At 48.7% G+C, this 135,546-nt stretch overlaps 47 protein-coding genes across 47 annotated transcripts in view; 26 read left to right on the top strand and 21 right to left on the bottom strand.

Annotated features, from left to right (window-relative positions):
* The window catches only part of BP5553_00960 (Nascent polypeptide-associated complex subunit beta), a gene marked incomplete at both ends in the record, with an annotated part of 779 nt that extends 668 nt beyond the window's left edge, over positions 1-111 (bottom strand). Inside the window, one exon of the mRNA XM_032009583.1 lies at positions 1-111. This exon is cut by the window's left edge and continues 2 nt beyond it. Within this exon, the coding sequence (XP_031873637.1) occupies positions 1-111 (111 nt within the window).
* A 1,020-nt stretch (positions 112-1,131) lies between these two features.
* On the top strand, positions 1,132-3,950 carry BP5553_00959 (uncharacterized protein; the record flags this gene model as incomplete). Its single annotated transcript, XM_032009582.1, has 6 exons — positions 1,132-1,400; positions 1,662-1,746; positions 2,198-2,721; positions 2,778-3,102; positions 3,151-3,294; positions 3,357-3,950. The coding sequence occupies 6 exons, from the start codon at positions 1,132-1,134 to the stop codon at positions 3,948-3,950; spliced, it is 1,941 nt and encodes a 646-aa protein (XP_031873636.1).
* Positions 3,951-4,657: 707 nt separating this feature from the next.
* Positions 4,658-5,775, top strand: BP5553_00958 (uncharacterized protein; the record flags this gene model as incomplete). The annotated part of the gene is made up of 2 exons (XM_032009581.1): positions 4,658-5,549; positions 5,666-5,775. The coding sequence occupies 2 exons, from the start codon at positions 4,658-4,660 to the stop codon at positions 5,773-5,775; spliced, it is 1,002 nt and encodes a 333-aa protein (XP_031873635.1).
* A 690-nt stretch (positions 5,776-6,465) lies between these two features.
* On the bottom strand, positions 6,466-7,218 carry BP5553_00957 (Uncharacterized protein; the record flags this gene model as incomplete). The annotated part of the gene is made up of 1 exon (XM_032009580.1): positions 6,466-7,218. The coding sequence occupies one exon, from the start codon at positions 7,216-7,218 to the stop codon at positions 6,466-6,468; it is 753 nt and encodes a 250-aa protein (XP_031873634.1).
* A 691-nt stretch (positions 7,219-7,909) lies between these two features.
* On the bottom strand, positions 7,910-8,776 carry BP5553_00956 (uncharacterized protein; the record flags this gene model as incomplete). The annotated part of the gene is made up of 1 exon (XM_032009579.1): positions 7,910-8,776. The coding sequence occupies one exon, from the start codon at positions 8,774-8,776 to the stop codon at positions 7,910-7,912; it is 867 nt and encodes a 288-aa protein (XP_031873633.1).
* Positions 8,777-11,231: 2,455 nt separating this feature from the next.
* BP5553_00955 (uncharacterized protein) lies at positions 11,232-11,846 on the bottom strand (the record flags this gene model as incomplete). Its single annotated transcript, XM_032009578.1, has 1 exon — positions 11,232-11,846. One exon carries the CDS (start codon positions 11,844-11,846, stop codon positions 11,232-11,234), a length of 615 nt encoding a protein of 204 aa, XP_031873632.1.
* Positions 11,847-15,614: 3,768 nt separating this feature from the next.
* On the bottom strand, positions 15,615-16,357 carry BP5553_00954 (Uncharacterized protein; the record flags this gene model as incomplete). The annotated part of the gene is made up of 2 exons (XM_032009577.1): positions 15,615-16,010; positions 16,061-16,357. 2 exons carry the CDS (start codon positions 16,355-16,357, stop codon positions 15,615-15,617), a joined length of 693 nt encoding a protein of 230 aa, XP_031873631.1.
* Positions 16,358-16,763: 406 nt separating this feature from the next.
* On the bottom strand, positions 16,764-17,504 carry BP5553_00953 (Uncharacterized protein; the record flags this gene model as incomplete). The annotated part of the gene is made up of 1 exon (XM_032009576.1): positions 16,764-17,504. One exon carries the CDS (start codon positions 17,502-17,504, stop codon positions 16,764-16,766), a length of 741 nt encoding a protein of 246 aa, XP_031873630.1.
* A 515-nt stretch (positions 17,505-18,019) lies between these two features.
* On the top strand, positions 18,020-19,876 carry BP5553_00952 (putative threonine synthase; the record flags this gene model as incomplete). The annotated part of the gene is made up of 3 exons (XM_032009575.1): positions 18,020-18,157; positions 18,231-18,821; positions 18,866-19,876. 3 exons carry the CDS (start codon positions 18,020-18,022, stop codon positions 19,874-19,876), a joined length of 1,740 nt encoding a protein of 579 aa, XP_031873629.1.
* A 444-nt stretch (positions 19,877-20,320) lies between these two features.
* On the bottom strand, positions 20,321-22,461 carry BP5553_00951 (uncharacterized protein; the record flags this gene model as incomplete). Its single annotated transcript, XM_032009574.1, has 7 exons — positions 20,321-20,455; positions 20,552-20,988; positions 21,054-21,656; positions 21,720-21,894; positions 21,955-22,006; positions 22,064-22,140; positions 22,225-22,461. 7 exons carry the CDS (start codon positions 22,459-22,461, stop codon positions 20,321-20,323), a joined length of 1,716 nt encoding a protein of 571 aa, XP_031873628.1.
* Positions 22,462-23,331: 870 nt separating this feature from the next.
* BP5553_00950 (uncharacterized protein) lies at positions 23,332-25,956 on the bottom strand (the record flags this gene model as incomplete). Its single annotated transcript, XM_032009573.1, has 6 exons — positions 23,332-23,921; positions 23,983-24,260; positions 24,313-24,534; positions 24,845-25,498; positions 25,695-25,769; positions 25,826-25,956. 6 exons carry the CDS (start codon positions 25,954-25,956, stop codon positions 23,332-23,334), a joined length of 1,950 nt encoding a protein of 649 aa, XP_031873627.1.
* A 1,226-nt stretch (positions 25,957-27,182) lies between these two features.
* On the bottom strand, positions 27,183-27,989 carry BP5553_00949 (uncharacterized protein; the record flags this gene model as incomplete). The annotated part of the gene is made up of 1 exon (XM_032009572.1): positions 27,183-27,989. The coding sequence occupies one exon, from the start codon at positions 27,987-27,989 to the stop codon at positions 27,183-27,185; it is 807 nt and encodes a 268-aa protein (XP_031873626.1).
* Positions 27,990-30,437: 2,448 nt separating this feature from the next.
* BP5553_00948 (Catabolic 3-dehydroquinase) lies at positions 30,438-30,896 on the bottom strand (the record flags this gene model as incomplete). The annotated part of the gene is made up of 1 exon (XM_032009571.1): positions 30,438-30,896. The coding sequence occupies one exon, from the start codon at positions 30,894-30,896 to the stop codon at positions 30,438-30,440; it is 459 nt and encodes a 152-aa protein (XP_031873625.1).
* Positions 30,897-31,538: 642 nt separating this feature from the next.
* On the bottom strand, positions 31,539-33,058 carry BP5553_00947 (Serine phosphatase 6; the record flags this gene model as incomplete). The annotated part of the gene is made up of 4 exons (XM_032009570.1): positions 31,539-31,730; positions 31,786-32,215; positions 32,264-32,714; positions 32,767-33,058. 4 exons carry the CDS (start codon positions 33,056-33,058, stop codon positions 31,539-31,541), a joined length of 1,365 nt encoding a protein of 454 aa, XP_031873624.1.
* A 255-nt stretch (positions 33,059-33,313) lies between these two features.
* On the top strand, positions 33,314-35,136 carry BP5553_00946 (putative Regulator of nonsense transcripts 3A; the record flags this gene model as incomplete). The annotated part of the gene is made up of 2 exons (XM_032009569.1): positions 33,314-33,576; positions 33,627-35,136. The coding sequence occupies 2 exons, from the start codon at positions 33,314-33,316 to the stop codon at positions 35,134-35,136; spliced, it is 1,773 nt and encodes a 590-aa protein (XP_031873623.1).
* Positions 35,137-36,074: 938 nt separating this feature from the next.
* On the top strand, positions 36,075-37,229 carry BP5553_00945 (uncharacterized protein; the record flags this gene model as incomplete). The annotated part of the gene is made up of 3 exons (XM_032009568.1): positions 36,075-36,099; positions 36,147-36,218; positions 36,271-37,229. The coding sequence occupies 3 exons, from the start codon at positions 36,075-36,077 to the stop codon at positions 37,227-37,229; spliced, it is 1,056 nt and encodes a 351-aa protein (XP_031873622.1).
* Positions 37,230-45,739: 8,510 nt separating this feature from the next.
* On the top strand, positions 45,740-47,871 carry BP5553_00944 (Cyclin; the record flags this gene model as incomplete). Its single annotated transcript, XM_032009567.1, has 2 exons — positions 45,740-46,145; positions 46,202-47,871. The coding sequence occupies 2 exons, from the start codon at positions 45,740-45,742 to the stop codon at positions 47,869-47,871; spliced, it is 2,076 nt and encodes a 691-aa protein (XP_031873621.1).
* Positions 47,872-49,086: 1,215 nt separating this feature from the next.
* BP5553_00943 (uncharacterized protein) lies at positions 49,087-51,040 on the bottom strand (the record flags this gene model as incomplete). Its single annotated transcript, XM_032009566.1, has 3 exons — positions 49,087-49,203; positions 49,520-50,545; positions 50,681-51,040. The coding sequence occupies 3 exons, from the start codon at positions 51,038-51,040 to the stop codon at positions 49,087-49,089; spliced, it is 1,503 nt and encodes a 500-aa protein (XP_031873620.1).
* A 2,525-nt stretch (positions 51,041-53,565) lies between these two features.
* On the bottom strand, positions 53,566-54,900 carry BP5553_00942 (Zn2 DNA-binding protein; the record flags this gene model as incomplete). The annotated part of the gene is made up of 1 exon (XM_032009565.1): positions 53,566-54,900. The coding sequence occupies one exon, from the start codon at positions 54,898-54,900 to the stop codon at positions 53,566-53,568; it is 1,335 nt and encodes a 444-aa protein (XP_031873619.1).
* A 2,090-nt stretch (positions 54,901-56,990) lies between these two features.
* Positions 56,991-58,790, top strand: BP5553_00941 (uncharacterized protein; the record flags this gene model as incomplete). Its single annotated transcript, XM_032009564.1, has 1 exon — positions 56,991-58,790. The coding sequence occupies one exon, from the start codon at positions 56,991-56,993 to the stop codon at positions 58,788-58,790; it is 1,800 nt and encodes a 599-aa protein (XP_031873618.1).
* Positions 58,791-60,133: 1,343 nt separating this feature from the next.
* BP5553_00940 (uncharacterized protein) lies at positions 60,134-61,720 on the bottom strand (the record flags this gene model as incomplete). Its single annotated transcript, XM_032009563.1, has 4 exons — positions 60,134-60,214; positions 60,381-61,442; positions 61,498-61,626; positions 61,682-61,720. 4 exons carry the CDS (start codon positions 61,718-61,720, stop codon positions 60,134-60,136), a joined length of 1,311 nt encoding a protein of 436 aa, XP_031873617.1.
* A 1,345-nt stretch (positions 61,721-63,065) lies between these two features.
* On the top strand, positions 63,066-64,873 carry BP5553_00939 (Clock-controlled protein-like protein 8; the record flags this gene model as incomplete). The annotated part of the gene is made up of 2 exons (XM_032009562.1): positions 63,066-63,483; positions 63,540-64,873. The coding sequence occupies 2 exons, from the start codon at positions 63,066-63,068 to the stop codon at positions 64,871-64,873; spliced, it is 1,752 nt and encodes a 583-aa protein (XP_031873616.1).
* Positions 64,874-67,843: 2,970 nt separating this feature from the next.
* BP5553_00938 (uncharacterized protein) lies at positions 67,844-68,802 on the bottom strand (the record flags this gene model as incomplete). Its single annotated transcript, XM_032009561.1, has 3 exons — positions 67,844-67,962; positions 68,009-68,741; positions 68,788-68,802. 3 exons carry the CDS (start codon positions 68,800-68,802, stop codon positions 67,844-67,846), a joined length of 867 nt encoding a protein of 288 aa, XP_031873615.1.
* A 4,454-nt stretch (positions 68,803-73,256) lies between these two features.
* On the top strand, positions 73,257-74,501 carry BP5553_00937 (putative 20S-pre-rRNA D-site endonuclease nob1; the record flags this gene model as incomplete). Its single annotated transcript, XM_032009560.1, has 1 exon — positions 73,257-74,501. The coding sequence occupies one exon, from the start codon at positions 73,257-73,259 to the stop codon at positions 74,499-74,501; it is 1,245 nt and encodes a 414-aa protein (XP_031873614.1).
* A 1,036-nt stretch (positions 74,502-75,537) lies between these two features.
* BP5553_00936 (uncharacterized protein) lies at positions 75,538-75,843 on the top strand (the record flags this gene model as incomplete). The annotated part of the gene is made up of 1 exon (XM_032009559.1): positions 75,538-75,843. The coding sequence occupies one exon, from the start codon at positions 75,538-75,540 to the stop codon at positions 75,841-75,843; it is 306 nt and encodes a 101-aa protein (XP_031873613.1).
* Positions 75,844-76,146: 303 nt separating this feature from the next.
* On the bottom strand, positions 76,147-76,581 carry BP5553_00935 (Uncharacterized protein; the record flags this gene model as incomplete). The annotated part of the gene is made up of 1 exon (XM_032009558.1): positions 76,147-76,581. The coding sequence occupies one exon, from the start codon at positions 76,579-76,581 to the stop codon at positions 76,147-76,149; it is 435 nt and encodes a 144-aa protein (XP_031873612.1).
* Positions 76,582-80,013: 3,432 nt separating this feature from the next.
* On the top strand, positions 80,014-81,954 carry BP5553_00934 (uncharacterized protein; the record flags this gene model as incomplete). Its single annotated transcript, XM_032009557.1, has 2 exons — positions 80,014-80,380; positions 80,435-81,954. The coding sequence occupies 2 exons, from the start codon at positions 80,014-80,016 to the stop codon at positions 81,952-81,954; spliced, it is 1,887 nt and encodes a 628-aa protein (XP_031873611.1).
* A 1,042-nt stretch (positions 81,955-82,996) lies between these two features.
* Positions 82,997-83,852, top strand: BP5553_00933 (uncharacterized protein; the record flags this gene model as incomplete). Its single annotated transcript, XM_032009556.1, has 2 exons — positions 82,997-83,149; positions 83,214-83,852. The coding sequence occupies 2 exons, from the start codon at positions 82,997-82,999 to the stop codon at positions 83,850-83,852; spliced, it is 792 nt and encodes a 263-aa protein (XP_031873610.1).
* Positions 83,853-84,710: 858 nt separating this feature from the next.
* On the top strand, positions 84,711-87,227 carry BP5553_00932 (uncharacterized protein; the record flags this gene model as incomplete). Its single annotated transcript, XM_032009555.1, has 3 exons — positions 84,711-85,074; positions 85,147-85,896; positions 86,278-87,227. The coding sequence occupies 3 exons, from the start codon at positions 84,711-84,713 to the stop codon at positions 87,225-87,227; spliced, it is 2,064 nt and encodes a 687-aa protein (XP_031873609.1).
* Positions 87,228-87,794: 567 nt separating this feature from the next.
* Positions 87,795-90,386, bottom strand: BP5553_00931 (uncharacterized protein; the record flags this gene model as incomplete). Its single annotated transcript, XM_032009554.1, has 6 exons — positions 87,795-88,926; positions 88,981-89,135; positions 89,355-89,462; positions 89,509-90,136; positions 90,234-90,283; positions 90,363-90,386. The coding sequence occupies 6 exons, from the start codon at positions 90,384-90,386 to the stop codon at positions 87,795-87,797; spliced, it is 2,097 nt and encodes a 698-aa protein (XP_031873608.1).
* An 807-nt stretch (positions 90,387-91,193) lies between these two features.
* BP5553_00930 (Isoflavone reductase family protein-like protein CipA) lies at positions 91,194-92,159 on the top strand (the record flags this gene model as incomplete). The annotated part of the gene is made up of 2 exons (XM_032009553.1): positions 91,194-91,226; positions 91,281-92,159. The coding sequence occupies 2 exons, from the start codon at positions 91,194-91,196 to the stop codon at positions 92,157-92,159; spliced, it is 912 nt and encodes a 303-aa protein (XP_031873607.1).
* Positions 92,160-92,862: 703 nt separating this feature from the next.
* On the top strand, positions 92,863-93,438 carry BP5553_00929 (uncharacterized protein; the record flags this gene model as incomplete). Its single annotated transcript, XM_032009552.1, has 1 exon — positions 92,863-93,438. The coding sequence occupies one exon, from the start codon at positions 92,863-92,865 to the stop codon at positions 93,436-93,438; it is 576 nt and encodes a 191-aa protein (XP_031873606.1).
* Positions 93,439-94,429: 991 nt separating this feature from the next.
* Positions 94,430-94,987, top strand: BP5553_00928 (uncharacterized protein; the record flags this gene model as incomplete). The annotated part of the gene is made up of 1 exon (XM_032009551.1): positions 94,430-94,987. One exon carries the CDS (start codon positions 94,430-94,432, stop codon positions 94,985-94,987), a length of 558 nt encoding a protein of 185 aa, XP_031873605.1.
* A 1,818-nt stretch (positions 94,988-96,805) lies between these two features.
* BP5553_00927 (uncharacterized protein) lies at positions 96,806-98,625 on the top strand (the record flags this gene model as incomplete). Its single annotated transcript, XM_032009550.1, has 4 exons — positions 96,806-97,024; positions 97,078-97,328; positions 97,384-97,920; positions 97,971-98,625. The coding sequence occupies 4 exons, from the start codon at positions 96,806-96,808 to the stop codon at positions 98,623-98,625; spliced, it is 1,662 nt and encodes a 553-aa protein (XP_031873604.1).
* A 1,273-nt stretch (positions 98,626-99,898) lies between these two features.
* BP5553_00926 (Uncharacterized protein) lies at positions 99,899-100,766 on the top strand (the record flags this gene model as incomplete). Its single annotated transcript, XM_032009549.1, has 2 exons — positions 99,899-99,965; positions 100,030-100,766. 2 exons carry the CDS (start codon positions 99,899-99,901, stop codon positions 100,764-100,766), a joined length of 804 nt encoding a protein of 267 aa, XP_031873603.1.
* A 1,032-nt stretch (positions 100,767-101,798) lies between these two features.
* On the top strand, positions 101,799-103,370 carry BP5553_00925 (uncharacterized protein; the record flags this gene model as incomplete). The annotated part of the gene is made up of 3 exons (XM_032009548.1): positions 101,799-101,859; positions 101,937-102,929; positions 103,042-103,370. The coding sequence occupies 3 exons, from the start codon at positions 101,799-101,801 to the stop codon at positions 103,368-103,370; spliced, it is 1,383 nt and encodes a 460-aa protein (XP_031873602.1).
* A 1,227-nt stretch (positions 103,371-104,597) lies between these two features.
* On the top strand, positions 104,598-105,723 carry BP5553_00924 (putative Methionine adenosyltransferase 2 subunit beta; the record flags this gene model as incomplete). The annotated part of the gene is made up of 4 exons (XM_032009547.1): positions 104,598-104,779; positions 104,839-104,858; positions 104,919-105,374; positions 105,428-105,723. The coding sequence occupies 4 exons, from the start codon at positions 104,598-104,600 to the stop codon at positions 105,721-105,723; spliced, it is 954 nt and encodes a 317-aa protein (XP_031873601.1).
* Positions 105,724-106,879: 1,156 nt separating this feature from the next.
* Positions 106,880-109,325, top strand: BP5553_00923 (uncharacterized protein; the record flags this gene model as incomplete). Its single annotated transcript, XM_032009546.1, has 2 exons — positions 106,880-107,791; positions 107,844-109,325. 2 exons carry the CDS (start codon positions 106,880-106,882, stop codon positions 109,323-109,325), a joined length of 2,394 nt encoding a protein of 797 aa, XP_031873600.1.
* A 1,048-nt stretch (positions 109,326-110,373) lies between these two features.
* BP5553_00922 (AMP-dependent synthetase) lies at positions 110,374-112,177 on the bottom strand (the record flags this gene model as incomplete). Its single annotated transcript, XM_032009545.1, has 3 exons — positions 110,374-110,466; positions 110,516-111,696; positions 111,748-112,177. 3 exons carry the CDS (start codon positions 112,175-112,177, stop codon positions 110,374-110,376), a joined length of 1,704 nt encoding a protein of 567 aa, XP_031873599.1.
* A 449-nt stretch (positions 112,178-112,626) lies between these two features.
* On the top strand, positions 112,627-113,475 carry BP5553_00921 (Uncharacterized protein; the record flags this gene model as incomplete). Its single annotated transcript, XM_032009544.1, has 2 exons — positions 112,627-112,844; positions 112,899-113,475. 2 exons carry the CDS (start codon positions 112,627-112,629, stop codon positions 113,473-113,475), a joined length of 795 nt encoding a protein of 264 aa, XP_031873598.1.
* A 321-nt stretch (positions 113,476-113,796) lies between these two features.
* Positions 113,797-119,359, top strand: BP5553_00920 (uncharacterized protein; the record flags this gene model as incomplete). The annotated part of the gene is made up of 12 exons (XM_032009543.1): positions 113,797-113,892; positions 113,951-114,246; positions 114,295-114,712; positions 114,763-114,855; positions 114,906-114,966; positions 115,018-115,460; positions 115,516-115,759; positions 115,871-115,921; positions 115,972-117,015; positions 117,073-117,190; positions 117,560-117,761; positions 117,881-119,359. 12 exons carry the CDS (start codon positions 113,797-113,799, stop codon positions 119,357-119,359), a joined length of 4,545 nt encoding a protein of 1,514 aa, XP_031873597.1.
* Positions 119,360-120,436: 1,077 nt separating this feature from the next.
* BP5553_00919 (Uncharacterized protein) lies at positions 120,437-121,116 on the bottom strand (the record flags this gene model as incomplete). The annotated part of the gene is made up of 3 exons (XM_032009542.1): positions 120,437-120,573; positions 120,627-120,740; positions 120,798-121,116. The coding sequence occupies 3 exons, from the start codon at positions 121,114-121,116 to the stop codon at positions 120,437-120,439; spliced, it is 570 nt and encodes a 189-aa protein (XP_031873596.1).
* A 1,620-nt stretch (positions 121,117-122,736) lies between these two features.
* BP5553_00918 (putative potassium transport protein 1) lies at positions 122,737-125,667 on the top strand (the record flags this gene model as incomplete). The annotated part of the gene is made up of 3 exons (XM_032009541.1): positions 122,737-122,833; positions 122,909-124,608; positions 124,654-125,667. The coding sequence occupies 3 exons, from the start codon at positions 122,737-122,739 to the stop codon at positions 125,665-125,667; spliced, it is 2,811 nt and encodes a 936-aa protein (XP_031873595.1).
* Positions 125,668-127,156: 1,489 nt separating this feature from the next.
* Positions 127,157-128,071, top strand: BP5553_00917 (Uncharacterized protein; the record flags this gene model as incomplete). The annotated part of the gene is made up of 5 exons (XM_032009540.1): positions 127,157-127,217; positions 127,266-127,491; positions 127,549-127,676; positions 127,728-127,990; positions 128,057-128,071. The coding sequence occupies 5 exons, from the start codon at positions 127,157-127,159 to the stop codon at positions 128,069-128,071; spliced, it is 693 nt and encodes a 230-aa protein (XP_031873594.1).
* A 1,931-nt stretch (positions 128,072-130,002) lies between these two features.
* On the bottom strand, positions 130,003-133,259 carry BP5553_00916 (ARM repeat-containing protein; the record flags this gene model as incomplete). The annotated part of the gene is made up of 2 exons (XM_032009539.1): positions 130,003-130,466; positions 130,532-133,259. 2 exons carry the CDS (start codon positions 133,257-133,259, stop codon positions 130,003-130,005), a joined length of 3,192 nt encoding a protein of 1,063 aa, XP_031873593.1.
* Positions 133,260-133,579: 320 nt separating this feature from the next.
* On the top strand, positions 133,580-134,764 carry BP5553_00915 (Cysteine synthase; the record flags this gene model as incomplete). The annotated part of the gene is made up of 2 exons (XM_032009538.1): positions 133,580-133,715; positions 133,767-134,764. 2 exons carry the CDS (start codon positions 133,580-133,582, stop codon positions 134,762-134,764), a joined length of 1,134 nt encoding a protein of 377 aa, XP_031873592.1.
* Positions 134,765-134,839: 75 nt separating this feature from the next.
* The window catches only part of BP5553_00914 (uncharacterized protein), a gene marked incomplete at both ends in the record, with an annotated part of 1,186 nt that continues 479 nt past the window's right edge, over positions 134,840-135,546 (bottom strand). Inside the window, one exon of the mRNA XM_032009537.1 lies at positions 134,840-135,546. This exon is cut by the window's right edge and continues 321 nt beyond it. Within this exon, the coding sequence (XP_031873591.1) occupies positions 134,840-135,546 (707 nt within the window).

Raw genomic sequence — 135,546 nt, 5'->3', positions numbered from 1 at the left:
CTGCTCTGTAGAAACGGCAGAACAAGCTCCGCAAGGGGGAACAGGCTCGGGACTGCGAAACTCACCAATGCGCACCGACTGCTGCATCTTCTTCAGCTTTTCCATATCCATGATTGCGGTATTGAGGTTGGTCGAGGGGAGATGCGGAGGATGAGGCGAGGGTGAGGTTGAGGCGGAGGAAATGGTAGCACTGCGACCGCGACTGTCAGCAAGACTCAATCAGCACGCCGCTCAGCAGCAGTTGGCGGCGATGGGCAGATGGGCAGCTGGAAAACGTACAAGTATAAATGGCGGATCTCCTAGGTCGTCAATCACGGTGTGATATACTCGGTGGTCGTGATGAAGATGGCGGTGTTGCTCTTTGTGGGCTGCCAAGAGCTTTTCGCATTAGGCGAGACTTTTTTCTGTGGGGAGCAAAGTTTACGGTGGCCGTCAGTGAGTGACCTCCATGTGTTGAGCTCTGTTACGCGCGAGTTCCTACGTCAAGAGCAGGCAAAAGCATCGCCTATGTATTGATTATTATGGGCAACCTGCCTTATGGCTTGCTTAACTAGAGTTCAAATTGGCACTGCCGGTATTCATGTCTGGAGCGTTAAGGCAATTCGGCGTTCCTCGAGGGCAGAGGTACCTCGGAGCTGCAGGCAAATCCTAGGAGCAAAGCCAATCTCAAGCTTTGTACTCCGGAGCTACCTTGTCAATAAACAGTCCTATTAGCAAGCCATCTCGTGGCTGCTCGGTCATAATTTTATAATAATTTTCAACTAGGCAGGCTCTTGGCAGCTAGGTATCAGCGAGAACTTCCTCCCTAATGCATTGCCTACCCAACCCCAATAGGCGCCACTTACCTGGGCACCAGGCACGCAGTACGATATCAGGATCGGGATTGTGGGCCAGAGACACCAGCTGTGACTCACGTGCCTTGGGTCACGTGTAGAATACCACCCCCCGTAATTTGCCAGCCCAGAACCACCGATATAAGAAGACGGATCCCGTGGCTTCGAAGTCAGTCCTATTTTCATGCTCGGTCAGTTATCCTATCCCAAGCTCCAGCAGACACTTTCTTGGTTCATAATTTTTATTGTTCAGTTTCCCCCTTCCCAAGCCCCTCGGCCAGGTACCTCGGAAGCAATCATGAGCGAAGAACCCAAGGGAGTCACACGCTCCTGGCTCCCAAGCCTCAATCTCCCCTTAAATTGGGCGCTGCGTGTTAGAGACCATCATGAGCCCAAGAGAGTTACACGTTTCTGTCTCCCAGGCCTCAATCTCCCCTTAAATTGGACACCGCGTGTTAGAGGCCATCCTGAACCCAACTATGCCGATCGTGGGCTTAAAGTGCCCCCCCTAGGCGAAAGCGATGAACACTTGCTACCGAGCGCCTTGAATGTTCCTGGGGCATATAGGTGAGTATTCTTTTCCAACACCGAGATAAGGCAAAATCGCAGCGGACAGAAAAGGTGGCACTGCACATCTTTGTTACAGGATGTCTCGGAGACTCTGCCTTATCCTCTTGAGCAGAACCGAGGTTTTGAGCAAGTTGATACGTTGCGGAACTTTGTAAATCTAATGTGCCACCCTTTTCTGTTCATCACGGGGAAGAGTGGAGAGATAAAGTTGGATAGACACGGCAGGGGAAATGTTGCCCTAGAAGCTAATGGCAATAGTAAGATGCATTTAACAACGCTGAGGGAGCTTACTATGTTGCACCTGATGGATGAGATCACAGATAAAACGGACTGGGAACTGAAGGTCAGTTGAATCACGTCTAATTCCTGCTGTGTGCTCTACTATGTATCTGTTAGTAGAATAACCAGGCTTTACGTGAAGCGAGTTCTTTTGGGCACTTCCACGGCATGCGTGTTACCTCTTTCCCTTCCCGCCACCCCCAACCATTTGATTACTCCTTACTATGGAGGGCGAGCTTTTCAAGCGAGCTTGGAATACCTTCACAGCGAGAGAATTAGCATTGTCATTAACATATTTCTGTTAACCTGTTCTATCATCTGCATTTGGGACTGCACTACTCTACTACCTTCTTCACCGAAACTCGGGCTTTGGACGATTGTACGCCCAGGGAGCGGGCTTCCATAGGTCTGGCTGCTGCGGCCATAGTCTCCTTATTGTCCTCATAGATGAATGTTTTTAATCCAGAGGTTCGGGTTCCCGCATAGTACGATACCTAACTTCAAACGCTGAACAGGTCTTCGACGACACAATCGCCCAGAAATGGAAGGCAGAGGCTATGTTGGCAGAGGAGCGCGATGTCAGCCAGGGAATGGCTGACTGGGTCATTGAAGAGCTCCGCTATAGGGCTGAATCCTTCAAGGATACTAGTGCTTTTCGAGTTTACACTGGAGATGTTGTGAAGTGCGACACTGCTATCCCCGCACAGCTAAAGGCCAATCTTCAAACCGCGTGTCGAGTGCTTGAAAATGTTCCAAAAAACCATAAAGACTATCACCCTGGGTCAGATGGGAAAGTCCTTGATCTGGTCCATCCATCGCTCTTCCCCCTGATTTATGGCCGCAGTCGCGTGCTTGAGAATACTTTAATAGGGCTGGATGACTGCGTCGAAGCTTGTGGGAAGGGGTCCGTTATCCCCGTTCGTCCACACGACGAAACGGCTCTCGACTATGGAGGCAGACCGGACGGTACCCCGCCCTACAGCAAGAATTTTCAATGGCTGCCGTGCGAAGTTGATATATCTGGTGATAACGGGGCAAGGTATTTATGTTCCAGAAGAACTCCACTTTTGGTGAGATATTCTGATCACCCGTCAGGATTACGAGCTATATCAACAATCTTCATCCTAAAACACACAAAGATCTATATAGCGTCATCGAATCAGTCATCACTCAAACCCTTCCGCTGTGGAACATGACACTCACGCCTCTTGCCAACTCATACGAGCACGGGTGGCCTTCGCCTCGGATTGTTGTTACTGAGCCCCAACGTCTTCTAGATCGAGACGAAATTACGGATGAACACCTGCCTCTGCAAGAAGATGACGAGGATGACGAGGACTATGCTTACAGGCTGGATGAATGGGACAATTCCCCTCATGTAACTACTAAACCTGAGCCTGGCGAGTTTCATGCAGCACCTGTAAGTCAGCAAAATGGTATATACTGACTAGCATTCTAACATGCGTAGCTCGGCTCATATGAAAAAGTGGTGGACCTTAAAGAGAGTTTTGGCCATCGCGGCTTGCAAATAATCGTCAAGCTCGCCAACATTGAGCTTACGCCTGATAACCCGGAGTATGAAGGTGGGGCATGGCACGTCGAGGGACAGCTAGTAAGTAGAAGAATAATCAACCTGTAGCTCAACCCCCAGGCCAACTGATAATCATCAATCAGAACGAACACATCTGCGCAACAGCCCTCTACTACTACTCCAGCTCAAACATAACTCCTAGTCGCCTCGCTTTCCGTCAACGATCGGATGAAGCCGAAGCGGAAGAGATGCCCTACATGCAAAGTGAGCATGAGTGGCTTACGGACATCTACGGTTGCACCAATGATAGCGCGGCTGTTCAGGAAGTTGGTTCAGTTCTCTGCCGCGAAGGCCGTCTGCTCACGTTCCCAAACATTCTTCAACACCGCGTTCACCCTTTCAAGCTCGAGGATCCAACCAGGGATGGCCACAGGAAGATTCTTGCCCTATTCCTTGTAGATCCAAACATACGCATAATCAGTACGGCGAATGTCCCGCCACAGCAGAAACATTGGTGGAGTGAAGTGGTGGATACGGAAATTACTAAGAGCGGAAAAGGGATGGCAGTCTTGAGCAATGAGTTGAAGGAACAAGTGTTTGATGCCGTGGAGGATTTCCCGCTTGGGATGGATGAGGCAAAGGAGTTAAGGCTGCATTTGATGAAGGAGAGGACCCTCTATTCCACACGCCAGCAAGAGAACTTTGAAGCGAACACATTTTCGCTTTGCGAACATTGAGCATCTTCGACTTTGCCAAGGGCTTAGATTCTAAGAATCTAGAGGTTATATCAGTTTAGCATCACAGTGAGCGCTGCTAGAAGTCAACCTAGGAACATTTTCATTGTGCCTTTAATGTCGTAAGGGATATTTTGAAATGGAATAGCAATATCAAATCACTAAAATTTGGTAGAAAAGATATTATACTATCTCAGTCTTCCTGCGAGTAGGTAGTGGAATCAGCTAAAATAATTTAGATTTCCTAAACGCTGATAAGAAGAATAAGGCAGTATCCTCCGAACGAGCCCCTGAAATGCACTGAAGGTCCCCACCCCAATAAGCGAGGAAGCCCTGAAAAGGGGCCAATGACCTCAAGATGACGTAGAGAAAACTCAGAGGAAAATGCGATAACGGAGTACACAGAAGGACGACGATTAATACCACATACCAGCAACAGAGCCTGGTCTGATCAATAGGATGCCAGAGAATAGAAGAAATGGCCTTATTGGAACAGCTCGGATTTCAGTCTTACGTGTGTTAGTGTCGGATTGGCATTGCCTTCTTGGCTCAGCACAGCCCTGGCGGATCTTCCACATGACCCCAAGAGCAAACTACTACCTCCAGCTCCCAATTCACATACGATTGTTAAATGGTTATGGCCAAACAACTTAGGAACAGCAGTTCTGTACGAATCTAATATTTAGCTATTTAGCTATCCTACTGTCATAATGGCAGCAGAACACCAGCCTCAACCCAACCCCCGATCCCATGTAGAGGAGAATGCACCTCCTTCCTACGAGTCCAACTTCTCCTATGATTCAAGAAATCCTACCGAGAGCGACAGAGATGCCACCCAACAGAAAACCAACCTAAACACAACAGCATCGCCTTCGTTATCGCCACTATCGAAAGCAGACGATCCACCAGCCTACAGCTCTCCCCACCACTCTTCCTCTTCCTCTCGAATACCTCTCACCCTGACCCTTGATTTTCCCGCGTGTGCTATTTATTCCTCCAACGACCCAACACAGGCACTTTACAACCTCTCCCAACCGCTCTCCATAAAACCACATGCCATAAAAATCAGCGATGGACGGGGGCAGATTATATACCGAGTTTATGAGTATATGGAACTACCCCACAATTTCCGGTCAAAGAATGTGGGCGCAGCGGTCATTAGCCCCCAGAGGGGGAGCGTGGATGTGGAGAAGTTCATTGTTAGGAGGAAGGCGAAGACGAAGTGGTTGCGGGCTGGCCCATCAGCTGCAACTGGAGGTAGTGAGGGCTGGGAGGTGTGCGGCGAAGAGAAGGAGATTTTAGAGTTTTCTGCGACGCCACAGGTGAGTGGGGGTGGAGATGAGGCCATGAAATGGATGGATTCGGAGCGGAGTCTAGTGGCCGTTGACGTGAGGAAGCAAGCCGCTGGTGGCAACGTTGTGTTGGAATTGGAAATTTTAACCCAACTGAAAAATGAAATCCTGGAGCTCTTGGTTGCGGCATGGGTTTCGAGGGTGTGGAGGGAGGGGCGAGATGACCAGGAGGAAGATTTGAAGCGGAAGAAGGAGGAAATTAAGCAGAGGGAGAGAGAAGTTGGCGGGTTGAAAGGTAGATTGGGAGAAGGTGAGTCCACTCTTCTACACCGTTCTTCCGGGCATCTTTCGCTCGTTGTTACTTGAGTTGAGAGTGGATGAGGGAAGAGCAATTACTCACAGCTTGTTAACTTGTAATACGAGCAGTGAAAGAAGCGCTGGGTATTGGATACGGCATCAAACCTGGGCCGAGAAGTGCTGGTATGTACACGGGTCCTCCGAGTATTGGTGATAACGGCAGGATCAAATGGTCTTGAATCGTAACCGTGCCTAAGGGAAGTTTCTAAAGCAAGATACATGAGAACTTATGATATCATGTCTCATATCCTAATTATACCTTAGAATGAAGCCAGAGACTAGCCTCTCCGAGTAGCTTGAGCGGATTTGCTAATGTGAGTGTTCACTCGACATCATTATTCATATTTAAGTCACTTTTCTACTTATATGTCGTTCATGGTGCCGGGTTTATTTCGCGTCATATATATGGTGCTCGGCATAACCTTGCTCTAGAGAAACAATGTCTAGAAGTTCCCTAGTGAAATCCATCAGCTCCAGGTCAAGTTCCGGCTACAGAGAGTAGGCTCTGATGGAATACGCCCCAATGCCTATTCAACTCGGGCGCAATACCAAGCTGCCTATTTAGGGAGTTTCAAAGCTAGAGGAGTGGTCTTTAAGACACCTATACTCACGGCTCGGCAGCCCATGGCAGGCCACTTCCATTGTATTGTTCCCCGTTCATTCAGTGCAATCACTTCTATATTCCTACACTTACCCCTGCGTCCTTTCTGAATTGGGGCATTTACCATAGAGTTAAGGCACAGGTTACTAGTGAGCCCAAGTAATTTATATATCAAGTCGAGATCAATTCTAACTCGTACAGCAAATCTAACGAAGCAGGGTTCCACGAAGCAGCGCGATGCACCAACAGGACTAAATCATGCAAACCCTCATGCAGTATACAAATAATTCCGCACAAGCTGAACAAACAAACTTAACAAAACACCAATGATAATCCCCACGACTAACGTCCCAGGCTGGCTATTAGCTCTCCTGAGAAACGCCTTTCCGTCTTCAATCCACAGCCACTGTCCGGAATCCCTCCTCGCCGACATAAGTCCAGGAATACCATCCAAGCTCCAAGTATTGTTCATCAGCCGATACTCGGTAACCTCATTTCGCTCAACTTTGTTACTCGCCCAATGGCCTAGGGTGTCACGATCGAGAAATGCTGCCTCATACCCTTTCTCTGTATCGCCCAAGCTACTAGTGGTTAGTTTCGGTACCCCGTACCCACAAGAGGTCTGGACCTTCCAAACATCAAGCATGATAATGGCCCTCGCGGCATCAATCCTCTTCTTTCCCATCTTCCCCAACAGAACCTCGAACTCAGGCGTGTCCCATTCCACCACCCTTCCTGTGCAGAAAAAGCGCATGATGCGCGGCGACGGGCCGAAGGAGCAGAACATGATGGTGCAGCGGCGGTTCTCGTAGATGTGGGAGATTGTTTCGGCTCCTGAGCCAGTCGCGTCCATGTATCCACAGGAGTTTGGGGAGAAGATTGTGAATGTTGAGCTAGGTAGGCCTTTTGGGGAGATGTTGACATGGCGGCCGGCGATCGGGGCGGAGCCGGTAAAGAAGACGGGTTGTTTGAGGGCCCATTCCCCCAGCTCCGGACTGATACTTGGGAAGAATTTGGGCATCTTGGAAGTTCACTGGTAGCTGTGTGGGCAACGGTTGGGTTGAATTCCGAAAATATATTTATATTATTGATTGGGTGAAGTAAGCCGAAGTGTTGAATATCGTGACTTTACCCAGCCCTTTTTGTGGCTGGAATGTTGTGTTTTGCGAGATGCAACCGGCGAACTGGGATTGATGAACCCAGTGACCTCCAGTGACGCTGAATCCGTAGCAATACACTATGGCTACTCACTTAATTGGAACAACGAGTGAGAACCAATGTGCGGGACTCGACGGGATATTGAGTTTCCTCCCCTCGGCATTCAATCCTAAGGTGGGTTGGGCGAAGAACCCAAATAAAGAATTAAAAAGCAGACAGGCCGAGCAAAAACCCCGACTAAGCTGGATGTCCGAACAGCGGTGCCAATCTGCTTTTTGTAGCTTGCAAGTTGCAAGTTGCAAGTTGAGGTTGGAGGATTGGAGATGTATATAATTGTATCTCCCTTCCGCGATGACTCTTCGAAGTTCGAAGTTCGAACGCGGGGTTACTTGGACACAGGACATCCTTGTCCCCGACGTGACCGCCTTATTATTAATTGAGTTGCCCTTCACGGTCTTGCAGGACACGAGTGCCTAGGTAAGTATGTACCTTACGCAGTACCTTAGCTACAGAGCAGAACCCCTTCATTTATACAGATCCTGGGTACACGATCATCACACTGGATAAGCATGATAATTGCCGTCGTTCGGATACATCCGCTCATGCGTCGATGGCGCAGCCGAGTGCGCCGGCCGTCGCGCCACGGGAAACACCGGGGCCGCAGAATAGGTTATCGCAGGTGATGCTGCATACGTGACCGCCGATGGAGCAACTGATACTGTATACGGGGCCGCTGGAGCGCTTCCTCTCTCAGAAAGGGGGGTGAATGGATTCGATGGATTTTTTGGCGGTGCTTGAGGCGCCAGTGCTTGAGCTTGAGATGTTGGGCTTGCTCTGCTGGTGCTGAATCGTCGCTCCTCGCGATAGCTTCGCTCTCCCCTCTCCGTCTCTCTCTCTCTCTCCGCTCTGTCTCCCCTCTCCCTCCGAGATACTTCGCTTCGTCTTGGTGCAGCCGAGTTTGCCACATGTGTGATTGCAGCGCTAGTGCGCTGCCCACCATCCCGTCTCAATCGCTCATTGATCTTGCGCTGCTCCGCCAATTCGTCGTTTAAATCATCAACATCATTCAACAAGTCGTTCCTCTCTCGTTTGAGTAGGCGATTCTCCTTGTTGCTCTCAGACAGGAGACTGTTCCACTGCGCGTTCTTCTCCTCCAATTCGCGGATCCGTTCATTGGCAGCATCAAGCGCCTCGTTCAAGGCTGTGGGATTGTGACGCTGGTTCTGGATTTCCTGCGAGTTGAAGGGCGATTCGTTGGGCGAGGTGCCTAATGATGCTCGGTCCGAGGCGCTAGACGATCCTACGCCCGAGTCCCGGCTTGCCTTGTGAGAATGGCCTTTGGAGTGCGAGTGCGAGGAATGCGACTTTCCTCCCTTCGTCGTGGATGAGTAGTGGACTTTCTTCGGCTTGGGTGAAAACATCGTGATGGGGTGGACCACTGGGCCTAGCTTGTACAGTACGTGGTGATTCCAGATAGGTAGCCCTGGGAAGCGTTAAGGAGCGAAGTATGCACCGCCTAAGTTGGCTGGAATGAGGCTACAGTTCTAGCGTTCAGAACACTGTATCGGTGCCCGATCTGAGCTGGTGACGGCGTGGTCTGCCAATGAATTTGAACCCAAGAGGGATCCAAGGCGTCTAAGAGGAGTATTGCAACCTTGGAGGCTCAATCGGAATCTGCGTATTGTTGGACTCGTGTTCTGCTCTGCTTCGTTGCAAATGCAAGTGGGCACGGCAAGGCTACGAATGAAGGAGGTTCAAGATGGGCAGGAATGGGCGGGAGTAAAATTGGGTATATAAGTGGGAATCCTCCGCTCGGATTTTAAGAAACGAGTTGTCCCTTGTGAATAGCTGAGAAATGTTATAGAGGAATGAGAGATTAGGTTCCAGCCGGGCTGCCTACTTCTATTTACTCAGTCGTGACGACCCTCGACGCCCTCCTTTGGGACATGTGCAAAGCGCAGAGTGCAAATTACAGAGCCGGCTCCTCCTCCTGCTCACCCACACAGCCCACATCACAAAAGAGTCACCGACAACCCCCTTTCGCTCACCCAGGACCGGGGCCGGGGCGAGCCAAGAGAGACCCGACGAACGCAATCGAAAGAAAGCGGCCGCGCAAAGGGAAGAGGAAAGAGGAAAGAGTCATCCTCGTCCCTGTTGTGTGCCCTCTGGTCGTTTTTTCTGTTCTCCGTCACTCCAGCCACACTGTTTCCCCCCCCCTGATTGGCCTGGCGGGCGCAGGCTGCCTGCTCCTGCCTGATTGCCTCCTGCTGGGGCTTCTGGATGGTGCGCCAACCGAGATTTCTGCCTCGAGAAGAGCCTCTGAGAGGTCTTGAGAACCTGTTTCGGGGTGGTATGCGCTTCCTACGATTTGGCGCTTTGCTGGGCGCCGGCCGGCATTATTCTCTTCTCTTCTCTTGCGACAACGGTAAAACATCACACCTGACACGTCATACTCGATACATGCTGGCGACTCTTTAGGCGGTAGTTGTTGGATCGACGTATCTCTAGAAGGCATTGGGGTGCTCATATGCCTCTTCTTTACTGATCATCTAGGCAGCTTTGGTTATCTGGCGGGTAATTACTACGTACTCGAGGAAGTGACTCGATGTTTGTCACTTGCAGCGATTACCTACCTTACCTTTACCTACAGTACATGTAGGTATGTCCTGTCCCAAGGTTGCCCCCCAGTCAGCCCTACGCAGGCCGAGCCACCTTATCTGCGACGACCAAATGGCGCAGACCGGACGCCAACCCACACTGGTTTTTTTTTCTCCTTCTAGCGGGATTCCTACTGAGGCTCTTCATTTCCTCTATGCAAGCAAAAATTTTTCCGGCTAAAATATCGATTTCCCCGAATGCGCAGAAAAGCTTTGAGCAGCGACCAAACAACCGCCGACATACTCCGTATATGCGGGACGGGCCGAGGGGCCGCTTGTTATCTTACCTATCATTTCACCGTCGTCCTCTCGCATGTCAGAAAATAAGGGATGGTGTTTTAGAGGCTAGGTTCATGATAGCGGTGGCCCAGAAGCACAGCAAACTTCATACTATAACGGCATTGTAGATGGCGATGCACAGGCGCAGTGCGTGACCTACTATCGGATCGGCAGTTTGACTACCTGCCTGGTTCGTAGGCTCCGTGCTACAGGGTTAAACTAAACCTTTAAACTCTTTAGTCTTTAAAATGTCCCAAGTGCGGTGCAGAGTAATCGTGACTTTTAGGTAGTCGCATTCCATAAGTTGTAGGTTGGTGTTAGGGCAGGCGGCAGCAACTTCGGGGGTGGGGTTTGGCGGTTTCCAGGCTGCAAAACCGCTATGGGGAGTCACCACTGGAACCTAAGGTACCTAGGTACCTTGCGTAGGTACCTGTCCGAAAAGCAGAGTGTTCGTTAGCAGCAGCGCATATCGCTTTTAGGGGTCGAACGCGGGGTTCAGTCGACCACACTTGCAACAACAGCGAAACCAACTGACAGCTATAATACGTAGAAAGAATATAATGGATTTTATTTAGTTCTCAATACATCAATTTAATTGGTTCTATTCGTGGCAATCGGAGTGCACGCTTATTCTATCCTATGCGTTGGTTTTCAAGCTTTTCTGTTGTGCGACGCTGGTGCTGGCGCTGGCGGTCTAAGTTGGAATGATCAGCAAAAGTCCAGGTATCTGCCAGAGCTTACTTACGTTCTCCTATATTGCCACTGAGGCATTCTCCCTCTTCTAAATCGTCGTACGCTGGTGAGTAGATGCACGTGATGTGGGTTTCTGCAGCAAGACACGCATTCCCTCAATTTCCGATGAGAGCAAGTTAGAGAAATCAGAATATCCTGGAACTCCTAGCCCAAAGTCCAACTCAATATCCTCGCATTCCCCCCCTTTTCAGCCCTCAACACGAAAGCCATGCGTCCTCAGGTACTCCTTCAGATACGCAATGGTGGTATTCTTCTCCTGCAAACTGCGATTCTTCTCCTGCAAACTCCGATCCTTCTCCACAATCCTCCCATTGTGCAAGCGAATCAACTCGTCCCTCTCCTCCAACCTAATCCTCAACACCTCCACCTCGCTAACTTTCTCCTCATACCTCTGCTTGTAAGTATGACTCTCCTCACCAGTCCTCGTAAGGCCCCTCTTCATTAGCCTCAATTTATCCTCCAGCCTCTCGCTCCGCTTCTCCTCCGCATCCAGCAATTCCTCCAACTTTCCTACCTGCGTATCCAGGTTGCCAGTCAGATGGCGACTATTGTGATGTTCGGCGGCTAAACGCTCGTGTTCTCTCCGTAGATTCCACGTCTCGCGCTGCTCGAAGCTGAGACGTGTCTGTAGGCGGCCGATTTCGATTTCCAGGGCCTGAATACGATCTTCTGCCTCGGCGAGCAGTTCACGGGTTGAGTTGCCTCGATCGCCGGATGAAGAGCGCCGAACTACCAGACGTTCCCGTCCGCGGCTGTCACGCTCAATGTAGGTTCCCCGTCTGTTGTTGGCCATTGGACTCATTGTGTTACCCAGTGTGAAACAAGGTAAGGCGGTCCTCAATAATGAGAGGACCAGTAAAAGTAATAAGAATGTGGTAGTGGTAGTGGTATATGCTGTTGCTGAATATACGAATGTGATTTGAGAAGGCTCGTGTAGGTTCGTTGGTGGCAGGTCGATAAATGGTAGGAGCTCAGAAACTAATCTGCAGGTGATGATGATGTGCAGAGACAGGAAGGTATTGGATAGATATGCAGGAGAATGGAGCAAATGGGAGACAGAGAGAAGCATTGGTATATATGTGCGGCTGCCTAGGCGCTGGATGGGCCTCGTTGAAAAGGGCACAAAGCCTTACCCGCTGCACATGATGCAAAGGGACCGTACCAAGACCTAACTTGGTAGAATATTTTCTCGGTGACCATCTAGGCATGGCTGTGCTGCCGGTGTGTGTGAGAAAAGACGACGAGGAAAGTGGCAAAGGAACCTGGTAGCAACACAATAGTCTTGCGAAAAGCCCGCCGTTATTGCATGGAGTTGAGAAGGTGGTGGGAGGTTACGACAATGGCGCGAAGGGTTGGCTGTGTGCCATTCCAACCCCCACGCTCCTTCAACTAAGAATTCACGGGGAAAGTGGCTGGTGACATAGTGGCTGTCAAATGGCTGATTTGCTCCCCTGGACGAGTATCGATGACCGTGGTCTTGGACTAGTTTATGCTTCGTCTAAAACGGGAATCCTACTGATGGAGTAGTCTGGACTCAGGACTCAGGACTGCTCAGAACTGCTCAGCTGTCCATGGGTCCGCTAATTGCCATAGCCTTGCAGGCTGACATTGTAGCTTTCGGACCCCAAGATATATCTTGTTTGTCCCCCGGGCTCAAGTCGACAAGGAAAGCGATCGCGAAAGTCGTACTCGAGGAGGTTGTGTTGGGCTGTGCTACTGTACGATTGTGGAGGAGATGGCATAAAACATGGTTGGTGGTGCACAGTTGAGGAACCGAATTCGGGAAAGCTGCTGGTTCAGCCTCACGCACAGCCACAGCCTTCGCAACGCTAATAGGCCAGTGGCAGATTTCTAACGATCCCCATTCCCTTTTGATACTCTGTACCCAGCATCATCGTGCAGTGTCCAGAAGCTGATGTCAGATGTGGAAATTAATAAAGCCACATGTGGCTCAAATAGCTTATGAATAAAGCCACGGACGGTCCTCGATGTGGCTTGTCAATGCCATGGCCGAGATTTCGGATTCCACCGACGAGATTTTCAATATCGATAAAAGAAAGGCTGACTTTCCACTACCCAAGACCCAAAGGCACAGCATGGAATGTTACAATGGGGGCATAGGTGACGCGCGTACTCTGATTCATAATCCGCAGTAGGTGTATTGTTAAGCAAGGCTGAAGATCTGTGGCTTCGGGGTTGTATCCTGAGGACTACGTTCGGTGCTTCATGCGTTCTTCGAAGTGGTTGAGTCATGTTGGCGAGTGGCCTCCATACTCATATACGAGAGAACACCTTGAGACCAAATTCACGGTCATCCAAGGCTGGCCTCGATCTAATTGGGCACCCAGATCGACGATGCTCCCATATCCCCCTTCGCTGAGGAGTGTAATGGCTTCTTGAAGGAACCATTGACGCAGCAGGGTAGAGTATCATGGGCTAATAAATCCCGTTAGGGAACAAAGTTAACCGTCTCGTTTGCTGCGAGGATTGTTTGACTTCCATCGAAGCCATTTTTGGCCTATTAGGTACTATATGTATTCGATATGCAATTCCTCAACGGTAAAACCGGGTGGTGATCATCTTCAGCAATTGGGCTATCGAGGTACGTGTGACACAAAACCTCATTCGATGGCTGTTAACATAAAACTGTTCGATATGGAAGCGTTTCGTAGTCGTCCAACTGGGGCGCTTGGCTTTAGGTTTTCGTACGAAGGTATGGGGATACCGATGATTTGGCGTCTGCTTGCATAGCATAATAGATAGGGTTGTGCCGACTCTCCGAACCAAGCATAGAGCTTGCATTCTGGCCTTGAGAGAACCCTAATTGAGCTTGAAAAGGCAGATCAAAATCCACAGCTTCTTTTCCACGTCGCAGAACTAAGTAACCAGACGATGTAGTACGCAACCAAGTCTGGATAGGCCAGGATTAGAAGATGTGCCCAAAATACATGAATGCGACGACGGCCTGAGAGATCAAGTCCAATCCACAGCCAGGACCAGTCTGCAAGCCTCGAACGGCGGTGTTGCGATAGTCGACGGGTTCTGGGACCGTCTTCAAGCCGCGGGCGCTAGCAGTTGTGCATAAACGCCATACTGCTGCATCTTTCCAAGGTGTGCTGCATCCTACAGTATTTTATCCCACGCCACTCATTTCCGGTATGTAGGTGCCTTGAGAGCAGCGTCGCTGTTCGATATGGTGAGAATTTCTTCTTCACGCCCTTGAACAAGCCAAGGGTCGCAATGAAAAAAGGAAGCCCGTCAGACGTCCATCAACACCCACCCAGACTCCGCGGCCGAAGCCAGCAGAGAAAAGGCCGAGATCATCGCCACTCTCTATACAGCCAACCGTTGAAAACAGAAGACCGCCATCCTTGCGGACAGTGCGAGAGCAAAAGGCCTCACTCTAGGGCATCGAGGATCGACTCATCGTCCGGGTTGGAGTCTGAGGCTCGTGAGAGAAACTCAGAAGAGGACGTTTACTATAGAAATGATTCTATGCTAGAGGGGTGTTAGCAGATGCGCAAGGATACCAGAGCAAAGCAATGCACTGCAGAGTAGTAGATGCAGAGGCAATTGAAAGTTCGGGGAGGGGAACGTACAAGTAAGATCGTCTGAAGAAAAAAGAGAGGAAGAAGGGAGCGAGACGCAGCTTTTATGTCTCTCGAGGCGACGCTAACGCTAGCGCCCGCCAAACATTTCTTCCTCGCTTAGCCGCAAATTTTCGTGTTTGCGCATCTGTTTGTACATCTGTTTGCCCAAAGTGCAAATCTACGAACTACCTCGGTCCCTGGTACCAAAAATACCTATTTTGTTGCATGTCGCAGTTAGAACAATCTGATGAAAAAAGCCTCTTCTTGCCAGTATTATCAGGCACCCACGGCCGTTGCCCAAGCTGACTCCGTATCGCTCTCATACGAGAACTGATTCCCGTGCAATTTATATAGCCTAGATATGCATTACTTGATAGAGTACGAAGTACCTACCATAATCATAATTCCCATTATTCCATCCGGTCGCCAAGTAAAGATCCTCGTGTCGCATCGTGAAAGATTGTGTTGGCTCACAAAAGTACCCTTTTCTTCTAGCGATAACCTAATATATAGCCAACTAATCCGGTTTACAATCCCTTGAGATCAATCACGTACCTAGGTAGGAACCTACTTCGTACCTATGTGAGGCTTTTATCTGGCTCCGTCTACCTAGGTACCTGCCGTGGGTGTGAGAGACTCACCGTTTTTGATGTATTATTCTGGTTGGTTAACCGCTCTATATCTATATATTCCAATCCGCTTCTGGATATTCCGAAGGATTCGGAATTTCCTAATGGACGCGGACTTGCTCTGCAGTGTCCCACGACGTGTCGCGAGACTGACTCGTATACGAACTATGGTACATCTGGCATCGAGACTTTAAATCTCGAGCACATTACATTCTGGGAATGACTTGAACTCTCGTTATGGGATGCAATGGATATGGATCGAGCAGGCGAGTTGTGCTACATACTAGCTTATTCTTGGACAGTTAAGCAGAAAAGAAATTAATTCCCAAGTCGCCTACTAACAACCAGTGCTCATTTATTTAAAGCAGAAACACCCGTCATAAATAAAATAGCAGCCTGCACAATTTCTTTCACAGTCCGAACTTCCTCGATCGTTCTGGGGGTATAAATCATCAGATACTCATGAGGCATCAGCGACCCAGCAAGTGTGAGTCTTTCTCCCCACTTCCTCAAAATAACCTCCTTGCAATCCACAGGACTCAAGCAAAGATGCATCGAATAGTCACCACTACCAACACCGGTATGGACATGTACAATTTCCCTCTTAACTCTCTTGGCTATGCTGTGTGGAATGGGTATATTGTCGTGAACGAAAACAGCATCGCCTTCCTTCTCCAGCAGGGAAGTTTTCACTGTAACACTTGCAGAATACCGGACAACTAGCTCATCAATAGCTTGTTTGAGAAGCTACTCGAATATCAACCCATGTAAGCAGATTAAACAAGTAGGGAACCAACTTTGTGCATGTCATTTTCGGTCAATTGAGAGATCTGCCTATGTGGCGCGATCCATTTCGCCAGCTGGGGTCGTGGTCCTTCTCTTTCTGGTAATACTGTTTTCAAGAAGCCTCTCCTGCCATTACCCTGTCCACATTTTGCGATTTCTTTGGGATCATCATATGGAGCGGTTGTAAATGGATCCGTTCGAAGTGGTTCCAGGCAGAGCTGGAGGAGATATCCAAAGATGTTGCGCGGAAGAGCGGCGTCTGCAATTTTAAGCCATTCATGATAGCCCGAGAACAGTAGCTCGAGCATCCTCAGGGCTACCTATCAAGTGCTGAAGGGTTGTACAGTGCGTACGCTGTGATCATCTTGCCAGATTTTGCTCACCGCAAATTTAAAAGAAATAGCAGCCAATCATAGCAGTTCCCAAATTTGAAAGCATGGGGTGCTTCCACTGCATCCATAAATTATGGGCTTGAGGCAGAACTCATAACTCAAGACAAAATACACGAATTTCATGAATACAATGATCACTCGAGTCAAGCAATATCTGTTGAATATTTAACGATTTTCTTCATCCTATACCGGGCAGGAGTAACGAATGCTACTCGTGCTTATGAAGCAGGTGAGCAATTATCCCCCTTTCCATCTTCCAAAGAGCTCCCTGACTTGAGGTAGGAAAGGACCAGAAAATGACCGGCCAAGATCTTGAGGTCTACTAAATCGCCGGTTTGACGGCCTTCATAAGCAGAAATGGAGGACGATCTCTGGTATTTTCCCATCTCGGGGACTCCATGATCTGTTCCTCTGACGCACCCCATTCATCAATCGCAGCCAAAACAAAGCCAGCATCGAGAAGCATTGTTATGTAGGTGGACATGGTTCGATGTTGCTTCACCACGCCGTCGGCAAGCCAATTTGTTGTCCGAGGCCCTTCACGCAGATAGCTTTCCAAAGGCCATACCTCGCCGCCTCGCGAGTCTTTGATCCAATTGGAGTTGTTACGGGGAGCCGTCTGGGTTGGGTGCTCAACAGAGAAAACTAAGGATCCACCTGGAGTGAGCGCTCGATTGACTTCCGCTAGCAGTCCCGACAGGTTCGTGAGATAGTGGAAGGAAAGGGAGCTGAACACAACGTCAAAAATAGCGGTGCTTAGTTGAAGTTCGTCCATATCGGCGCGCAAGTAAGTGATTGCAGGATCCTCTGGAAACTCTCTAGCTTTGGAAAGCATGTTCTGAGATAGATCAATGCCTTGGACCGTGGCTGCGCCCATTGCCCGAGCCCATCGACATGTCCAGCCAAAGCCGCAACCAAGATCGAGAACCTTCGAGCCGCGAAGTTCTGGCAGCATGGATCGCAATGAAGGCCACTCAGGGGCGCCATCAAGACCACGAACTTGGCGTGGAAGCTGGATATACTCCTTGAAAAAGGCCGGATCGTCGTAGATGTTTTGGGCCATTGTCCTGTCGCGGCCAACTCTCAACGTCCAATTCCAAAAGGCAGAGCTGCCCTTTCCAAGATCCTGCCGCCATGGTGAGAGCCACCTTGGATACCTATATACCTATATCGCTATCGCGAATTGCACTATTGCGCATCTGATGTTTTGGGTTGTGAACAGAGAGGGGGTTTTGGCGATGACTCAGACCGAAGAGCAGTCAATTGCACCATTAAATCTGCCTATGTCTTGCATGTTGAACTATATTAACACAGTCTCATCTCTACCCAATTGGGTGGGCGTCGGGACGCCCGTGTTGTGCCTGGTACGAAGTATGCATGCTGGAAAAGGGCGTTGGCGCCCGGAGTTGGGGCGTGGCGGGGTAGAAATTTGGTCCCTCCCGATTTCGGGCACATTTTTTGGAATCCCCGAGACTCCAAACAAAATCCATTGTCTATATATCTACCTTACCATTTACACTCTTCCGCAACTCTCAATCAAACACCTTCAAAATTGTTGAAGACAGAAGAATTCGCAATATGCCGACCGATATAACCACTCCTGTTGGTTTGGCTGTGCCGACCACGAAACCTCAAACGGGCTCCCCAGAAGTGGCCCAAGATAAGACTCACACGCCATCGCAAAGGTATCTGTCTACCAGAGGAGGCTCTTATGGCGTATGACAACCCAATCCCAAATGCGACCCAATGATACATACGCAGGAATACTGCTAATATCTCTCTCTCTCAGCTCTCCTTCGAGGAAGTCGTCTTGAAAGGTCTCGCAGCTGATGGCGGCCTTTTCATCCCCGAAGAGATCCCCACACTTCCCCAGGACTGGCAATCGAAATGGCAGAGCCTCTCCTTCTCCCAGCTAGCCCTCGAAATTCTCTCCCTATACATCTCTCCCTCCGAAATCCCACGCGCAGATCTGAAAAAGATCATTGATGCCAGCTACTCCACCTTCCGAGCCCCAGAAACAACCCCCCTCGTCTCGCTCAACGAAAAGGACAATTTATATCTACTCGAGCTTTTCCACGGCCCAACATTTGCGTTCAAAGATGTCGCCCTACAATTCCTAGGAAACCTCTTTGAATACTTCCTCGTCAGGAGGAATAAGGGCAAATCCGGAAAGGATAGACACCACCTCACCGTTGTGGGAGCAACTAGTGGTGACACTGGATCTGCTGCAATCTACGGCTTGAGAGGCAAAAGAGATATATCGGTCTTTATCCTCCATCCCAAGGGAAGAGTCAGCCCTATACAAGAGGCACAGATGACTACAGTCCTCGACGCCAATGTGCACAATTTAGCCGTTGAGGGAACTTTTGATGACTGCCAAGTAAGTCATCCTCAATCGAGATCTCACCAATCTGACATTTTTAGGATACCGTCAAAGCCCTCTTCGCCGACCCTGCAATCAATGAGACCCTGAGGTTAGGGGCAGTTAACTCGATTAATTTTGCAAGAATATTAGCACAAACGACATACTACTTCTACGCATATTTTACGCTCCTCAAATCCGAGTCATATAAACCAGATCATAAAATACGCTTCGTGGTGCCCAGTGGAAATTTTGGGGATATCCTAGCTGGCTACTTTACTAAGCGGATGGGGTTGCCAATTGACACGCTCGTGGTTGCGACGAATGAGAACGATATCCTGGATCGATTCTGGAAGACGGGGCGTTATGAGAAGAACGCCGTCCACGGAGCCGAAGCACAAGGCGGCATTCCAGCAGATGGAGTTAAAGCCCATGAAGATGGCGTGAAGGAAACATTAAGTCCGGCGATGGACATCCTCGTATCCAGCAATTTCGAACGGCTGCTCTGGTTCTTGGCATATGAGTATGCTGCTCATACAGGATTCGATGATGAATGGAATAAGAAGCAAGCGGGCCAAGAAGTTGAGTCGTGGCTGAAACTGCTTAAGTCGAATGGAGGATTTAATGTTCCTTCGGAGGTTTTGGATATAGCACGAAGAGACTTCGATAGTGAGCGAGTTAGCGATTCGCAGACCATCGAGACAATTAAGCAGTTCTACGCTAACCCACAAACAAATGGGGCTGCGGGTGCTGCTTCGAAGGGCGGGTATATACTAGACCCTCACTCTGCCATTGGAGTCGCAGCTGCACTACGATCCATGGAAAGAGCATCTCCTTCACAAACATATCACATCTCACTTGCAACGGCACATCCAGCTAAGTTTGCGAACGCAGTTGACCTTGCATTGAAGGATGAGCAAGGGTACAGCTTCGACACTGTGCTCCCTGCAGAGTTTGTTGGCTTAGAAAAGAAGGAGAGGAGAGTGAGATCGGTACCTAGAGGGGCGGGGTGGGAAGGTGTTAGAACAATTGTGCTAGAGGAGGTTGAGGCGGAGTTGAAGGGCGCTCAATGATATCAATCCGTCGCAAAAATCGCCTAGTTCTTACCATGATAGTATAGATGAAATTAGAAACATTGTGTATTTTTGGGCAAGTGGCTTGTGAGACTCCAGGTAATGTTGCCGTTTCATACATTCTGAATATCTGGGAGTGGTGTGACGTGTTTGACTCTTTTGTGGAATTTCTTCTCCTATCATCTTTCTTCGCCCCTTAACACATTCATATAAGACGACCAACAACTCATCCACTCCGAGTAAAAACTAGGGCCTTTTATTTAGCCATATTATCCTCATCTATTCTACACTATCCCCTATTCCAATTCTACTTGGCCAAAGAAGCAACCCGAAAATAATAGTCTACAAGTGTATGAAATTACAAACCAAATTAATTTTCACAGAGCTGAATAGCTGGGTTTGGAATCCACTCCCTCGCAGCTTCCCTCTCTACTCCGAATTGCCCTAAACTTCCGCATCTCCTTTCTCAGCGGCTTTACATCCCTGCTTCTCATCCCCCTGCTTAATTTTCTTTATATTTTTCCATCCCAAAAACCAGCTCGCCACGAAACCGGCACAGGAGGCACCCAGACTCAACCACTACGAGAAGTTAGTCCATCAACTCCACTAGTCGCTAGAAGTTCGGCTAAAATAGGAGACTAAAAGGGAGGGGGGACCAAGAAGGGGAAAACTCACAAAAATCCTCGTAATCGATTGATTATAAGCCAATATCACTCCTGGTACAGACTCCACTGCTATCACACTCCTAAAATTTGTCGCTCCAACATCAAGAACACGCAAGGCATCAACCTCGGGCGCAAACTTTGCTAGCGCTGATACCAGATGATTCGAGAAGATTGTCTGGCCGAGTGACACGAAGATCGCTGCTGCTAGAATTTGGCTGAACATGAGAAACGCATTTCCAAGGGCGAGTTCTTCCTTGGGGAGGACTGCTTGGATAGCTGTAATGGGTTGCTGCAGGGACATGCCGCGGGAGAGTCCTGAAATGATTTGGTAGCCTATCCATGCTCCGGCGGAGGAGGTGGGGGTGAGGGTGGTGAAGAGACCCGAGGCGACGGTTGTTAGAGCTGAGCCCGCGATAGCGAATGGAGTGTAAAATCCGAGGCGAGAGGCTATTATTTAACATGTCAATGAGATTCCATCTCATGGGAGGGGTTGACGGAGGAAAGCTTCTTACTCAGGGCTCCGGTCACCACCGCGCCTACGATCTGCGATCCAACAGTAGGTAGGAAATAGACACCACCCATGGTTGGTGACGCTTCTTTCACCACCTGGAACCAAATGGCGAGGTAGTACGTGATGACAAGAGTCGAGGCCTGGGACATTACCATTGTTGTTGAGGCGGAGATCATAACAGGTCGTCTTAGCATCGCTAGTGGTATCATAGCGTCAGTTCCACGATATCTCTCCCAAAGCAGAAATAGACCACACAAAACCACAGCTCCACAGAACAACCCGATTATTGTTGCCGAATCCCACTTGTATGTTACTCCTCCCCACTCGAGTGCTAGGAGCAGCATAATGCAGGTTGGTGTGAAGATTGCAAAACCCTGGAGATCGAGCCGGGCTAGTTGCTCCTTTATCGTTGCCTTTTTCGGCCCGCCACTCAGTTTTGAATCTGGGATGGTGATGAATGACAAGAAGCTGGCAGTGAGTGCCCCCACAGGCAGGTTCAAGTAGAAACATACTCTCCACGAAGCCCTCTCAGTGAGGACACCGCCGATTACAGGACCTAAAACCAATCCTAACGAAGCAACGCCCATAACTATTCCTAAGTATACTATGAAGAAAAGTGTTAGTCGATGCTCAGTGTCTTCGTTTTGGAAGGGAACGGGGGTCGTACGGGGTCGTTTGTCTAGAGGAGCTGATGCTGCGAGAATACTAAAGAACCCAAGGGCAAGCCCAGAGCCTCCTGCACCTGCAATGGCCCTCCCAACAATAAACATATTGGATGACTGTGATACTGCGCAGATCAATGACCCCACTTCGAATATTGCAATAGCGGACAAGAATGTATACTGCATTGAGTATCATGTTAACGCAAAGTCTTCCTGGTGGTAAGCGACGGGATATTATACCTTTGAGCTGTAATATTGATATACTTTTCCAGCGAGAGGCTGGACTGCCGCACTATGTTCGCTATTAGCATAGAATAAAGACTCGGGATTAGTTACGGCTAATTCTTACAGAGCAAGCATAAATGAACTTCCATACCACCCAATGTCCTTGAGCGAGTTAAACGTCGATGTAATTCTTGGAATGGCCTATAGTTTCGCGACATCTGTTAACGCCATTTTATCAAACAAACCCATTCCCATAATAGCAAAGTAGGACAGCAGACGGCTCACAGTAACAACTATAGTTTGATCCAATTGCATGAGGAATACCACCATCCCACATCCCACTAAGACGACAAACAGCTTCACCCCCGTGATGTACTCTGGTTCTTGTTCCTGAGTCGGAACATCACTAGTACTTTCTGCTGTCGTCTGCTTCCCTTCCATAGTAGATGCTTGAATGTCCTCCAGGGCAAGCGAATCCCCGGTAGAGTAGGCACCCTCTTTCTCCGAGTTGGAGTCGATCATAATTGCATCCAGCGAGGTAGTCTACGACGACGTAGAGAGAATCTTTGATCGCTTGCGACGTTGTGCCATTAGAGTGAATTGAATAAAAGGACTCCTTGGCGATTCACTTATATCGGCACAGGATCGTATATACGAAGCATTTCGCTCTCCGACCACAATGTCCGGGCTCCGAACCCCACATCATCAACCACCCTGCAGGCTGCAGTGTCCCACGACACCTGATTAGACAGGGACGAGAGTCCCTAGGATCCTATGCATCTGGCAGTATGCGAATGAGGTGAGCTTGCCAGAGGATAAGGGAGTGTCGAGTGGCCAGTTGGATAGGCTCAAGGACCCGGAGTTGCGTAGTCCCTGGTCCGGGCCTCGCCCTATTAGGATATGCAGGACATTAAGCACAAAGCCCCTGGCATTGCTGTTGCTCAATACAGCTCTGGCAACGGTTAAGAAATCCTTTAGGAATAATTTCCAGTATGAGTGGTCTGTGCCAGTATTCTCCGGTGAGATACAAGCTCGGTATGTAAATTTCGCACCCAAGCCAGTAGCTACCACCTCGAACATATATCTCCACGCTTCCAGTGGCTCTCGGATGAAGTATCTGACGAATCGACCTCAGCATTGCAAGCAATCGAAGCGCACGATTATAATTTTTATAGCTCCTGCCTAGTCAACGCTAAGCCATATATTAGCTATCCATATAGACAATCCTTCCGTAGTATTGGAAAGAGAGAATTCAATCTAGCCCAAGCATCCACAACGGTGAATGGCCTCCTTATCACAACTATATTAATAGCAAGTCAATTTCAAACAAGGTTAGAAGGAGACGAGACTCCAATGATGCCCCGGCTGTGAATAGCCACATTTTGCTTTCCTCTATTGTAGGAAACTCATATCGCTTGACAACTCCTGCCAGTAAGCATCATCAATCCAGTCAAACTGTTCCATGTTCATGCTAATATTCATGCCCGCGGTGCCTGGTTGCTCTTGCAAAGGCTGCGGCTCTGATTCTGGGGCTACTTTCGCCTCGTAAACTGCTCGAACTCTCTTCATAGCTAATGCGCAACCGGTAGCGAGCGACATTCTACATGGCTCTGGCTGGCTCTGGTCGATGGCCGCTCCCACTTCTTCAAAATTCGAAATCAGCCGGCCAAAATAATCCAGTAAGTTTACTGTCTTCCGGACGTGCGCAAGATCCCAGCCAGGCTGCTCAACTAGGGAGAGTCTGGATAATGCGGTCAGGCCATGTCCCATTTCAGCCAGTTCAACGATGGAGACAGTATAATATACCGAAAGTGGTAGTGCCAGGTACAGGTCAAGAAGCGTTTTGCATGATATTAAACAGGCGTAGAGCAGCTCCAGGCGCTGGGCGTTTCCAGTTCCAAAACTTACGCCATGGGAAGACGGATGGATGCTGGGCTGATAAATGTAGACCTCTGCGCTGTGGTAAGCCCTAAGCAAAGGACCTAAAGGAGTTGTGGGGTTAGTGGACAGTTAAAAACATTTTGAATGGGTTTTGGTACTGACCATTCGATCGCAGTCTAGGGCATAATGACGTCCAAAAATCTTGTAATTCAGCTCGCGCCGATTTAATATACATCCAAGCCGGCACCTTAGAGCCATGGGGAGTCATCGACTCGTTTAAGAGAGTTCGTTGAAAGGACTCGACGATGCACTGCAACCGTACCAAGGTAACTAGAACAAGGTCCGATTCATACTCAGCAGAGTCATACAGCAGTTTGCAATTGTGATCGATGTAGGGTGTATGTTGTAAACATTCCATTCTCCGGAGGCACAAAGATATACTGCGACATTTAGATTTGGATCATCAAATGCCAGCACTAGTCAAAAACTTACACGGATGAGGAGAAGAACCAAGCAAGTAGCGTTCTTCGTTCATCAGAAGTACGTCTACTCTCCGATAGGTTGATCTCAGGTATAATTTTTGACGTGTCTGGAAGCCCGTCTAAGGTATCCCGAACTGGTTTGTTCAAGCCCAGGTCGAATATCATCGTATGAGCAAGTTGGAACACGGCAGTAGACTGGGTATGGGGTGTTTGAGGCGAGAAGTTGTAGCACCTGTGGAGTATTAGTTCCCCTGCTCTGAAATTTTAGGAGCTGTTTTGTAGTGTCATAGATGAACAGTGCATAACCAGGAACAGTATTGAAAATGCGACCATAGGGCAGTAGAGCTTGATAATACTATACCATAGAAAATGTACCTGATGAGATCTATGAACTTTCATGTACATCGAGAAAATTAGCTTAAGAGTTCTTAATAGATTCCCTGAAGCATGCTGAATTCTCCGGTACAATCTTGCGTTATATAGCTCTTCGCAATCTAATGGACTTTTGCCCAGAGCAAGATTTGCAACAGAAAATCACTAACCATGCGTTATGAATTAGCAGCCCTTGAAGCATATCCAAATTTTTCTCGCCTCTTATAATCAAGGCTGTTGCAACTTCGGTTGTCATATGTTTGGCCATTTCAAGTTGCCGTGTGCGGTTACTTTGGGACGCAACCATGATCACAGCATAATACACCCATGGTCTCCTGACCCAAAGATCTTCGGCACTCGTTTCCGGCGGTATTTTTACGAAAGGGAAATGAATAAGATATGTGTCTCTGAAAATGTTCAAGAGCCAGCTTTCCTCGGGTCCTGGGCGGTCGTTGAATGGCCACTGTCGGTTTGGTTGTGGAGGGGCCGTAGTTGATGGTGTGGAAGTGTCAGGTGTGAGGGGTTTCTCTATCGGAGGCTGGGGAGCTGGTCCACAATTGCTTGCATCAAGATGAATACCCATTGGTCTCGGAGGATCCCAAGGTTCTTGAATTGGAGGTGTCTCGCGACTCGCCAGGGCCGCAAGGCTTGAGGCAGAGCCATTGATTGAGGAGGCTGCAGATACCTTGGCTCTATCTGGGTCTGTGCGACCTGCATTCTGGGCTGAGGTGGGAAACGGGTTATCGGGATTTAGCATTCCTGCTTTTGCTCCCGCCAAGAGTGAAACAAGGCTTTGGATCTTCTCTTCCAATTGTGAAACGCCACTGTCACTTAGTTAAGATCTTATTCTAACACACCTGAATAGATGTCCAAGAGTCCTTCAAAGGGGATAGAGTTATGAGATTCCGGAAACATTTTGAAGAAATCCTGGCTGGTCCAGCCTTCAAATTTTGGTGTGTATTTATCCTTCCCATTCCCATTTCACTTGAAATAACTAAAAGATATTCAGTCCTAACTCACGTGGCATGGCTTGGTGGCCTCCTTTTCCGCGCCCTTCGAGGTGGAGTAACACACTCCTTGTCAAGACGAAAACATCTCCCCAATCGTTAGCTAGTCATTCTACAGCTTGCGAGCGTGCTGGAATAACATACCTTGTACATCTGTCCTCGACACCATCAGTCTGAGGAATGCATTTTGCCTTCAGTCTGGAGCAATTTTGACAAGCCCGATTGATGGTCGGCGCTTTGCCATTCGGGGGCCCGACAGAGCTTTCATTATTCATGACAAATTGCCTCAATAGCCGGTAGTCACGCAGGAGGTAGTCACGCAGGAGGTAGTCACGCAGGAGTTTTGACGGTGAAGGCGGGAATTTCTCCCCGACAGGAGATATAACACGCCCGTTCTCGTATTTGTACAGCAGAGGTGGTCATGAACCGGAGCCGGGAATTCGGAAACCCCGTCTCCGGCCGAGCCCATGTCCTAGGCGCTTCTCGGGGACTAAGAACGTTTCAGTTGCTGCTGTCAGCGCTCGATTCTCGGTCTTCAGCTAGCTGCAAATCATGATGATGACATGGATGAGAGTGTTCTTCAAACCATCGACTGCCTAGTTCCACTAGATTTCATACCTATAGGCGGCAAGACCTGACTGTTTCAATTGATACAAGGTCAACAAAACCCTGGCTGGCGGGGTTCTCCCGATGACTTCAGAGTAGAGTAACGTTCTAACTGAACTGAGGGAACTTCTACCGGGCGAGTAGACCTTCGCCTGGCATGGCATGGCAAAACAAAGTGTTTGTTCGGAGATATCTGTGACCATTACCAGGTTCCATGGTGGATTTATTCCATTTGCAAAGGCTCCATTTCCTGCTGCAAGGATGTTCGTACAGCGCGCTCTTTCAGAATGTGTGTAGTGAGTGTGCCTTTCTCATTTCAGTACGCCTCCGGCTTGTTAACGCCGCGCACATTTCGACTCCAAGATTGCCGTTTCAATATCAAGTTTCAGAAGATCTAGAAGGTGGTTATCTCTACTTCGTGGACCACAACCGGCGCTCCAACTGATAACCTCGTGTCAAGTGCACGTACCTAGGTACTTAGCCTTTGGAAAATTGTTCTTGTCTTGTTTTCTTCATATTCCTAGCTCCGCTATTGATTGACAATATCTACAGGTATTTATTCATCGTTTCTCAATCCTAGGCATAATGGCGTCTTCTCAAAACAAGTAGTAAAAAGTTGCAGAAGGTCGGCATCCAATTGCCGCTGGTATTTGCGAACAGGACCTCCGTAACTGTAACTAAAAATGGTTTTTCTAATTTTTAATGTTATTTTCTTGCATTGATCATGATCCGTTCACTGCAAATTTATAGACTATGGCCTCTTTCAGTTTAGAAGCTTTGTGAGATCAACCTTCAGCAGAAACTTCCACAAGAGACATGTTTATATTAAGTCTCTACTTTTAATAGCAGAGTTTGTTAGGGATTTCTATCGGGACCAGATTAAACGATGTTTAAATCAGGAAATGAACAACACAGCTCTCTCAAAAGCCCCGGCGTACTCTTTTGTAACTTCGCCCATCACCGCAACAAGCCTGCTTCGAGCAACCAGCCTGAATATGAGGGCCCTCACAAGCATCTGTAGGCACTCGAAGCTCGTACCGCCTAGTTTGACAAGATCTCGCCCTTGGTCGTGGTCTAGGATCCCGTCCACAATGACAATAGCTTCCGCGTATTCTACTGGCCGCCAGAATGGTGAGAAGTCAATGACCGTTGGAGGTGTCCCATCATCACGGAATAGCATGTTGCCTGTTAAGTCTCCGTGGACAATCTGAGAGGTCATCTTCACATTTTTACGTAGTTTAAGCAGCTCTTGATAGACACACTGCAGTTCGGGAACGACGTCAACGCTAGCTTCGCCCCATGCGACTTGATCTGCTACTGCCCAGGGATGCGAACGATGGCTTAGGAAGTCGGGATTCGGGATACCCTGCAGGGCTGCATGAAAAAAACGAGAAGTTCCCATGAGCTCTACCCATTTTCCGCCTGGACCAGCCCTACCAGCGACAAATTCAGATGCTGCCCAACCCTGGAAAACGAATTGCGAATTTGAAGCCAGGATGGGAGTTGGAACATGGAAATCACGATGGCTGGAAGATGCCAAAGCCGAAAAGACCTGGGCAGACCATTCAGCTTCGATAGGGTCATGGGCTGGCTTCAAAACGGCATTTCCGGAATGGAAGCTCTCGCCTTGACCACCTGGCAGAGGTTTCAGGCCGTCTTTAAGTCCGAATGCTTCTAAAACTATTTTCGAAGGATAAGCCATCTAATGTTGCTGGCTATAGCGTCCAGGGCCGTTAGTGAAAGGCTTGTGAGTCGTGGACTGGGGGAAGGGCCCGCTGCACCGCCAATCTGAAGAAATCCTATCCCGGTGCACGAACTAAATATTCACTAATATGACCACAGGCAATATTAGCACAGACACATTAAATGCTCCCCTTAATAAAATCACTTGTTGATAGCAAACAGCAGCCCAATGCGACAAAAAGTGAACAGCACGGGAGGATGGGGCTCTTAAGATCTATAAAACCAGTTTACCTTAATTGCAATATGGTAGCAGCATTAACTATTAGGACTGGTGTCAAAACTTGAGGCTTTGTGTGTTTGATAGCTGTTGTAAGTAAACCATGGTAATTGTAGCGGGAAGATATACCGAGATATAAATGTGGAAGGGTGTCTTAGTGGTATAGTATGATGAGTCATAATGAACATCTACACCGAAGTTGTCACATCCGAATCCTATGTACTCTGTGAAACGGGCATTTCGCAGAGAGATTGCAGAGGTAGCCCCATATCGCGGGACTGCGGCAGGTGGGTAAGATCAAGAGTTGTATAAATATATTTTAATTATAAGTACAGAACATTTCTTTAAGAACTGTCACGTCGGCTCTAGCTAGGAGATTAATTACGTTCTCGAAGTTAGTTAGTAAAATGCCATCTTGCCTCGTAGTAAGAAAACACCACGATCCGGCAGTCGAATTAAAAGCATATAAAACATAACGAACAACTCAAAAAAGGTGATAGACTAACACGGTAGGTATATGTTACGGGTACAGCGTCTATAGCTTCAACAACTCCGATATTGGAACTTCTCGAAACTCGCTGACGCGAGGACAATAAGTAGTAGGTGAACAATATGTCTTGTTCATTTCCCTAAATAATTGTAGAAGGGAGATAAAACAACGGCAAACCAACGAAAAAACAGCGAAAGTGCTCAATATCTATTATACAGGTGGTGAGCGAAGCCATTTTCCATCCTTTTATTGAGTCTTGAGTAGAATATCTCTAGCTTCATGGATGGATATTTGGGGTATAGACTGCAAATATATTGGTTTCCAAAGCAGGCTTGCCGTCATTCAAAGTGGACTCGGCATTAGGTTGGTTGTCCGCTTCGCAGCTCCTTTTTCCTCCCAGCTAAGTTCCTGGCAAGGCAGATCATGATTAGGATTGTGGCCAAGGCGATACCAAAGACGATTATCGCTATGAGATGGTTTGGTTGCATTTTGGCGGATGTGGTTTATCCTTAGAAGAGGGATGAGAGGATAGTGTCGTGGTACGCAGAAGTGTTGCGTTTGTGTTTGTAAGTGGAATTGTGTTTTGGGTGGAGCAGCTGGGATAGTTGTGATAGTTCCGGAGGTCAAGTCGATAGTTGCGAAGATGTGGGTGTGTAAAGTTGCCTCTGTTGAATTAAAAGTTCGTATTAACCTTGCCTTTAACTGTTAAATTTGCTTTTTGACTAGGATCAAGGTGAGGAAGGCGATGTCCAGAGTTAACCAGGAAGGTAGAACAAACTATTGTTGTTATAAAGGAATTTTGTTCCATAGCTGCAGCCATATTTATATGTTAAGCATTGCTGTGTCAGACGTGGTAGGTATAAGTGTGATTGGATCTCTGACAGTTGTGCATGCTGTAATAGTCTTGCTTGTATGTGATTAATGGGAAAGTCGGATTTGGTCTTCCTGGTTTGGAGTTGCTCCCTGGGTAGGTAAGATGATGAGAGTTATTGTTATGTTAGGTCTGACTGATATTTGGCCTGCTAGACTTTCGAAGAATAAAGTAGAGTCTGCTTCTTGGTAGGTGTAGTTATGTGTTTGTTGCTCGACAATTGGCAGTTGCCTAGTGAATGGCGACTATTCTATGGGTTGGCCCTGTCCTTTTGGGTCCAGACTCAGAGTCAAATCTTGAAGGTTAACGTTTTCATGTACTTTCCCACGCTAGCAAGATGATGAAAGCTAGAGCAAGGACGATAGCAGCGACGAGTGTTCCTATCATCCACCCTTCCATGATGAAAATGCCCTTCTTTGAGAGAAACTGCAGTGTGTAACTTAAAAGTCCAGAGTATGGTATGAGTTTCTGCGCAGATGCAAGGGTGTGGTGCTTGAGAAATAACAGCATTTAGTGGTGGCAATTGAATGTCGAAGCTTATATATCTGGGGAACAAGAGTTGTGCTAAGGGTGGCACATATGGGTATAGCTCCCGTCATGAGGTGGTGTTGTGAATCAAGGGTGTAAAGAATTGAGGAGCAGTGATTGTGTCTTGGGGAGAGAGGAGGAAGGCGCCCTTCTGGGGGTGTGTTAATGCCCTACTCCATTGATTAATTGGTAACATAAATGTGAGATTAGAAGTGTGGTGATATGAGAAACTTCCTTCCCCAACCCTCCAAGAAAATCCGGACTTTCAGGCCTCCACCAAAACACTCCTACTGGAAGCTCTTCATAGCTTGGCCCTCTCCTTCATATGGTCCAACACAAACTCAATGGCAGCCTTATACCCAAAAGGCCCCAACCCACAAATAACCGCCTCCGCCTTATCGCTAAAATAGCTCTTCCTCCTCCATTCCTCCCTCTTATAAACGTTGGTAACATGCAGCTCCACAAACGGAATATCCACGCCTAACAATGCGTCTCTAACCGCAACGCTAGAATGCGTAAAAGCCGCGGGATTTATCACAATGGCGTCTACACCCTCTTGACGTGCGGCATGGATCCGGTCAATGAGTGCTCCTTCATGGTTTGTTTGGTAGAATGAGAGAGAGGCTCCCGAGGATGCCGCTTGCGATATCGCGGCCTGCTCGATGTCTGCGAGTGTTGTTGAGCCATAGATATGTGGCTCTCGCGTACCGAGGAGATTCAAGTTGGGGCCATTGAGAACAAGAATGTTTTTAGGTGCCATGATGATGCTTTGGGCTTTTGAGTTTGTAGATAACGTTGGGGCTACAACGGTGGTTATATGTGGTGATTGTGGGAGTTGCGAGGTAAGGTATTATGGCATGGCGCTCTTTGATTCAAAAATGTCTACAACCATCGGCTTTATCTAGTATCCATAGGATGGTGATTTATAGGTATATGGTCCATCTCCTTTTGCTTAGCCTTTCTGCTCGCGGAGTTTCACTCTGCCACTACAAGTCCATTACGATATTTGTGTTGATGTGGAGTAAATAATGGTGGGGCGGGTGAATTCTTTAGCGGGCACCCTTGAATTCGAAACTCGAGGCTTTCGACTCGCGAGACCTCACAACACTCACAAACCCTCACCAAACCCTTAGAAATCCTCATAAATCTCTGGGTTGGTCAGTAGCAAAATGAAGCAGCACACATCTATAATGTGACTTAATTCGAATTTGGATTTGAGAACAAGAAACCCGCACTAACGTACATGTTAAAACCAAGCGGGACTGGATATCAACACACTTGCCACCTGTAGTAACGCCATCGTATCATATTGTACACGAGCTCATTCTCATTATAACGCCAGCGAATGCGAAATCCCCCAAACTCCGTCATATCATTCCCACTAACCTCGATGAGGAAGTCATCACAAGAAGTATTCACCAGCACCACGGCGGCCAGCTGGGACTGCACGCTTATCCTCAGGGACGGCACTGAAGATGCTGAATTTGGGGGTCAGATCTTCGCCAACGTTCATGATGGATGCGACGTTGCCACATCGATAACAGTAGTTAGGGGCGGACCAAACGGTGACAACAGATTTCTGAGAGAAGTGATACTGTTGAAAGTTAGTTATTTGCAGACAATTTTTAGTAAATAGAAGCACAGCATACCTTATACCCCTCGTTGACCAGTTGATGGGCACGTGCGATGAGCTTTAATCCGTTTACATGGTTGAATTCCGTCGCGACCTTGTCCCCGAAGAGCCATCCCGCACCACGTGGGGAAACTGCCCAAGTTTCAACATCCTCGGGATCACTCCAGACCAAGTCGCAGAAGGCTCCCTCATGAGGAATCTCCTGGGCGCGAGCAACAACCCGGATCTGATCAACTGTGCGGATCTCTGGGCTCAGACCGCCATGAACGCAAAGAACCTCGCCATCAACAATTGCAGCGAGGACGAGGAAATCAAAAACTTGGCAGCAAGACTTCCAGACAGAAGCGTTGCCGTATTTCTGCTGACACTCCTCGTAGAAGCCATACACCTGAGTAATCTGACGAGATTCATGATTACCACGGACCAGAGTAATCTTGTCGGGGTACCTTGAACGTATTAGCAAACCCTCAGCAAACACAAGTTCGAGAACTTACATGGCCTTAAGACACATGAGTAACGTAAAAGTCTCCAAACTAAAGTAGCCTCGATCAACGAAGTCTCCCAGGAAAATGAAGTTCTGGTTTCCATTTCCAGAGACTTCATTGACACCAATAGCCGAATCAGCCCCAGAGCTACCGCCACGGCTAGATTGACCTGCGGTACGTGGGCGGCCGCGTGTCTCTTCCTCTTCGTCGTCTTCACCGCTCGCGCTCTCGATACCACTGTCTGAGCTCCTAATCTTCTTCTTCAGCTTAGGGTCCGTAATCTCGGTTGGTGGCTCGATATCATCTGAGCTGATGGCCTTCGCCATGGTCAATGGTCTCTCCACATGTGTCTCGCCAGGCATGCCACCTGCGATGCGGAAAAGCTCCAGTAGATCGTAAAATTGTCCATGGATATCCCCGCAGATCGTAACTGGAGTTCGAACCGGCTGAATATTGGATTCTAAGTGAAATCAGCACCAGGCACATCGTGGCAGGAACCAGTACGCGCCCACCTTCCATGAGACACTCCTTCACCATCTCGCAGAGCTGCTTCATCTCGTTTTCGGGCAGGTAGTGACACTGCTTTGCCTCCTCCAGCCATTCGGGCAGACTAGCATTTGCACTCAGCTTTGCGGGGCCTGGCTTTGGCACGTTGGAGTTCGACATCTTTGGTGGCGTTGGCGGTGCGCTCTCGAGGTCTTGTTCGTGAAGTTTAGATTCTATCAATTCAAGTTCCCATTCAACACCTTCGCAAAGTTCCCGGTCATCTCTGAAGCGGTGGAGGACATCATCGGAGGGCGGCATTGTGAGCAGCGATGCCTAATAGGGTAGTGTTAGCGACTTTTCTTTGTCTTATCGTTATCGTGGCAGGGTGCACGGGCTCTGTTAATCACACTCTGTAGACTCTGGATTGTGTCCCTCACAAAGGCGTTCCTGTAGATCGAAGGCGAGCGAGCAACGAAGATCTTTGGCTGCGAACTTCGTTGTTAAATTGAAGAGTTCGCGACTTGTCGCTCACGCAAAGAAGGTTGGCTGCTACGGCTTTGAACGTATCCGACCATGGCTGCGTCGTCTGCTTTGAACAACAATCGATCCCAAGCAAATGGCGTCCTTCAAATCTCAACGTCCCAGACGACCGCGACCGGAAATACCTCAAAGTCGGCGGGTCCCAAGCTTCCAGCGCTTAAACTAAAGCTTGTTATCAGAAGACTTCCCCCTGGATTGACCGAATCTGAGTTCCTGACTGTACTTGGGGATGAGTGGAAGGTGGGGCAAGGGAAGGTTGATTGGTTTCTATACAAGGGAGGGAAGGATTCGAAAGAGTATGATATATACCTCTTTAGATGAAAGTAAGAAGCTAATTAATTCCAAGCCCTTCCAAGCCTTCTCGGCCATCTCGAGCATATTTACATTTGACGAAGGAGAGTCATCTTCTAAGCTTGTCCGATACAGTCCGTCAATCCATCTTTGAAGACGCGCAGAATACCTTCACCAACCCATGTCTCATTGGCCCCCCAACCGTCGAGTTTGCCCCGTATGGTCGGACACCAGGCGGTCGGCGTCGTGTGGATGCACGAGCTGGCACGATTGATCAGGATCCCGAATTTATGGCGTTCCTCGAAGGTCTTGCAAACCCCACAACATCGAAGGAGCTGAACGCCGACTCGCTCGCAGAAGGCTCATCGACGAAGCAGGAGAAGGTTACGATGACGCCATTAGTCCAGTACCTGAAAGATAAGAAAGCCAATAAGAACAAGGAGGCTGCAGTAAAGGCTGCAAAAAAGCAAGAGTCGCAACATGCTAAAGGCAAGGCCGCCAAAGACACCCATGACGATACTAAGAAAAAGGGTAAGGATGCTAAGGCAGACAAGTTAGTTGGGAAAGCTACGAAGGAAGCTGTCAAAATCTTGAACAGAACGACCTCAGCGAAAACAGCGTCAGAGTCATCCCAAAAAGCAGCAGGGTCCGGTTCGGACGCTTCTACAGCCCCCAAGCTCGATCTAGGTAAAGTTCCTGGCCGTCAACGGAGTGCTGTTCTCGCGGCTCATATTCGAATGTTGCAACGGGATCTTGGACTTAGCCCAGCACAGGCACATCGTCAAGTTAGACGCGATACTGCCGATGCTCAGAAAGCCGAGAGAGCAGCTACCGCCGTGAAGGCTAGTGCCGAGTTGACAGATGCATCGTCCCAACCGGCTCAATCTCCAACCGTCCCAACCGCGCCAAAGGCAAGCTCGTCACAGTCCCAGAGCAGAAGGTCTCGAGCAAAAGGGCCCGCGCTCCCTGAATCCCAAGCTAGCAAGAGATCACCATCCACTGCAGGCTCTTCGACCGCAGGCCCTTCTACGCCAATGGTACTTTTGAAGAAGCCCGAAACAACACAGTCTGTGCCTTCTGCTACCCCTGCCACTCAACCTCCGAAAGTAGCACCAACTGGAACGCCTCGAAGACCACAATCAACACCGGCTCCATCGGAAGGTGCTACGCAGGCTTTTATCAAACATGCCAATCCTTCTCAAGGCGTTACCGAAGCCCTGCTCAAAGAAGCCATGGAGAAATTTGGGCCTGTATCCGTGGTCGAGATTGATAAGAGAAAAGGCTTCGCTTATGTTGATTTCACCGAACCGGGAGCTCTAAAGAAGGCCATGGCAGCCAATCCTATATCCGTCGCCCAGGGCACCGTGCAAGTCATGCAAAGAAAGGGCACTGCTCTACCTCCTGAGAAAAAACCTGTACATCAAGCTCCACATGCACCTTCTCGGGGTGGTCGTGGCGGCAGGGGTGGTATGGCTGGAAGACGAGGCGGTAGAGGCGGGGGTCGAGGTGGAGCGAACGCTGCTCAAGCACCTGCTTCTGCGCCAACTGGACCAGCCGCGAAGTGATAGTTTACTTTTCGACGTCGGATTGATAAAAACAAACCTCGACCCCACCCTTCAAAGCATGCCGTATAGTATGGTGCTCTATTTTGAGATCGGTAGAAAACAAGCCAGCCTAGCGTATGAGACACAAAAGGTCAACCGCGCTAGGGAGGAGCTCTTTGGAACTCCTTGCACATAGTTTCACTTAGAGAATCGCTATAAGTGTTAGCAAACTTATACGTTGCAAACCATTGCATTCATTCCATGGTTTTGGAGAGGCGTCGGGTCAAACATGTATGGAGGTAGAACATTAGCAGTATGGTCATTGTCTTCCAGCCTTGTGCAAGAAGCAAGAAAGTGGCCAGTGGGTGAATGAGTAGCCTCCAACTGCTTCACCGTCACGTACCGTATGGATATGTTGAGGGATGAGATTCAGTAGGAAAATGATATTCGTTCTCTCGCGTTTCTCGTCCTCTTTGAGAATATAATAACATCCCAGAAATCGGATGTAGGAATAACCTCGTGCATAGTATTAGGTTAGACTACGATTCATTTCTCCCCTTAGACTTTCTTGCAGTTTCACTTCACTAGCTGCCTTTTCCCAATTCTAGCATTAATAAAAGCTGTTATTCGCTCGCTCAGTTTACCTGTCTCTCCGCCCTTGAAGCCGCCCCTAAGGCCAGGAGTATTTCGCATCCTCTAGGATCTGTCGCGCTACTTCTGCATCTACCGTGACATCAGCTCCACCTTATCGAACCTCCATTCTCCAAACAACTCAAGATTTCTAGATTATCCTTGGCTGGTTCCCGAGGTCCCGTAACCTCCCTTCACGTTGAAGTTCTGGGGTTTATTGATTCCTCTCTCCCAAGTGTCTCATCATTTCGACCGCAACAACTTGCAAAATCAGAAGTCACCTTAGGCGATCTTTCAATATTATATCACCTTTGAAAACAAAGTAAATCATGGACAATGCCAATGGAGAAACTGGTAAGTTGGCCAAGTCCTACTCGCGAAACATGAGCTTACATGCCTAGTATCTCGCCCTACTAGTGTTGCTAGCATCCGTCTCGAAGCCTCGAAAGAAAAGTTGATCAATGCATCCGCTGGTAAGAAAATTACAGTCCCTTCCAGGATGACCAAGCTCACAATCCTTACTAGTCAACTCGAATAACCCCGTATCCTCGAGCCTTGATTCCGCAGGCGCTACAGGCGCTGCAACCGTTGCTAGAGGTGACGATATGGGAGCCATCAAAAACAAAAGCGACTTGGTGTCGCCATCCGAGAACGAAATCACAGTTTCACCCATCCAGGAAACTCCTCCAGTAATGGCAAAGAATTTGGAGATCAGTCCTCATGAACTAGTGAGAGGTAGTGCGCACGCAATTGGGCAACAATTCACTCTATTTCCTAAGCTGTCAGTGGAACTTCGATGCATAATCTGGAAACTCGCTCTTCCCGGCACAAGATTCGTAACTATTCGGAAAACAAAATGTCTCGGCGATGGGGTCGAACCATACTGGGAGCCTGTCTGTGCAGAAAAAGCTCCAAGCCTACTCTTTGTCTGTCGGGAAGCCCGAGCCGAAGCCCTCAAGACGTATGTTCCAATCAAAGGGACCGTACCGGAATCGAGTGCGATATATTGCGATTTCAACAGAGATTACGTCTGCTTTGACAACTATATACTCTGTGGTTGCAAGTGCCGTGCAGAGGAACATATGTCCGTTATACTCGAGCAGCTGGTCGCTCAAATAAAGAGCGGACGGCTTTGCTACGTGGCGATGTCAATATTCAACGTCACGTACTTACGCGATTACCATCAACCTACGTCCTACATATTTCAATACCTAAAGGAGCTAACAGTGGGCCTTCCATCCCAGCACCTTGAACCACACCTCGAAGGGGATATTACCGCAATTAAACGGATCCTAGTAGATGTGGAATTACTAGCGCCAGTGACTAAAAATGTGCTGAGAGAGATAGAACTTACGTGGCCGGCCATCATGAAGGTTGGCCCGGCGTGGAAGCCACCTCGAGTGTCGCTGGGTGTGTTTGGTTTCGGATGCCCTCCGAAATTTCCTAACGTCTTCTACAACAGATATGGGCAAAGGCTTATGTAAATCGGCTTTTAGCTGGGTGCGGGTCTTTGCGGACTTCTATGTCTAGGTTATTGAGATTGCCTTACTTGACCATGCTTCGGTTTAATATCCATAGTGAATCGAAAGGGTAGAAGATAACATGATTTCTACTCTCTATACTTCGCTGTAATCTACCTTGATTGCGACCAACGCTACCAGCACAGTCCCTACCCATAACCAACTTTACTCCATCATATCCACCTCCATGGTTATATTTGCAAGTCTTTAACCATCCAATCCCAAGCTATGTGTGTGGATAATACATTCATATCCCTCTATATCTCTCGACATCTATCATCCATCTTAGAGTACGCCTCTAATTTAGCCCTCTATAGTTGAAGCTGACGGAGGAGGTGTCAAGAGTCCCTACTTATCGAGGAAGTTGTCGGCAAAGGTGAGGCATGGTGGGTATGGTGGGCATGATGTTAGCCGTGAAGAGACGATTAGCGTAGTTGGCCTGCTAGATAAACCCATGTTTTAGACCGGGTGCTACTAGACGGCCAAACATTTCTCATAAGTAGTGGTGCTGGTAGAGGTGGCATGTAGGCGCCAATAGATAGATATCTTCACTGCAAAAAGTTACAATATTATACCCCTATCTTCCTCAATCCAGTTCAACCAACCGCCAAATTCGATATATTAAAATATCAGTATCCTAACGCCCCTATTTCACCATAATCAAATACAACAGCTCTCCATGCATTTTTTATTCGTTTGTATACGAGTTTTCAATTTAGAAAGAAAAAAACCCCTCTGATATAACACATCTCCTTTTTAAAGTAAACTAGCTTCAATATGAGAATAGTTTAGTGGAGAACCTACAGCTTTCAATATATTATAATTAGATTTTAAGCTATCTAAAAAAAAGTATTTATCTAAGAACAATCTTGATAGAACAATACTCAAGAATACCTTAAATAAAGTTATTTACTTTATCCCTTTTTTCTAAGAAAAATAGATGAGCAGACGGTTTTTAGTGAAGCCATCTAGTTAGAGTATTTGAAGAATCTTTTAGATAAATTAACACTTGATCCGACATAAGTTTTTATTCTTTATATTATATATATATACCTCATTTACCTATGTTTTCACTAAATATATTTTATTAGAGAAAACCCGGTGTTTGGTCTAAATTAGTGTATTCTTTTAGGTACTGCTAACATTATTATTAAAAAATCCACTATTAATTTACTTTACTAAATATTACTATACTATACTTTACTTTACTTTACACTACTCTACAAGAGAGTAGTTACTCTATTACAAAACAGCTCAAAAAAAAGGGCTTAACCCTATAAAGTTAATTAAAATTTTTAGCAATAACTTTCAATTTTTATTTATCAATCCACACTTACAAGCTACCCAATTTACATACATTTATCCCCGGTTTCAATTTTCCACTATCAAAACTGTCCCCCTCCCAAGCCGCTCACATAGCGTCTAAGAAGCCCCCAGCTAATTTTATTTTCCCCATCTATGATATCTCCACAACCTTCTTCGTCTTCGCAGTTTGTTTTTTATATGAAAAATAATTGGACATCAAAGAAGAGCAGCGCCCTAAAGCTGTCGCAGGAAACCGGTTCAAGCGTATGGAAAAGAAACATGAATTTATAACTAATATTTATAAATGTCATTTCTATTTATCCTCTTAGGGCCCGTATAAAAAGTTCAACTATCTGTAGAGAATATCACTCAGGTGCGAAAGGAGTAATGGATAATTTATCCGCCAACATAGCTATTCCCATCTATAATATCTCTACATTTTAAAAATACAAAACAAAATTCAAACCCAATCCCTTTTTCTTTTTCCTAACGGCTTTTACGTTTTGCAAGAACCCAATTAATTAATTAAAAATACAACTAATCAATTCAACCAATTTCACTAGCAACTAATAATCTAGCAGACGCCCTTTTTCAAAATTCCAAAAGTAAAAACCTACTTACTTACCCTTGTACTAGTGAGCCATGATTCATTAAGTTCCCTGGCTTAATAACCAGCTTGACAAAGTAAGGAACTATAGGAATAGCTAAAGGATAATAAGAACACAGCAGAAGAAAGCCAAATAGGCAAAGAATGCAGAATTTGATATGGAGTGAGGGGGATTGCGGAACTGGCTTGAATCTGTATCCTACTACATATCGCTCTAAATGCCATAATATAAATAAAGTACATACATAGTAAGTAAGATCTTACACGGAGGGCTATTTAAAAAGAAAAACCCCCCAAATCCCGCCGCCTTATCTATTTAAGGAGTGTTCGTCTTTCACGCACAGTACAATCAAGCTACCTGACTAACCTCCATCCACCCACATATCGACATAATTTTTTTTTCCGCAGCCTCACGATGCACATATGTTATTATTACTCTTATTTAATTTACCATTCCCATGGGACGGGAATCACGGGATGTACATCACGTCAAAAGCAAAAAAACGCCGCAATTCTGCGCTGGATTTAGTGCCCGCGTGCCAGCCAGCCAGCCTGCCGGCCTGTTGCCTACAGGCCGAAGCCACGGCTTAGGGTACTGTAGGTCCTCGATATTAAGGAGGATTTATTATTAGGGCAGCTGAGGATTTTTGTATAGTAGGTGAGAGCGGCACGATAGTTAAGGTAGGTAAGTTAATAAGGCTGGTAAGGCTCCAGGGCGCCGTGAGCGCGGCTCATGGGGTGAGTGAGTGAGTGAGTGAGCGGGGGAGGTTTGGTCTGCCTCTGCCTGCAGTAGAGTACTACTTTGTAGTGCGCGCACAAGCCTGCAGCAGCACTGATGACGGCGATAATGCTATTCCAGCTCAAGCTTTTCGCGGTCAGCAGTATCGGTACCTGCTGACATGCTGACTTGCTGACATCAAATAATAACAGCCATCATTATTTCGAGGTCCTCTCGCACGGAAAAGACAGTTCGCGGGTGGAAGAAAGGTACATTTGGCTGCTGCCTACTGGGAGTTTCGAAGACCTAGCCAACGATCTCGGCCGCTCTCCCTTTTTTCCTGCGGCACCCGAGTGCTACTATGCCACAGTAACCATCCTCAATCTGTACAGTACCTTGTTGGGAAATATATTCCCGAGACAAGTGTGTCCTCCTGGGTTTCGGCTTCCTTCGGCATGAACGGTGAACGAGCAGGATTTCTTCACGATGATGATGATGATGATGGTGGTGGAGGTTTCGTTGTTCGGTCATGCCCGCGGGGCGCTGCGGACGGAGAAAAAGCATGACCAAGTTTGTCTCAACTCAGCCACAGGAGCGCCACATAACTTATTGAAAGAGGCAGTCAGCTCATCCGGAGAAAGGAAGAATGATATCGCGGAAAAGTCAATCGACAGCTGATGATTGGCGCCGGGGGTTGCGGTGGGGATGCTGGGGATGGGGGGTGTGCGAAGTAAGCACTAATGGCTTCGATGCAGATGTTCTGGAAAACTGCCACGATTCGATGGTTGATAATGGTGATTTATTAATAATATTCTTAGTGATACTCCGTACAGCACAGTACAGCGTCGTAAATCTGTTTGATGGATCCATCGGGCTGACGCGGACTGTGGAACCTGGGACTTGGAACCACCAGCTCGGTGGATTTCGGAGGGTTTGTTAGATAGGTTCATTAAGTAGAGATACAGGAAATGGCCGGATGTCACGGGATTTGTCACTGAGATGGGGTGGTGTGGCTGAGAATGTAGTGGGTTGGTGTGAGCTGGAGAGTTTGAAGTACGAAGGAAGTGCGTGAGCAGCTGTGTGTCTGTGACTCAGAGTGGCAAGACAAAGCATGAAAGCGCGCGGGTAGTGGCGAGTGGGTGGTGACACTGGTGAGTCGGAGTCGGATGCGAAAAGGGAAAAAGGGGGGCGGGCGAGATCGGAGGAGAGGATAGGATAGGATAGGATAGGCAAGGTAATCACACGGTACGAAGGACTAATTCCCCAGTCTTTGTTGGACCCCGGGATGGGTTGGGGTTTTCTCTCACGAGAGCGAATTACAGTGCATGGCCGGCGGCTGCGGCTGCGGCGACGCGATGGAGAGTCATATCCGTGATCAAGGCTGGACGGGGGCGAAATTGATAATCAGTGATGATGTGTTGGTGTCTGGTCTCCTCGGGGATTCTCCTCGGTTTGCCTTCGGTTTACGAAGTCAGATACTGTAGTTGAGTCACCTGATATCGTTATCTGGCCAGCTTGGCAAAGGAGAAGATACAGCACCGCACAGCACAGCACAGTCAGCTCAGCTGGCGATTGGGGACTCATTATCTCGCCGTTGAAGCGGGGATGGGTGAAGATATACGAGCATACCCGCGGACTACCGGTGGTGCATGCCTTTTCGACTTTTGCGGCCATAATGTTGTGTGTTACCGGAGGATGCGGCTGGCACGAAAGGTACGAGGTACGAAGGCAAATTACTGCGGTTCTTTGATCCGACACCGAACGTGACGGGCCGCGGGCTGGTGATGGCAATGCTGAGGCGGTTGAGTCATAGGGGGGAATCAGAATGATTGGGTTTGGTGAGAGGTGCGAGGGGGAATGATTATCCGGGCCCCGAGGCATGGCCTGTCTCTTGGAGGGCAAGAGATGATATCCTTGGTTTGGAGGTGTTACTGGTCTAGTAAAGATGACCCGAAACACTTTGTTTGTGTTGTGTTGTATTATTGTGTTCAAGTTGTGTTATTAGTAAGGTAAGGTAAGCTAAGGTGAGCCTGGTGAGGTGAGGTGAGAAGGTGCCTCACAAATGATACTTGTAGTAATAACAGGACGACTAAAACCGGAGAGATGCAGGTAAACCCGGCCACACACAAATAAATAACACACACTACAACTCACACTACAGTACAGCTGTACACTATGAGCATGAGGCAGAAACACGCTGCAGCAAAGGAGGGTTTCCGTGTCTGCAAGCGTCGCGCCGTCCAATGATATCGGGGAGTTCCTGTCGAGCGGGGAAGTCGAGGCTGGCTGTTATTGGTGTGTGATGGCATGGATACGAAGCAGGAAGGCCTTGATAGGCCGCCCGCGAAAGGAAGAAAGGAAGAAGGGAAGAAAGGCAGAAAAGGCAGCATCATTTACCTGTATTCCCTGGCCGTGGCATACATATCCTCTGGCGTTGGTTTCCCGGAAATACCTGCCACCGGTCTGATCTGCGGTTTCTGTCTTTTTTTAGATGACGATGCTCCGGTATCTCTCTGTACTGTGGTCTGTAGAGGGATCTCTCCGCAGTCAGCAGGCAGGAAAGGCTGTCTCCGGGCTCCGTCTCAGCCTGATCGAGGGGGCTGAGGGCGGGTTGGATGGCTTTGAAACCATAGATGAGACAGGTGGAGTTAATAATAAATGGGCTCGATGAGTAACAAGTACATGTCACACTCGAGCGACCTTCGTGGGCTCGGTAGGTACTAGGCACATCTCTGCCCAGCGTGCCAGCCAATGGCAGCGCGTACGTGTACGTATCGAGATGAGTCGATCGTCCGAATGGATGCGCGACGTGGCGATACCTACGTTCGAGGGGCGGGCGGATGGTGGCAAGTTGCGGCCTGGCTGCTGGTTGCTGCCCTGAGCTCGGCATCAGCTTCACGGTCGTGACTCGAGCAAAGCGGACACGACAACGCTTACGAGTGTAATGTCCTGTCTGTTTCTGGTAGGCGAAGAGGAGTGAGTGAGTGAGTGAGTGAAGCACAGCATAATTCGGGAGAGGCTTAGAGGGACGACATTCGTCGTTCGAAACCCTTGGATTAGTATGAATTTTAGGTGCTTGTTTGTGTCGCACATATTTCCGTACAGTGCGCAGTGTATTCTCTAGGCTACACAGCGCTACACAACACAGCAGAGCACAGCACAACGCAGCGTTGCGCTGCACCGCACAGCTCAGCAATTGACCTGTGCATGCATCGCCTTTGGCCTTGCCTTTTCTTTGACTCTGCTTACTCCGGCCGTCCAGGCGAAGGCGAAGGCGAAGCCAGGCAGGCGGGGCGGCGGGTGAGCGAGAGGGAGGGGTCAGAATAGAAACCGGATCCCTTTTTTCGCGCCTAGCACCTAGTAGTTAGTATACGTACTCTGGAGACACTACTTTGGCAAATCATTAGTTTCGGATCTCGATCGCAGAGATAGGGGGGAGGCGGAGGGGAAGGGGGGAAGAGGGGGCGATAAGGTGGAGTCATTGCTCTGGAGATGGAGATGGATATGGATATGGATTATGGATATGTGGTTATGGCTTGGTAGGCAGTGCTCTGGGATGGGATCCAGGTTGCATCGAGGATCGGAGGAGGCATTCGAGACGGCGCTGGCCGAGTGCAGTCCAAACCTTCAAAAAGTTGGCGGGCGAAGGCGACTCCGACGAGGAGGATGCGGCCGAAATGGCACGAAGTAGGATGGAGTTTACTGTACTCTGTACGTTAGCAGAGGAGCTTGTGCTCGAGCATGTACGTATGTATGGGCGATAGACTTTCGAGTGCGACGGCGATAGAACTTGCTGAAATGAATGACTTTGGTGTTCCTGAGCATGGTGTAGGTACCTAGGTACCTAAGGTAGCCATGTATGAGTGCGGTGCGAGCGAGCACTCGGGGGGGCGTGGCTGGAGTGCTGGTCAGCGTCATCAGGGCGGCTGCTGAGTGGTTGGACGAGGCGGAGCTGCACCTGGAGTCGTGGGCCGAGCAGAGTGGCGGGGTGGACATAACGTGAGATACTGGACACGGTGACTCTTCTGCCCCAGCCCAGCCCAGCGTGCACCGACCACCACCATGGGTAGATCACCATCGACCTGTGGTCGCCAACCAACCAGCAGTCCCGGCTTGCTCAGCGCCCCCAATGACCCCGATGCCCCCCCCAAATTCTGCCCAGTGCCCAGTGCCCAGCCACGCTGCAACCGAATCCTCCTCCCAGACACCACCCGCACCCGGCAGGCAGTACGTACTTCGTAGTGTAGTAGTGAGAACTGAGCAGCAGTAAACAGCAGTCAAACAGGAGCAGTACTCCAGTGCCCCCCCTTCGCCCTCGCCCTCACCCTCACCCTCATCCCCAGTAACCATACACATCTAGATGTGTATAAGAGACAGTCCCACCCCTCTGCGCGTCGTCCACTGTGTCCGTCCCACCGCCACTGGAGTATGAGTCCACACCACCCGCCTCTCGCCCTCGCCGCTCCCTCCAGCGAAAACCCCCCATAGCAACAAAACCTCGTCCTCGCCCGCTCCCCTTCGCCTTCGCCTTCGCTTTCTGCCCTCATCACCGCAATGTATGATTCCCAGGTCTAGACGAAAGCGGCTCTGAGAAGTCTGCACCAGCACCCACCGCCACCCACCGCCGACCCCGTTATCATCTATCTCTCCATCTATTTATTCCCCTATCTATATCTATTCTATCAAACAATCATCGCGTCCCGTCTACCGCAAACTCGCCTCAGTCACCATCCCTCTCTTCGCCTCCCCCCAGGGTGACTGATTATTGACGAGACACACACCACCACATCAACTGATCTGATCTCCCACAACACCACACCACAACCACGCAACTCTCGCCTTTCTACCTAACTCTTGGTTCCTTTTTGCCACTTTCTCTCTGCCTTCGCGCCTATTTTTTCCTTCGAATCTTTGTTCCTCTAGAGATACCCCCGTCCCCACAGGACGCTGCCTTGCCTGCCTACTCCTGCTCCTCCTACCTGCCTGCGCGGATTCCGAGAGGAACACCCGCCGCCCACGCTTGGCTGTCGCCACTGCCACTGCCTCCGACGCTGATACCGACCCTGAGCCAGAGCCAGAGCCAGAGCCAGACGAACAGTCACACTCGCTCAGTCTGAGTCCCTCTGAGTCGACACCACCGCCGACAACAACAACTACCACACCACTCACTCACTCACTCACCACGCGCCCCCTTTAACTTCTCTACCTAAATACCTCCCTAACTCCCCGTCGCGCTTCAGCCACCATCGCGCGATACAAGACCACTCCACTCAATCCTTCAGTTTCTCGTTGTTTATTAACCTCCCTCGATCGCCCGCTTCCCGCTGCTGCATTCACCAGCCACACCTCTCTCCCTCTCTCTCGACACTCTCCCTCTCGACCTCTCTCTATCTCCCTCGTCCTCATCCTCAGTTCGCGATCCATCTCGAATAAATACGTACCTTGGGGACTCCCCCGCCCGCCCTGATGGTCGCTGGTAGCCACTACTAGCCCATCATTTACCGCCACCGTTACCATTTTCATCGTCGAAAAGGGTTCATCATGAACCTCGCCCTCTCTAAATTCACCCCAGTCGCCAGTCTTACATCGTCAGCCGGTTTTATCGTACGCTCAGAGGTCTCAGAGACTTCTTTGCGTTAACTTGGTCCCTCCTTCCTCCCTCGATCATCCAGCTCCCGCAACGGCACTCGTGTTGTTGCATGAGCCTGTATCTAGTCAGCAAGGTTTCACGGATTCAGTTATAACGGTTTAATCGATTTGGCTTTGTACAGACGGCGACTGGAGCTTGTTTTCTTGAAGATTCAAACCTCCTAAACCCCTCGAAACAAAAATAAAACCCCGAAGATGAATGGCCGCGAAGATGATTCGCCGCCCTACATCGCCCTCTACGGAAACGGCCACGGCCCATACAGCTCCTCAATAGCCTCCTCAGCCTCGTCCTCCTCCGCCTCCGTCTGGTCCGATTCCGCCTCCCAGTCATCGGACGACTCCTCAGTTACCAGCACCTCCGATTCCGAACCCGCGGAGACGTATAACTGCCCACCTTCATTTGTGGCGGCCACCAACGCCTGCGAAAAAGAGATATCGGTCGCAACGTACTGGCCCAAGAAACATAAATCTACCCAGCTCCCACCCCAACAGCAGCGACAGCACCCAAGAAGAACGAGCGCGGAAACCTCGCTCCCGAGATGCCCCCCCTCGTTAGTCCGCCAAAGCGACCGAAAGGTCAGCTTCGTCGATAGCCTCGTCGGTAAGATAGAATTAAGTACCTTGAAGTGTGTCCCCTTGCTCAATATTCCCCTCTAGATTCTTCCGCCCAGATTGTTGAAGCCATCTGGCCGCTGTCGTCCGTTGTTTGTAGAAACGATATAGGTAATAAGGGTGTTCTTCCGCTCCGCACATTCATTCAGGAGACGCTGCGCAGATCAAGAACAAGTTACTCGACCTTGCAGGTTGCGTTGTACTACCTGATCCTGATTAAGCCGCATGTGCCCAAGCATGATTTCACGATGGAGCAACCCGATGATGCGCACTCGATCCGCGCTCTGCAATGTGGTCGACGAATGTTCCTTTCTGCTCTGATTCTTGCATCCAAGTATCTTCAAGACCGGAACTTCTCGGCCCGTGCGTGGAGCAAGATCTCTGGACTGAACACTTTGGAAATCAACCAAAATGAGATGGCTTTCCTCTTGGCCGTCAACTGGCAGTTGCATATTACTGATGCCGTCTTCCAACGCTGGACCGACATCGTTCTCAAATACACTCCCACGCAACCCCCGTCTGCGGGAGCAGCGTGTCCTCGACTTGCTGAGCAATCGGCGAATTGGAAATTAATAATTCTTAAGCTCAACCCCGCGTTGGATAACGTGGATGGGATCTCACCATCGGTATCTGCTAAGGATAGGTCTATGCCTCATTCTAGCCCACGGTCGCTCCCACCAATGGTTGCCGACCATGCCACATTTGGATATGGTTCGAATGAATCTACCCCAACTCCAAAGTACTACGCACCTAGTGTTATGGAGCCTTGTCTTCCGACGAGCGCTCAGAGCAGACCCGCACCAGCCCCTGGCCTGCTGCCCACCCCAAGGCTGACGCCCCAAAGTTCCGGATTCAACACTCCTGCAGTGAGTGCGGCTTCCTATATACTCGGCAAATCGGCGATGGGTTGCGCTATGGCTCAGGCATCAACTGCCAGCGTCTCGCAGCTGACGGAAAGATGGCCAACCTCTTCGCCTCAATCATACGTCTGCCGCCGGTCCTCCTTGGCCAGCTCGGTCTCTTCAATGTCCTCGCCAGAATCAATGGTCTCGGACACATCATCTCGGTCCTCTCGGTCCTCTTCGATCTCATCCGCCTCGTCTTTGATGAGCGCGCCGATCTCCACGAAACTGGATGTTCAGGCGCGCTGTCGCTACGCGAAGCTGTGCAGTGAGAGACAGACACGGACCGTCATTGCTCCCGTCCCAGAATACGGCGATAATGGCCCAACCTCATCGCCAGAGTCCTACACCGGCCCAGTTGGCAAGGACTTTGTTGATTTATCGCTGGATACTCCATTGGCAAAAAGAGACCTTGACGCGGATTTCTTCTCGAAGGACGAAGAAGCCGCCCGTGCTCTACAAGAACTTCACAACCATCCCCGGTCTGTAGACTCTCCAAGTAGAGCTGGCGCGAAACGTAGTCGCCCCCAATCAATTGATAACTCTCTGCAAGAAAATGTTAGAGAGATGTTGAGCGGCCGTTATGAGTCAACCGCGAGTAATTGGTCCGAGAACCTGACCAGGTCACGTGCTCTGCGTGTGACCTCAAGTCTTCAACAAGTCGGTGTCGAATCGACATCCAGTGCGTCAGTCGGACGGAAACGCGTGTGTTGCGCGACAGAAGCTACGCGGAGTCTCCCGCAATCAAATAACCTTCACCCAGCCCTAGGCGGCTTTGGCGGCCCAGGCATGTGGGAAGGAATACTTAATTAATCAAAAAGCGCCATCCCTTTGAAAAATGGTCAAGAAGGAAATCCGCCCTATACATATTACATCCTCGCAAAATGCCTTTTGTCACAACAGTTACACCTTTTCTTTTGTTTCACATCACCAAGGTGGTGGGTGGGGTTGGGGGTTTCGTCGGCTTGCATACACAGGTACATGCGTGATTTGCTCTTAGGGGATAGGCTAGCTGGGGGTTGTTTGCGGGTTCCTCGAATCTCATCATTCAGAAACTGCATTTTCTCGATGGAGTTTTTAGATGGGATAAGATGGGGATTCCCGATACATACATACATACAGCTTGCAGCGTTTTCTTTCGGAAAGGCATGGCATAGCATGGATATCTTTCGTTATGCATGGTGGGCGAGGCCAATATGTGGCGGCGGACCTTGTACGTTAGTAGTCGTAGTAAGTAAGTAGCTGAATGGAGAGAGATCTGATCGTAAGTTGAGTCTTTTTTATGGAGTTTGGTGACAATTGCTTTGTGTATTGGTTACAGTGAGTGGAGTCGAGTGGCTTTCGATACCCTCAAGTGAGATAGTAATGGCTCCGACTCTGGCACGACCTTGATGGGTTTGAGTTTATTAGCTCGGCATACTGCTCCCCACCAGAGGGGTCAACGGATCCATCCATAACCTCATCAAACAGCTGCAAATGACGACTCGCGTCCAATGGCCTACCGACACGCGGGATACAATCCTCTAGATCGAGGAACTTGGCAAGTAAGTAAGTGGAAGCCCTCGCCATCTTAGATGACCCGGGTCATATTTTTGATGGCACTTACGTAGGTACGTACATACCTTGCCTAGGAATGGAGGGTATCTTCAGAGTTTTCGTGCTTCTAGTATTTGTCCATTTTATGCTAGCTTAACTGGCCCTCGACTAGTAGGTAGGTAGGGTAGGCAGGTGGTTCATTCACTCTTGTGTTTTCATGGGCTTACATCTTCCCATCTCGTCGTCATATCTCCGGCTTGGCAACAGGATGCTTCGATGCTGGATTATTCCTCACCGTGCTAGCTGTATTTGTACTTTCGCCAGTAGCGAGATAGAGCTCTTGGTCTAGATTTCTTTCTGCCCCAGGTGGGCGGTTAATGATTATAGGGCATTAGCTTGTTTGCACAATATCGTTCTTCTCCGAGGATTCAATAGGACATTGATGGTGGTGCAAGATATTATGCTATGGCTTGATTTGGAGTTAATCTAATGCTATATAAAGTGATCCCCTGGGTATGAGGATTTTCTGAGCAGGAGATCAGATATGCGAGGGGGTCTGTTTTCTGTGCGCTTATGAGAGACCGTCGGAGGCTGGTGGGCCGCGGTAGACTGTGAGTTATGGCGGTTAGTTATGGGATTGGTAGTGGAGAAGGAAAGAGGAAGGAAGTGAGGATTTCCTTTCATTCGCATTCTCATACTCCGTCTCACCTCGCTTATCCACAAAATGGGGGAGTAAAGGCCAAGAGGAGAAAACGAGCGAGGGCAAAAACTCACCCCTCCTAGCATATACCCCATACCACACAGCACTTATCATCAAAAACGCCACAAAAACCACACTCGCATAATTCATACTCGACGCCGTCACCGGCAGCAGATTCGGCAAGCTAAACAGCACAACCTCGAACCCAATCCAGCATAAACTCACCACGTTAACCAACGTTCCAACGAGCGATCCGCAATTCCAGCGTGCTTGGCTCACCTCCCTTCGTCTGTCCCAGAGGAGGGATATGGCGATGGGGATCGCGTATGAGACCGCTAGGGCGATGACGCCCACCGAGATGAACGCCGTGAAGGCGCTGCTGCTCCCGAGGTTGATGAGCCCGAGTGCCATTTGCACGGCTGTGACGAGCAGCAGGGCGTATACCGGGGCATTGAGCGTTTCGTTTACCGTGGAGAAGAGCGCTGCGCCGGGAATGGCGTCGTCGCGCGCGAATGCCCAGGTGCAGCGTGACGCGGCCACCGTGATGCTGATGCTGCAGAACATGGTGACACCCAGGACTAGAAGCGTGAGTCCGAGACCGCCGCCGCGGCTGCCCATCACGGCGTGGAATATATATGGGAGGGCTTGTCCCGAGGGCGCTGACACGATGGCTTCCAGCGGTGGCAGCGTGGCGCATATGGGGATGATGAAGAAGAGGCCTGCGAGGCCGCCGGTTGGGATGCAGAGGGACATTGCGAGCGGGACTTTGAGGGCTGGGTCGGATACTTCTTCGGCCATGGAGGAGATCATGCCGATGGCCGAGAATGTGTAGGCTGCTGGTAACAAGCCGATGAAGAAGGTGAAGCCGCCCCAGCCGGAGAGGCTGGTGTCGTAGTGTCCCAAGGTGTAGGCTGCGCTGTGGCGGCCGACGTCTGCCTTGACGGATAGGGCAACGAGGATGATGAGGATGCTAATGGCTGTCCAGCCGGCGCAGATGGTGTCGACCATAGGGAGGAGGCGGTTCCCAAAGGTGCAGATGAAGAGTGTGATGAGACATATTGCGTAGAAGATCAGGAGGAGTTGCCAGGGCGTGGCAGTGAAATCTTCATGGAACATGGTAATCGTGGCGGATATCAACGAGGCGAAGCCGAAGTTCACGGATAGGGTGATGGTCCAATTCCCTATAAGCCATATCCACCCCGTGATAAAAGATAATTCCGTCTTGTGTCTCTTGGCGATCTGGAAAGACCACTGAATGGATCGGGAGTTAATATTTCCCCCCCTCTTTAGGTGGGAGTTTAGGGGTAAGTGGCTGAGGAGGAAAGTTCAAGGAACGAGAGACATGTTCTTCGGCGAAAAGCCTCAAGCAACCCGGTTATCACTTACATAGTATGGCCCAGCAGACGTCGGATATCTCGACGCTAGCTCGCCCAACGAGAGAGCGACACATTCATCGAGCACAAGAACAACCAGCCATCCCACAAAGATAGATAGTTGGCCGCCGCCATAAATGGCTACGAGGAGCGGACTGCCCTCGCCATAGGGAATAGCCGCGATGGCGAGCGTTTGGAATAGTAGGGTGAAGAGGGAACGGTTCCGTCGCAGTTCCGGGGTGTAGCCTAGGGCGGTTAAGCTGTCGAGGTCTTGGATGCTTCTAATGTCAGATCTTGCGGTTGTTTTGTTTGGAGGTGTTGCTGTGGATGTGCCTTTTTCGTCGGCCTGGGGTGGGATGACTTCGAGGGGCATGATGGCGTTTTGGGGAATGGAGAGATCGGGATGGGAGATTCCCGGACGTAAGATTGCGGAGAGGAAGATATCTTGCGATTTTGATTTAGTCCCGAAGATTCTAGTTGAAGGTTGTTGGCTGGTTGTCGCCCTCAACCTCACCGTTTCCGGTTCAATTTGCTATCGTCATCGCCATCCATCGCAGGGGCAACAGCAGGCGAAAGATCCCTCGCGAAGACCAACGAAAACAACAATTACCCACCCAGAAAAAGTGGGTTATACAGTATTTGAAAGGGCATCTCCACTGGATGTTTCAAAAATCCAACAAGCAGGCATGGATTGGAACCCTCAGCTCGAGCTCAGCTCTCATGTTGTGTAACGGAAGTACCCCTCAGCCACCTATCGGAGGTTGTACAACCCCGGATGAATAAAAGTAAGTCAAATCAACTATCAAGGACAATATAACAATTAGGCGGAGAAGCAACAAGGGCTTTTGACGATAAGCGCCGAAGGACTTCTTTTCATGAGCGTACTATTTCTCCTACCCTGCATATGCATACTATGTTGGAGGTTTTCTGCTCGAGCTGGGCCATACCGGCCAAGGTATCTGTAGGTAAAATAGGGCTATCTGTCGCCCCTGCATATGCAGGGTCCTTATATGCGAAGACGCAGTACATAGATTGCGAGGTAGACTTATCTGCGCAGGTACTTCTACTGTATTGCCATATGTGGTACGAGATTCCCGTGACTAGGATGGGCGGAAAAGTGGTATTAATACTGAATGGGCATGGGTCCACCAAACTGGGAGGGGTTGAAGAGACATGGGAATAGAGGGTTGACGATGATACATACGCAGCTTTCTTGGTTAGTATCGCAATAAGACATGGGGAGAAGGTTTGGAAGTAGATGCTGCTCCATTTATGTCAGCGATTATGTTAAATCACCGTTCTAGGAGAATGAAAGTGCATATAGAGCGGTTTAAGCTGCCATTGCCTATCAAATGAGTCTCCAACCTCGGAAATATCTATGCTAGAAGTACCATCCCTGCAAAGGCCGGCGGTGTTAGTAAACACCATTTTGATTTCTACGTTGGGGATACTTCGCCCGTCTCGCAACAAAAACTTGAAACTCAGAACACATATGATCCCAAAACCGGTCGCGTGGATTTAATGAACGGCCCTAGAGGCATAACGACGAGCTGATTGATATCCCCGTCAAAGAAAACGTCACTATCGATAACCTTCCTGGCAACTGTCTCGTTTTGGGCCAATAGACTTGATACGAGAGCGCCTAGGATACCACCAACCGAATGGTGAACGAAGGTAGAAAATAGATGTTGACTGAAGCTGCGGAATCTAGTCAGAAAGACATGCTTATAGGGCGGGTTGGCGACCATAAAACCTACAATGATGACAGGAAATCCACGAGAAATAGAAAGCGCAATTGTCTCAGCCAGCTCGGCTGATTCTCTGGTGTGTATGAAGTGTTGAGGCCCTAATGATATCGAAGCCACCTACATATGGGAGATAATAACTGACAAGGAATACCTGCAGCGAACAACATCCAATAACCGACCACCAAGGATGACATGAAAGCTGTCATACCATTCTACCGGTGTGAGTACCCACCCGATGTAGACAAGACTAATAGTAGTAATGACGGGCTAGAAGATATAGTACAGAGCAAGACAATATTGCATCAGTGAAATCAGATGCCTGTCATTCCTTAAGGATGGCTGGGGGGGATTGTGGAAAGGAACAAATTGACGACCAATCTTTGTATGCAAATGGGGGATATTAAGAGATAACTTTCTTCTATATACGATATAGGGTCTCTTATATTCAACATTACTTTGATATGAACATTATATTAGGTTGGCCATCTCCGGGTGATGGCAATGCGGGCAACACTCCGGCGCCGCTCTATTTCCCAAATAGGTGAATAAAAAGACCATCCATGCACCTATTTCACCTTGAGGCAATCTGTGGCTCAGGGCCCATTATGCAGCGGTATCGTTGAGAGGCCCAAAAACGCCTTGCGAGCCTCATGGCAGTGTTAGTGGCTAAGACGCTAAGTTGATCAATTAACATCCGTGTGTTCCAAGGTCAACCGAGCTGCTGTATTGGGACACGGGTTTTGCATCGTTTTTAGTTTCTCTACGTGAAAGGGTATATATAGTGGGTGGTGACCCCCCCACGCATCTTTCATAAATAGAATGATTTCGCACGCAATCTTTGTAGGCAGGATGAGCATTTGGTCACTTCGAGTCTGCCAGATCCCATCTCCACCGGAACGTGTGGATAATCTAACGAGTCTAAATAGCCCGCCTGACCTCGTTCTGCGGTAGAAAGTTATCGCAGAAGCATTTCTGACCTTAATATGTCACCTGAACCTTCCACGAAACGATGGAATTTTGATGACAACTCGTCTTTAACGCACATTTCGCAACCACGACTCCTTCTCCAACGAATGGCGTTTAGGTATAGTTTTAGGTATTCTGCTACCAGAGATGTCGACCTGTTTCGATCCTCGCAGCGTTGAATCTCTCAGAACAAGCAGCTGACGCCTGCAATTTCATCAAAATATTCCCACCACGACTGCTTTCTGACTTCCGCGGAGTTGTCAAGTGTCAACCATCGCCGTTCAAGGAACGATTCGAGGGATCTGAGAGCCTCGAATGATAGATATACCGATGTTTTCTCAAGGCTTTTTCGAATGGCACCCCTCTGTTCGGGAATCACGCAATGGGATCCGATGACCAACATCGGGAATAAAATGCAGTGGTGAAGTTTATCAGTGAGGCCTGTCCCACCGATGACCCCTATACCGCTTGTCACAGCTTGCTGGACCAAAGGATGGTCGACATCGAGACTACTCAGAGCTCGGTATAGATACAATGAAGCGCTAAAGCGGTATGCCGAGCAAAACGCTGCCCACGCCACAGAATCTGTAGTGGTACTGGTGGCATGTTGATCGGCTGCCTGTTGATCTAGAGACGATTGAATAGACGCCAGTGTGTCTATCTCGACAATGTCTTTGCAGGTTCGAACCCCAGCGCCAAGATTCGCCAGCCGTGCCATAATGGCCATTGTTTCAATGAAAGGATTATTCGGCTTGACGTTTCCCCACCATGATTCGCTATTTCCGAATTCAGCCCAAGACGATGGTTCGAAATATGGCGAGTCGCCGATTAGTAGGGAGTGGGTGAGGTCCATTGTGGCAAATATTGACAGCATCAAAACCGGGAGCTCCTGCTTCAACTCAAACACGCTGCGCGCCCCCGCCCATAGCTTAAGAATGGCCTTTCCTCCGACAAGATGGTGGTGTGTTGCGGAGGTTGAAACGGGTTCGATAATGCCGTCGAGGATACACAGTAATACATTTGCAATAAACAAACTGCTTGTAACTTCGTCGGAATGCGCGGTCATCAATTGCTCCCGGAAGACGCGTAATGCGCGGTTCCGGCTCTGTATCTTTTGCAAGACGAGGGCTTTCCCATCAACACTTCGGTAGGCGGCATGGGCATTAGCGACGGCGATGGCGCTTTCGAACAAGACTGGGTCCTTCTCCAGGAGCTTCAGATCAATGGTTGGCACAGTATTTGTTAAGTTGAAACGTGGGAGAAGTTCGTTCTCGAAGTACATCAGATAGTGATCACTGTTCCGTTGCAGTGTCGGCTTCTGATAGAGTGGGACCTTCTGCCCAGCAAACCGGCCTCTGGACGCTACACAGTCTGTCCATTTTAGACGGAGGGCACCATAGTCACAGCGGCGCCCAGTCTTGGTGCATTTGACGCAAGCGGGCAGGGTGAGATCGCAGATAACTCGGCGCTCTTTGCAGGACCAGCAAGATCCCTCAACGGTGCGGATGCGCGGCGGCATGGAGAAGAGAGGGTCAGGAAGGCATGAATATGCCGTGCGATACTCGAGAACTCGTACGTAGGATTTGGAGGGAGAGAGAGCAGAGGAGACCAGATGGCGATCGGCATGAGAGACGGAAGTAAGGGGCAGACGACGGGGAACTGTTACTATCTGCTTCTCTTTAGCACAGCCTTGCTGCGGCACTTACTCCGCAATGTATTGGCCCGGTTTGTTCAGCTGAGAAACAGACGAAATAAAGCTCCAGCTTGAAAATATGATGTCCGGCCAGCACGTGCCATAATACTGATTCAAGTACCTAATAAGGTACTCAAGGTACCTGGGTACTCGTAACTCCTCGAAGCCCGCCTCCCCGCGTTGAGGCGTGGGTGACGACGAAGCGAATACGAGTATTCAGATCGCATGTAACAAAGGGATTTGCAACATCATGTCCTTCCTCTCTCGCCTCCTGAGCGTTGCATGTTCACGTTGCGTCTAGAATGTGATTTGGGGTCTCGAATCTCGATGGATGCAAGCACTCCGACAAATGATTCCACGTGGAAATATTCATTGTTCTGGACAACTTCTATGTTTCTTCCCCCATCGCTGCAACCACTATTATGGCGCCCGTACGAAGGTACTGGTCTCGGAATATGACACTGTTAGGATCCCCAGCCCACTAGCACAGTTAATAAAACTCTCCAGTTATCTCTCCGCCATGTACTCGACGCCCGATATGGAAGTAATGAAAACCTCGATCGTCAAGTGGCGCGATGGACCGGCTTCACGAGTGATATGAGTGAGGCTTGGGAATCGAACAGGATTCGGATAATTTCAAGGTCGATAAGTACTTCGTTGCAATTGAGACCTCCCGTTCTAGTTGCTCCAAGGGAGATGGTGGTAGGCTATTGGAAACCCTCTCATATTGTCAATAGCCTTATTTCTAGTTTTGTTTTATTGCTGTTCTTACCTATTATAAATTCCCTGTCTTGCGAGTATGAATTAACAGTAGAGTAGTAAGTTAGCAACAAGGCGCTTCCAAAAGCTTGATGATTTGGTGTTTGGATTGGAGACATTTAACTAAAGCGTGGCGATTAATCGAAGATGGGCGGAGTTTGTTAATGCTCGTTGTAAAGAGACGTCGAAAAGAGCTCGCACAGTAGAGTAAAGTGTGGGTGTGATGAGGAAGGAAACCCGAGAATGCCATATGCCAGGTGTACTAGGTAGGTAGGCAGAGGTTGATGCCCGACCTCTGCTATTAGAGGGTATAGTATTTGATCGGGGTAGTTTAATATAGTACAAATAAACACGACCTCCTTTGTTATACTTGTAATACATAGGTAGGTAACTTCTACCTAGGTGGTATTTATTCTCTTTGGCTTCCCGTGATGCAACAGCCTCTTAAGACCCCTAGAGAAGCTTACTAGTCCCACACATCGCCTCAAAACTTTTCTTCTGCTATTAAATAACATGCCCAGGCTTACCAGCCCCGGTATGGGGGCATTGTACGAATATATCATTATTACCCCTGGATGTTTCTTCTTGACCTTGTGGTTGCCTCTACCATTCCTTGAGCAGGTCACGTCTTCTTTCTAGACAACAGCCGACTAGTCAACCAGGCATATATTGATAAGTTAGGACCCCCGCAATCACATCCCACCTTTTTCTGTCCCCTTAAGGGATGCAAAGCCTCCAATTCCAGTCCATCTTCCTTCCCCCTTTCTCGCTCTCCCTCTATCCGCCTCAACAACACCATATACCTCCAACACCGCTTCACCACGCTTCCTCGCCTTCGTCGCTCCTTCCCCCCTTCTAGAACCTGAACTCTATATTAGCTTCTCGCAATCACAAACGCAATCACAAACTTTATAATGGACAAGCTATTCCCTTTTCCATTCTGAAGCTAGGTAGGTAACTGCTAAACTGGTGACCAATGGGCATTTTCTCTTCGCATCTGGTGAGTTTCAAATTGGGTTTGGAGTGTCGCTCTCACCGCGCTACTCGCTACTCGCAATCACCACACTAGATACGCGCATAGCATATAAGGCTGCCCTCCCACTACCTTCTTCCTCTTCTTTTCTTTCCTCCTCGCTTTGCTCGCTGTGATCATCTCGATGTCTCGCTTTAGCTCTGCACTTTCCGCACGCAGGTCCCTGGACTGTGTTGCTTCCCCTTCCCATGCGTCGGCCCTTCGCGGTCGTGGGTTCATGTCCCACACTCTCCAACCAGCTTCCACCCGTCTAGCTTTCTCGACCGGACCACGAAGCTCTCATAATGCGTCGGCCCTCAGCGGTCGTGGGTTCATGTCCCACACTCTTCAACCAGCTTCCACCCGTCTACCGTTCTCGACCGGACCACGAAGCATTTCGCCATCATCGTCTGTTCACACCATGCCTTCACCTCCTACCTCGATCGCGTCGAGCTTTTCGCCAACGTTGGATATGGGAGAGGCTGTTGGCACCGGGGTGGGCTATATTGGTGACGAATCCCCCTCCTTCCGATCTGTTTGGTCTTCATCCTCCTTTGGTTCCCGTTTTGCTTCTTGTACTTCTGCTCCTCTCCCTTCTTGTCATCCTCCTTCTTGTCCCTCCCCTTCCAATCCTCTTCCTTCTTGGGTTCCTGGCTCTCGTCCCTCTGCTTCGCGTCCTGTTGGCACTGAAGATATCCCGTCAGAACTTTATCATGCATGTGCAAAGTTGCCCGAGTTCTTCTGGAGGGTTCTAACCGGCACCTATGAGACCTCAAGTGAGGAAGAGTCGTCCGTGTCAGACAAGGTATCCCCCGAAGAACAGTCAGGAGTATCTGATGAGGCCTTGGAAGTGTTTGACCCTTCTTGGGTGCCTCAAGTGGGCCCCGTGGGGCCGGACAGCGATAGTAGTGATTCGTGGTCAGGTTTGTCAGAAAGTTCTGATGATATGACATTGTATACAGCCTCACCGTCGCCTCCCTGGACTGACCGGTCCTACGAGGGTAGTGGATCAAGTGACCTGGTGTCGATGGGATCCCCCTGTATTCAATTCTCTTTTGTTCAAGCGTGTTCGCGTGCGAGTTCTCCTGCGTTTGAGTCCCCAAAAAAGACCTATCCCCCTGCGGCTTGGATGAACCCGCATCACAAGCGTGAGTGGGCACCCCGTCTTGAGGAAGTTTATCAGAGAGAGCTTGCCGCTCTAAAGTTCGAGTCGTCTCGATACAAGTGTGAGATCAGTGACGTTCTCTCTGTGTCCCCGGCGGCTTCCAAGCCCCGTACTTACTCGCCAGTTCCAAACGTAGTTCGCCCCGTTTTCCCTCGCATTCCGCAAGTGCGGAACAGCCGGTGGACAAGTCGTCCATTCAATCCTTACTGTTTCCTTGACTCTGTGACTGCTCCCTCGCCTGTTCGTGTTCCTTCTCCTGTTCCTTCTCCTATGACTCCCAAGGCCAGTGTCTATTCGCCCACTCCAGTTCGCCCTATTCTCCCTTCGATTCCGCAAGTGCGGAACAGTCGGTGGACAAGTCGTCCGTTCGACCCTTATCGCTTCCTTGACTCTGTGACTGCTCCCTCGCCTGTGCCCTGCCATGTTCCCCTGACTGCTCCTATTCCTATCTCCTCTCCCATCCCCATGCCCATCCCCTTGCCCATTCCTGTTGTGACCCAGCCGTCAGCCCGGACCCAGTCCGCCTCTCGGCCAGCCCAGCAGGACGACATGTCGACACCTCCAGCCCCGATTCTGAATCCTCATATCTGCAATGACTCCCCTGAGCCATTGATCCTCGAGTGCGACGAACCAGTTCTGCAACTGGAGTCGACAATTATTGATGATGCTAACAACGAAACCCCAGGGATCCCTGGCTCCTGGCCAGATGACAGCACCGACGATGATTCCAATTCGGAGTTTACCAACTTGTCCAATGCTTTTAAGCGGCCTGCCATGTGAGTATCCTCTTCGTGGCCTCCTGATCATCCAATAATGACATATCATATAGTGCAGTCGTTGGCTTGTCTTGTGTGGTCTTGTGTGCCGCGGCGATGCACTCCTTTTGGTAAGTAGCCCATTTTATGTTTTGCTGACAAGTCTAGGGTGCCTAACAATGGTCTACCTTCTCGTGGTGTTAGGTGTCAGTACCCGATTGCTTGTCACTAGGGGAAGCCAACAGACCTCATAATTTCCCGCTTCCATTTCAAGGTTGGTCAACCACCCCAGCTGATTGTATATCTGCTAAAGTTTTGTGGTCAGCAACTTCTGAATCCGGGGAATGGAAATCCACAGTCTTACATTTGGTTTCTTCAATGATGTATTTGCTTTTTTGCAGCTGGTTGACCTTTTCATCATCGCTCAACAGCCACTGGCAGGTGCAAGTTAGTAATTGAATTGAAAATTTTCCCACACCGCATCGACGCCACCGATGGTTTGTCCATATAGACGTGCTGTGCGAGAGGCAATATTTCTCCAAATGATGTAGAAAGCGACTTTGAATATCACAATTCCCGCTCAATTGCCTTCTGGCCTATAATATGCCTTGTTTCGCCTCCTATTTCACATTATAGGAAACCCCACCTTCCTTCATAGACACATGTACAGCTGTATTGCCTTTTACTCTTTCAATGCATATCTCCGGTTTGACCAAGCTTGGCACCGGTTGACATATATTTTTATTGACTTTACTCGGGTAGACTTCATGGAGCTCAGAAATAGTGATTGGATTTGCAAACTTGGAGATATGAACCATAAATTGTTAGGTTGACAAAATGTACAGTACAGTTGTTAGAAAGAAGCGATTGGATGTTGCAGCTATGTTTAGAAATGAACTTGACGAAGAAGGACAATAAACTCGACGTGCCTAGTTCAAGAGACAAAATTGGAGAGCACGTGTATGCTGATAAACCTGTTGAACAAACTGCAGGATGGGAAGTGAAGAACATGCACATAGAGAACAGATGAGGGGCAAGCAGATACGAGGGGTAAGCATGGCCATAACTGGAACAAAATATGCTCTTAGCGCTTAGCGAAAGGTGTCGGGCTACCATAAGTACGAAACGCATGTATGTAGTTCCGGATTCGTGGTAGATCTGATTCAGTGAGCTACCTACCTACCTACCTATCCGCTAGCTCCTCACTCTTCTCCAACATCATAAACATCATTATACTACGTAACTCCGGCCTAGCGGCGCCTGAAACGCTATGCTATTTTCCCTGTCCAGCCATCATGTCTTGTGCTTCTTCAGGCTAGCCTGCTCTATCGACTTCGTCTACTAAAGATGATGAGGAAATGACGATGCTCAGCTGACGTCTGGTAATCGAACGGCAATGTCGCCGGATTGAGTGATATAGCGGACCCATGGTAATGAGGAGTATTGGAGCTAGAGGGAGATTAGCTAGGCTTTGGTGTATGGAGAGACGGCGATTGAGGATGTAGATTGAGATGCGGCCCAAAAATTTGATGTGGCCACACGATCTAAAATAAGACGGTATAAGGGGGCAAGGGGGGATACATGCCTTCGGCTCGATGATCTTCAGATAGCGGACTTGGATTCCACTCGTCGTGAAATATGGAATCTCAAACTTCACACTGATAGGTCTCTTTGCCCCTTTACCTCCAACGCCACCCATACTACCTCCAAACCCGCCCGTCATGCCACCTCCATGTTCGTCATCGCCTTTGACACTTGGTAGACCCAATTCAGCCCTCATCAAGAACTCCTTATTCCCACCGAATTGCTTGATCTTCCACACAATCGCGCTCTTCTCGGGCGCATAATGCACGCTCCCGATATTCGTTCGGAACCGTGGAGAATCTGCATCTTCAGGCACAGGAACGGTGATTTCGACGTTGTTAGCTGTGCTCCTTCGCTTGAATTGCGCCTTCGCCTTCAACATGTATTCTATCCTACTTCCAGAATGCGATTCCACAATGCATTCTACCCATATCAATGGCTTGACTTGCGTGTTCAGACGGTAGGACATCAGTTCGAACTCTCCATCCGGAGGGATAAAGGAGATAGTGCGGTCGTTCTCGAACCGTGACAGACGGACGCATTGATGGAATTTCACGTCTTCCATTTCGATTGCTTTCCCTCTTGTAGCCCGACCTGTTGTTTCGAACATAACTTTGTCGTTTAGCCCCAGGCGTAACTCAGGCATCCCGGAGAGATAGCATTTCATTTTTATTGCGCCGAGAATTTCGGAGCGGAGAACGTTGCCATTTGACGAGACAAGGAGGTTGAGCGATTCTACAACATCGAGGAAGACTTCATTCTTCCGGTAACGGATACCCTCTGACCGCCACGACACGGCATTTGTAACTGCTATTGGAGGCCGCGCTTGGATTTCCAGCTTGTGTGATTCTTGAGTAATATATTCTTGGAGGATCTTGGATTCGGTGGTTTGGGGATATCCAAAGTCCATCATTTCATCCAAGAGTTCGTAGATGATGACGAAGTTGTCGCGTATTGATTCTTCCTCGAGCTCTTTGAAATACTCGGTGAAGACCTCGACGATTTTATGGAGAAAGAGCAGGATTTCGGCGGCATTTGTGTTTCGTTTTGTCAAGGCTAGAAGGTAGAGATTGTTGTGGCGGATGTAGAGATACTATGACAGCGTCAGAACATGCTACTTCCTGTGCAATAGCCATGTCATGACATACGTTGATTCCTTCGTCTGAGAAACAGGGGGGGACGGCGGAGCTCTCTTCTTCTGCTTCACTCAGTAGTATTGGGAACTTCTCAACCGCGGACATAGGGATGTCTCCTCTATAGTTCCGGGCCAAGAGAGTCTGCCAAGTATCGTCAGTAGACAGTCCGCCATGATCTGCGAATACCATATCATACCTTGCCCTTGAGATCGAGAAAGAAGACAGCGGACGCCATGACAGCGATTGGCACGTAGAGATGGACAACTTGAACTGGGCCGAGCAAGCCAGATTGGCAAGAAGAAGGAGATCAGTTGATCCGCAGCATTCGTAATGGCAATGGCAGAAGATTGGTGGGTATAGTCAGGGGGAAACGATTTAATGTTTCTAGTGTTCCTGCCCCACGCCCGCCATTTCAGTCCAGAGCTCTCTCTCACTGAAGTGGCCGCGTCGCTAACTCGAGCCGCCTAATAGGGCCTAGCGCCGATCCGACGAACACGGAGCCGGGAAATATAAAATCTCGGTCGCGAGTTTCTTTCGGCCTTTTCTCTTCTTCTTTCCAACGCGCCCTTTTAGACAGTGCAGCTCAACATATAAAGCACAACCGGCCTGGCATTCTGTCAGTGCCAACCTTGCCTTCCCATTGATGCAGTTAGCGATTTCGCGGCGCGGAGACTGAACTATAGAGGGACCATAAGAGCTGGCCGGGCATTGCTTGAAAGAGCAACAGGTTGCCTGGGCGGCGTCAGAGGGCCCATACAGACCCGATGCGATGCAGTAGAGTTGATGCGCTTTTGTTTCTGGCTGGCTCCAGGTCAAGCTGTGGCTATTGCTATAGCTGTCGTGGAGACTATAAACGTCGAGGAAGCAGATGCTGTATTGCAAGCGCACTTGAGGTGGCAGGGCAACTTTTCCCTATGTCACCCCAAGTACCACATGCACAAGGTAGTAATTATCACAATATCACAATATGAATGCTTGTAATGGCTTTTGCATCCTATGCCGTTCCACCATTGCCACCTTTGCCACCCCGAGTGCGAAGTATCAGATCCAATTTTCAGCCCTTGGAGCCCATTTATCGATTTATCTCTGACAATTTGCACGTGAGAAGTTGCCTTTTGCCGAATTGGCGGCATGTGATCCGCAGATGCGATGATTGCTTTGTACTTTACACTTTGCACGAAGTACCTACCTGCACTTGGGCATTTGATTGTCCATATGCTGCCAACACCCGCTGCGAGGAATAGACCTGGTTTTGCGCCGATCGCCATCCTGATAGGCAACCCTCAATACAACACCGACTGCGCTGCTGTAGCTCTCGAGACCTTTCTGCGGCTTCCCAGCGCCCCACGGCGTGTCGCATCGAGAGCCAAGTCGACGAGCAACGAGACTCGTTGCTGAGACCGAGGACAACAGGAAACTGTCCGACCATCACTACACGGCACAATATCACCAATGCTGTGCCATTCTGCCGTCGCCTTCTTCCAACCATCTACAAGACGATAGCTATAATATCTATAACTACCTGCTACCATCCGCGTCAACTTCGCGCTCGCGCTCTGCTCTCTGTCTCTGCGCTTAGCATGGAACAAGAGCAGGAGCAAGTTCACATGCTGCGAGAGGAACCCCCATCCTACTCCCTCTCCCAGTCGCACGACCCTCCATCTTTACATCTTCCCTCTGCCCCCTCGACCGATCCCCAACCTGTCCATCATGATCGCACGCTGCCACCCTTACCAGCTCCCGCTCGACCAGAGCCACGAAATAAGTCTGAACCCGAGGAGCATCCGTTCACCTGGCCGTCGTCCAATCCCCTGACGGCATATTACCAGCCGGGACCGGCGCAATTATCGCCCAAGAATACATCGAGTGGCATGGGGTCTCCAACTGCGATGGACCTGGGTACACCTGATAGTCGAGGAGGTCGGGGCGGAAGCGTGCTCTCGATTGATGATCCAGATGTGCGGCTTGCCGCCGAAGCTTTGGGGGATCTTCGTGCTGGTATGTGGATGACACAACAAGAATGCAGCCTTATCAAACTAACAGCGTTGTTTTAGACTTTGTACAATCTCCTCCCCAACGTCACAACTCACTACCCTCATCCTCTCCACGCAATTCCCGAACGAGAGGGGCACAGCAGGCAGAGCCCTTGCTCTCCCTCCTCACAACTTCTCACCCACTAATCGGTACCGCAATCGGGGGCTCCCTCTCAGCCTACTCAGCATCCAAAAACTATAGCCCACGGTTTAAATCGGGCGCGGAATATGTGGAAAAAAGGTTCTCGCCAGTTGTCAATACAGTGGGTTCCGTCGGGCGCCTAACGGGCGTTGAAGGAGGAGTACGTTGGTTTCTCGGTGGGCGGCGACCAAGCCATCACTCACCATCTGATGCGGAAACTGCTGGAGAGGGTTCAAACAAACGCCGCAAAGTTGAGACGGATGGCCAAGAAACGGATAGCAATGTGCCACGCGACCCGTATCCAGTCTACCGGCAAGAATTGCAACATCGACAAAGGGCGCCAAGCCACAGTTCAACAGCCGATAGCCTACCGGCATATGATGATTATAGAAGCCCTAGTTATGAAGACACTGAGAGGGCTTTGGTACCTGCGCAATTACAGGGCGAGGTGAGAAGTCCGGGAAGTTCCTGGCAGTCACGGCTCGTATTATCCACAAGCGGGCTCAGTGTCGCAATGAGCGATGAGAGCTTACGCAGCCTGAAGTATTGCTTAAGCTGGCTCAGCTGGGCGAATGAGCACATCGGGAAAGTCATTCTGGCCTTAAAATCGGCACTAGAGCAATATGATCAATCGCCGGCGTACGAAAATTCTGGCGCAATCACTAATTCCGATGAGAAAGGTGAACAACAAGGACAATTGGTGGTGAGAAGTGAGGCCGAGCGCTCGGCTTTGAATGCGAAGGTCGCAGAACTAAAGGGTGATGTCTTGAAAACATTGAAAGAAGTTGTCGACGTTGTATCAAAATATGCAGGAGGGGCATTGCCAGACAATGCGCGGGAACTAGTCAAGAGACATCTGACATCCTTGCCTCAAAGATTCCGTCTTGCCAATTCGCGCAGCAGCGGGGAAACCGGCAGCTCGCGGAACCTAGAGCAGAGCGATGCAGAGATAGAGGGGGCACACAGAGTTCTGGTCCTAGCCAAAGAAGGGCTCGATATGATGTCGCAGGTATCGGGTGTACTTGATGGTACAATCACCAGTGCAGAGGAATGGTGCGAGAGACTAGGGAAGAAGAAGCGCGAGGAAGCCGAAGGCGAGATGGGCAGTTCCAGCACTCCTGGAAATTTGGAAAAGCCACCTCCTCAATTACCAAAAATAGACGGCCAAGATAATGGGGATTTGAGGCGTTCTTCAGATGTGAATATGGGATAACTGCTGTATGCCATATTCCTTTTGTCTAGATATGTCGGAGTTATTGGTTTGGAATAATTTGGCTGGTGTTACCATAGGAGTCTGGGCGAATCAATAGGCATGGGGGAAGATTACGCATGTGCGATTTTATATACCACTTACTATACTTTCTTTAAGTCGAGGTAGAATCTAATACCGATAGTTTACATAGGCTGAGCCTGATCTGTCTTGCCATATTGATGGTTTCACTTGCAGAGGGTCTTGGGAAACCCACAGCATTCTCTACTTGAATGCGTCGAGCTTTCTTTGTCCTCAGTCATCCTTTCATCCATTTACTTCGATTTAGATTTGTTCACCGCTCACAGAGCATGATACACTGTGTTTCCTTGCCATTTATCATTAGCTGTAGAAAACGATAGCGCGGCCCACCTGGCAACCTGCATCACCAAGTGGTAGTTTGCAATAAAAATCACATCCGAGACAATGCTCCTAGTCGACTTCACGGTCCTATCCCTACGACTAAGAGATATAAACCGTTTGCAATGCGTTCGTTTTCTCTATGGCCCTTCACTCTCAAAACCTTACCTTGGATCATCTTCACACGAATACTATAGTCTCCTGTTCTTGGCTTAATCACAGTATGGAGGAATCGTCATCCCAATTTCCAGCCCCCATTCATGAACAATCACTTTCTCTCCAGAGATGGGGTCCTTCAGCTACCCATAAGTCGCAACAACAGCTGGGAATTTGCTCTGCCTCTGACCCGGGACCGGAAATGCTTTCCCAGAACCGCCACCAAGATGCAACGGGTATAGCTTGTCTCTAGAGACGTTCTGTTTCGTAGGACATCTCGTCCGAGGAACTTTTGGTTCCAGAGGATGGCCTTCCAATTTCCTCTTCCTCTAGCCTGGTTCTCAGCTACTTTCCATGAAAGGCCAGCAGCATCAGACTTTCACAACGGGTATTCAAAAAGGCCCTGTCTCCAAAGGCTTTGCGAAATTTAACGTTCCAAATAAGGTCAGCCTCAATACAACTGCTCGGCCGTTTTCACTTGCAGCACATTTTCAGGCTACATGGGAGCATCGAGGTGTACTGATTTCTTCCACGGGTCTTAGCATGTCACTTACCACTCCATCCAATCCACGGAACAAACAACAATTCCACCCCTCAGCATTGGGACCAGAGCCTCCGACCTTTGGCAACGTTTCTTACAGTTACGAGGAACCCTCGATTAATACTCAACTAGATATACTCGACATTCACACCAGGATGATGGGCCAAGACCTCGACAGGCTAACCCTGCACACTCACTGGCAACGCCAACTCTCCTTACCAGCCAAATTCCCTGGATCAACATTATTGCACCATAGATCCAATAGTTACGCTAGAGAATATAGGTTTCACCTCTCCCCGCACGTTTGAGCTACGGTGTTCATCCCAACTGCCGGAGCCATGTACCACACATCGGCCCTGATATTACATGGGGTCTAATGGGCGATACGTTTAACAACTCTGCAACTGGTCCTAACATTTCCTACACTCAGTAGCTGATGAGGAGAGGAGTGTGAGCCCGTATAAAGATAAAAACGCCCATCCCACGCCAACTTCAACTGTTTCTACGCTCGCTCCGCCTGCCAATTTAGGAACCCAACACCAGAGGGAGAACTAGGGAAATGAAAACACCCTAGTATCAAGAGAAGCTGACAGCGGCAGACGAGTTAGTGCCGAGATTGCTGTTGGGGACCATGACCATCGTTTAGCTATTCCCGCTGCTAAGTCTCCATCGGACTCGTTGTATGTCCACGCTCCAATCAGTCGCATTCCTTTATCCCGGTCAATCAAGAATAGGGATAGAGAATATGAATCTTTTAATGTTGGACAAAGCAGGGCCGGAGATTCGCCGGATTTATTATGACGACAAACTTGTTCATTCTCCGACTTGCTCCGTCTTGAAATTGCCAATCAGTTTATGAATTGCCTGTCTTCGCCATCATTCTAGTTTAGTCCCTCGACCGTTAATCCGTCTTGGTTGACACCTTCCTTATACTACCCCCTACACCAGCAGAACAATTACAGCCCTCTTCCCACCACTTATTCCAAATATCAAGGCACTTCCTGCTATCAGTCGATTCAGTCGTTTCGTAGAATAGTTCACGATATCGCAGCCAATTTACGAGTAGGCTACTATCCACGACCAACCCATTACCGTGCGCTTAGGAAGAACCACCAAAGAACAAAGAGAACGGACTATAACAGATGTGACAATGTTATGACGCCGTTGGTTTTCTCTGTTGGGCGTGGCGTGGCAAAAAGCAAGGAGGAGATTAACGGTGAGGAGAGAGCCGGCCTTCATAATTTATGAGAATTGCCAATATCTAGAACGTATTCCCTTTTTTGCGTTGTGCACGGAGTTGTGTCATTTCCTATTTGAATAGATGCAATTTATAGCGTATAGTTAATATGAAATCACTTGAACAGGTTAAGATTGGAGGGCATATATTTTAAGCTCATCCCATTCCTATGATGACAAAACCCAATCCAGGCGAAGGCGCTGTAGAAACGCTATTCAAAACCACCACAAAACCAAAAGCAATTGAACCTAGGCGTGTGTACTGCTTGTATTTGGCCAAACCATTGGCGAACTGAATGGTGGAGGCTATGATAACTCTAGCCTATAAAAACAAGATTTCAAGCCGTAGAAGACAGTAGTCATAATATAGAAGAAAGTCCTCAATCAAACCCTCAGCTGCGCAACCCTTAGTTGTTGCATACTAACTAAACCGCCAAGCTGAACAATAGACCGAGTCATATGAAACGTTGGGTATATAATGCGCCGATAGGATATATCTCAGTGCCAGGAGCCGTTGATATTCGTAGCGGCGAAACGTATAAGTTATAACAATCTTCCTAACAAGCAACTTTAGCTGCGATTTGAAACGTAGAGCGATATTGTGCCGTTGTCCCATAGTCGGATGTGGCGAGGCACCGCTTCTAAGTCCGGAATATAGGGGTATTGCCTTGCTCAATATTGTTAATCGAATCCCTTGTAGATCCTTCTGTATTTTCAGGATCCAGATAGATGGTGGCCACTACCCCTCGTCCTTTGGTGCCTGTGGATATTCAGTGCATGAGTCTTCTAATGGCACTTTCACTTACGCCCAGACTCCCTTCCATGAGGTACCCATCTGTGACCTCTCCATGCCCGATCATTTATGAGCGCATAATGCAACTCGTTTTTATCTATGCAAGAAAAAGCAACTAAAGCGACCACAATCGACAAAAGACCACCTAGGCCTCCTTGATTAACGGCCCTAGTTGATTGTGATCGATATGCTTCTGGGAGTAAGTCTGGAATCCAACCTGCGCTTCGCACAATAAGGTGTTCCTCCGGGGCATCATGGTCAACGCGGGAAATCCTATTCTCATGGTGGAACTTAAGATAGTGCCAGCCGGCCTCAGGTGACGATGTACAAATATCTCTAGTGCCAACATCACCTTGAGCAGTGAAAAATTGAAAAAAGCTGCCACCGTAGAAGACAGTCGCCCCTCTATAGTATTGCGGCCATATGTCACCCCCCTCGTATTTATATATTGTGCCGTTGGCAATAACCGGGTTTCCCACTCTGTCATCTCTCCAGTAATAACCTTGGGCAAGGCTCACGTCACCGTTATTCCACCGGTACACATAACCCGGTTTTTGAGTTAGGAAGCCTAGGTGATTATCTGGGGGAAGCCATCGTCCGTGTTGGTGTCGTAGAGGGATCGATCCTTCTATCTCAGGGTCGTTATTCGTAGGTAGTTCATTGACGATGAAGAGGAAGCTAACTGGCGGCTGGGAGCTAGACGAGGAGCCTTGCGCTTTCGATCCCTTGTAGTCGCGCGATGATTTCTACCGGTTTTCAGGCTACGACCAATGATAGCGACAGGTAACTTACGGATTTTGAACCCATTTCTTAGTTGTGTTGAGGTACTGAGAAACAGACAGATCTTCCAATCCTCTGCCGGAGGAGAGAGCAACAGCGTGGCATCATAAGTCAAAGCAACACGGGAGAAATATCTGCAATCTTGACATGATATGAATTTTTCCAGTTGGAAGCGATAGCAACCCACCTCAAAGATTATTTGCTGCCCAACTGGTGGTATGAGTCCTCGTGATGATATTCATTGGGTTATCGAGTGTTGCTCGGATCAGCATCCTGGCATGGAGCTGCATGACAGCTCCATGTATGCATATTTGGCTTGTGAGGTAGAGCCAAATGCCGTCAGTAAGACCAAGCCCAAATGGTGGATCCTGTCGGATCGGCCTGACTTGGCCGAAGCCAATCCATATTGTAGGGGACAACACACAAACTTCCTCGCGTGACTAACGGATGACGAATTGACAGCTTATATCGGTGCATATCGGGTCGGAATAAATCATCTGATGCTTTAGCGACTTGATATCGGCTTCCAGTCCCGTTTACCCCAAAGAGTTCGATTATCCGATGATAGGAGTGGATATCCATAAAATTCATAGATTGCGATTGAAATCGAATTGACGGAAAAGCTGCTAACAACCCCGAAGAAGCCCATGGGTGTATAACGAGCATTCCAATACACTGGGTGTACTACCTGCTCTGCATGTGGGATGGCTCTAGGGTTGCTCGTCTCCCAGAGTGCCAACTAAAGAATGTCCACCTTCCTTAGCTATATCGACGATCCGATATTTCTTGGCTCTGATGAGTAATGAAGGAGAGATGAATGTGATTGGAAAAGCAGCACGAAGTACTTTTTCTGTCGCTGCAGTCAGAGCGGAGAAGTTGCAACCTTCGAGCGGCAGCGTGGCGTTGTCTGCTTTGGGTGTTGGGCATGCATCCTGGGAGAAACCCCACGGCGGGCCAGCATGGAGACGTTGTCAAACATGAGAGCAAAGATTCCCTTCGGAATACGGTCCCAAACTGGGAAAAGCAAATTGCGGCTCTGCGGCCAGAGGAATACCTCTCGGGTATAACTTGAGAGCTGATCTCCGCCTAAAAGCAATGAGCAAAGGTGGATGTGGATGTGGATGTGGGTGGGCGAGTGTGGATTTAATTGGGCCTTTGTTGTGGTGAGTAGGCCTTGCAAGCCGATATTGGTGTGGGTGACAATCGCACGAATCAAACGTCTGTGAGTCCTGCAGACGATTAGCGACCTTTCCAAAGTTCGAAGTCGAGAAGAATAGGGGATATCACAGTTGATATTTGCATACCCTATGGGTTGAGCGAACTTGCAATTTCGAGAGATTCGGCTTGAGTCTGTTGTTCATGTCACTGAACTCACTACCTACTGATGGGTGGCTGTCTCTTCTTATATATTTTCCAGCTGCAACCGTGGCAGGGGTCTGTTGCCACTGCATGGCCCCGCCCTCTTTGCACAATACAACTCGGGCGTTGATGGAGGATTTCTCGCGACTTAGCCTGGTTGCCTCGTTTTCAGATCTGTTTGCCCTACTCTTATCGAGAAACTCACAGCTCAAATGGCAACCTCCAGCACCCCGCGCATCCAATAGAAGGCAAAAATGCCAGGCTGTGCAGCAGCTTTCTGCAAGTGACAGAATATCGGATATTGAAAGATTATTTCCAGCCGCGGGTGACGCAAAAGGGCACCATTCTAAGGCGGTATCAGGCGACTCGGCCCCAAGGAAAATCGGAGTTGAATTAAGCTCCCGGTTGAACATGCGTTTACCGCAATGGTTCGCCAATTCGACGGTGTTGATTCGCTGCCGTATCTTGGTAATACGGAACTTCATAGTTGCCAGAATGGGACCGCGTGGCTGAGTTTATATCTCATCAGAAGGAGGTCAACGGTGCCGAGAAGGTGCATTAGGATACACAATGTGAACGGCAGGCAGAATATGGCTCGTAATGTATGGAACGAAAACACTCTCTCTTGAAGATTAAAGGCCAATGTTGGTTTGCTAATAGTGGCAAGGAAATGGAGACTGTCCAAGGGGAGTTACACCTTGATTGTGAACGAGTTGCTAGTGGGTAGTTGTCCACGTGTTCTGCCCTTGACAGAAAGCATACTTTTGGAGGGATTGGCCCATTCTCATCATGAGACTAGTCGATCTGCACCAATGGGAATTCTGTTGAAGATGAGTGGCATTTGCACGCATGCTTACAGTCAGGGGTGCTGTTTACCGCCACTAAATAAATGGCCGGGCAACATGACTCCAAACGGGCAAAGTCGACTTAACTTTAGAGCTTGTTCAAAAAACCAGCCTGTGGTGTAGCACTAAATGACGCTGTTGATGACCCCGGATCGTGTGATGATACCTCAGATGGGATGGGCAGTCGCTGCTTAGTTGAGAGGTAGCAACCGGTCGGGCCGGTATGATGGTCACAGCATTGGGGCAAAAAGAGATGAGGAATTTCATCTGGTATATAGCTATCATAGACTTTGGATAGTGCAATGTCTCTTTCTCGGATTTGGAAGTCGATGACTTGAATGGCGAGGGGATGGACGGATAATTCCCTGGAAGGAAGAAGATTGCGGTGAGTGGAACAACAGTGATGGTTTTCCTCCAGAGTAAGCGAAATTTCCCAAAAGGGGCAAGACATGAAGCACGTGACCATCACCAGCCTTCTTTCTTTAGTTGGGTCCCGCATTCCATAGGTAATAGTCAATATTTTAGCCTAGTTAGTAAATCACATAAAAATAGCCAAAATACTTCTGGCGGAACCCCTGGGAAAGGTTTGGAGAGTGAGGGTGAGTGCGAGTTTTCACTCTTTTGCATATCGTCAAGGTCTGCTGATGCTGTGACGCCGAAAAGCAGAAGCTACCAGGTAGGTATATATTCGCCGAATGCTTAACATTCCCCGGATGTATTCCCCGGTGCTGCTCTAATCGTTATTTTACAATTAAAGGGCTATGCTTGAGATGCATAAGCATATAGCGCAATTCCGCCATTAACTTGTCAACGCAAACTGACTATAGAATAAAAACGGACAAGATTTGGTGTCATGCCCTCTCATAGGGAATTAGCAACATTGAATTTCCTGACTTCAATCTTGATGTGTTGATTCAATGTTAATGTTCTAGTTCTAATTCACACAGCTCTCGTCCTCTTGTCTTCCATCGTCTTTATCATCGTCATTTTCACCTTTATCCTTAGGTATCGCATCCTCCTCCTCTGCTCTTTTCTCCGTCACTCTTCCATTATGCCCATCCACCCTATCATTATAATTTCCTCACAAGCTTCTTCCGCACCGCAGCCATTATTTTCTTGGCAACGCCTGAAGTCGGCCTCTTCAGCTGCTTCTCCTGATATATGTATGGTCGTTTATATTAGAGCAGGTAAGGTCTAAAATTTTACTGTTGGTTTTCTATACTTTTCTATACGCCTCTCTTTTTAGCTTCCTACATGTTCCATACGCCATTGCTATCGAGCGCCAATTTCTCTGCACAGCGATAACATCATCAGGTGCACGACAGATGCGGAAGTGTTCGCGGAACGGGGCAGGTGACCACCATGATGATCTGCATGTATTAACCTAGGGAATAGGTTGTGAGTTCATGGCCTCGAGTTGTGGACCTTGTCGTATTCGGAGTGTCTCGGGCGTGAAAGGCGACCAAGTTAAAGTTCTCTCTGTTTGACATGTCTTTCACGGCCCGGAAGGCCAGCTGAGTAAGAAGCAAGGAAGTATGTTTCCGAAAAAGTATACTTTGAGAGTCGTTGTTTCCACCATATCCAGGACAACTAGCTTAAGTTATGATCAAGGTGGCCAACATGAATCCTACTAGCCTTCGTGGTTTCCTTGTAGGAGGCTTACTAGAGGCTTGGAGCCTATCGAACTGTGAAAAGCAATGGAAATGCCATAGTGGCGTCGCCATAAACTGGAAGTTCGCTCGCATCGTGTTGAACGGTCCACCGTGGAAGGGACGGCGTGGAGGCACGCAGCTTGTTCCTTGTAGTAGGGTCTTTGGGAGACTAACACTGGGATTGGGTGGCTCAACGACCTTGGTAAATCCGATTCACAGGTGATGGGTTGATGATGAGAGTTAAATATTGTGGCAAGTCATGCTAGATGCGGTAGTAATACACGGTTGAACGAAGGGCAGCTTTAGCTAAGGCGCAACTGGAGTATCGATCGATACGCCATATCCCGGGATTCAGATACGACGAGTGCCCCATTTAGGGCGAAGCAACAGCCACAATTTCTCTTTCGATTAAAGAAGAGCGAAATGATTCTCGGAGAGCAAGGGCGCCAATTCGTGGAGATGAATTGTGGTTGCGACTATGATTTTCATACCTAAAAGGGGGTCAAGGTCACGAGATACCGAAGATCACACCGCCTTCGGTACCCAAAAACCCGGCAGAAACACGATAACTTTTGTGCGAACACCCCGCCGAGACCATATTTTATTTCCACGTCCAACACCCAAAATGGCGATGAATACAAATACCCAGAAACCGATACACAGTATTGTACTCGATGCGGGACCTATTATAAAGAATGAACCTTCCGTGTCGACCCTCCTCGGACAAGCCGAGGAGCTCTACACTATCCCCGCAGTCATCGACGAAATTCGAGACCCCGTCACCAGAGCGCGAGTCGAGACGACCTTGAAACCATTCATAAAATGCAGGTCGCCGACGCCGGCGAGTATAAAAGTCATCACCGACTTTGCAAGGAGGACGGGAGATTTGGAGGTGCTCAGTCGGCCTGACATTCATCTCATGGCGCTCGCCTATGAACTTGAATGTGAAAGGAATCATGGCGACTGGCGATTACGAAGCGTACCTGGTCAAAAGCGACTCAACGGAAATCCACCTGCACCAGCAGAGGAGTTGGCTCCTGAGAAGCAAGAAACACAGACAGAAGGCATCGAGAAGCAGCTCGCGGAGTCTCATATATCTTCTGATGCAGGGCAGCAGGTAGTGGGAGAGGCTTCTGCAGAAGAGCAACTACCTAAAGACGTTTCTCACGCCGACGAAGGAAACAGTCTTCCCGATCCAGTTGAAGAAATACAAGCCTCCGAATCAGATGACACAGATGACGAAGGGTGGATCACGCCGAAAAATCTTAAGAAATATCAGGAAAAAGACTTGAACGGTTTGGTGGAGCGCGAGGAAGAGGTTAAGACGATACAAGTTGCAGTTATTACATCCGATTTCGCGATGCAGAATGTTCTTTTGCGAATGAACCTAAATTTGTGTTCTTCAACCCTCCAACGGATCCGGCAGCTCAAGACTTGGGTTCTGCGTTGCCACGCGTGCTTTTATATTACCAAGGATATGAGCAAACAGTTTTGCACCCGGTGTGGTGGGCCTACTCTTCTCCGGACATCTTGCTCTACCGACAAGAATGGCAACTTTAAGGTACATCTGAAAAAGAATATGCAATGGAATACCCGAGGGAATGTTTATAGTGTTCCAAAGCCTGTTGCTGGAACATCGAATGGCAAAATGGTAGCCGGAGGTGGAAAAGGCGGTTGGGGTCAAGGCTTAATATTGGCTGAAGATCAAAAGGAATATGTGGCAGCCATGACGAGCGCTCGAAGAAAGAAAGACAAAGACCTTATGGATGAGGACTATCTTCCTAATATCTTGTCTGGAGACCGGGGACGCGCGGGTGGGAGACCCAAAGTAGGAGCCGGGAGGAATGTGAATTCAAAGAAAAGAAGGTGAGTATAAGGGTTGCAGGAAACGGTGTCCGGAGTTTAAAAATGAGGAATCACCAGAATGATATCATGCAATGGCGAGAACAGGTAGCGTTTGAGCTCCATAGAGAAGATTATTCGCATCAACCATATTTCGATAAATCGTAATGGTTTGCCTGTCCTGCATCAATTCACAAGACCAAGCCAAAACGCCAATCCCAGAGATCGTATCCACCGAGACGCCTATTATACTCCCACAAGCGTACTTCTTTTGCATCCCCAACCTCCATCCACAAGCCGCAGATCGTAGCCACTTCACCTCATCCTCATTGTCCCCTCATTGTCCCAAAACCCTCAAATCCTCTATTAGAAAGACTGGTCAGCAAAGTTTCCCCCCGTAATTCCAGTTCTCCTCTGCACAAGCGTCGTAATATATTCTCGAACAGACAGAACCAGAATAGGGAAGCGAAAAACTCACTCTGCTGTGTCAAAAGCAACCCGTATCTCTTCTTCAGCGTAACACGATGTCTCGAGTATTTATCATCAGGCGAAAAGCGTGCCGGATGCGCGGACTTGGTCACCTCGCCCGAAACCACCTTCTTTAAAGTGTAGATCCGCTTGCCTTGGGCGTCGAGAGTGTACATGAGATGCATGGCTGTTTTCGGTGGGGAGCTTTGAAAATGCTGGACAGAGATATTAGTTATGAGAATTGCGCATATGGAGATAGGGTGCCAACCTCGTATTTAGGAAAGGTGCTGCGGTATAAATTGAATGCGGACCTTGGATGTGGTACTACTCTTCTGTTGGTTGAGCTTCGTGATAAAAATTTGGGGTTTCTGTATTTTCTCTACTAAGCGAAATCTGAGTACGAGTACGAAGTACGCCTCGTAAAGCGAGTGCTGCTTCGGATCAGATAAGATACAATCGCCGACACAACCTCCCCAGTGTTTCTACAGTACAGTATCAAGAGAAGAACGAGAGAGTACTGAGCAGCAGCAACCATTTTCAAACTTGCCAGTGGCAAGAGACTGCTATTTCACATTTTCCTCACGTCACCTTTTGTGATGCCTTTCAGCCGCCTCGCCCTCCTCAATCTCGTACGTCCAAGGTTGGGTCCTAATTATCGACTCAATCACAGCAGACGGAGGCTTTACCACGACGCAAAAGCTACCTTGTTCGACCCGCGCCCTGGAGCTGGACCCATTAGCAAGGCTGTGGAGATTAAAATTGGCGATCTCGATGAAGCTTATGTTATAGTCGCGCCTGAAATTGGTAGTATCTTGGCTGGCAGACCGCTTCCAGATGGCACAGCAGTCGAAGTACCTCTAACTTTCTTTCATCGCACAAAACACTTCGCCATTGGTAGTTAACCCCTTAATTAAATAGCCACCGTGGTTGTTAATTTGTCTCAGGATCCACGCTAGAATGCGCTCGCCTCGAATTGCCTGTAGCCCTTCCTTATTCGAAAACGTTAGAAACGACTGATGCAACGCTATTTCATTTTGGGCTACTATCTACTATCGCTTTGAATGGCACCGCTTGTGGTACTTATCGCTCTTATCCCTTCCAGTTTACTCTAACATAAGCAGAGAGCTTCGCACGCCTTGCCAGCACGATAGAGACAGGACCAGGTAGTACATTGGACCGACTGAAGGACATGTAATCAAAATAGTTCACGTATATTCCTTAGTGCAATCACTCCATCCCGGGATGGCCCTCGCATTTGACTCATAATATCTGCCAAGCTCCTCTGCGGTCCAGATATTGGTACATACGACAACGTGGGCGTCTGCCATTGAGGCGGTAGGCGTTTCTTCGAGCTGGTATCCATTGATTTTGAGGAACATATTGGCTGCCACATAAGCTGTGCGCTTGTTCTCATCTTGATATGAGTGGTTCTTCATTATCTTTTCAGCAAGGTTTGCAGCAAGTTGGAATAAGTTGGTTTGCGATTCATAGTAGTCGATATTAATGGGTGAATTGACTGCTGACTCAGGCATGGGAGCCTGACTGGGCTGGGCAATTTTGTAGACGAAGGTATTATGGAGACGGCTGACTTGACTGATAGTTAGGAACTTAGAAGTAGCGTTTGCTGCAGCGGACGCCATTGAAGACTAGGGTTGTCAGCTCGTATATCACGATCCTCGAATGGTTTCCTACTTGCTAGTTTGCTCTAGATGTGGAGTTCTCAAGAGATACGTAGAGTACTAGGAAGGTGGATTGTGGTCAGTTAAAGTACTGGTAGAAAAAGTCGCATATTCCCTGTTTCACAAAAGCACTTCGCTTCTCATCACCTCACCGCAAATTGTAACCTGCTCGTTTAACAATGTACCTAGGCAATTATAGGCGGGCAATGCCCAGGAAAATAAATGACAAAACTTAACAATGAGCATGTGGGTTTTATAGTGGTAGTAACGGCAAGGCCTAAATGTACCCGGAGGTGCTCCGTCAAGGCTCGGTAAGATAGAACGGGCAACGTGTGCAAGAATAAGGTCAATTATAGCCGTGCGGCCTATTTCTAGGTCCTTGGTGTCTTGGTGTCTTTGCAACCCTGGACGACTAGTTTACGGGAAGATTTCAGGTAGCCCCTAGAAAGAAGATATAGTCCTATCTTGCATATATCCTCTCCCGTTTTATACCTGAACTACCATCTCAGCCTAGAACGTACCGAATATAGGTGCCGTCACCCCAACTACTTTACAAAATCCATGTACACTTCCCCATACACTGCTACGAAATGATGTTTACAGGTAATTATGAAGGTGGCAGATTTACTTCAAGGGATAGATCAGTGGGATTCATTCATTCATCGATCAAATTGGAGTAATGGATGGGTATCTAATACATGCAACACCAATGTAAATGGCAAGCACTAAGTGCTGCTGGAGACTCCGAGACGCCAAATGTAAAATGCAAGCCCCTACCTTTCCCCACAAACTCAAAGCTACTTCAATGTATCCTAGTCAACTAAGCAGTCAATATCGATCTTCAATCCCTCGACATACGATGAACCGCCTCATTTATGGATAGCATCAGGGTAATCCTTGAATTTGCGTAGGTGAGGAGCATGCTTAATTTTGAGAGTGTAGAGAATATCCTTGTGCAACCAGTCCATTCGCGTGCAGGGCTTCCATTGCACTTGAAGCCATAGATAGTAAGTTGTTCTTCGAATACCATGACACCAAAGTGAAGTAGAGTGGAATCCTCGTCATATTCGATTCGTTTGCCTTGCATTGCTCTTTGTGCAGAGCTCGCTTGGAAAGCTTGAAGCGGTCGCATAGAGCTCCGGAGTCGTACACCGCGAGCTTGTGCATGTCATATTGTTTCTTCGAGTGCGATGGTTGGCTAGTAGGATGGGGCTTGCCGTAAAAAGGGATGCTAAGGTACGGTGAAGTTGCTCGGGAGTTTTGGGGGGAGTTCTGGGGGGAGAGAGGATCGGTGACAAAGACTTTTGATTCGAAGCCAATCGCATCCTGTGAGAAAACTTTGACGTCAATCCAACATACGAGGTCGAAATGAGAGAGTGGCATAGTTAGCTTGTTTGTTAAGGGCTTGGGGGGTTGGAGGCTGTTTCCGAGATATTGAAAGCATATGACGGAGCATTTGCATGGAGAGCGCGGTTTTGGCTGATGATGGATTGGGTTTGACGATTTGTGATGTTAGTTGTAGATCTCGCCTTGGTCGAACCTTTATCCATTGTGGATGGTAGGAAAGACTGCGCGGTTGGTGTTATGAGTAGCTTGATTGGCTTTTGGACTGGCGGGGAGTCCCAATCTTTTGCAGAGGCCTCAAATATGCTGGGATCCCAGGTACACTCTATTACGCGATTGGCAGAGAAAGGGGGGGTTGTGAAGATCTTTGTACGCATGAGCCTGTAGAAGCAGAGGAAGGTCCGACGTTGACCAGCGAATTCCTTCACGTTATCTGCCAACTGCTTGAAATGATAGTCATCACTCTCTGCCTCTTGCTAGACTCCAACTTCACTATCTCTCGGTGTACTTGGAAATATTCTCTGCCATGTTCTTTCCATCGGCATAAAGGCTCCATTGTTAATAAATATAATAAATTGAGACAAAGCACGTTCAACTTAGTTAAAAGGTACTAATTAAGAATTGTGATTCATTAGAATGAGCGGATACAATGTCAAACTCATAAGTATTATTAAGAATAAAGCGTTGTTTTTATCCGCTAGGACTTGTTTCTAAGACACTTTTTAGATTAAAATCCATATTCATTTCAAATGACCATACAGTGAGTCGCGTCACAATTTGCCGAAGGTGCAGTCAACAGCAAACAAAGCGAAAGCCGTCCAAGTGATGGCAAACAGCTGCTAAGATGACGAGCTTGAATATGTGGTCGTTAAGAGGATGGAAAGAGTTGGGGGCTCAAGGGAGGTTTGGAAGTGGCGATGTTGTAGTAAATGCTATATTTCAAAGTCTAGATTATAGAATTAAAAAGAAAGCAGCTGTTGTAATATTTTTACAACTAACACTATCTCGAATAATCTTTGATAACTTCAAAAAATGCACGGAGATACCTAGAGACAGTTTAATTCTTGAAATCCAAGTTTGTGAAAGTGTACGTTTCCCTAAAGCTGAGCCCTTATCTTCCGAGGCGCTGCTTATTCTATCCACAGCGCCCCTAGTAATTGTAGACGGAGTGTGTATTCTATTGAGATGTGTCAACACGCCTATTGCAGAACAAACCGGTCTGCAACGAGCCCCACGAGGTGGTATCCGGCCGCTGCGTATGTTACACCACCGCCCAGCCACATCTGCCACGTCGAGTTGCATGTCTGACCTTGATGAGTCACAAGTGAGTTGCGAGCAGAAATCGGTAACCAGGGTTTCAATTGAAGGTGAAAAGAGATGTATCTGGAAGAGTGCTATGCTGTGCTTGGGCGAATTTGACCTCTGTCTGCAACCTCAGCCAATTTGAACTGTCGCAACGACAAATCCACCATTATAAATTTGCCTGGGTCGCAAGCGAGAGTGACTCCTACGTAATGTGGTACATGTAAGGTAGGTCTTTCATCACTTGAAGAATTCCCCGCATAAAACATACCGTAGATTGGCAATTTTCAGACGTACTCGTAAAGGAGACAATTTTCTACGGTAAAACCATGAATGTCCACCCCAGTACTATCAGAGGTTCCAGTTTCGCCCTTTCAAACAGAACCCCGAAAGTAGGGGTTGACGGATCCTCCCCCAATTGGCCCTGGAGATGGCATGCTTCTGCAGCCCAACCACACATCTCGCTGCAAGATCACGAATTCGGCTCATGGGGCTACTACAGCCCAGAGGACGGGCAAGAATCGTTGATTCATTCGACGACAAAATGGTATGATTGCGCAGTCATCCGGAACAGCCATGGCTGGCCCACGCGGAGCCTTGAGGCGGCGTGCATCTACCCGCTTCCAATGCCAGCCTCCCAAATCTACGGGAGTTTGTGTATGCCGCCCTCCTTGATCATTTTCTTTCCCCTCAATATGTATACAGTCCACTCTATCTGGTATATCTCGTGATAATTTGCACGCTGCTATGGAAAATTCCAGAGTCTTGCCACCAGTAATCTGCGCTGAGAACATCGCTCTGCTATCTTTACTCCACAATGTTGTGGAGCCTCGACATCGGAATCCCACCGATAATGTTGAGGGCAGACAAGAATCAAGATATCTTTCTCTTAAGATAGAGCGTGATCTTACTGGTACTCTTGCCTTTCTCGCCGGGATCAGTGATCATCCAAACCATATCATGGCTCTGTGTGTCGAGGAGCGTGGGTCCTCGCGAGGCCTGCGTGTGATGATAGCTATCAACAAGCGACGACCAGAATGTGGAACTGAAATCTTGAAAACTGTCACAAAGGGGTTCCAGGACATTTTCGCGATTCTTGCGAGGATCTCTAGAGGTGTGGCAAGCTTGATTCCGAGTATAAGACGGATTTAGACTGATACCTCCCAAGATCCCGATCCGCGACTTGAGAATGAGGTATTTAGTGCAGTTATCTCACTGTGTAGGAATAGGATTTTAGCGCGGATGAGGTCTTCCAAGGGAAACCTCTCAACTAATCATAAAGAGAGTCCATTCCTTGGGGTTATTTTGAAACAAGTTGCCGACACCTTGAGACGCACTCATTGTCAAAACAGCTCCAGCCAGGAAGGCAGCTCCGGTCTGACTTTTGTGATCGAGTCAGAAAGACTTATCCAGCGATTAGAGGAGCTTGAGCACAGATACCACAATCCATTACAGCTTAATAGCCTTGTTCAAGACGTCGTGGGCGAAATCTACCGCCTGACAAGAGCCGTCAGCGTTCCTGAGGCCCTGGGGACAATTTCAAACCGCGATATAGATCCGACAGCTAGGGAACGCGTGGTGGCTCACACAAAAAAGATTGCTAGGTATCGAGAAGCCGCTAGACTTCTGTTTAGATTAGCGAAGAATTGGATCGTATTCCAGGAGGCGGACATCATGGCCGTACATCTCAAGCCGTCAACGTTGTATTTCCCACCCACAGGCAATTATAAGCCTACTTTGCCGTCCTCGCTCTCCCGAATCTTCAATGGTCTGGGGCCGTCCAAAAATGTGCATCAGGTTTGCCAGAAGCTCAAGACGAAGGAGAAACAAGCAAATAAATGCCTTTCAGACACTTTTGAACGCGCCGCAAAGGAGTCGAAGATTCATGCCGAGATGCAGCTCGTGATGCACTACGAACTCAATCCGGTTCCCCGTCCACCTCGGGTTATCTCATCTAGCAAAGATGCGTGCTATCTCTGCAACGCCTTCATTAACTTCCACGGCAAGTATCACATCCCACGCACCCACGGGAGGCTGTACCCCGCCTGGAGACTTCCAAACCTGGAGACGAGACCTGAGCTTCAGGTCGGCTTCAATGAAGTTCTCCACGAACGCATCAGGCGGTCTGTAAATGCTATGCTCTCATCAAAGCACCGAGCTTTGCACCCTCACCCGAACGAGAGCACCATTTCATCCTTGGCCATGTCGGATTCGACGGTGCAGGGTATTATCGGCTCTCCGCTGCTTACTCCTCCGCAAACCCCAGCGGACCCGTCACCCAGCAAAACAGATAGCGATAGCGAGGGAATATCATTACTAACTTCGAGTGATGATGCTTCGGACATAAGCTCTGGTAGTAACTCTGATGTGATCCTTGTCCAAGGAACATGCTTCTCGGATAGAGTGAAAGCAAACCGGCCACCTCTACGATATTCAGCGAATGGGCTGGAGCTTCTGGTCGAACTTGAGGGCAACTTGCCAGCAAGTTGGGCGGCTCATCACGTTGGGCAATGCTCATTCAACTTGGAGTGGCTTCAAGAGGACAAAGCGCTCCAGGTTGCGGCAGAGCAGAACGGTGCAATAATCAATACGAACTCTCTCAGCACTACTAAAGAGCTCACTATCTCCACTCGGGATGGCATATATATGGCGTTCGGACCTAGCATCATTAGGATACAGGGTGGATAGCGATGCGCCCACGCCAACTTCCAAAACAATGACTCGGACGACCAAGCTTTCGCGAGCAAGGGAGCATATACCTCCGTAGGTTGTACTTCGTACCGTCTGCCACATGGGATAGCTGTCCTCGACACATACATCGACATGTGCCGAAACCGCCCGACACAGACTCGGCGCCGATCTATATGCGGTAATTCGCGAATAGGTTGGCAACTCTTGGCCGACAAGGAGCGACTGCACAGCAACTCCGTTCTCCCTTCTATTGGACGTTGAGGAGGATAGGAGGAACGCCGTACCATTATTATTAGAAAGAGAAGATCCTGAAGATGCGATCTTGCGGTTGGAGTTGTGGAGATAATCCCTCTGGGGGCCATGGCTGCCTATGGCTCGTTTTTGTAGGGATATTGTGATCTGCGACGCTATTTCTCGAGCCATATACAATCTACAAATCACAAGTTCCTGTCCCATCTCTTCCCAAGTACGGCGTAACACTCGGTGTCACTGCTCGAGTATTTTGTCCTAGACTCCTAGACGCGCTTTCTGAGGCTCAGCTACCTATTTTTAACAATAATAATTAGTCCAAGAGAAGGAATATCTACCTCGCGGCGGCTTGCAAAAATACCACGCTGAGGTTTAAGGTTATCCTACACCTACACCTACACCTACCATCCGCCGTCTTCAGCTTGCCCAGGTTCTCACTCATATGGTTGCACAGCGCCGTGCTTCGCCCCATCGAATCCAGTCAGCAGTCCGCCAGAACCCAATCAGCGGGATCACTGCCCCCCTCACGCACGTGATTAGCTTAGATAATTGCCCCTATTTCACGTAAAGAACTACCAGGAATATACGGAGTACGTACAGTACATGTACCTTAATACGTGCTAATAAATCGCCCTGACCTTGGATTGTCCGGGTCTGCACTTGGACTCCCTCGTCTCTGATCGACGTTTCACGCTGGGGATAACTTCAATATCGTACCTATGTATGCTGGTTGCTCCTCACTACCTAGCAATCATTTCTGTTAAACAATTACTCGAGTATTACCTTATCAATGTCGGACGCTTCGGCCGCTTTTTCTGGCTTTGCCCTGCGTACCAACGGGTCGTGCCTGGCCAATGAAGTAGACTGTGGCGCAACGCGGGCGCCGTTTCGCGCGTGCTGCCCCGGCACCACGACGAAGTGTCCAGAGCAGTACAATGTCAACGTAAGTTGGGAATTGGGAATTGGGAACGCGTCCTTGGAACGCTTATGCTAACGTGATTGCCCAGTGCTGCCCGACCGCCGCCAACTGTACAGCCAGTTTACTAAAGGATCCCCAGTGCGCAAATCGAAGGTGGGATCTGTACGACAACGACGGGTATTTCTGCTGTCGGCCGGGTTTTGTTGGATATAAAACCAGATCTAATAGTGACGGCTGTGCAAAGGCCGGAGACTCATTTCAAAATGGAGAAACTTTGCTAAAGATCATGAGCAAAGGGGGAGGTGTGTTAATCCCCTTTATTCGTTCGAGACCCGAAGGCGAAGGAGATCAAACTGACTCTCAAGTAGATCAGGTCGTTCCCTCCTCTACATCCACTTCTACTACGTCCTCTCCCACATCCTCCCATACCACATCGAGCCCCTCGAGCATATCGTCATCGAGCCCCCCGTGTGATGGGACGACATCATGTGAGCCTGAAACACCCTCGAAGTCAAACACAGGAGCCATCGCTGGCGGCGTCGTTGGTGGCGTTGCCGGTCTTGCTATAATCATTGCCATCGTGTGGATAATACTACGGAGGAAGCGTCCTGTTGCCGTAAAGGACGAAAAACGAGTGGTTTACGAGCAAACCGGCGCCGTAGAAAAGGATGCCTCCGATCAACGGAGTGAGCTTCCAAGCCATCATGGTGTCAGTGAGCTAGAGTGATGTTACATCTTCTTTTTCTACCTTGATTGTATAGGGGCGTCGAGGTGTAGATTTGTCTATTGAAATTTTAGCGCGTCAGTCACACGGAGCAAGAATATCTTGTCAGCGGGCCCGCCGAGTTAATATTCAATGGCTAGAGGATTTGAGGGCAAAGCTAAGGCAACCACCGCGAAAGGCGCTTAGGCGTTCCTTAACCGGCGGTAGATGTCCGGGCGATGATTGCGGACACAGGGCGGCCTGAAAGAGAGAGCCGATCTACGATCCGAGGATGTGGATGTGGATGGAGAGTTATGTTTAATAAGATATAAATCCGGCAAAGGGTTTCTCATTGGCCACCCTCTGGCTGGGCCAAGCAAGTTTGCGGCCCGACCCACATCCCATAATCCATGCTATATATACTTGCAATATGCCGTTCCAGCTATCCCTTTGTATTTTTTTTATTCGCTGCGTCGCCACCTTTGCTTGCCCCTGCATTCATTTTTCGAGAGTCAATTCGTTCCTAAGTCTGACAGCGAATTTATTGAGGCATTGAAATTTGTAGTGATACCGGTCTCGAGCCTCTACATGCCAGTGGCGTAGACAACTTCTCTATTTCAGACGCTCTACGGAATAATTGCGCAAGATATGCCGACCTTCTGTGAAAGCATGTGGCTGCATGCTATACTGCTCCTAGACTTCTTCTATTGATGGCAGTAACCTAATGGTGAGTCATGAGATGAAACCCTAACGACCGGATTGGCGGCCTAGATTATGCCCGGACATACACAGAGACAGCGGAATGTGGCGCTGTGTATAAGCATCGATGATCTGCACATTGGAATCACTCCGCTTCCAAACTCCAAGTTCTTCTTTTTTTCAATGGCCTATTCTTCAGCGGACAAGCGGCGGGTTTTCCTTGCCTACCGTACTGTATTTATTGGCCCTCATGCTCAAATTCGAAAATCTAAAAAAGTTAAAGAGGTTATCGAGCAGCACAAAAATTCGTTTAAACCATTGATCAAGGACTTTGGGTTTGACCACGTCGCGGAAATTGTGAAGTACCTCTTGGATCAACGCGTCTTCGAGTCCGAATTGAGAGCAAAGATCGCATTCCCAGAGCTCTTCCAAACCTCCCAAGCCCGCGATATCCAACGCACAGCTTCAGAAAATGACGCCGCCCGGTCCGTAGCGGAGGCTTTGGAAGAATTAGCATCTACGGGTGAGCGTGGAGAGTATGAAAATGGTGATATTCTAGAGAGCAAGTTACCTACACTGAGATATGACAATTAAAGATGACCCTGACTATCTAAAGTAGATTTAGAGCCAGCTGCAAAGGGCTCTCCGTCTTTATATCCGTCGTATCTTCCATATAAGGCTCAGCATATAATCCTTACAACAGTCCAGCGTCAGCTCGAGGAGTGCTGTTTCGACTACGCCGTCAAATGGCTACCGTCGCTATTAGAAGAACAGAAATGGGATTGCGCTGAGGCGGTTGAATTAACAAAGTGGACAAGAATTCTGGCTAAGCGCTGCGATAAACTACCTGCTTCTGCAATAGACAACGACTCCGAGATACCTCTCGAGAAAGTCTTCTTCTCTACAAACGTGCTTCGACACACGGCCGTACATCGCCTTTCGACAACCGCCCGCGCGACATACGACATGATCCAGTCCGCTTCGCGGCTTGCACAGACTCTCGGTGATCACACAAGAGCGGCAGAGTTAGAAAACCTCCAGCTCGAGATCGGAAGCCGAATCAGAGACATGGAACTTAACAAGAACTTCTTGGAGAATAGGCTCGATGAACAGCTTCAGGTCATTTCTGAGCAGCGTGCAGAGCTCGATAGGAAGGAAAAGGAGGCTATAGCGACAATGTTACAAGATGATCAGGAGAACAAGCTGCTTATAGGGTCATTCTTAGAAGATGCGGTCAAGATTACCTTCAGACGGCTTGGCGATGGGGGGCCTGGGGCGTCGAAGAACAAGAGCATGGTTGAGAATCCCGAGAGTGCAGAAGAGTCTGGGGACACTCCCGACTACCAAGAATTTGGCGCCCGATTATCAGGTCAGGGCGTTGGTGGGGAAGCTCCCGGCCCGAACCCACCCTGATCCTATTTTTGGGGCGGCGACCTGGGTTCGGCCAACCAGGTCGCCTCGCTCGATAGCAGGGATATAGGGCGGTCTTGCCGGCGTACTAGGGAGTACACATAACCACGAGTATATAATCTTCTATCTTGCAAAACATATCGTCCCCAATTGACTCTTACTTACTATTTCACAATTCGCTACGTTTATAATCCTACCAGATCATGTTCTAGCGTGATGCCACGTAAGATACCTCCTCTTCCCGAACTTGGCGTCCCTAGATCACGCATAAGGGACATTTGGACTGTAAAAAGCTAACACGGCACCTTTGGAGCAGTCACTATATGATCGAGGCGTCTAGGTGCTAAGAGATATTGCGCCAAGAGTCCCCGGACCATTCGTCGGCAACAGGGAATTCTCCAACGTTCGTGTCCTATACCCTCGCTCGGCATTTCCCCACTTCTGCTGGTGACCGTCAAGACCCCCAAGAGCAATTACCGTGGCGGAACTATGGGGACACTCGAAAGTAACCTCTACCTCGGCTCTGTATCTAGCCCGAGTCCTGAACTCCTCAAGCCCTCAAGTTCAAAATGTATTACGCATCAGGTCCGGCCAGTAGACCCTTCCCTCGGATTCCTGGATATTCCCCGTGAAATCAGAGATGAAATATATGGTTTCCTGTTCCACTCGGACTCCCCGATCTATCCCAGCAACTCCCGCGCCGGTATATCCCCTTTCACCAGCCTACTCCGCACAAATAAGCAAATCTACGCTGAAGCCGTGGAGGTTCTCTACGGCTCTAACACCTTCCAGATCCGGGGGGACCCAGCTTGGAAATCGGTGGAACTCCTCAACCTTGTTGGCACCCAGACAAGAAATGACTATACCACCTTCAGAAGCCAAGTCTGCTTGGGTCGGCACCATCTCAAGCGTCTTTACATCCCGTCTCACGGCATTGGCCTAGACCGACTGAAGCATATCTTCTCACTCCTCAAGCACTTCCCAAATCTTGAATACCTCGAAGTCGTGTACCTTGGCTTATCTCCCAAGCTTGATATGGATGTCGTGAGTGTGTGTCGGCTTTTGTGGGATCGTCGGCCGCTATTCGCCAATTTCGGGGGTAACTTCGTTTTGAGAAAGCGAATCAACTACTATCAAGCCGAGGATGTTTCGTGGATGGTGAGAGAGAGACCATATACGAACTGGACGAGGATCGTTGAAGATGAAAATAGACTCCATGTCTGGAAGAATTCCGATGGGATCGAACGACTTGCGGAGGTTGTTGACGCTCCTCAAAATATCCCAGAGTAACCGAACTGTCGAGAGACTGTTCAATGGACATGACTCATTTCAATCTCTATGATGACGTTCCTTGCAAATCGATATATTTCCTTCTACTACTCAAAGTCTGGAGGCGGCGTAATGAGCCTTTACGCGCGAGGGAACCGTTTATTCTACTAATTTGATGGGTTGGAGCTCGCTGTGACTGAGCCACGGTAGCAGTACACGATGGGGCACCACGGAGAGAATTATGTGGTTTGTTTAGGAGGCGAAGACGGGGTCTGGACTTTTGGGGTGGAATGGTTCAGGCTAAGGAGCAGGTAACGAGTCAACAAGTTCTTTGGGCCTTTTTAGCTCACATTATTGTAACGGCTTCAACTGCCATTTTTAGTATCATATTAATTGTAATGGGAGATAATACGATATCCCGAACTCAGTGAGGCATCATGGCCGAGAGAGAGAGGATGGTAGGCAAGTTTCTTTCTCAGTTACCCCATCTGTTTGAAATATCGAAAACATCAAAAAGTCACATCCCAGCTACCCGATAACATCCCTTTGCATGCTTGCACGAATCTGCTTAGAATTTTGTTCGAATAGTTACAATATACCGGGTGCAATTATTCCAGCAAGCTCCCACTCATCCGGAATACGAGCCTTAAATCTCCCCACAAGCACATCAACATTTCTCCAACACAACTCTACGCCATCAATTTCAACAAACGATCGACCCCCGGTATCAATCCAAAACTCCATTTGTGATTCACTTTGAGGCTGGCAACACAAACTCAATATATCCATAGACGACGTCGTTGGGCAGCCATATGCAGGCATTAAAGGATACGGGCAACCGGGGTTTTGGGGCCCGTTGAAATTGCAGAATGTCCATATCAACAGCGCGCTAGTGGAGAGCGCTACGTAGGATATTGGATCCAGGGCTCCACTCCGCATATCCCAAATAGGAGTAAGACTTTGGTGTAACAGAAGAATGTGGACGGCGTGGGATAAAGTTCTTCTCGCAGCGGCGGTGGTGGTCCAATATCTCGCCGAGTCTATCCGCAGCTCCTGGGCTCTCTGGTGATGTTCTGATAGCGCTGGCGGATTGGCGGTAGCTCGATCCTTTGCTACTCGGCTAAGTGTACGTACGTCTGAGTAGAGATGAAGATTGAGGAGATGAAATAACATGAGCGTGTCGGAAATTAGTGCTTTCGGTCGCTGAGAAACAATCCTCTGCCATCCTGGTTTTGAGTGGTCTTCGTAGCCATAGTAATAGCGCATAGGTAGTTGTGGTTCTTCACCGAATTTCGCGCTGTCGGTGTCTTGTGAGGACATCTGATCAAGGCGGGATTTCAATTTATCAAGTCGTTGTTTCAGAGAGTCTCTTGCAGCTTCGGCAGCCTCATCCAGGTTGTGAGCCCTAGAAGTTTCCCAAAAATGTCGAATATTGCCCTGCATGGCAGATAGGCAAAGCTGTACATCCTCTACGAGTATCAAATCATCCGTAGAGCTTGATGAATGTGAAGTTGCATTTCTGATGAGACTTGACATAGATTTCTCACTCCTAAAGCGGGGTTCCATGGCCATACGACTTTCCAAGGCAAGTAGTGATTCGGCGTCCCAACCAGCGAGAGTGACGGGCACCGTAAAATGCAGTTCTTCGAGCATAAGTACAGTTGGCTGGTCGCGGATTATGCTTAGATAGTTGTCGATTCTGAAAAGATATGCGGCCACCCTGGGATTTATTAGCAGATATATACCAGCGCAAGATGTCTTGAATGTTATTTACCGCTGTCGTTCTCCTTGAAGAGATAAATGAAGTGGCAAAAAGTACCCCGGTCTGTCATCTGCCATTATCGTCTCAACTTTGAAGAAGCCAACTTCCCGAAGAACGGCGACAAGTATGGTACGAAGTATGACAGCTTTGAACACCAGCCTCTCCTCCTATGAGTTCGTTAAATCAACGCTCTTAGGATGCTTAAGAGTTCACAATGCCTAGGTTGAATAAGTGACTTAGATGCTTTTGAAATGTTATTGGATGCGCTGTATCTAACCAGAGGGGTTGGGAATTTTAAAGACTCTGGAATCCCCGATTTATATTACTCAATAAGCAATACAATATGCGCAATATTTTACTAAATTAATATGAAATAGACAACTTACCCCGCAATATAAAGCAAAAACAATGTTCAGTATCGCAGAGACACATATGGCTCCTGGTAAACCATTTTGGAATCCATCACTTGAAGATTTCTTGTTCTGAGTGGACCACTAATTCAGCACACTTAGCACTGGTGTAACGGAAAATGCCACATACCAATGTTAAGGAAATATAAGAAATTAAATAATTATGTGTGGCCAAGGCATAACTTTTCGACTCTTGACTGTTGTCGATCCACGCACCCACCATGTTGATCGATAATTTTAGGACAGGATCACAGGGTCGACGGTCATATGGAGGGCGGTGAATAACAGGCCATCGGTGATGGAAATGGGTAAAGTATATGGCGTGGTACTTCTCCGTCTGCTCATCAGCGGCTCGCGGGGTCATGCTATCAACTTCTAGATCGCTCCGGGTCCCAGGAAACAAGCTCTCGGTATCGTTAGCATTGTCCTTTTGAATACTTAACGAGGACCAATCGATAAGCCTAGTAGACTGAGGACGAAGGAGCCCTGTGGTTTTTAGGGCTGCTACGGATGCTGCCAGTGAAGAATTGGATGTAGCATCCTCTGCTCGTTGCTGATGGGGCGCTTCCGATCTAGGGGGCGAATTTGGTCGCTCTAGGCATGGCTGGCTGGTCGCTGACGTCGTATCAGCGTGGACGGCTGGTAAAATGTTGATACCCGTCCTCTCATCATAACGTAGCAGTTGCATGCCATCTGGAATATTTTCCAACTCATAACTTTGAGTGGTGACATCTGCCTGTTCGTAGACGCACTCCATACTTTTCAAAATGCATTTAGAGCATGGCTGACGGCCATCACATTTGGTCTTTCCTTTACGACATGATTTGCATGCCCTCTGACTTCGTCCTGACTGACTAGACTTGAACTGATCGCCATGGCGTTGAAGATGCCGCTGCAGGCTGTCGCTGGTTGGTTATCAGCATTTTAGTGTTTTAAACTTGGTCTCGCGGAGCAACTGATCTGCAGACCAACTGGCTATCGCACCTGCGATTGAATTCCTGAAGGCATATTTGGCACGCATGCAGAGCGCCGGCGGAGGTGTGAGTTCGCTCGTGCCGCTTTAGGTGTTCTCTCCTAGCAAAAGTCTTTTCACACTCTGTAAATTTGCAAGCCCATCGAGACCTGCCTCCCACGGCTGGTGCTCCCACCATGGCACATAACAGAAGACCGCGGCCTGATCGAGAGGGATGGGATTTTTCGTTGCGCGGTGGTGTTTATCCCAATCGTCATGGTGCGTAGCAGCCTAGTAACCCAGCCTATCTCACCGCAATCTAAACTCGAGCGTTCTTCTGTGGCACATTCTGCGGCGCTCATGAATATTAATGAGTTATTGGCGGAAAATGGGGGATTGGAGTGGGAGCCGGTGGGAGCCGGTGGGAGCCCGGGGCCAGCGGTGGGCTTGTGTGGGAGCCGGAAGGCTGACAAAGTAACTTTAGTAAGACGTGTTACGAGTACTGTACATGTTTACATTCAACCGACTAGAACTCCTCAAATGTTTAGCTAAGATAGCACACGGCTTACAAAGTTACCACGCGTTTTCAAGATTTTGCAATGCGTCACGTTTTATGAAGTGCTCAGCTTGTCGGCGTGTCAGTTTGTCAGTTTGTCCGCCCGATGCCGTTGACGTCCAAGTAGACAGAGTTAAATATGCGTAGCCTCCCCATTTCAATTGTGATTTTTCTCCCATTATACTACAGTCCAATCGAGTCTTCCTCCAGTTTATAGAATCAAGTGGTCAGGAACAGCAGGTCACAGTTCTCTTTTACAATTTCGCAAATCTTTCCCAGATCTTCCAATTTCGTCTTAAGAATCAACATGACCACCATCAAGAACGTCGCGATTGTGGGGGTAAGGCCACCAAAACTCCTGTCAATTATTCCGCGTATTAACTAACAGCCATAGGCTTCGGGGAACTTGGGAAAACGAATTCTTGGCTCCCTTATCGACTACGGCAAATTCAACGTCACCGTTGTTACTCGTGAATCGTCCCAAGCCAGCTTCCCAGCTTCCGTCAAAGTCGTCCGCGCCAACTATGAATCCGTCAAATCCGTCACTTCCGCCTTTCAAGGCCAAGATGCGGTCATCTCAGCGGTTGGTGTGGCAGGGTTCCAAGGCCAAACCGTCCTTATCGATTCTGCCATCGCAGCAGGCGTGAAACGATTCCTGCCTTCCGAATTTGGCAGTGATACCTCCCTCCCAACCACTGCGGCCCTACCGGTCTTTAAGGATAAAATTGCAACGAGGAGGTACCTTGAGGATAAGGTCACAAAAACACCCGGAATGACATATACGTATATTATTAATGGTCCGTTCTTCGACTTTGGAGTCCAATCAGGGTTCCTCCTGAACTGGAAAGATGGTACGCCCAAGATCTACGATGGCGGAAATCAACTTTTCAGTGCTACAACTCTAGCGTCTGTCGGTCAAGCTGTCGTAGGCGTGTTAAGCCATTATGAGGAGACTAAGAATCGTGATGTATTTGTGCATGACGTGGTCACATCCCAGAACCGCATCTTGGAGGTAGCGAAAAAGGCCGCTCCGGAGAAGAAATGGGAGCCTATCAATGTCAACCTTGCGGAGCTGGAGAACGACACTAAGAAGGCGTTGGCAAAGGGTGATGCACCACTGTATATCCTATTCAACTACATCCTGATTTCAATTTTCGGCCAGGGATATGGTGGGCTATTTAAAGCCACTGACAACGAACTTTTAGGTGTTTCGGTGAAGGCGGAAGCTGATTTCGAGGCGACTCTGAAGCAAATATTTAGTAGTGGGAAGTAGGAAAATGAATGCATTTTCGAGGCCTTCGGAACCATAATTAATGCCTTTTGTTTTATCCTACTGCAACACATTTATCTTCCGCGGCTTATTGCCAAGCCAATCTTCAAGTTTCATCAAAGCAAAGTGGTAGACGCCCTTTCATCAGAGATCCAAGTTTATGACCAGCGCGGCTGTCAAGTAACAATCAAAAGGTTCGAGAAATTAGCTTCAACTCTATTATTGCCTATCATGGGTTATTTTTACCCTTCCTCGTATTAACGCAAATAATTTCCTTCTTTATTTATTGCTGTAAGGTTATAGCGCAGCTATTCAGCCTTATATCATTCCTTTGAATTGACACTCTGCCTTTTTCTAGGTTTCTGCCTAACAACAACAGCTAGACTAAGCACTTTTCGTTCTACAAGTCAGCAAAGTCTATGCTTCCCCACGGACTAGCCAATCTAAACAACCATCGATGCCTCAGATTTCTTTTAAGGACCCGGATATAATGCTGTTATGATCAAAAATCAAACAACAAAAAGTAAAAATATGATTGTCCTGCCCAAGGAACAGGCAGAAAACAGGAAAGGACGTATGACCTTATTTATTCTGCGAAAATAAAACCTGCATCAACTCTCCTAGCGCAACGAAACTATACTGAAAGATAACCTCAAGGAGAACTTCATCATCGCAAGTTTTTAACAAAACTTTGAGAGGTTTCCAGATGCCTTTAGTGATTCAGAATATCGCATCTCTCCTGAGATATCTCTGTAGCTGTGGAAACCCCGAAGGGCTACCCAACGAGGTCCACATGGATGCTTCCAATACACAAGTTGTAGATACAAATTCTTCTACAAACCAAGTGGCTAACTTTAGACTCAACGAGGCAGCCATTGGTTATCCTATGAGAGACGAAGGGACAAATATCCTACCAAATCAACAGCGCCAGATGCGTTTTGAACAGTCCCCATCTCCCTCAGCCCCTCAGCCACAATCTTCGCAACCTACCTGCAATGAAATAACTGCATCGCCGTTGCCACCAGACGTTCGCAACCTCATACCAGGCAATAACGGCAGCCGCGGTAGCCACTTTGTGGAGGAGTTTTCGGTATCGCGGCCAGAAGACGAGTGGTACGGCCAACGTATTACCGCTCACGGTGACAACACCAACTCAACTACTAAATGTAAGGCGGCCCCATCTATGGTCGTCGTATCAGGAACAACAGAGGAGGCCCCGATCCAGGGCGGCCGGGACCCTGATTCACCAGTCCGGGGCCGTACTTTGACAAGAGAACCTTGATAAAGTCTGGAGTGTAACCTATTCACCTCCGTGCTCTGAGAGTATGAAATTGTAAAGACATTCGCCATCGACTTTTTAACATCCTATTACCGAGTAGACAAGAATGAAGGACGCAAATTTTCCTTAATGAAGGTGTCAATAATTTATTGATTTGTGTTATCTTAGTTCTACGATATCCCCCTCACTGCTCGACTGCCTTCCTTTTCTGGCCTTTCTCCGTCTTCCTGCTAGAAAATACACACCGGGTGGATCCCCTGTATCCGTTCGCTGCCCCTGGGTTCCCACTCGATTCTAGTTTTCTAGTTTTGAATAGATGAGCTCACAACCAACATGACACTTCCGGAGATTGGGCTTGTGCAATGGCTTGTTCTGATTCATCGCTCTTCCGATATCGCAATTTTAATAGCCCGTCTTTAGTTGCACCTTTGATTTGGCCCGTTATGATTTATCCAGCAACTCGATCCACATGTTGCTCTTGACAATAGATATATCTTAAAGCTCATTCCCGATCACATTTAGTGCATATTGTAGATTGACTGAAAAAAGTAGAACGACAATAAGGGATTGGAATCGGACAGTGAAAATAAGGGGGGTTGGTCACGTGATGCTAATGCAACCTACAAGCAGCACAATGATTAGAATGCTTGTTCTTTCCCCTTTATTGTCATAATCTATGTTCTTCCTTGTTATTAATATAATATACCGACATGCCTTTATTATTCTTTCTCTTCTTATTTTATAATACACTAAAACAAAGGAAAAAGTACAAAGAGTAACAAATAAAAAGATGGCTTAACCTGTGGTCGTTAAAATAAAATAAAAACAGTATTCGTAGGAAAATGCTATTATGCACTTGTATCCATCTTCTATACCGAAAGGAAATCAGTTCGAAAGCAAACCAGCTCAACGATCAACACCACCTCTACCACGTCCACGTCCACCATCACAAATACTCAAAGCTTCAACTCGGGTAGAAACCATTTCCTTCGCTATGGCAACTATATCTCTTGCTCGAGTCAATGAGTTTTTCAAATGGGTCCACCTTAGAACCCCCGTGGAACAATTGAGTTCTTATATCCCTCCTGGGATTCACATCCTCCTCGATGGTCATATATTCTACTGGTTGTACGACCCAAGTGACTTAACCATACATATCCTGTTCAATGCTAACTCTAAGATAACACTCTACTGGCCAGTTCAGCCCTCGACACGAGTAGTATCCCTCACTCCTGAGGGTGAAGGCCGTGTATTTATCGGTAACGACAGCGCAAGCATGAGATGTATCGATGGTGTGAAGGTAGCCGTTGGTGAGGCGATGGTTATGTTTACGGCGGTTAAAGGCATGGCTTATATGGACTACGGAAATATCCCGGCGGGCCTAGTTGGACCACTGAGTGACATTGCACCTAGTACTGGATCCCAGAATCCCTCAGCAGATGCCGGGCCTACTGGTATTGATGTGATTCGGCCGCATTTAGTCTCTGAACCAGGAAGCCTGATGCTCATGCCTATGACCAAGAGCAGAAAGTACCGCCCTGATCTGCAGTAACTCGAAGAAGGGGGAGTAAAAGGGTTATAATTTTACTAGCCTGTTTGGGCATAAAAGAAGAGAGAGATGACTAGGCCGAGGAGAATATAGACAGCAGTGACATAGTGTGATCCAAGTACACCATTATAGAAAGTTGTTCGTCGTTTTAGTTGCTAGTATTGTATTCATAATTGAATACATTTTTTATTAAAAACAAAGTGTAATAACTGGAGCATAAGTCGACTGTGAAATGACGAGGCTCCCCTGTCAAAGAAAAGGAGAGAGATCCATTCCCCCACTGGATCCTGCCGGGTGTTGAGAAAGTACGCTGGCCAATAGTTAGGGGCTGAGAACTGTAGCAGTAGAACATGTCAAGGTTGTTCGAAGAGATGAGGCTGCCGCGCGGCATTGCGCAGCAATCAAAGAATGCAAAGCAATCATCGACAGTAGCACTGAGGCTGTTGGCGAAAGAAATATAACAGCTGTTACAAGCACAGTTCAAAAGGAGGCTCACACTGGCAACTGCCCAAAACTATGTCGCTCTGTACGGAAAAAGGCATATAGCTGACCTACAAGCCGCTGTGGAGAATAGATTGTAAAAGATAGAGATTTACCCCCGATATCTGAAACACTTGCTAACAGAAATTGACAGGCTTAGTAGCTATATTAAGGCCGGCTAGAACACCGTTAAGCCCAGGAGTGATGGGCCACAGTTCGGACGTAAAGCCAATGCCAGGATAAGCACTAGGTACGCTCTGCCAAAACCTCATTCATAGGTACATACCTCGTCAAGAAACAACCATCGTTGTATTCCTAACATAGGTATGTTACTGATCTGAGGGGTCAAAATAACTGCGATGCGAAACGCAAAATGCACCCCATATTCCCAATCACATACAAGCAATCGAGACGATTCCAAATCGCTACGCGCCCACCAGTAAAATCGAAACTCCTTGGAATCTCCCAGGCCGATAAACCACCGAACTCGACTTGGCCTCCAAGGCGTTATAAATGAACAGGAATCAGCGAAACTTGTAACGTCCCGTGACGATGGATAAAATGGGAGATTATCACCAGGGACCTCGGTTGAGTTCTGAGACAAATATGTTTCCTCGCTATCTTCCACTCCCTTCTTCCGAAGATACTACATCGATCACAAATTTCAACTGTCGCAGAAGTCCCAAATGAAGAGATACCGCGTGTCGCAGCGCCACGGCAAGTAAAGGTCCCGAAAGAAACAAGTGATATCTTAGGATGGACGCGCCGGCGTTCCGTGTGACTGCGGACCAGTCTCGCAGGGAAATGTGAGCTATCGAGATAGCCACGAGCAAGAATGCCATAGTGCGGGCGCAGGGCGATTTTAGAACCACATTCAAGAATCCAATGAGTATCTCATGTACGGGGTATTGAGAGTATTATTTCCCAGCCTCCTCCATTCAGTTTATACTCCTTTGGCTTCTACACTGCATTGCCAATTCCAATACCCAGCCTCCAGTGAGGCATGCTAAGTGAAACTTTCTTTTGGTGCGGCCTGGAGCGCTCGAGTAGTCGGCTCCAGGCCTCAACTTTGACTTCAATTACTGGGAGGACGTTTTTGCATCGTAACGCCTGGCTTTCTTTATATCAAAAACGAAGCCACGTATTGCCCTGGTGGTGTATACTGGAGCGGCGGCAGCGGGTTTATTGATGTTTACCTATTTCGCACCGTTGGCGTTTGGGATCTAACAGGCAGAAGAGAGTCCTGAGACGAGAAACCGAACGACATCAAGATAGCACGTCGCCACAGAACTCTTTCCTCTCGTCGCTCTCTACTTCTTAATCTTCCATTCATTTTTCGCGATGGGGGTTGAGCGCATTCCGGATCTGCAGCAGGCAATGCCCCCGAAAAGAATGAAGCCTTCGCGCACGACGAGAATCTTAAAGCCTAGCATAGTGTTGATATCCGTGGTGGTGCTGGTAGCGACTTCAACCACTGGGATATATATCGCGGCTTCGACTTTCTCATCGAGCCCGCACGGAATGACTGTGATGGTTGCTCAAGGAATGATCTTAGGAGCTGTGAGACTACTCCAGGTTTGAAACTCTTCAGCTGCTAACCTAATCGTGGATAGGCTATATTATCGATGTCATATGTCGTCTTCCATATTTTTGCGATGATGGATAACGACCCTGTTGGGATTGTTCGACCACCTGTATTGAGGCTTCATGCGGCCTGCTTCATCGTGGCCAGACTTGCGCTAGTCATGTGGATAATCGCTATGATTGCGTCCATTGTTGAGGTCTCGAGACAAAATATTTGCATGAGTGGAGGGCGAGATTGCAAGGTGGCGGTGGTTAATGTGACGATTTCAAATTTGGCTTGGTGAGTACCTAGGCCCTTGAAAACATACCTCATACCGATATGCTAATATCTATAGTTTTGCAACGGGCACCGTCTTGACTGCCCTTGAGGCTTGCAAGTATCCATTCCAGGCGCCCAAAATGTTACACATCGCCCAAAAGCTCACCCGCAGAGTCAGCCCGTCGGGTGAAGATCTGTTGGACCGCAGCGTATCTTGCGCATCATCATTCGAAAGGGACAGCCCATCTGAAGGCGAGAACCGAAGGGGAGTCGAGCCCAGAAAGAGCAAACAAAAGCCATTACCAAACCTTCCACCTCTTCCAGTGGACGAACACCCGGAGCGCCAATTCGCGCCAGTTATGCCCACGACGCAAAGAATAAAATCTCGAGGTTGGGGTGACGATAGGAGGCATCCAGGTGCAAGACCCGAGAGAAAAAGGATGACAAAGTCAGATTCAGCAGTCTCAGGTTTCTCGCGGTCCTCATCCGGGTACATCAGTTCGGATCACAGCTCCGACACCTCTCTATCAAGGAGGCAAAAACGCCCAAGGATCATAACTCCAAGCAGTAGTATCAGCAACCTGACCAAGAGATCGCCCTTATCAACCATGCGGTATGCCAATTGACTCAATTCCGTTCTTGTACTTACTGACTCTCTGGCAGGTCAGCCGAATTTCCTGACATCATGGTGCGTCCGCAATTGAGATACTGCCCACCGACTATTCTTGCTCCACACGAATGGAACCTGCCACGGCCAGGCTCGATGACTAACATAATTCTAATGGGGGACGGCCGTTACTCGCAGCGGAGATCATCAGTATCAATGCCGCCACAGTATGTCCTGAGGAGGCCAAGTATGACACTGCCTCCTCTGGGTCACCAGGGAGGAAGAGTGCCACCAATAGTTAGGAGAAGAACGGCGGATGTCAAGCGTTCGAGGTCGAACGCTTACCGGCCCAGCTTTGACTACGAGAAGAGCCTGGAAGAACATGCGAAGATGATCGAAGCAGTGTCGATAGTGAGAAGTGTAAGTGGTAGCAGCGACCATATACCCCGGCCGCCCCCCAAAGATCCGGTCAAGAGGATTGCAAAACTCCAAGCACCGCAACGAATCGATTCAAGGGCTAGGTATCGAGAGCAACGCCCCATTATACGTTCGCAGACGACGGTGGGACCGAGAGAGGTTATATCTCGACTACATATGAGCCGCCCATATACCGCGAAGCCGGAGACTGAAGCTACTTCAAACGTCATGCCTCTGAGACGGCTTAGCTTAGGCGACATCTCGTCGGGGTTAGGGGAGCTGTTCGATGTATAATTAGACTAGACGGAGCCGGGAGTATCGGCTCGACAGTGTAGAAACATCATAATATTGGACTTAGCTTTAGATATTAATACAGAAAATTTCGTCCACCTAGAAGGTCGCTTGAGCCTCAACGCTGTCTACAACCCGCATGAGCCCATATGGGACCAAGTGGCCACGAGGTACGACGATGAAGCGGAAGGCCTGGATTCACCTCACTTGAAGTGCATGGTTGTAACGCGTAGGAAGCAGGTGGCAGTTATTGTATGGCTCGTCTCTAATGACGAGGAGAAAGCTGTCAGATGACGGTGTTATGCTGCCAAGGCCAGCCATCGGGACTTTTGGAGATGGAGCAGGCTGCTTCATATCGAAGCTATACAGCTTCGATCTACACAGTAAAGAGGTAGCACGGAGTAGATGTCTATGGACAGCTAGCTTCTGAGGAACAAGTTCCAATGTAATGTGACGTAATGTATGCAGAGACGCGCACCGGTGATGCACCTGGCACCAAGATGCCTTTGGCACAGCCTATAGCGTATATGCGTAGGTATAGAACAGCGCGGGTGTCGCGTTTGGCGCCTTCTTTTCGGTCGTCGACGCACGGAATGACAGAGCAGGGCATGCAAACCAATAGGGCATGTCGAGGGAATCGCCGGGGCGGTGGGAATAGAGTGCGGATGTCGGATGAATGGAAGAGGGTTGTGTTGTGGTATTCTACTCGTCCTACTCTCCTGCGTACACACCATCATCAAAATCCAGAGGCAGCAGCAGCAGGGAGGGAGTCCGAGGAGTTCCAGTGTCATTTCCGCTGACTAATAACAGCAGCTGCCCCTCTTTTCCACATGACAGAACCGCCACACTGTCACCATCCCCATCACCGTCATCGTCACCACCACCACCACCACCACCACATCTCGAACCCAAATCAGCTGCCATTACGCTCACCCTCGTATCCCTTTCTGCCACAAAATCCCGTGCGAATTCTCAGCTGCACGAGTTGCCTATCAAGTCCGAACCCGATCCCCGAATCATACGAGTACCTATGTAAAACCGGGAACTAGCAACTCGCGCAACATTCTCCAGAACAAACTCCGTCTCGCCTGTCAAACAGCGCCCAGTCTTCAAGCCTTTGAAGCTCTCAATAACCGGCCCCGGAAAGCAGCAACAAGGAAACCAACAACACACTCACGATATCTTACACCATAAATGATCTACGAGACCTGACAGCATAAATATACTTCGCTCTGCACATACGACACAGTCATCTCTAACGAGGGCGACCGACAAGATGCAGGCAGAAGTTCCGACTCAGAGACACTCCCCTCCTAGCCCGGGGACCACAAGGAGACCGAAAGGTATGCAGTACATCACTTGCGACTTTGCGCTTCGGTCACGTTGTATGGCTAACATGGACTTTAGGAATACTGAAGAATTCCTATCACCGTTCTCCAACCCGCCAAGCCGCCGTCAGCATCTCACCTCCCGCGGTGTCTCCAGTCGCTGCGCAACGTCCTGATGCCAACCGCGAGCTCTCAGACCAAGACATAACCCTCCAAAACACCCTCCAAAATGCCGGCCACCGTCGGTCCTCTTCTGCCGCCCGGCCAACTTCAACATCACGCAGGCAGTCCAGTCAATCGTCTGTGTCTCGTGATGGCGATGACAGTAACATGCGGCTGACGTGGGACGAGGCCAACCTGTATCTCACAGAACAAGAGAAGAGTGCCACCATGAAGATTGATGAGCCTAAGACCCCGTACGCAAGGCACTACGACCCCGCAGAAGATGAAGACGAGATACGGCAACTAGATGCGCAGGATATCATTGTGGACGAGCTAGATAGGAAGAGCCCTGGCAAGAGCGTGCGCGCTCGAGAGGAGGAGATTCCCGGCTTAAGCCTCGGTGAGCCTGAGGAGGCCATCCCCGAATCCGAACTCGATGAGTCCGAGCGGCAGAGACGCAAGGAGAAAGCTGTTCATGTTGCCGGCGAGGAGCATGTGGGGCTAAGCTCCGAGGAGATGGAGAAACATCGCAAGTTCGAAGAGATGCGCAAGAAGCATTATGAGATGAAGAACGTGGCCAATCTCTTGGGCCACCCGGAGGCACTTCCAGTGGATGATGACGGGGATGAGGATATGAATGGAACCGCACGATAGACAAATGAGGTCTTAGCCTCATCGGATGGAGTTGATGCACATAGGAGTTGGTTTTTGGTTAGCTTTCTTCTCGTTGCCTAGGGAGGGTACAATCGCCCATGTGCTTGTGTTCCCTCCTCTATACCCCCATCCCTTGGCTTTCTGCATACCCAATCTGCAGGCTGCTTTGACCCTTGTATTAAGAACTGTGCTTTGCTTTTGTTAACATTGCCTTGGAGCTGCTCAGATATGCACCACTTAGCTACAAACTCTATTCAATACATCATTATACACATATCAATCATCACATTATATATCTAGATACGTTCTTCAAGTCGCACCTCGCTCGTTTTGTGAATGCAAATAAAGCGGGTTGAACCAGATTCACAAAAGAACGGTGGTGATTCAAACTTCCGGCATATTTAACTAAGAAATAATCGGTAGCTATTGCCTAACGGACATATCCAAAGGCGGTCTATATTCCTACCTGATCTTCCGTAAACGAGCTATTACCCCTTTATTCTAGTGGCAACCAATTCACAACCTCCCCAAGCTCTCCAGGCTCCCTACCCTGAAATCCACCATTGCGCATATACTCATAAGGCTGGAGCCCTCGTGTATTCCGCTTAGAATACGCAAATCCCCCCTTAACCCCAGTCAACATATTTACTCGCAGAGCCCAAAAGTGACATACCCCAAAAGTTCACCTTCAACCACCAACGCTCACTAAAGGTGAATGTCGCAGCACACTACTACCACAACCACAGCCACATCGAAAATTAAAATCACATCTCGCTTCCCGTTCCTTCTTCCCTTTCCTTCTTCAGAGACAACTCTTAATTTCCTTCCTTTCTATCCCAGCACGCAACCAGCAACCAAAAAAGCGCAACAACGCATCACCCCTGACGAGGTAATATCAAGAGGATAAAGATATCACGAGAGCAAGAGATTGAAGACATGATGGCTATCCATAAGTTTCATGGTGAGATCTATTTGACCTCTTCCTCTTTTAATGACAGGCATGAATCTGAGGCTCACGTTGTTTTCTTAGGGATGAAATCCAACGATGCCGATATGGCTATCAGAACCAAACTCGGGGCTGCGCTTTTGAATTGTAAGATCCATCACTCACCTCCTGTACTCACTTTTCGGGTTATGGATGATGGGAATTGCAGCTGATTTCGCACGTAGCTCCAAGTGACACAATGGCGATGGCATCCAGTGATGCTGAGAAAGTCAGCGCCAAACTTGATGCAGGATTGCGGCATCAATGCGAGCTCGCCCAGATCAAGAAGGAGAAGAAATTGGAGAAGAAACGCAAGCGCCATTCTGGCTTGCATTCTGTTGATCTCAATGGTGTTGATGATGAGGATCTGAGGATCAAGAAGATCAAAACCAAGAAAGAGCGCAAGGACGAGACCAGTGTTGTGAAGAAAGACGAGAAGAAAGCTGAGATGGAGCCACCAAAGACTCCAACTAAGAAACACAAGAAGAAGAAAAGTAAGGATGACAGAGAGGATGCTCGCAGGTCACCCGCCACTTTGAAGCTACTGAAGAAGCTTGAGGATTGGTATGATTCCAGCTCGGATGAGGAGGATGAGGAGATGATCGTCGCCGACCAGAAGGCCGTTGGCAGTGATGGTTCGAAGAACCCGTATGAATACAGCTCCGGTGAAGAGGCAGATATGGACGACGAGAATGAGGAGTATATCAAGAACAGCTTCATCACCTCAGACAGCCAGATCAGACAGGTGGTTAAGAGCGAGGAGCTGATGCGGACTATCCTTTACCCCAAGGTCACGGCTCAAGCGCTAGAGAAGTCAAACTCCATGACTGAGGCAAGATTGTCGACCAGCAAGGGCGAACTTCTGCGTACTATTCTTCATCCAAAGGTTGCAGTTCAAGGTTCAGAGAAGGTCACGCATGGGCATAAGCTCTTCAATGATTTGGACGACGTCTTCACTTCGACCCCAACCATCAAGCCGCAAGGATGCTCCATCAATCCCGAGGGCTCACTAGCCAAAGCTTCTCGTGCCAGAAGAGTGTCACTCTCACGCGACCCCGAAGATTATTCACATCCAATTCGCCAGCGAAAGGCCGGGGAGGTGGTTGAGAATTGGGAGGAGAACCCAGGAACTGTTCGAGGGATGGTTCAAGGGCATGATGATACTGAAATGGAAGAAAGTGAGTGCTTGTCTTTTCATTTCCCCTCCTTTTCCCCTCCGTTTCCCGCTTGATTAAGTCCCTTGATTCCGTTTGTATAGGGCACCAAGACCAATTACTGACTGCCACATAGACATCGCATTCTCGGAGCACTACATCACCACCAAATCCAACCAAAGCATCCAGATCGGGCAGAGCACTTACAGCGTCGTCAAGATCTCCCCCGGGGCTGGTTGCTCATTGACCATCGAAGAGGGATTCAAATTCTGTTTTAAATTCTGTACCGTAGCCAGGGGCGGACCTGTGCTTGTTTGTCTTGGCCCGAAAGGAAAGGAGACCAGATTGAAGTGCCAAGAGGGTGGTATGTGGAGAGTTAGAAGCGGGGATATTTGTGAGGTTGTGAACGAGAGTGATAGGGAAGTTGTGATTTTTACGTTTGTCAGTGGGGAGCACGAGGATTGAGAGGCATTACAGCAGCTGGTGAGGATTATATTTGCTTGGTTCTGTGTTTCGAAGAGTTTCAGGTATTGATTTGAAGGGGATCGATGGCAAGGTTGAGCAAGCCGATGGATGGGAAACGAGTAACTTGTTAGTCCCTAAATGGGACTTCGAGGAGGTTGCTGTTCGCCAATGCAGTTATCGAGGGATGGAACGCGGCCTTGATTCCGGAGAGATTTCCTATTTGTATGTTTGCATGCTCTTATGAGGATAGCCCGTAGCGTCAAGATCAAGAGACTGATACTTTGTAATTCCTACTGGCTCGTAACTTTGCAGCTTGAAAGAGATGTTATGAATGTATGTATTCCGAGATTGCTCAAAGCCCTCCCAGGGGGAAGGTCTCGGAAGCCATAAGGTGGGCAGATAAATATAACACTGCATATCACTAAAAGAAGTGGCACCGGTTATCAGCTTGATATGTAGGTAGGGTATATTATGACGATGCCTCGTGATTTGGTGGAGTTCATTGAGAGTAAGGAGAGTTCCCCCTTAACAGTGCCACAGGCTGCGATCACTACACGTACCGGCTGACTCAGCGAGTCGCTATCGGTGTCGCTGCGTAGAACCTGAAATTGCGGGGAGGCTGGGAAATCAATGCACTGTTTGCTCTGTTTGCGCCCCAATCAAACACCGAAAATTTGCGGCGGCAACCTCGCTGACTCAGAGCTCGCTTAGCGTCGCGCCTCTGGTATAAATTGCCAGCTTCCCCCTTCTCAAAATCCCTTTCTTTTCTCCTTATCCTAGTGCATGGGTTTTACGCATAACAGTGAGGATTCGTCCGAGTTTGCGTTTTTGCTAGTTGAAAACTATACCATGACCGCTCCTGTTGGATCAAGATCCGGCAGGGAATCTTTGGAAACCAAACTCTTCTCATGAGAGAATCGCTTTTCATTGCGTACGATTCTTGATGGATCGTCGTGAAGAAGAGGCTAGCAAAGGCGAAGTTGCCATGGTATTTACCTGCCTGGACTTGGATTGTTATCAGGAGCCACGGGCGTAGCCATAGCTGTAGTTTAAATAAGACTTGCGCTATCATGAACTCTATTTACTTTCGGGGAAGGGCGAGTTGATTTGGCTCATGTGAAGATACGTCAGTCCTTGGGTCTGCATTCTGTGCAACCTGGAAGCCCCCCAGTGTCGACCTTGGCTGCTGAACTACAGCCACCACCACATCATCATTACTCCACAACCATGGCAAGAACAGCTCTCGTCACCGGCGCAACAGGTCTGCTGGGCAGACAGGTAATGAAGGCCTTTGAGCGTGGTGGATGGGTCGTCAAGGGCACAGGTCTGACCCGCGCAAAGCCGCCCGCCATTTTGAAGCTTGACTTGGAATCCGAAACAGACGTAGCTAAAGTCCTCCGTGAAGTCAAGTATGTCCCAATATGTCCTCGCAGCGCGATACAGCACTAACCTGCAGGAGGATATGAAGACCATCAGTCGTTGTCCACTGTAAGCCTTGACTGCGAGTCTATCGGATCAAATTGCGCACAGGAAGCTGACCGTGTACAGGCGCCGCAAATCGCTTCCCAGACAAGTGCGACAAAGACCCCGAAGGCACACGCGCTCTGAACGTTGCAGCCTCCGCTTCCCTAGCTAGGCTCTGCTCATCCCAAGATATCCTTCTCATCTACATATCAACCGACTACGTATTCCCTGGTACCGAAGGCGAGGCTCCATATGAGGTGACCGACACGCCTCACCCGCCAAATCTATACGGCGAGACGAAGTATGAGGGCGAAAGGGCCGTGTTGGGGACGTATGGCCATGCAGGGAGGAGCTCTGGTTGGGCCGTCGTATTGAGAGTTCCGGTCCTCTATGGCGAGGCGGAGACCCCCGAGGAGAGCGCCGTCAATGTGCTAATGAACAGCGTCTGGAAGGCACAGGAGAAGGATGCCGAGGTTGCGATGGATCACTGGGCTATTCGGTATCCCACGAATACTGAGGATGTTGGTCGAGTCTGCCTGGGTACTGTACCTTCTTCGAGTGCTGATTACTAGTTGTGGCTAACACCGTGCTAGATATCGCTGTGAAGTACCTAGAAACAGCAGATAAATACTCCCTCCCACGAATCCTTCAATTCTCCTCCGAAGACAGACTTACGAAATATGAAATCTGCGAAATCTTCGCTGAGATTATGGGACTGCCACTTGATGGTATGAAACCCAATACACAAGGAAACGACCCGAATGCGAGTGTCAAAAGGCCATATGATTGCCACCTATCGACCTTGGTGCTGAAAGAGCTCGATATCAATGTTGCTACTATGAATTTTAAGGACTGGTGGAGGCGTGAGATGAGGGCATATAGGAAGTAGAGATCGTCCTCCGGGCTTGACATACTGGAGTGCTTTATGGTACAGAAATCGCCCTGTTGATATTGATTATTGGAGGGCCGTTTTGCCATTGGCTACTCTTAAAATGAAAAGGCTTGAAAGCCGAAAAGGGAACATTACAACGCAGATCAGCCCTATCCAACATCACTCTTTCTTCAGCAAGATATTCAGGAGGTCTCATTGCTAGCAATAAGGTTGTGAGAATAGATTGCACCACATCCCTTGGACTCTATATAACGTATGAACGTAGAAATTTCTATAGACATGCTGTATAAGTCACATACGGCTACCAATGCTCGTTGCTTGGAGTTTTAAAAGTATGCAGAATATCGCGTTGCACTTGTACAGAGTAGAGCCATTCAGATGCCCAGCCAATTATGCCAGCCACTAGCCAGCGCCACCATGGCGCTATTCACACAGCAACAAACCGATTACTCCGTACAGCTGCGACTACACGCCAAAACCTTGCCACCGGCAAGGAACAAGGGAACCTGCAGGTTGAATTGTCGTTGGTATTATTGCCCAGGATTGGCTATTAAATACGGGTAATCTGATGCAGGATCCCGGGGGCGTTCGCACGAGACGTTGAAGTGGTGGGAGTAGATCGAGGCCCAAAGTAAAGCTCTTCCTCCCCCTTTGTTTTCTGTGGAATCAATATATCGACTAGAGCAACAGACAAGCGACTGGATGAGTTGGTGCTCAGCACAGAGCACAAGAGCACAAGAGCACAGGAACATCTCACAAGACGCAGCCCTACCTAGGTACAAGCCTCAGCCTCAGCCTCACGTGCCAGGGACCCAAGCTGCCATCTGTGTGTGCCTGACACGCTAGGCGCGCGGAAATTATTGACGGGCGCAAGCCAATCTGTCTCAATAGGTAATCTCGTTGTTAATTGTTATTAGCGGCGTGGTGAATAGGAGCCAAGATCTTGACGATTCCACTCTCAGCCGCCTTAGTTCATTGAGTTCAGCTGGCCTGGGCATTTTACAACAGTGCCGTAACTTTCTTTTTCTCCACCCGATCGACTACGTTGCCAATGCTCCTTGGCTTCAGCCCGGGGATTTGCAAAGGGATTGAACAACACCAACGCTTTATATGACCCGCAGACACCACGGATCACGAATCTGAATGCGCGACCATGTCTGGAGAAAAGGATGAATCCCCAGCATCGGCGCCCGCGAAATACAGCAGGTACCGATCTGTAAGGCACGCGTCTGTGAAATCGCCACAATCAGAACCGAGCCCCCAGAAACAAGATGACGATGCCTCATCGCTCGGGCGGACGAAGAGCATGTCGCGGTACCGCCGCTCCAGAGTTGGCACGCAGACGAGCGAACCTGCGCCGCCCATGCCTCCGATGCCTCCGCCGGCGTTAGGTGGGTATAGCACCCTACAAACCCCCGGAGCAAGACCAACAAGACGAGTGACCGAGCCTGCGCTTTCTTCCCATCGACAATACCCCACCTCTCCAAATGTCGAGACAATCCCCCAGCTGCAGGGCCGGCCCCGAGAAACAGAAGAAGAGAGGTCGCGGCGCAAGCTGCGGGATCTTCGAGAACAGGATGTCCTAATCGAGGAGCAGAGGCGTCAGGCCGATGAGCAATTAAGAATAGCCCAGCACCGGAAAGCCCAAGCGGACGAGCAGGCTCGATTGATGGAAGAAGAAACTGCAAGGCTGCTGGACGAGCAGAAGCGCAAGGACTTGGAGCGGCTAGATGCAGAATTGGCGGCGGCCGTCCCTCAAACACCCAAAGTTACTAGTCCAAGGGAGAAATTCGGGTTTTTCTCTAGGAAGAGAGCCGTTACAAAGACATCCGGAAGTGGCAGCGGCTCTGGGGCAAATTCCTTGTCCCGGGGTATTGAATCACCGCCGCCAAGGTCAGTTGAGAAGGCAGCGGCTCGCCCAGAGACCGGATTATCACCGCCACGGAGGCTTGAGCCTGTAGCTACTGAGCCAAAGCTAGAGCATCCCAAGATGATTGAGCAAGGAGGTGGGGGTATTGTCCCGCAGACTGATGCCCCAATCTCTGCGAGCAATGCTGGAGAAAGAGTGGGTTGTACCTCCTAGCTAAAACCGTATATTTTGCTAACATTCTATTTAGCGCGTTTTGATACGATGTAAACAATCGTCTATCAATCTCCCATTCGATCCTGAAACCACTCCTACTGATCTGATTTTCACCGCTGCCAATGTCATGACCCAGGACATCAACCCCTCTACCACCGTTTTGTTAGAGTCTTATACACCACTTGGCCTGGAACGCCGAGTACGACGTTATGAGCACATTAGAGACATCATGAACTCATGGGATCGAGACACACAGAATGCTGTCTTGCTTCAAAATTCAGATTCACCTCAATTCGACAGGGATCTTGATGCCTCCTCGGTTCCGAAGGAAGCGCCCGAGGGCACCACAGTGTATATGTACCATTCTCAGAAACCCGGAAAATGGAACAAGCGACATGTCACATTGCTCTCCACCGGGCAAATATATATGTCCAAGAAGCCTGGAGCCAAGTCATCAGACAAAGACTTTGCAAACTTGTGTCACTTGACAGACTTCGACATCTACACTGCAACTCCGCAATACACGCGAAAGGTCCTTAAACCGCCGAAAAAGCACTGCTATGCAATTAAGAGCCAGCAGAAAACTGCAATGTTTTTAAGTACCGAAAATTTCGTCCATTACTTCAGTACTGATGACGAGAGTCTGGCGCATAAGTGGTATTCAGCCGTTCAGCAATGGCGAAGTTGGTATTTAGTAAATCGAATGGGTGAAGGTGCCAAGAAGAAACCCAAGGCTGCCCATAGCAACGGGAAATCAACGGCCAACAAACTTGGTCGCACTCTTAAAGTCTCCGTTGATGAAGACCCCTATACAATCGGCTCGTTCACACCACTACTTGATGTGGACCGCTTTGACCACCAAAAGCCAGAATCAAAGGACCGAGAATACGAATCCGATGATGGCAGCCCACCACGCCAAGTCCCCTTTCACCTCCGCAACAGCATCTCCCTTCCCCACGTCCCCAACCGGCGAGAAAGCAAGCGTCACCCTCCACCCGTGTCATACCGTCTCCCACCGGAACCAGAAGAGGAGTTTTCATCTAGCGGTCTTCTCGGCCGGACTTATTCACAACGGCAACGCCTACAAAAAGAGCGCGAACAACAACAAGAACTCATCCCCTCAGGACCATTCGTGGATGGGCCTTCACTTCTTAACAGCCATGGAGGAAACCAACGAGCTATGTCCATTAAATCCACACGCACCACCACCATGCGCAGCCAAAGGCCTGATACCTCAGCTGCTCCGTCCATGCCGAAGCCGCTGCTCGATTTTACACCGGAGTTCAGGGAGGCGCCGCAGTGGGATAAGAGAGGCAAAGGCCATGGCGTGAAGCCTATTGAGGGCGTGCCGCTTGTTGACGTTGCAAAAGGTCCCAATACAGAGGCGCTTAACATGGGCCCAACGCAGACGTTATTTAGGAGGGATCAGGTGCCTGGTGTAAGGTCAAGGACAGGAACGGTTAATGGGAGGTCTGAGGGTGCTTTTATTAAGGGGGGTTTGGTTAGCGGTTTATGATTTGATGACTTGATGTTTACATGGTGCATGAAAAGAACGGAAAGGAAGTTTTAGGGATTGGAGCATGAAAGAAAGCCGGGCTTTTTTACTGGGTTCTAGAGGGTAGATGGACATGCATGGGTGGATGGATGGATGGATATAAGCTGGCGTGATTGTAAATTGACGATACCCCATTATTATCTTCCAGGTTTCACAAGTTTCCAAAAGGTTGGGTTGTATTGCTTGGGTTTACTACCAATACATCAAGTATGATAGCACACATTAATCGCCTCTATGTCTTCATTCATTCTCGTGGTATTCCTCCGTCCTACTTTCTGGGATATAAGCAGCTATAGCTCAGTATGGTAGGCAAGCAAGAAGGTCCCTTGTTCATAATATCAAGTAAGTTAGACTTTGTCCCTCCACAACTCATGGCTGTTTCTAAGGTCTGCAGTGCCAGTACACGGCACCATTCATCCAGATCATGTCCTCTCCCATCATCAACCTTAACGGCATCTCACAATGCAACTATGAAGTCCAGATCAATGATATAATCCCCGTAAGGTAAAGTCATGGGTTCAAGAAACTGCTACTATTGAGTGGTCCAGCACTTCCTTTCTGCCAGGTTCCCGTAACATATTTTGAAATATAGGATATTGAAGCGTGGTTATCACTTCTTAACTGGCCCAGCCGGGTGGCAACATATTGGAGTCTATAAGGAAACTAATTCATAAAGGTAATATGTTCAACTTGTGAAATATGATTGACACCAAACCCCATACTAGGGGTATATGGTTAATAGCTGGTGGGATGGGCACTCTGCTGCACCGTGAGCTGCTATTAGCCGATAAGAGGAAAGGTTATCATGCACATGAAGCTTGAGAGACCTTAGAAAAATTCTTTCCGGTAATTGCAGACCTAGTTGAGAACTTTGGAGGGGTTGTATTTGATGTATACGTAGTTTGAAGAGTAGACGAAAACTGATTCTTTTACTGGGTTAGAAATCCTACGCGAATTCCATGTATTGATCTGGCTTTCTATATCCAATTTTCTTATCACGATTCATGATTTACAAGAGCACTAGCGTGCTATCCTCTGCGATCCTACCATTGACGCCTAGAGACGCTTCTCCACCAACAACAGCTGGACCCCTTGCATAGATCTATATTCAGTCAGCTTCGGTATCATTACGAGTACAATATACTGCTTACCTCTCCACGAGATGATTCATCAGTCGTTTTATGGTCCTTGGTATCCTTCAAGAAGAACTCAACGCTGCTAACTGGAGCTCCAAAATGTGCATTCTGCTCCGAATTTTCATCAACTCTGTAGTCGTAAACGCCGGTCTGCGTAACAGCACCAGCTACTTTGGAGGAAGCTAGAGAATAAATAATTCTAGCTCCGGTATAAATCCGCAAGTCTGACAGATTCTTAGCGGTCAATGGCGTAGACTTGGCACCGATTTGTTCCGAGACGTAGATCAGGCGCAGTTTCCCTGGCGTAGACCCTATAATTGGGCGAAGAGAGTCAAAAGGGCGGGAGAACATTGTAGATGCAGGCATAACTCCTTGCTGAATCAGAGATCGGGTCTGGAACCAATGCACAATTTTGTACACTGGGGAACTCATCTTGGCTGCAGTTTCGGAGAGAACTTTTGTTAGAGTTCCGGGCGATGCAACCACAATCGTAGGACTAATCCCTTGAGTTGCTAAGACAAGATCTGGGCTTGTACCAGCAACCGAGTTCAGAGCAACCGGGGCATTGGAGTAGAGCGCTGAAAGGGTCAAAACTAGTGGATACATCGTAGATAACGAGTCCACAGGGAGGAACAAGTCCGAATGATTTATACGGTGGGCAGCCGGCAACGACGACAGTTGGCCAGCAATTCCGGCGATGATGTTGGCATGAGTATATTCAACAAGTTCCCCAGAAGGCCAAAATGCTAGTATGTTCTTTAACTCGGCCTTTCTATCCACGGAAGGTAGCTCCAATCCAGTGGCTGGTGCATCTTGAACGATTTCCTGCCATGTTGAAACATTGACTGGTCCGCCAGTGCCTGTCGGAACTTCATTCCAATCCATATGCTTACTACCCTCGTCCACAACCCAGATGAGTTGCTTTAAAGCCGGGTAGCTTTTCTTTATAACATCAAATGGAAACGATCCTACAGCGGCGACCACAGTATCCGCCTTCGATTGGCCCAGCAATGAGATAATGGATTCAACCGGTTGGTCCTGGTCGTATGGTACGAGAATTGCCGTTAAGTCATAAAAGGCGCAGGCAAACAAGGTTGCTAGGAATTCGATAGAATTTGGTAGATAAATGGCAATATTTTCCCCTCCGTTTCCCTTTATATGTTGGCCGATAAGGGCAATCTGTCGATTGATGTCCGCTAGTACCAGTCAGAAGTTTACTCATATAAATGGAGGTGGGATGGACGGACTGATATCATGATCGATGATTTGCTCTGAGCCAAGGACCGTCAACAACCTGCCCTTTTCGCCCGTCTCCTTTCCCTCCCGGTCAATACCTCCACTGACTACCCTGCGCCATACATCTCGCAAATCGCCGTCCCTTCCTCTACTCCACTTAGAATCACCCGGATCCTTAACGTTAAGGCCGGAGTTTAACGGCATGCCATGCGGAGCTGCGTGTGAGCGGAAGACCGCAGACTGGCCTTCTTGTCTGACTGGAGATGCCTGGGCCTGCCGGGCAAGAAGCATAGGGTGGGCATCTGGATCGCGGGAACTGGTCACTTGGTAGACGAAAAAGGTGACCAGACATCCGGCGATCAGTGTGGTGTACACATCCCATTGCCCGAAGAAATCCGTAACTGTCTCATCAAGCGTCAACATCACGTTGTCGAAACCCATTCTGATAGAACAAGACTGGAAATGAAGCGGGGGTGAGAGTGACGATGGGAGTTTATGTTGACATCTACTGTACGTTGTAGATGCTATGTCGGTGATTACATGATGGTATTCAAGAGGCTGTGCTGCCTCGAACTCGGCCTCGTTGAGCAGGGGTCTCGGTCGTCCGCGCTGCCGCGTTTTTGAGGTTGCCACCCAGCTCAAGCTCCAAAACAACAAAGTCAACTCACCAATCCAACTTATCGACAATGCTAACATAAAGTAATCTCTTACTACGAGCGCCGTAGTCTACTAACATTTAGGTACTTATCCACCCACCTGAGGGGATTTCCAGGGTCAAAGTACGCATCACTTGGGTAAGTGGACGCGGGATACCTTGTTGACATTCGAGACTCATATCTAATGATGGGCGCATCTAGCACAACTGGGAAATACTCTTCTCGCCGGCGACCATGTCCTCTGCAGTATCTACTCCTGCCCGTCCTTCCACTCCCGCCAATCCTGCACAGCCATCGACACCACCGACCGGGACATGGCGACATCCCAAGTTGAACGAGATTGTCAGGCGCCAGAATGCGTCGACTTTTACCGAACGAAACGTTCGAATTATCTTGTATAACTTCGCGGGCATAGCTCTCACATGGGCGTTTGGAAGGGCCTGTTGGAATGGGTGGGTATCCTACGTATGTCTCCCGCCAGGCCCGTTTGTTGATTGATTTTCTAGGCTCCCAAATCTGTTCCGAGAAGGCAAAATGCTACATCAATACGGAACCTGGATCTACACTATCGTACATCTTGTATTTGTGTACAATGTTGCAGTGGCTCTTCTACCTCTTTTCCGATCGACGGATCCAATCCAAGATATCCCTCTTACGCCTGCACAGAGAAAGCTTCTGGGCCTTCCTCCGAGCTCGAGGCCTGCAACACCCGATACCAAGTACGCGACACCCCCCAGGTACTCGAGAACGCCTACGCCTTTGGCTGGATCAGCGGGAAGTAATCGAAATAATTCGGGATCGCCATTGTCAGGGAAGGGAAGGGAAAGCCCACTGGGAGGCAGTTTATCTGGTTCGCCGTTCTCTCCGTCTGCAAGTCCGCTGTTGCAGAAAGCGATGGCAGGTGGATTGAATGGAACAAGGAGGAATTCATACGGGTCTTCGTTCGGGCCTGGAGTGTCAAGGATTAGCGGGCTAGACCTTCCTGCGACGCCGACCCCGAAGACAGGAACGGTTGGGTTGAATAGCAAGTGGCTCTATGATAGGGAAAGGAGGAATTCTGGGAGCGCCAGGCTCTATACCTGATGTCTTTGTATGCATGCTCGAGATAGACTTGTGGTTTATGAATAGATACTCTATCTGCCTCTACGCTATGTTTGAACCAATGTGTATGTAATCCGATCGGTAACTAGGTTGATCCATTGTAAAGTTTTCCAATACAGACGTATTCACCTTCGTGACTTGGACGACTCCGATAAGATTTAGTTATCGCCAATGTTGTGGTTCTCTAGCTTCTGTTTCCGCGATCGACCATTGTCTCTCCACGCGAGAACCAGAACCTGGCAATGACCACATCGTCAACATTTGGGCAAGAAACCTCACGTCAGATGCCAGGCGCAATCAATCATGGGAGCGTCCGACTCAAAGCTCGTATTCAAGAGAGGCATCTTTAAACTCTCAGAAGACAAGGCAATCCCCGCCGATGATCCATACTGGACCTCCGTAAGGCTTCGAAGGCCCCATTGTGCTGCTTGCGATATGCTAACTAGGAGGGCCACAGTTCTGGGAGCTCCCGGAAACCGCTGAAGATGTCTTCAGCCTCTTCTCGCCAGCGGACATTCGCAGAACTCGAGATACATCGCTGGAGAACTTGGAGACGCTCATCTTGGCTGTAACGAGTCGGCTCTTCATCCTACGACACCACCCTTCATTTCCAGATCCCGAGTTTGCGCCTGAGAAGGATGCACTGAATTGCATACGGGTGCTCACTCGGGTTCTCCCATATATCTACGAGGCAGAGCAATTACAAGCATGGGAAGACAAGTTCTTCTGGGGAGTGAGGCGGAAGCGTACACGGTACGACACATCAGCCTTTGGTAGATACGTCGACTGACTGTACCCTAGGAGAGCCGCGTTGGCCCGCGATGTGCTATTTGACGAGTCCCAGGAGGAGCTGGCAAAACTGGAGGCTGCTGGTGAAGAATTCGAGGAGGTGAAACCTTTGGCAGAGGAGCTTATCGACACTTTGATCGACCTGCTATTCTTCGCCGACTTCACCCTACCTAAGGCACCGAATACCGATAATAAAGTAACATATGCGATATGGACCAGCGGTGTTGGATGCAATAACTCTGTGGGAACTAGTAGGGAATTCGAGAGCAATCGGACAGAGGTGCTACGATTGCTCTTGACCTTGACAAGTCCGAGCATGTACATGTCTGCCAACCTGCTACCGGTTCAGGGCGTCAAGGCTGTCTCTTATATCGTTACTTGTCCGGATAAGCAAGTTGTCCTCTCGGTCCTGTGCTCGCTATTGAACACTGTAAGTTGGTCTAGAATAAGCTTGATCGCACACTAATAGGACTATGACAGTCCCTTAAATACAACCCGGCATCGTGGAAAATCCCATATAATGTCCAAGTTTTCAAAGATCCGAAGTTGATATTAGTGACATATGCGTTACAGGTGAGGCCAAATCCGTGTTGTTAGGTGGAGAGCTTAACTAACGTGTATAGTTCCTCCTCGTTGTTCTTCTTTATCCCATTCCGGAATCAGATCCCGCCCATGCAAAGAAGAGTAAGTAAATTATCTTCTAGTCTTATCATTTCATCGGAGCTGACCATCTAGATTACTTCCGTCATTTTCTCGGGCGATTACATCGACCCCAAGATTTTCAATTCATTACAGAGGGAATAACCAGAGTTCTCAACCATCCACTCCAATCCAGCACTTCATACATCCCAGGGAATCAAAACTCAAACAAGTTGACATCCGAGATGATCATGGTCTTTTGGGAGATGACCCAATGCAACAAACGATTTCGATCATTCATCATCGATACAAATCGGTCACATGACTTTCTAGTTTTAATATTATACTACGCCATTGACTACAAACTCGACGCCTCAAAACAAGGGATAGTTAGAATGTGCGTTTTCATATTACAAACTCTGAGCGTCGAAGCGAGTTTTGGGAAGAGTCTTAACAAGAGATTCGAGAATCAAGACACCTTGCCGCCAGCTATCAGATTACAGAACTTTTACGGATCGTATGCAGATTTTCTCATACATGTAAGTGCCCTTCCCTTGATTCTGAGTCAAAATCTGGCATCACTAATTTTGATAGTCTATCTACAACATAATCACCACAAGCCAGGGGAAGCTCACAGCAATATACCCAGCATTGTTGGCCGTCATCAATAATATCGCCGCCTACCTTGAGTGCCTTAGCCCTTCTGCTTCGTCGAAGCTACTTCAGCTTTTCTCGTCTATGTCGTCACCAGGGTTCCTTTTAACTAACGATAGTAATCACGATCTCTTGCGGTCCTTATTAGAGAGCATGAATGCTATCCTAGAGCACCGATATAACAGTGGGTGTCTCCCGTTCTCTAATTTCAATTTCTCGTTCTATTGTCGCTCCTTGAAAAAGAAGAGATACACCAACAGTCCTTATCGGTTTTGAATACTAACTGGGTCGCTAGAAAATCCTAACTTCGTGTATGCGGTACTACGGAATAAGAAAAGATTTGACGGTAAGCAGTCCCATGAAATAACATCCCAGTTGACGTCTAACGATACATAGCTTTACGATCCTTTACCTTGGAGAGTGGCCAGGAGGAGATTGAGAGAAGGAATCGACGACGAAAAGATAACCCTAGCGACCAGTTTGACATGAGTGACAGTCGACGGGGCTCTGCCGATAGCATCAGAAGTCCCTCTTCAAGTCACCACCGGGCACCAACCCTGAGTAACGTTCCTGAAGAGGACGGGGCATTTGCCATTGGAGACGATGAAGATGAGGATACCGATGATGAATATCGAGCAACTCCGTCCGAGTCTACTCCGACGGACCATCCCTCACGCGCATCATCAGTGTCATCAAGTATCGACGACGCAGTACCGACTCAGCTGAGGGGAATGTCAGAGAAGGCGCGTGGAAAGATGCCCGGTAGGTCTCTCGCCCTGCTTTGCGACCTTCCTGCTGATAATAAAGTAGCTGGCATGCCAACGTTCTCCCGACAAAACAGTACCACGAGTTTAGGCAGCCACACAACACCAGGCTACTCAACCAACGGCGCATTCGAGCCGACTGCGCAATGGATCGAGTCCTGGTTACCAGAGCTCCCTCTCCACACAGTCCTCACGCTCATCGAGCAACTCTCACCCCAGCTCCCTCGGCCCAACGGGGCAACGACTGACACCCCCTCAGCCTCCGTCCTACGCGCCATGCAAACCGCGGACATTCGCGGCATCGAGCCATCATCCATCCGCATCCAATACTTCGAATGGTCACCACTAAGTCTCGGCTGGTACGAATCTCTCCTCTGGAGCTTCATTTTTACCTCGGAAATGCAAGTTGCCAAAGGCACAGTGGGAGTTTGGAACGGTACAGCGATCAAGCTCTTCCGTGTGGAAACTGTAGCGCCCATTGGTCCTACGCTGTCCAGTCCACGCGGTGCCGTTGATGCTGTCGGAAGCAACATTGTCAATCGGATTGGGAGTATTAACCTTCGTGGTGTTGGCGGAACGGCCCCTGGAGCTGGATCTGGATCCGGTGACGCGCAAGGTGGCAATGCCAACCAAGGGGATGTTAGGGAGGCGAGGACGGGGACGGGGAATGGATCTGGTACAGGACTGGGAATGGCGAATATCCGGAGCGCGGTTATATAATTATTATTGCTAGATGAAATTCAAGAGTTAGCGATATGCTGTAGTTCTGAATTTCTGTTCCCCGGAAGTCTTAAGGGTCTAGATGCAGGTATCCATGGGCCTGCATGGAGTGGATCTTGTCGATCACTCGAGTATGTACCCCGTGGTGCTATTGTAATAATTCTACGCATACTTCATACTTCCCCCCCACAGCTTATGCCCGGGGAAAGCCGTGGCTCTTCATCCCGCTCTGTCTATTTTGTTTCATTGCCGGATTAACCAAATGATCGGACTTCCATTAGGGGATTTGCAATTCCCGCTGTGGCGCGTGCAGTTCGGGACTTTATCCGTTCCGAAACGAGAAAGCGTGCGCCACATCTAAACTAGGGTCGTGCGGGCGGAACAATAAGTGGGGTCATTTCAGCCACTTCCCAGTGCGGTTGGATTTCAAGCTTTTCGGAAATACTACAGTCTACAGGACATACGATTTTCCAGGAACACTTCATTAGACATGTGTACAGGTCGCTAGAAGACGAAGAAAAGTCCGTCTTTAGTGGCTTTGGGGACACTGAAGCGAATTTGGCAGGTTTATTTCGTATAACTAGCCAGAAGAAGATATATTCGAAATATATGGAGGGGAGTGCGTATGCGATGTCCGGAACGGGACTGCAAGCCGGGAATGTGCATGGCGACGAGGAGGAGGTGAAGAACTATACAATTCATGTGGGTATTCGTATCACATTACGTTTCCTTATCCTCCCCGGGCGCTCAAGCTACTACAATCCAATACTTATTTCAAGTTATTTGTGCCTGTCTACAGCTTTACTGACTTGGGCATCCAGGTCTCAAACAAATACCTCCAGCTCACAAAGCGCAAGCTAGAACTAACTCGTCTTCCCCACGAACTCATCGTTCCTCCCTCCCAACAATGGTCCCTGGGGACGCCGAAACGCGAAATTGAGCCGCTGATAGATTTCTGGCTCGACGCCTACGACTGGCGACAACAGGAAGTGCATTTGAACTCCACGCTCCCTCAATATCGCACGCTATTGCGCCCAGGCGATGATACCCCCCTAGTCAGGTTGCACTTCATTCATATTCGCTCCCCGCATGCAGACGCCATACCGCTGCTGCTTATCCCAACGTTCCCATTGACGAATTTAAGCCTCAGCCCACTATTTGCGCCGTTAGCTGACCCCGCGAATCCAAAATCCACGCTGGCTTTTCATGTCGTTGTCCCCTCTATACCCGGGTTGGGGTTTAGCAGTGCGTTTTCGACGCGGGAAGCAGAGGGGGATGTACTAGAGATTACCGCCGGCTTGTTCGATAAGCTGATGAAGAGATTGGGGTATGGCTACTATGTTGCGAGTGCGACGGGGAGTGGGAGGAGTAGTATGGGAGGCATTGATTATTATCTGCCGAGGTTGGTCGGGGAGAGGTTTCCCCAGAGTTGTTTGGGGGTTCATTTGCTTGATCCGATCATTGAGGAGCCGAAGTTTGGTGGGGACCCCTGGATGTGGCTCAAGTGGAGAATTGCAAGGTTTTTCTATGCGGGCATATTTGGATATCATGGGGATGATTGGAAGTCTTTGAGCAACGCATCCAGAAATAGGATCACTGAGAAAGTGCAGGCGTGGGATCAAGCTGATCAGACGCCCCTACTAAAGAGGAGGGAGGGACAGGGTTATGGCGCTATTAGTGTGCTTGGACTCAATGAGCCGAATACCTTTTCATACGCTCTATGCGATTCTCCCGTAGGGCTGTTGAGCTTGGTCTGTAGTGCCTTGAGGAGGACTAGCCCAAGACACGAATTAAGCCATACGGAAATCATTGATCTGTGCCAATTAGCTTGGCTACCTGGTCCGGAGGCGGGTGCGAGGTTCTGGGCCGCTGCTGTAAGAGAGGCGGCTAAGTTGCGGAAAAAGCCACATCCGAGGACGAATATCGGCATCACTGCGTTTGGCGTGGGTGCTTTAGACGGGGAAGGGTACGCGTTTCCTGCTTGGGCGGCTGGGGAGCATAATGTCCTCTATTCCCAGAGGGTGGTTGGGAGACCTGGACTCGCTGCTTGGGAAAGGACAGACATTATCGTTGGAGGCATTAGGGCTTTGGCGAAGGAGCTTCAAGGGATCGATGCTCGGTTGAAGACCAGGCCGTTGGAAGAATATGCTATGGACTCCGAAGATGAAAGCGATTGGGGGCAGACGATTGCCGATAGCGACAAGGACTACGGGCTGCAGCTCGATGTCGAATCACCGGATACTGTTGTTCAAATACCTTTGAGTACGGCTCCGGGGGATTGGTGGGGGGATGGAAATTGAAATGGGAAGCAGTACAACGATACCTGTTTGCTCCTCTTTTGGATATTTTGCGAGATACTGGTGACCTAGGCAGAACTGGAGGACGTATTAGTATGGATTCTCTTGGGCGTTAAACCGGGGAGTTTAACGATGTATGAGTGTACGAAGGGCAGACAATAACTAGAAGATATCCTATGTTGGAGAAATCCTAGTGCATAGAGAAGTACCTCGACACTACCACGGAAGAAAGATTAACCAGTCGGCAGGATCAATTCATCAAAGCAAAAGCCAATCACACATAAATATGGATATATGTGAGAGCGGGCGCTCCCGCGGGTTGAACGCTTAAAGCTCTGTCTTTTGGCAAAGGGATAAAGGCCAGTTCAAGGGAAGCTACAAGTCTCCTCGAATCAAATCAGCACGACCGAAGCCGAAAGTGCAACGATAGTAGCTATCCATAACCTGGCGGACCAGTGGCGCCCTGGCGCGTCAACACTCATAAACACACACCTAATCTGCACACAATCTGCTTCTGTTCGGGCAAGGCTACTTTATCGGTAATGATAAATGGGACGAGATCGGCGAGGTGACATTGTGAAGCCGGTGATCTATGATACAAGCACAAAACCTTGTAGGGGGATTCCAGACCAGCTCTATTTCCTGAATTCGGATCCCATCGCCATTTTTTTTTTAAATTTCTTCTCGGTGCATCATCTACACACACAATGAAAATCAATATATAGGTGATTTCTTGCGTCATGTCTAACCTCTCTGTCTCCAAAAAGATTGGCCTACCATGCCATGAGCTCGGAATAACACACAAGTAGGAGATCCGGGCTTTGATATGTCACTCGACTCTTACCCTTGGTACGCGCTGCCCACATACTCGACTACGCGGTATTCTTGCTGACACAAGTGGCAAGTACCATTAGGTCATACTGCATTCATTTGATAACGACAAGTTAACAACGAGAGCTCGAGCTTCCAAGCCCATCCGATCCCCGGCACTAATATCCTCTAGTGCCTTTCCATCTTATGACCACTACACACGAGTAGTGCTCCCTCCAAGCCCGAGGTTTGACTGCTATGGGTACGACTTCAAGAAGCAGTGACATTGACGAGTGGCCAGTTGATGCCTTTGTCCGCCGCGCCGATATTTCCTAGCCCCGCGCAGCTATACAAACCGACCGGATTGTTCTCCGTGGCTCTCATATACTGGAGATCGATACACTCTTCTATTTCGGGCATTAGTTCTCATATATCCCCGGGCATAGTTTGTGAGGCTTACGTGGGCTCGACAATTGGAGGGAGATCCGCCCGTCGGCCATAGCCACCCATTTCTGACCGTCCTCGGTAGCGGAGCAATTCTTAAGGTTGATGCTAGCCATATCTTTCCAGTTACCTGTTCGACTAGCATTAGTCTAGGTTGCCTCTTAGTAGAGTTTTGTACGATGCTCACTTTTAACGCCTGCATCTAGGCAGAGGGTAGTGGCTGCCAACTGGATGCTGGTGTTGCCGTCTTTAATATACCACTGTTGCTCCGGCTTGTCATTGCGGGTCTTGCTAGAAAAGTAAAATAGGTCAGCATCAGGATCTTCAATAGCTATATGGGGTTGCGAGACGAACACGACTATAGCACTGCCGGCCGTGGGCGAAGTTGGCACTACAACGAACTTGGCGTTTACATTCGAGGTGATAATCACCGTGCGGTAGCCCTCAGGAACCTCAGCAAGGCCAGTTGCGGCGAGCGCAAGAATGAGAATAGAGGTAGCGAACATCTCGATTGATCTTATTGTCCTGCTTTTAATGTAATTAATTTTCAAGGTTGGATGTGGTGAGAGCGCGGTATCGTCAATCAACCCATAGACGGAGGTGGACGTTTATATATGGGCAGATCTATTATAAACTCCAAGTTTCCGGAAGTTAATCTACGAAACGAGCCTAATTAGTAGTAAATCCCCAGGCCACGGCTACTCATTTCTCGAAAGTAGATATACTATAGCCAATTCAGCCATAGGTTGTTTCTCAAAGGTCGGTAGATCTTGAGAACATTCGACACCAATAGGGTTGCGGGTATTTTTATCATCTCCCTTCTATACTCTAATATCGTTAGCGAACGATTAGGCTAGAAGGGATAAAATGGCCAGCTCCGCAATAACGTTCCCTCCTACGTCTTAAACGAGCGTCGATGCAAATGAACTACTTCCAATCTCAATTTCTAACGGCAGTCCCCTACCATCTTGTGACCTTGTATTGTCGTGCCAGTCTCTCGTCCAGGCTGTGCTGCTCTCATGCGAAGGGTAGCTCGCGAATCTTGAGGAACCCCTCTCCATGAGCAGCTCCTTACAAAACTCGGTCACGTTCTTATTTACGGCATTTCGATATGAGCTAGGATGGGAACTATATGGGATTACCCCCTAGTGACTAACCCAAGAGGGAGGAGATGTTGGAGAAGGAGCAGGAAGAGGCTATTGGTGAAATAAGACGGTGGAGCTGCAGATATGATGAGCCAGTAGCCATAATTTCAGGAATAGCGAGGTACAGTATGAGGATTTGCCTTGCCACGAGATATAAGATTTATTTCATCGCCCAAGCAATATGAATCCCCGTTCCCCGGCACTGTCTGGGATCATTACGTCGGGACAGGTCGCGGTTTAAGTACCTAGGTCATTATAACCTTGGGCCGATCTTCCTCTGCCAATACAGAACTCAGAAGCTCTAGAATCCCCTTCTCCTACTTCGTACTTCTTTGAGATATGCACCGGTTGGTGAGTTAGAGGCGGGATGGCGGAGGTTACTCAAGAACACAAGCTGAAAAGGCTGAAGAGTGTAAAGCGGCGGTGATCACGTGGATGGCTTCTGGCTGCGCCACCCATAACCATGATAACATCAAAGCAAAGGGGAAAACCCACCTGGACCAAGGTGCTTGCTTGGTGCCTCTTGCAACGCCGTGGTCCGCCTACGTCCGCCATCATCTTCCCTCCTTTTCGCATCATTCTCGCCCTCAAAGCAGAACCATATAGCAAACACTATCGCCACTGATATAAGCACCTGGAAGGCTACAGCTAGGGCCCGGCGGCTGCACCGCACCGCATCAGAGCAGACAAGAATAACTTTCTCCCTGAAACGCCTTCTCAGCCCCTCACAAATACGATACTTCAACGGTCTGCTTGCCTTTTCTACACCTTTCGCATCGCATCTACGACTAGTTGCAGTAATGGATTTGGCCGGACCTGGCTCCTCCAATTCGAGCAGCGGCTGCAACAGCTAGGACGCCATTACCGCCGTCCCATAGGCACCCTTCTGCATTGCTGGCTAGTAGCCATCTACAGCTCACAACTAGCCAGCTGCGGAGGTCTCTTTGAAGACTTGGTTCTCAGATTCAAACCACCTTCAAGATGCATTCTATTCTATATGATATCTGGCATCAGATAGTCTCGTTGAAGCCCTCCTTCATATCGAAAAGCCCGCATTTTAATTTTATTACTGTGCACTGTGAGTCCCTATCCTTGACCTCCCCCTTGCTTAACGCACCAATCCCTCCTCTCCCAAGCTAACGACCTTTTGCAGATTTCTACATCATTGGGATAGCTTTATTTGGCTCCATATGCCTCTATCCTCATGGGAATATCAAGTATATCGATGCCCTCTTCATGGGGACCGGCGTGGCCACACAGAGCGGCCTCAACACCGTGGATCTCAATAAGTTGAATACATTCCAACAATTCGTATTATACTTTATCCCAATGCTGGCAAACCCAATTACCATCCATACGTTTGTTGTCTTCTTAAGATTATATTGGTTCGAGAAACGCTTCCAACACATTGCCAAGGAGGCCAAGAAGAATAGGAGGAGCATATCGAAAACCATGAGCAAAGCGAAGACAAATGAACGGGATATCGGGCAGGAGGAGATGGGTGTCAGAGGACGGAGCATTGTCGTGATGCATAACACAACTGTGCCTAACGGCATGACGAATGACCGTGCTGTGCCAGAGGATTTGAAGTATCACCTTGAAAAGGGAAAGCAACTCCACCAAGGAGAGGAAGTCCCGTCGTCCAGTACTTCCGAAGGTGCTAGCAAGGGCCAAAGCTCAGAGTCTGAAGATGACCGAGCATCAGTAGGAACCGTTCAGCGGTCTCAGACCCAGATCAAATTTGCGGATCAGGTGAAACCAAGTAATGGACAGACGGACGATCCTCTCCGGATACCCACGCGACGGAATCACGAAGATCATATTGCCTTCTTAGAACGCCAACGTAACCCAGATAATAGCGCTGTACTTCGCATTCCTGGACCAAGGGACGCTGATGCTGGCATGGCACCAGAGACGGTTGACCATGGCGATAATATGCATTACACCTTATCTGGGAAAGCGTCAACATTTAGCCCCCGGCGAGATAGTATCGATACAGCCGTGGATGGCGACGAGCAAGTCCCCGAGACTCGGAAAACCAGGCCTCGCAATCTCACATTTACAGAGCCAACGAGGCCGCCACCTGGAGAGCGTATTGCCAATGATGTTGAAGCCGCCAAACATACATTAAATGTGTTCAAATTCCGCAAACCAAAGTTCCTTAGCAGTAAATCAGAAAAAGCACAGGAGGGCCATCCTGCCCATTTTTCCCTAGCGCGAAGTGCCACTCTTCAGGGGATCAGGAGTGCATTGTCACGAGATAAGGATGACACAATGCCGTATCTGAGTTGGGAGCCCACAGTTGGGCGAAATTCCGCCTTCGTGGATCTCACAGAATCACAAAGGGAAGAATTGGGGGGCATCGAGTATCGGTCGCTAAAGTCGTTAGCGCTAGTCTTGACTCTCTATTTCTGGGGTTTTACTTTACTTGGAATATTGGGTCTGGTGCCATGGATCTTGCGAAGCCCCTCCTTTGGGGCGGTTGTCACTGATATTGGCCAAGGAAGGGTTTGGTGGGGATTCTACACCGCAAACTCAGCCTTCACCGATTTAGGCTTTACCCTTACGCCAGATAGTATGAACTCTTTCCAGCAGGCGATTTGGCCGCTGGTATTGTTGAGTTTCCTTATTATTGCGGGGAATACTGGGTTTCCTGTTATCCTTCGGTTCATCATCTGGGTTACCTCATTATACGTTCCTAAGGAAAGTGGCATCTGGGAGGAGCTTAGGTTTTTGCTGGACCATCCACGTCGGTGCTTCACGTTGTTATTCCCATCAAAAGCAACTTGGTGGTTATTCTGGATATTGGTGATGCTGAATGGTGTGGATCTAATATTTTTTATTATTCTTGATGTGAGATGCCCCAAACCTCTGTTGATACATTACTGACTTTATTAGCTCGGCAACACCATTGTCACCCAACTTCCTGTCAATATCCGAGTTTTAGATGGCTGGTTCCAAGCCGTGGCGACCCGAACAGCAGGCTTTGCCGTTGTAAACATTTCCCAGCTTCATCCCGCTATTCAAGTGTCATACCTCATAATGATGTATATCTCCGTACTTCCCATTGCAATATCGGTTCGGCGAACGAACGTCTATGAAGAGAAGTCTTTAGGGATTTATGGCTCGGCCTCACAAGAAACTGAGGACGAAGGTGAACCGTCCTACGTTGGTGCGCATTTGCGGCGACAACTATCCTTTGATCTCTGGTATATCTTCCTAGGACTGTTCATCCTTGCTATCTCGGAAGGCAAACGACTTCAGGGTGATGATCCGGATTTCACTCTATTCACGGTTCTGTTTGAGATTGTCAGTGCATATGGTACTGTTGGTCTCTCACTCGGGTACCCCACCATCAACGCATCCTTCTCTGCGGAATTTGGAGTCATCGGCAAACTTGTCATTATCTCCATGCAAATTCGTGGTCGCCATCGTGGCCTTCCGTATGAATTAGATCGTGCTATCCTTCTCCCCAGTGAAAATCTCCAATTAAACGAAGGTCGAGAAGACGCAGCATCTCTACGCAGGCAAAGTTCGATGGCCACAAATGGGCCGGGCGGTAGCGGTAGCGAGAGCCGCAACCGCAGCAGGAGTAAGAGCACTGACCGCCATCCGCCGAATTTCCTCAATCGTCTCCTCCATCCCGGCCCGATGATACCAAGCAGTCATCGTGATGTACCGCTACCACCAAAGGGGTCTACCACGCGAAGACATAGCATTTCTACCCCCGGAATGCCAGATAGGTCCAGGAGTGCCAGTCCTACTGCTACTTCTAGCGGGGCTCACAGGACTCAGACGCAGATTAGCACGCCGGTTGGTGAAACAAGAGATTGGGCGGGGGACAGGGAGGGGAGAAGGAGATTTTTTAAGGAGGGTGCCAATCCTGAGCCGCCGGCGAACGGCTCGTCGTAACTTTGAGTAGATGCTTAGTTGTACTTGGAGAGGGAAATACTAGATGTGTATATGAGGGAATGGCTGGATATCCAGTTGTACATTGGCAGCAAAGCGCTTGGAGTTTTATAGGAGTTTTGACTCGTTGGATTGGGATATACCTGGGAGAGGATTGAGTGATGCATCTGGATGTTTTCGCTGGGACACCTACATAGACTTTTCCACGTCCTCTAATAAAGCACACATGGCTATACTCCATACGTTTGATGTTTATCGAGACGTATTTCTTGTGGGGCCTTGAACAGATGAGGGATCTAGATATTGAACTCGAAAATCCGCACGCTTCAAGTTGGGATCTATTTCGAGTGTCAAGGAAAAGGACAATAGTTTGGTGGCTAAGCTTTCACGCCCAAGGCATAAACCCCTTTAGATGCCGTTCCGCTTCAACATCTTAGTTCATCAATCTTTTATTCTTGTAACTGCTAGAAGACTCCCGTCAATTCCGAATCTCACCAGGTTCCGGCGCCCCCAAGCAAATAACGGATGGCCTGCTCCGCCAAGAACTCTCTCAAGATGGCAGCCATGAAACTAGCCAGGGTTCTAGCGCCACGATGTTTCCAAGTCGATTCGCGGCTGAATACAGTGGTTATTAGAGATTTCATCCAAACCATTGAAATAAGCAGGGTGTGCGTACCATCCTCGTGTATCCGGGGATTTGTCATTGTCTCTCTCGTGAATTATCGTCAGATGCCCCCTCTCCTCCGAAGCTCATTTGGTGTGTTCAAGTTGCTCGACTTTTGGGGTGCGAGAAGGGAGCTACGTGTACGGCCCGTTGCTCCGATAGATTCTTTTGATATCAAATCTGTTTGTTGAACATCTGGGCTCCTGGTGCTGGCTTTAATTGTTATTCTAGACATGGTCTTTATTATTATAGAGATCGGCATACTTCTAGAGCAGCCCTACACATACTCCCTATACACGGCAGAGTTGCCGTGAACCGACCTCAAGCCATATTTCTACTCTATTTCCACGCTTATCATAGCTTTTATATACTTCCAAGACCTTATAGGTTGAAATTAACCTAGACTGCCTTAATTCATCCGCCTCCGGCACTGATGCCAAATGCATAAAGTATTCCCCGCAATTCCCCAGTTCTCCACGGCCCCAGTCGTCGCGACATGCCTATTGTGGCGCTCTTCCGTGGATTTTTACCACAGGTAATATGGAGCAAAGATTAGATTCAGTCCATGGATGACGTCCTCCCGATCACACAAGCGCTGGGTAGAAGGGAATCCCCATAGCGGCTATCCTGATGCCGAAAATACATTATGCCGCGTGATATGGTAAATTGAATTCTTGGTATCAGGGTTGGCATGTGGGAACTGGCGGAAGGACACGGGATGAAAGATATAAAATGGTCCGTTTTCTAGTTTTGATTCTTGTTGTTTGTTGCGAGGCAAGTGTTATCGCTCTTTCAATTGTAAATTTATCTTGAATTTATCTCTTCATCATGAAAGCAGTCGCATCTCTGGCCGCTGGCCTCTCCCTGTTGAGCCAAGTTTCCGCTCATTGTAAGTGCACAACTTATATAGGAAGCTCTTGTTGCTAATGGAGGTTAGACATATTCCAACGCCTCACCTATGGTGGAACCGAGTTCCCGGTATACCAATACATTAGGCCAAACACAAACTACAACTCTCCCGTCACAGATCTAACATCAAGCGACCTGAGATGCAATGTTGGAGGATTGACTGGAGCGTCAACTCAGATCATCACGGTCAAGGCGGGCGATTCGTTCTCGTTCACCACTGATGTGGCTGTCTACCACCAAGGCCCAGTATCATTGTAATCCTCCCCTCCACGCCCTGCTATTTAGTTTATACTAACAACATATCAAAACAGTTACATGGCGAAAGTCCCATCCGGCCAAACTGCGGCAACATTCGACGGGTCAGGTGCGGTCTGGTTTAAAACCCAAGACATAGGTCCTACCTTCGACTCCAACGGAAACGCGGTCTGGAATCTAGCACGTACGTCCCCTCTTTCTCTACTGTCGAAAATATCATCTCACATTATCACAGAAACCTACACATCCAAGCTCCCCGCCGGCCTCCCCAGCGGCGACTATCTCCTCCGCGTGCAACAACTTGCAATCCATAACCCTTACCCCGCCGGCATCCCCCAATTCTACATTAGCTGCGCACAAGTCACCGTCACCAACGGAGGCTCTGGGAACCCTGGCCCACTGGTGTCTATCCCGGGATTTATTAAGGGCGACGAGTCTGGATATACCGCTAATATTTACAATAATTTCAAGAGCTATACCGTGCCGGGACCTGCTGTGGTATGTTCACCCTTTACCTTCAAAAGTTTGAGCAATTACAAGATGGCTAACAAACCAATTTTACAGTGGAACGGCCAATAAATACCTCAGCTACAGATGACGAAAATTGAGGAAAGTGAACGACGGAAGTTCTGTTTTTGTATATAATTAAACTAGCATTGGGAGGAATTAAAACCAGTCATATCGGCATCTAGAATCTTGAAGTGTTGTAGTATGCTGTAACCCGTTTTCTTTTTGCTGGGATCGTCCCATCAAGCTATCCCCGCCCACGTCCAAACTACTCCGTTCCAAGTTTTGGTCTTCATCAATTTGTTATGCTGTGGTATGGTACCATTAAATCCGCATCTCCACACGGAACGTCGACACAGGAACACCAAAATATTTAATTCTAGGAAACTATGTTGGGAGATTTAGGGTGCGTCATTGTACTCGGGGGCGAAAATCTTTCAGCCCTATCTAAACCACTAAGTATTGTGCCATCCTCAATATTCTTCGAGGTATTATGAGAAGACCGCAAATTCTCGATCTCAAATTTATGCGAGTAGGAGCCCCATTTAAGGGAGTACGCTCCTGTTAGCATCATAGAATATCTAAAATTTACAACATTGAAGATACATTGGAGATAAATTACTGCGAAAGCATTTGTTAAGAATAGATTTATCAATTAGTAAAAGAAAGTTTTAGGGGTCTAGGAAACCTTGACCTTCACCAAAATAGAGGGGTCTAGTAAGTTGCACTTCATATAAGTATTAGCACTGGACGGAAAAGAAACATGAGGACACTGAAAGAAACTGGAAATGGGGTTGAAAACTTGCTAGAATGATGGGGATGCATTTGTGACTGGCTGGGATGCTGGTGTCTTGTCTGTCCAAATAGATCAAAGATAGCAGAATGATTTAGGCGTCTTCAAATTATTTGCTGTTTGTCATAATAGTGATTGTCTGTCAAGACAATTATCATCTGTCATGCTCATCCCCATCTGCCAGACCCTTGGGGTTCTCACCCGGCTGTCCACGGAGAATAAGAGAATAACTGCTTGTTGGAACTCAAGTTCATCACGCACTTTTGGCAGAAAGCTCTCTTCACACTGAATCTCAGAAAGGATCTCGACTCCTAATATGATAACAACTGTGGCCATAGGTTATCTCCCAGCTTAGCCGGAGAGAAACGGAAAATTGGAAGGGTTTGGACTCTAGAAACTGGTAGTTTCAGGCGATTTGACAACGTCTAAACTCCGCAAGCCAAAAAATAGGAGCCGCTTTCAAGATTTGTGATTTCTTAGGGAATTAAGTTTTATATAGGTGAGACGCTTGTTGCCACCCCCTTCTGATTTATGGCGAGACCACCACACACCGTCCCACCACGCACCGGCATCAACTGAACTATCAACCTCTTGAATCCACTCTATGGCTAGTCTTAGTGTCAGCCTCTTCCCAATATTCCGCATCTTGACAAACGCCAGTCTCAGGTGGAAACCCAAACATTTAGGTGGCTAAAGCTTTGGAAGTGATTTTTATTTCGTAGATTGAACGAGAGGATATCAGAGATGTTCACGGTAGATGGCACAGTGATTTTGCTAGTGAAGCTAAGGCTAGAGACCAGAGAGGTTTTGTGAGGATTGACACATCCTAGTACCTCTTGGGATATCTTGGGGTATCTTGGGACACCCTTAGGTAGGGCGAGGGAAACTAGAAGCCCAACCCCGGCATATCGGTTCTACATAGATATTTGTACTGTCGGCACCTGCTGTTGTAAATCTTGTCTAGTATAGAGGAATTTTCATTTTCGTGGCTACTTACTTAAATAGAAACCTAAGCTATAAAATTACCCACTTCGGCATATAAAGCGTTTCTATGAGAATCATCTAGCATGGCAAGTGGGAGATGTAGTTATGCAATTACTTAGTTACTAGTGCCTAAACCCAAGGTCCGCCTTAATAACACAACGCCAGTCAATACCCAACCAAAACCATCCACCACTCTTCATCACTCATAGAATACATATCCGTAGCATTAGCTAGTCATCTCCACGTCGTCATCACTAAGTAAGCTTTCTACAAGGGAATCTCTCCTGCTTTTCGGCTCTTGCTCGGCAATCACAGTAGCTGTATCATCATCCTCCTCTTCTCCTTCCTCTCCCTCCTCGACTTTTACTAACCCGGTCATATCGCGTTCAGCTTCATCAACTTCATCAGCCTCCCTAGGCAATATAGACCTATCCTCGTCTGCGACACTTGGCGCCACACTGCTCTTCCGGCTTTTGTTTTCGGATCTCTCTTTCTCAGAAAGGGAATTGACGATCTTGCCAAGGCTAACGTGGATTTTGTAGAGGGCGTTCCGACCAGTTGCATCCGCAATCAGTTTTTCATCGACAGCTACAGAAATTTCCTCGTAAACCTCGCGGATCAGGGTCTCAGTCGAGGTAGGGGATATGTACAGTTTAGCGAGCAATGGAGCAAGGGATTTCTTCTCATCGCCTATGCATTATTAGTTGCGAGCAACGTGCTAGAGCGGTAAGGACCAGAAAGGAGAGAGTACGTACGGCTAATATTCGACCCTAACCTTTCCAACAGATCCCGGGCGAAATATAAATGCACATCCCCGTTAACAGCTTTCTTCGGGCCCTCATCGCTCAGCGTCAGCTGATTACCAGGCACGTAGCATTTTCTCGGGTCCGTCCAGTCGATTAAGTGCGCGCCGATGGTGTTGAGGCTGATTATATCAACCTCAGCCTCGCCTTCATCATCTAGGGTCTCTTGGACTTCAAAAAGCTTATGCATCGCATCAAGCGCTACCTTCCTCATTCGATCTTGATTATCTTTTCGACTGTAACTGTACATAGGCAAGAAATATGACAAGGTTTGGCGTACACCTTGGTTGTAGGCAGTGCTCGGGTCGAAATATAGGACGATAAGTGTTTTGAGCAAGTCATCAATGGAGGTCGAGGCATCGGAGATGACACGCCCTAGCATGAGCTTTGCAACGGCAACTGTAGCTGCTGCCTGCACCTCAGGAGCTTTGGTGCCAGATTTCAATGCTTTGAGGTAGACTTTTAGGAGGGTAGGATTGCTGTCGAGAAGATGAGCCCCGTGCTGAACAAGAATATCAGTTAGAATTTGGAGGGCCGTGATTTGCAACGCAGAGTGGCCTTTGCTAAAGAAGTGCATGAACAACGTCAAGTTCTCTTCAGCGAGTGATTTATCCAGTAGAGAGCAAAGCCCCAGGCAGACGAGACCACGTTCTCTGACCGGTGCTTCGTGGCTGCGAACTGCAGGGACAACTAGGTTGTTTAACATTGCAACAAGATCCACATTTTGTTGAAGGTTTCCTTCCACATTCTCGAGCATGCATTGCACAATATGCAAGCATTTCATATTTACCATAATCTCTCGAATGGCTTTTTCTCGAGCCTCTTCTTCCGAAAGTTCCGACTTCTTGGAACTCTTGCTTGGTGCTCCTGGAGAGCCATCTTCACTGACTTCGGATTTAGCAGAGTGGAAACTCTCATTGGCGTCTTCAAACTCTGGCTCATCCATAATTGTATCGTGAACGTCAGCCACAGCTTCGAGCACAACGCTGCAAAATTCACGTTCGCCAGCTGCATCCCCAGCGCAGATACCACGAAGCGTCTCAATGGTAAGTTTTGTGACCTCCTCTGGCATATCTGGAAGGGAAAGAGATTGCCGTAGAAGAGCAAACATCTTCCGACGTCCAACTTCATCCGAGTAATCCACCGTTTGGGCAATGTGAAGCATTTGTTCCACAATAAATTCCTGCTCCACAGTATCATCCTCCTCTTCATCCTCAGCCAGTTCCTGTGCAGCAGCATTCCTCAAAGCTTCGGCAAGGACAGTGATATATCGTTGCAGATAGAACGCCAGCTTTGTGACTTCTGGCATCTTCTCCTCGATCAGCGCTTCGAACCTCCCCTTTCCATCGCTGAGGCAGAAATCATTAAAGCTTCTAGCCATGAAGACCGATTCGGCTGTCAACGTATCCCAGAAGTAGTCATCGAATGTTACTGCATCCCGATAATCTGGCCGACCTTCCCAGAACCCTTTCATAGCCTCTAGCGCGACACCACCTTCAACACCAGAATTAACAATATCAATTCGTTCCAAAAGTTCAAGCAGGCCCTCAAAGTTTGGGGCCTTAGCCTCTCCATTTGCTACCTCGTCTTCACCAGTCTCAGCAATTCCGGCACAATCCTCGATCCAGCGTTCTCGGAATAGCTTCCCTGCAGCCTTCCGTACGTTTTCGTCTCGATCGCGAAGACCCCATCGGAGCAATTTTTCTCGCATCGACAAAGAAAGATGCCTGAAATCACCAAGCGCGGGGAGTAGCCGCGAGTAAAGCGCTCGTCGGGTGGCAGCATCCTGATCACGAGCTCGCTCTAGCAAGAATGGTAGGGTCGATGGTAAAATTGGTAGGTTGACCAGAAGCGACCTTCTCACATCTGCACTAGGATCATTTTGCATCAATTCCAAAAGCTTTTCGAGCAATCCAGCCCCAGAATCGTCATCGCTGTCCTCGGCTTCCCCATCTGCCTCATTGCCAGCTAGTCTTCCAAGTCCTAGGACAGCTTGAACCCGAACCATTGCCTCCTTATCATGAATTCTCTTCAATAGTCCATGGCGCAGAAGTTGGAAAAGATCATCGTCAATGGCTTCTAGGGAGTTGATGATATGAGAAATCAGTTGTGTTGACCTGTATCGTATAAATTTCTCCTTCGCGGTCAATAGTGGAAGAATAGTGTTCATAAGATGGGACGTAAGTCGCGTACTCGGTGTCTCAACCATAATACCCGTTTCATCTTCACCCGCCGGAGCAAGTTCGTTGTCTTTCTCATTGGCGTGTTTAAGAAAGAACCCAATGAATCGAATTGCGCGCTCTCCTACAGTCTCACTCTTCTTCACTGGCATCACACGCAAAACACATCGTGTGAATTCGTAGGTAAATTGATCCTCGTCAAATTCCTCCGCCCCAGTCTTCTTTGTCTTCTGGCTTGTTGGCTCGTAACAGCATGCTTCGTGGATTTTCCGCAGGTTTATGACCAGCTTCCGGTGTGAAGCTGTCGTCCGTTGGGCATCTCGAAAAATTGATGATACTTGGGTTCGTAGTTCGTTGTCTGGCGTTTCCTCTGGGATCTCGGCGTATGAGGCAGACGCCCTCGACGCTGTTGAGGTGCGTGGATTCAGAGTCTGAACGGAAGATTTGTGCGATACTGCTGTTGAGGTTCTGGTAGACCTTGAAGATACGCGGGTAGGCATCGTGGAGGTGCTTCTGTTAGTCTGCCGTGGCGCACATTCAATCTCGGGCTGCTCGCAAACTTGTTTCAAATATCTTGACCTTGTTAGCCGCAAGTTGAGGTGTTAGAAGTCCTAGGTTTGGCGCGATTGTCGATGTTTAACTGTCCCTCCTTGGGTCAACGCGTTGGGGCGCAATCGTATTTGGTGACACTGCGTTGCTGGAGAAACCATAATATCACGTGCTGATAAGAACTGACCAAATTGCTGATCGCGACATCCTTCAACGTCAAAGAAAATTAGCACTGACAAAGCAAAGAGAACGATTAGCTTGCGCATACACAATGTTTAGAATCGGAGTTCGACGCTTTGCGACGGCCGCCAGAAGGTCGGCCGAGACTGCCGCGCAATTAGAAGGTTCTAATAAATATGGAATTGGAGTATCCAAGGCTCAAGGAATTGTCAAGGGACTCACTGGGGGTGGGTGATGAACCCCGCCTCTATTGTATAGACCATGCTAATGAAAGCCAGCAATTGGTAACACGCCTTTAATACGACTGAATCATATTTCAGATGCGACAGGATGCGAGGTGTTAGGAAAGGCAGAATTCATGAACCCGGGAGGATCTATCAAAGATCGAGCGGCACTGTACGTCGTAAAGGACGCCGAAGAGAAAGGTCTGCTGAAACCTGGGGGAACAGTAATTGAAGGAACAGCTGGAAATACTGGGATTGGCCTAGCACACGTGTGTAGATCAAAGGGCTACAATTTGGTTATTTATATGCCCAACACGCAGTCACAAGGGAAGATTGATCTTCTGCGATTACTCGGCGCGGAAGTGTATCCCGTACCAGCTGTGCCATTCGATAACCCGGAGAACTACAACCACCAAGCCAAGCGCCACGCAGAGAGGCTGGATAATGCTGTGTGGACAAATCAGTTTGATAATATCGCTAACCGGAAGGCACATATTGAGACTACGGGGCCAGAAATATGGTATCAGACGAAAGGAAAAGTCGATGCGTTCACTTGTGCTACTGGAACCGGGGGAACTCTGGCTGGTGTTACGCGCTATTTAAAGACAGCGTCGGATGGAAAGGTCAAATGCTTCCTTGCGGATCCTCCAGGAAGTGTATTGCATTCCTACATCAGCTCAGGTGGAAAGCTCGTTGAGCGGGCGGGGTCCAGTATCACGGAAGGAATTGGACAGGGTCGTGTCACAGACAACCTCCAACCGGATGTCGATTTGCTGGATGGCTCACTACATATCAGCGATGAGAGGAGCATCGAGATGGTATATCGCTGCTTGGATGAGGAAGGACTTTATTTGGGAGCCAGTTCCTGTTTGAATGTGGCGGCCGCGGAAGAGGTTGCGAAGAAGGTTGGAAAGGGGAATACCGTCGTGACGGTTCTGTGTGACGGTGCGTACAGATATGCCGACCGACTATTTTCGAAGAAATGGTTATCGGAAAAGAAGCTGCTTGATGCAGTACCGGAGCATCTTAAGAAATACATAGTGCTTCCTTAACGTAGTTGTACATTTTATCTACATGGTATACACAGGAATTGAGCGGTCCCGGCCTAGCTTTGTGCCCCCATCTAATCATGACGCCTCGGTACTATATACCGTTTGGTACATCCTAGGCCCTTGACGCAACATCTCCTTCCCCCAGTCTGAACTGCCGATTTCCATATCCACCGATTTGGCCTCTTCCTTCAGTTTTAACGAGTTCTCCTTCAATCTTATCGCAATATCCGAACTTGAGTTCAAGACAGACAGAGCAGCTGTTGTGCTATGAAGAATGTACATCGTATCGGCGAGCCACCTATTTTTACGCGCTAGCATTTGGAGAGTTGTTGCTCCAGGTCGTGCGGGTTTGATATTGATCCAATTCGCCAGCAGTCTCTCCGCGTATTGTTCTACTTTACCCTCCTCATCCTTGCCATCAAGATGTTTAGAAGCTCTCGTTGCAGCCAGAATAAGAGGTATGGCAATAATGTCCGGTGAAGCTCGAGGATCATTGGTGCCACCACGAATTGCCCTCGTATATGAATGCTTCGGGTCCTCCATTAAGTCCAGCAGCATTTCCGCCAAGTGCAGGGCCTTCTTTGTATGGTTGACATCCCATTCAGCGTAAAAGGCTTTGAGATATGTCACTCGCATAGCTTGTTCCGCTAACTCGGGAGTCCTGAGTGTCAAGCCCGTGTCTGAACTACGCCTAAGACATTCAATCAAGATGTCTAGTCGGTCGGCCCTCCGAATCGATCCAATGAGACTTCTGAGGGCCTTCCTATCTTGCATAATAGCAG

This window comes from Venustampulla echinocandica (genome assembly GCF_003357145.1).
Source record: "Venustampulla echinocandica strain BP 5553 chromosome Unknown scaffold_0, whole genome shotgun sequence".
Lineage (NCBI taxonomy): Eukaryota > Fungi > Ascomycota > Leotiomycetes > Helotiales > Pleuroascaceae > Venustampulla > Venustampulla echinocandica.
The sequence above is the reverse complement of the archived record's forward strand: the minus strand, read 5'-3'. Positions and strand labels throughout refer to the sequence as shown.